The following is a 144,179-nucleotide window of genomic DNA, read 5'->3' on the forward strand; positions in this document are numbered from 1 at the left end:
ATTGCAATACATATACATATTATAATATGATAAATGAATGCATTAAAGTTGATGCAGTACCTACGTATGTGACAATTTGTTTTAATATCTACCTGTTATGAGTACCTAATTACTAACATTTAAATAAAATATCTTTGCGAGAAAAAATATGATTCCCTGACATTGTTGTTTATGAGGTAAAAACACTTTTTTTGGCCAAAAGTAATGACATTCAAATCAAATAAGGATAAAAAATACCTTGTTTACTTACTGAAACTGCAAACTTTACAAACGAAATTACAAACAAATAATTACAATTGTAATTGTTACAATAAGTGCTAATACTTTGATACAAACCTACCCTAAGTTTGATAATATTTATGATTTTATCACTTTAGCGGTCCATAAGTATAGAATAGATTCAATGGTCTACTATTCTAAAGTTTAAATTAGCTGCAGTTGATTTCGAATTATGGATTAATTTGTGGAAAACATTACAATGTCCTCTGCAAGGTCAAAGACATTATTATTACAAAGTCTCACTCACACTGTTCTATATTCAAAATCACTAATTTATTGATTTCAGAAACTGCAATGGGAACTAGCCTCAGTTCAAATGACAACACCATAAGTGCATACAAGAAAGCCGTTCATGAAATAGGAGAATACGTTCTTTATAGATTGGTCAGAATTTGGCTAATCCCAGATTTTATATTCTCGTTGACGTCTGTCGGGGTCAAACAAAGTAAAGTACTTCCAGTACTGCACAACTTCTCCAAAAATGTCATTGAAGAGAGGCGTAAATCTAGAATTGAGAATGCAGAAGATTTTCCAGACATTGAAGAATCATTTCACGATGATGCTAATGTAAAAAAGAAACGTTTGGCCATGCTGGATTTATTATTGCAGGCAGAGTCTGAAGGAAAAATTGATGATGAGGGGATACGAGAAGAAGTAGACACGTTTATGTTTGAGGTAAGGCTTCATTTACATCAGGGATTCCCAACTATGCCTCGCATCCCTAGGAAATGTTTTGTTAACCGCTTCAGCTAGTTTTCTCACTATATGAGGCTGTGATAGACAGGCCGCACATACAATTTTTGCGAGTTATCTCGTCCAACTATAAACTCAAATTATTAGCCACTGTCGATTGATTTGCATAATCTAAAAGATCAAACACACAGTGACATCTGTTTGAATAATTATGAAATACTACGCCACAAATTATCAGTATTACAACTATTTTGTAGCGCATCAGTATTGTAGCTTACAATGTGTGTTGTTAAAAATCTGCGGCCTTTCAGATACTGCAATAGTAATATCGTGAGGCATAGAAAATTTGGTTAATGTTTACACCCCTCTACAACAGTAATATCATATTTAAATGTATATACCTAAGTATATTTTTTTTTAACAACGGATTAAATCACCTACATACAGTACTTAACTACTGCGGGTGAACGAATTTAAATTAAATCAAAATAATAAAAATTAACTCAGTTTAAGTGCACATATTGTGTAATTGGATGTAAATAATTTATTTAATGGTAATTAATTCAAATCATGAAACTTTCTCGCTGATTGACAAAAGAGAATTGAATCCAGATTCACACAAGTATATCGTTGAATAGGGAAGTCTTAGGAACATAATATTTAGTTCTGAACACCAAAACTCCTTCAAAGTCTTGCACATCGAATTTGAAGAGATTTGTTCACAAAATCAATAAGATTTTCTTCAGGTCATACCATCTGACATTTTTGGCAAATTGTAGAAATATGGATCCATGATCTAATCTCCATTAGTTCCCTCTTTTTCGTACTACCTTCAATGCCATCTCGTTCCGCCATTGTTGGGAACCTTTGATTTACACATTATATTATAATATCCCTGTACAATTATTATTCACATGACATAAAGATAATTAAATATTCACTTTATTTGTTTTGTAGGGGCATGATACAACATCGATGGCCATATCTTTTTGTTTGATGTTAATGGCAAATAACATGGATGCACAGGTATAGCACAAAAAACAATATTATAATTTGCATTAAATATAATTGCAAAAAATAATACAGAAGCATAGTTTGTTGTTATTACAATTATTCTCTTACAAATATTATTCATTTGCGTCATATTGTGTTGAGCTGGTACTTATACATATTCACTAAATGTGTTTTTTATTAACTAACCTTTTTGTTTTTTTTCCATTAACCTTGTAATGTAAACTGTAAAATAACACATAAAGCATAATATTATAATGACATATGATTTAAATGTAATAGTTACATAATATGAGGAAATAATTACACGTTTTGGATTATCATTACATTCCTAATTTTAATGAAATTTAAAAATAAGTTTCCTGTTACTGCAATATACATACCTATATGTTTTACTTGTATTTTTCTTCTGTAATCTTAAATTTCGAATTTTTCGAATAAAACGTCTGCATTTTGACATCAAATCTTCTAATTACATGATGTCACAATCATTAGAAAAGGCGAAATTATCTTTTTCAAGGTGGAGCATTGTCTTTACAGCCTTTTGTTATAAGAGAAGTGACTTTTAGCTATTTGCCACAACCATTGGGTTAATGATCTAAAATCACACATTGAAAAAAACAACATTTGGATTTGATTCAACAGCACAATTCAAATCCACTGTCCACCGATAGAAGTTCACTGCAAATAGTGGTATGCATTACATTTCGACCTAGAGTCACTTTGTACCACCCAGGGATGTTAGATTTTTAACTGTCTTGTAGCAGTAACAGGTTAAAAATTGGAAAATACTTTCATTGAAAAACACAGAAAAATATTCCTTGCACATCACTGATCCAATACATCATTAAAAAGGCTCAGTCCGCACAGTAGTAATACTAAAATTTCCGTTGGTAGTTTTTTAGTGTTAGATTAGGTTAGGATCAGGTTAAACGGATTCAACTTAACAATTTAATTTAGTATCTAGTTTACTTATGTAATGTAGTAGTTTTAGAATATAATCTAATCATTTGCAAAGCAATGCCTAGATGGAGCTAGTCGTGATGTAACCGTGACGGCAAAGACAGCGAGTAAAAAGTAATTTAATATATCAATTTTGTCGGCACAGGTGCGTAGCCTGTGTTGCCGTCGTAGCGGTGTTGAGAATAAAATGTTTAATGAATATAAACAGTGTTTCTTATGTTACGTATACTTTATTGCAGCATAACAGTAGTGGCATCTGCTAAAATTTACATGTTGTTTTTTCAACATCTGTTTGATCCAGGGAAAGGACTTCATGGCTTAAACTAATGGCTAACAATCATTTCTCATATAAAAAAAAAAAACAGTATTAATTATTACCTTCATCTCCAGCGAAAATAGTAATTATTTATCTTAACTGATTACAGGATAAGGTAGTTGCGGAGCTTGACGAGATATTGGGTGATTCGACTCGTCCGGTAACAATAGATGATCTGAACAAAATGAAGTATCTAGAAAGATGCATCAAAGAAGCGCTGCGCCTCTATCCAAGTGTCCCGTTTATAGCAAGACAGATAACAGAAGACGTTCAGCTGAGTAAGTTTAATGATAATATTCAGATAAAATACATAACTCGTCACACTCCCAAAAACGATCCTATTTAAAAAAAATCTTCAACTGAGTTCCCTTTGGACATACAAGCATACAAGGACATACTAATTTTGAATCAAAGATGACGTCAGGATTCCTCTTTTGTTTTGAAAGTTTTTTAAATTCAACTATTTTTTATTCAATTAATTAGCTTTTACACGAGATTTAAGAAGATAAATTTAGTATTCTTTTAATGACATGCTATCCATGACACAATATTTATTATCTATATTTAGATAGATACATGTTAAGATTCCTCTTCAATTTGTATGCATCTGTGATTTATGTACTATCACCTTCCATGGCACTATAAACATGTCAGAATGAAAAGGATTCAATATCTCACTTCTGTATCCCTTGAATCAGCCATATGCCGTAGTGCTGAAAATATCATATAGACTTGCTCAGCCGTCAGTTCAATTTGTGACATTATGTATTCTATGTATCACTGTACCTATCTATATACCTAATGACAATCTGCCAAATCAAACGAGAAGAAATCTGAATTAATTTTGAGGCCCTACTGTAATAAGTAATACACATTCTACAAATACCTACTTTCCTTATTATAAAAGATCCAAAAGAAAGATAGAAAAATCTATGAATGCTTTGTTATTGAACATTAATTTTTGACAGGATAGATTGGAGATTGGTTGAAGATATTAATAACTTTGACCTAACACCCATCACCTTTGATGCAATTGTTACAAAGTATGTAGTGGTAGGTAATCTTTTAACATATCAAAACCAAAGATAATTAGTGCCTACAGCAATTTCAAGTACCATAGAAATATTTTGTTTGGTAATTCATCTTGGTTGAGAATTTTAATACACTAGCCGTGATCAGCGGCATTGTAAAGGTAAAAAATAAAGAGGAAGAACACCCATATGTTTTGAATAGTAGTGTCTTCATTTTGTAAATCTTTCATAGTAGCCCTCTTGCGTTGTGAAATAGGATAGCATTTTACTTTTCCAGATTTTTATATTTAGTATAAAGACATACAAATTTGAAGCTCAATAACTATTTCCAGGTTAAGTACAGCTATTTCATTAAAATAGTGCCCGTGTTAATATCAAATAAAGATAAAATTAATTGGTTGACATTGTCATTGAGAAAATTTGTAACGAAGACTAGAATAGCTTCACTATTCATGGATTTCAAAAAACTTAGAAACATGATTCCCTCACACCAAAATACTTGTCCAGAAATAATAAATGTTAATGCAGACTAGAGATGGGAAAACTGGTTGATTTTGAAGACTAAGTATATGTACTTACTACCAGTATAAAAAATACTTAGTATAGAAACTTGTTCCAAAATACTTACTAGATTTGGAATACTATATAGAGCGTTTGGCGTGCGTATGCGACAAAAGTTTCATATTCAACTGAAACTAAAACTAACTCCATATTAGTTTTTGATATACGTATCAGCTCAGGGAACTCGGACTGTGTATCGGCTTCAATAGAATCGCTAAAAATATGCTGAGCTCTGCTTGTCGAAAAGTTCCATTTATTATAAAATTTTAAACACATTTTAAATTTATGAGTTGTTTTTCTGTTATGTTGCAATATTCTTGTTAACAAAAATGAATAACAGTGATTTTTTTTTAATTTTAAACATGTTTTGAGCGGTCATAACAAGCCTAAGCCTGTGCGTCATCTCACCACTGTGCTGCGACAAAAAATTTATGACTTATTATTCATACATTCGAACACAATAGACTAATAAATTAAAATATACCTATATTCAAGTGCTATCTCGTTCGCGCGCATTTAATGTCAATAGTCTTGAAAGTCTACCAACTGGCGAGTGCACAGAACAGCGACTCGCGATGATATCATCACAAGTTTTTTGGAATAAGTTTATTGGGCCACACCGATGACATTATTAATGGACAACGCACTCAATACAGTAGCATGCAAGTAAATTCGTGCATAGCGACATTCGCACATGTATAGGTAAACATTACGCAATTTCCATTATGCGATATCACGCATCGGGAATTTATAGCAATATGACCTTTATTGTAATGGCATTAGAACAGTGTTTCTAGTGTCAATGTTCATTTGAGCAAACCCGTTCGAACCGAACCATTCGGCAGACCCGACAAAAAGCATCGGGAATTTATAGCAATATCACCTTTATTAATGGCGTTAGAACAGATTATGCCATTCGGCAAAGCCGACACAAAGGTGAGTGTCATTTTTTTTCCAGATGCTTCGTCCATATTAATGTCATTGGGCCACACATACTGAGTATGGGTAGTTTCATCCTAAACTTAAGTACTCAAACTGGTGACAGTATTTCCAACTCACCTCTAATACAGACATTGTTTTATCATTGGAATTTTAATTTGATGTATTTGAAATATGATTTTTTCACTTTCAATATTTCTGAAGAACCATGCACATATACTGAAGAATTACACGTGACTCTCGAACCGTGGTCTACCAATCTCTGGCATGGGATTAACATCAACTGTTTGATTGATTGTAATGTTATCAAAAATAATTCCTACAAAACTAAACTAATTTATTCTATAAACGTTTTATTATGAATATACTTAAGTCATTATTGTGCTATCAATAGACAGTTTTTTTTGTCATAAAAATGAATTATCTATGCACTGTAAAGCAGGTTTATCTTTAGGATATCTGAGTGTTAATACATAATATAATATGTCATGATTCAGCATATTATTTATATCATAAGAAACAGAGTATTAAGTAGATAATCTTCTCTCCGGCTTTAAGTGATATAATAACGGCAATGAATATTTCAGGGGATCGCACTAAGGGTCATATGCAAATATGCTGATTAACAAAAAATAGCATGGCAACGTTGCTTTTGATAATCGAAAGTGCTGGCACTTTTAAAATTTCTGTAATTTGTAAAACTATTTTTTAATTGAGATACAAAAGTATGAAAACTGCACAATATAAATAATTAAAAGTTTTTAAAATAATTTAATCGTTGTTTTATCAGTGGTTTAATTGAATAAATGCATGCACTGTGGATATACTGATATTTTTTATTTATTGAAATGGCAATATGTTCTTCATGTTCAATATTGTTTCATTATTCACAAGTCTAGTGTATATATATTAAAAACATCCAAATAATTGATTCCAATGATCTTTATTGGTTGTTGTTTGCGTAGATAATTGGTAATCGATACAATTTTGCTTTGTTTAAAAGGGGTAAAAGACATTCAATACTATATTTAGGTACCTAGGTACTTGATTTCTGTTTACATATTATTTTATTGTTGATTGCCGAGTCTTCACTACTGGCATTTATTACGCAAAAGTATAATTTAATTTTAAGTATGTTCAAATATTCATGAGTGTCAAAACAATGCACATGAAACATTGCTATGGCAATAACAATGATGTTGTGTGAATATTGCATTTTTATACTGTACTCCTAACCTTATACTGTATAAATTCATTGTATGGTGCAAAATTAAAATGCTTTTTTCTGATATATTTCCAGAAGACTATTTGGTACCGGCCGATTCAGTCTTTCACATCCACATTTTTGACATGCATAGGGCTGCGAGTCTATATCCAGCGCCAGATGTCTTCGACCCTGACAGATTCACCATTGAAAACTGCTCAAAGCGACATCCTTTTGCTTACATTCCATTCAGCGCTGGTCCCAGGAATTGTATCGGTAAGATATATCTTTTTTTACCTTACCCAATTCGAACGGAGTATACAGACCCCTAATATAATTGTATCTATATTGGTTTTTAATAGAACGATGGATGATAAGTTTTCATGAAAAGAGGAAGGAAGTACCTACAATATAAAATCTACAATGTTATGACATAGCATGTGAAATCTTTGATTTGTGGTGGCATTTGAACAGCAGCCCACGAACTTCATATCCCTGTTCATAAATAAGATGACTATTTGCACCAGGAGTAGACCTACCAGTAACCCAACTCCTCTGGAAGTACATTGTAGATCTAAACCACATACACTGTGGACATACTCAATGTGCTTATAACATGGGTAATGTAAAAAAAAAGTAAATTACCATGTTTGGCTTTAAGCGGAGCATATTAAACTCCACGGAGTGGAGGTTGTTTTAACAGATTTTTTGTTTTTATGAGAGGATTTTTGCTCAACCTATTAGGTTCGTGGGTTCAACACATTGACAAAACAACACGTCAATTTTCTAGAACTGGGATTCGAACCCAAGACGCACAACTTTGTAAAACGTCACGTTACCGCTCGCCCATCGCAGGCGCCAACATACATAAGAGGCGATGAAATCCCACTCCTCTTATGTGAGTGCGGAGAAATCTAAACCGCTGATCATGTTTGTTGAGATCTGCGCCATGTATGCCTTGCCTTCCCTGGAGGTCTCTCTTTCATTCACCAAGTTAGTGAAAATGTACAATCTTGGATTGAGGTTTTACAGGTGGCTCTGTAGTGTTGTTGACATTGTGATTTTGTTAATGTATGTCTCAATGCTGTCGCCAAAACCCTGATACCATACAAGTGAATGAATGAGCTTGTAACGGTTGCCAAACTTAAATTTAAGAGTCAAATGAGGAATTAATTCAGGCAGTCGATTTAAAATTTCAATATCATTTCAATGTGAAATAAACAATATTATTTAATTTGACATTGGAGGATTACATTCACACAGTATGTGAAAAAAATAAAGAAAAGTATGTAAAGGGCATACATAAATCATAAATAAGAAATATGTCATTTTTATTATGTACGTAGGTATTATAAAAAAAGAATGCTCAAAAATATATTTAATATCAACAGACATTGGGCAAAAAAATATTTTAAATAATAATAGAAACAGTGGGTCCAAAAGTCATAATCTTAAAAAGTAATAAAAGAATGCATTCAATGTAATGTTAGAAGTATTTTGGTATTAAATGATTAATAGATTATACCTGTGATATACCTGTATCATGGTACAAATTTGGCCACAGCAGTGTCAATATAATTTACAATAATGTTTTAACATTAGTGTTCGATATTCTGCATTTTTATTTTTAGATTGGTTAGGTTAATCGTCTTGACATGCTAATATTGGCTTGCCATGTCTGGGATAGGTTCGGGCTATCCTGGATTTAAATAATTATCTGGCTTTAAGATTTTCTTTACACAACTACCTACAGACATTTTAGAACATATTAAAAGATGCATTGAATGAGTCATTTTTGAGTAACAACTAACACAGTACTCGTGATTGACACAGTTTGAGTAGACAGTAAACATCAATAAATTGATACCCAGCAACACTAACACGCGGACTATCATGTGACGTCACAGTAAACTGCCGCTACAGGAAAGGTGTGTAATGTCGTTTTTCTTGGTGTTTAAAATGTTATCAGACTGATGCTCCCATCCTGTAGCACATTTTGAACCTTCAAACGAACATTGTCAGGTCAGCAAAATCTGCTGAAATCACCAAAGCAACAATGTGGTCACCTTACATTGAACCGCACTGCATCGACACCCGTATGATGTTTTGAACGTTTTTATCATATTCTAGATGTCTACACTTTTTCGAATCATGTCAAAATCATGTTTTTTGTTTTTAGTGGTTGGCACTATGTATTTTCTATAAGAATATTGTCTCTTATCTATGGTCTCCAGGTTGTTTTCTGTTCAAAATATTATCTATGGATATAATATTGCGAGTAATTTTAACGTACGCACAAGTAGAAACTGTTAAAATTAATTGAAATTAGCATGCATAATTAATAATATTTCAAAATACTAATACATTGAAGTTGGCACTCTCTATAATTGAATTTAGAGAGGTGGTGATCATTCAAAATATTCTGCAAAATGACGAAACCATAGACTAAATTTGTAGCCGTGACAGCGTGATAGTGACGTGACATGCATCTCAATGTGATCACAACTTAACTTTCCTTATTAACCTCGTTAATACTGTTGAATTGCCAAAGTTATGAACTGCGAGTCGCCTGCCTTGCTACCCAGGATGCCCATCGGCGGTTGAGGACCGTCTATGTTACTGTGTGGTCTTCCGCCCATTAAGGTTTATCAAATTTTAACAAATGTTGAGATACATTCTTCTTGTAAGAGGTTGTGGAGCTCTAGGATATGTTGTATACACCATTCGTCTTCTTCTATTCTAGTGTGGGGCCATATATCCTACAAAACACCTTTCTTTCAAATACATTAAGCGCTTGTTTATCGACCATGGTGAGAGTCCAACATTTTGATCTGTAGGTCAAAATTTGGTTGGATCAATGTCTTATAGATTTAGATTTTATAACAAAACATACCAGAGTTTGGTTGATCTTTTAGACAAAAATAGCAACCGTAATTGTATTAGCGGGTATCTGCAACACTACAAATCCCCAGCTCTTTCAAATATCCTGACCCCTGCTTCTCTCTGTTACACTACACATAAAATCGCAACCATGATATTTTGGTTGTATAATAACAATATTGACAGTTGACAATAATAAATTAACAATTAATAATGTACATTTTAATATTATTTTAATTTGTTTCAGGACAAAAGTTTGCCCTCCTCGAAGAGAAGTCAATCATATCATCCATCTTAAGAAACTTTATTTTGGAACCAATCACAAGACCGAATGATATCATTTTCTCTGGAGATTTAGTTCTGAGAAGCAAGGATCCAATAAAAGTGAAATTCATCCGACGGAACCCTGAGAAAATGTAGTCATTTATATAATATTACAACTCTTTGATGGGAAATATGTGCCAGTTAGAAGTTACTGTATGATTTTCTTCAACCAACAACTTACCCAGTGATCTACTAGCATGATAAAAAAATTAATATTTACGATGATTACACCGACCATAGCATAGCATAGGGTTACCATACATGCTCTTTTCGCCACACATGTCCTCTTTTGAGGCCTGAAATTTTTGTCTTTGAGTTTTTGAAATAACATACTTATCTAAAAGGGTCCATTTTTCTAATCGCTTTTTTTATTTTGAGGCCTACCGGTGAATTGAAAGGTTGGTTGCGCACCAATTCGTTAGACTCTGTGGTAGGAGTAGGAGAGGTATATATATATGGTTACCGCTTTGAAAAGTAAATTTCAATTAAAACGTTAAACAAGGAACTATAACTTACTGCAATTTGTGTGTTAGGAAGCCAAACATATGGTGTTAAGAGTTGCTTTTTAAATTCATTGCAAAATAAAATATTGTTTAAAATTAAACCACACCAAAATGAAAGTGTCAATTAAATGAATAATTGCGGCAGTGGGAATTGATCGAATTCAATTGCTCTGGTGACCAAATTGATTAAATCGACATTGATGTTAAATATGCGATTGTAAATTCTACAGAACTATTTTCGTCTTTCTGCTAATGAGGACTTATTCTCAAATAATTCAGAATTACTATCATATGAAAAAAAATCACGCTTACAAAACTTAAAAATATTTTTAGTGTTTGGCTCTAAGTCAGGCCAAAACATTCAAATCAGATCCAATGCCCTAAAAATAATAACCACATTTTATACACAGAAGTCCATGAACTGTAATCCAATATTAAGAATAAAATGCTTATAACTTTTCATACAAATAAGCAGTAACAGGTTTGAATTGCTTGAGGTGTTGTATGATAACTGTCTGAGAAGATTACTCCTAAAATCATTTTTTACTTGTATGTATCACTCGTACTCTTTTAATCCTCCGCATCTTAATTCTATTATACCCCGTTTACACGTGCATGGATTTACTGCTGATAGTATGTATTAAGTTGCAAGATTGCAAGCATGTATCAAAAAAGTTCAGAAATTTCTAAATTTACACGCAATCATTAGTCCTTGCATGGCGGTGCGCATGCGCAGTAGAACGATAGTAGCGAACCTGGCGGAAGAAATACGAACTACACCGCACAGGGTATTTTAACGTCTACCGATTATTTACGAACTTGTCCAAACCTGTCAAATAGCACCGATGACAACATAGCGTCACGCTTATGTTTGAAGAATGAGATTGGAGAGACGGTCAGCATTTTTACGTGTAAACAGTTATTATCGCGATACTTTAAAATACACACTATTGGTGCAAGTAAATCCATGCACGTGTACAGGCACTATTAAACTGTTTTTATTTGTTGTAATCTAAAAACCTAACTTAACATTAACTATCAGATGTATTCACTTTTCTAATAACCATGATATGGTGGTGCTTAACTCTAAATAACATAGTGCATTTGCTATTTTTTAATCTTTGTTCCCACCGTTCTTGAAGGTTTCAAGAAATTGTAGATAGTTGTAATGTAATAATACCTACTTAATATTTTTTGACTATGATAATGGGAGTGTTTATGCGCAGCAACATGGCTAACAAATAAATAAAAATAATACTTGGTCAATTAGCCAGAGCATCATAGTCATGTAGTGAATGGGAGGGTTTGTATTATAAGCTTATACTGAATGCTTTGACCAGTAATGAGACTAAGAAAGTACTGTTCTGGATCAATGAAAACAATTGTGATATTTCTAAAAACTTCAAATATAGTTTCTAAGCAAGTACTGCTTTTATAATTTAAATACATATTTATATGAATGTAAAAAATAGTTTATGTATAATGAAAAATACACAAAAAATAAAAAAAATCTGGTTTTTCTGAAATTTTCACTTGGATTCAAATGAAAATGATGTACCTACACCAAAATGAATGCAGTATGCGTTATCGGAAAAGAAATTTACTTCAAATTAGGGATATACAAAGTGAAGTGTCTTTTATATGACTTAAGCTATGTGCTCACCATACGAGGCTGCCTCTCAGAGTAGCTGTAGAATGTGTGTACAAGCCTTAAGGTAATCGTAATACATAATGGTTTAACTTGTTGAATATCTCATGTTAGATTCACAAACTTCAAAACTACATCTGACATGGCATCTTAGATTTATTTTATTAAAGGATGATTATAATATTATTATTATAACTTTGATGGATTTAAAAAAATCTCGATTATGATGAAAGACGCATATTCTTGAACCTAATGAATATCTTGTGATATCCTACAATAAGTTTTATTTAAATTATTATAACTAACTATTGACCTCTTTAACACTCCCGTTGCCACGATGGTCTCGCAGTTTAGAAATGACCTTAAATCATAGATACCCCACTTATTATTATGTATATAAACGTCTACTTTTAGCTATTTGTAGATAAAATATTTAGGCATAAAAAGAAAAATATATAGGTGGTTGAATTGAATGTTTTATATGTAAAATTAATCATTTTTCGAAAGTCTAATCAATATTTTGATAAGACAGTGATAGGGCTATCTAGAAAGATATACGTTAGAGAAACGCGCATAATAGTAATGTAAACATGAGACACTATTTTAAAATGTCATTTGTTAGTCAGAGATAGAAATGTATGTCTTTGTTCAACATAATTCTGTGAATAATGCAATCAGTTATAGCCTCCCATAATATATCGAACCTTGAAGTATACATTGTTCAAATACATCTGACGATAAACGCCAAAGCAACCCTTAACGCAATGTTATTAGTGTTCATTTTACCGTGTTAACTTCGCTACATGTGGCGTTTATTCATAAACAATTAACGAAAAGGATCCAATGCTATTGACCATTGTCTAGTCAAGTCATAAAACCTTTTTTCCCGGATTTAGAATACAGACCCTTGCTACAAGGTTTGTAAAGATTACATCAGTTTGTGGGACATAGGCAATTGAAAAAAATTCTCGAGCGGGCTAAATAAAAACAGCACAGCATGTGGCGTGGCGTATTCACATGTTCTACATGTTTATACTATTATCATATTAGGCAATGCAATATGTTAAATATTGGCAAGGGTAATATTATTTCATTCTGTTTTAGAATTTTAGGAAAATAATACAATGCGATAAATTTCATAATATTGATGTACCTACCCATTCAAATGTTGTATTCAAACCCAAATATTAAACCCGTTTAAATAAATGCCCTGCATTGAAATCAGACAGCTACAGAAAATGTAGGTATGTTCTAATGACTAGCATCAATAATAATATATTTGTATCTATAGTTAACTGTAGCTTTGTAAATTGCGGTGCGGTGCGGTTAATACGATATTCTAAAATATCCTTTTTTTGACGATATTACTAATACCTACCTATATTAGTTTTTTTTAATTATAAAAGATTATAAATGAGACATTATTTTGTTGGTCCATGGTTGAACCGTAATAAATTGTATTGTCGTCGTAAATCACTAATAATAGCTTTCATCCGAAAATAATAATGAGTCAGCAAATGCAATTTAAGTGCAACTAGGTAGTACACGTGGAGTTTCTTTTGTTTATGAAGTAGACACACAGTTGCAAAAAATATTTTATAGTGTTTGCAGCATTTTTATTTTTTAATTTTACAAGTACCAATAATAAAATTATAAAGTAGGTACCTACTTACATACCTAATATGTAAATAAATAATCATAGTGAACCTGTTGTGTTTACATGATATTGTGTTATAATATTATATATTATTATTAACTATATATAATAATATGTCCATAATATCGGTGGATTGTATGTAGGTACAAGAAATTCATATTAAGATTACTGAATCATTCTAATTTCATAAGTACTTACCAAATAATATTATTATATAAATAAATATTATCATACTCAATCTGATGTAGGTATATACATAATAATATACTATTATATTATTTCTCAGTGGTGAAGTGTGGAGGTAGACTGTTAAGATCCGACATAAATAGTGCATTGTGAGTCATACGTACCTATTTGTTTTTATTGAACTAATACTACAATAATTTACATAATATGGTGTTATATAGTTTTTAAAAATCAGATAAACCCAGGCCGAAATAAAACCATAATAGTTTCGGTACGCTTTGGGCAATCCTACAATTTTGTGCACACTTTTTCATTCATACTTCTCTTTTCGTTAAATATAAAATACATATTATTATTACACGTCATGTTGTTGGTATTTTTTAACTCTTCAAGTGAAGCGCCTAGTTTCAGAAGCCCTAAAAAGGTTTTCATAAAATTTTGAGTTTGATATATATTTAGATATATGTTTTTGTCCACTATATATTGGACAAAATGTAAGCAATAAAACTTAATGTGTTCATTAAAATATATCGAAGCCAATATTATTTCATAATATGCTAGGTATCTATTATTTTATGTGGCGAACGTAATAACGAACGCCTGCACACGTGTTATTCTACCTTACAACACCCTCGTCCGCTTCGGATGAATTAGCCATCCCCACTCTCCGTGAAATGACAGCGTGTGTTCGTTGTTCCATTTAAAACAGATCGAGACACACCGTGGTTTGGTTATGACGTACATTTATCGATGTCCGATTATTATACACGATTATAAGATAATTGCATGTGATATACACAGAATAACATGTTAAACGATGACTAAATAGTATTTAAAAACATACTTTACCTTTTGAAGCAATCAATTAGCTTTTAAAATGCCTTAAAATGCCAAATTTCTAGCGGGACACTGAGTGGACGGCATGGGAACGGGCGTAATTTTTTTACCATGGTAAGGGAAAGGTTAATAATAAAACTATATTTTTACTGCGAGAACTCTTACTAATTATATTTTTTGTTTGTCAGAAATAGTTTCACCTGAAAAGTGGTACCAAAACAAAAATAATAATATGGAATTGAAGAGTGACATTCCAAACTGGCCTTAGTCCAAAATTACAAATGTTCATGTTTTGATGGAATCCGATAGAGTGTGCTGAGATCTTTATTCTCACTAAAACTTATATTTTACAAAAAATCCTAAGTCTCTTAAATTTGATGTCGAAATGTGCCCTTTTTTCTCAAAACAGCATTAAGGTAACGGTTGATTCTTTCCAAACTGGCCTAAGGATATATGCGCATGCGCAGTTGAACTTTTTTTGCTACATTTACGCTCCAAGCGGCCATAATATAATATTGTAACACGTCAGATTAGAAATGTCAGACGAAATATTAGAGAATTTGTGTTTTATAAGTTCATGTGCACATCAGTAAACTATTTTTTTATTGAAGATGAACCTACATTGTAGTATTATTATATAATATATTATTATGCTGTAAAAGTTACAATGTTTACCTTTTTATAAAAAAATGCAATAAAGTGAAAGACATTTTATATTATTTCTATTCATTAATCATCCCAACAGACCTGTCCATGACCACATTCTATTACACAATCATAATTGTAAACACAAAAGACACTCAACTTTACTTTATTGTGTCCCAAACTGTACTTAGTACAGACTTAGGGCCATTTTGAAAAAAATACTTTACTATACTTTTTAATGTTATTTATTTATTATGTTTTCGAGTCTTTGAATTTTCTATGAAATTGCCAAACATAGTACCGAAAAATTAAGAGGTAAATTGCAAATCACAAAAATATGATTATCTCAAAATCAGATTTTTAGACTTAGGCCTGTTTGGAATGTCACTCTTCAATTATTACATGAATTTTATTTATAGACATAAATTTATTTATAGAAGCATTGAAGCTTGGAGGCCTTAAGACACCTAAGCCCTAGAATTTATCAATGAAGATGGTTCGCTAGCATTACAATCGCAGAACAAACATAAAAAAAAATTTAAATATAAAACTCCAATATAAAACTTTCTTTTCATCTTATAATTTATTAGTGCTACACATAATTTTTACATATTATCTTTTTTTGTTTTGGAGTTTCATTTTGCATATAAAGTGTATGAAACATTTTATGGCTACTTTGTGTACGAGGATCTGAATATATTTGTTCGTATATTATAACATTTATAAATGTTAATAGGGTTTTATTAAATAATAACTTTATGATTATCTTTTACACTAAATTATTTTATATAATAATAATATAATATTATAATACATACAATCAAAAAAATTATAATGCAATATTATTATTTACAATATGTATACCAAAATTATTTATTAGTAGGTAGGTACTTACAAAAAGGAGTTGTTAGTGGTTATAATAGTTTGTACGTTTAATCAAATATTAATTGTATGTATGTTTACTGACAAGGGTTAAAATGATCGTCATCTATGAAGTTAGCATCATTCAATGTGATTATACAATCTGTAATAGGAAAGAAAGATCCAATTTAGCGAGAAAATTATACTAGTACCTACATGATTGTTTCCACTAATCACAGATAACATCAAAAATAAGATTGGACTTATCAACAGCAAAAAATACAAGATTTGCAGCAAGAGAAAAACTAATTAACTAATATCAATAATCAACATGACTAGGTTTTCATATGAAAAATAAAATGAATATGTATGTGATTATTAATTATTGAAAGTATGGAAAAAACCAGAACCTAAGACTACTTATTAAGTACCTGTGTACTTATTTTGATGTTATGCTAGGTTGTGTATTTAGAATTTTTCAAAAATACATTCTAGAAGATAATATATGAAATGATAATAAATGCATATGGATTTGATACTACTTCATGGTCTATCAAATTTTATATTGTGAGAAGAAGAAAGTTTGATTAAAAACAATATTTGTCGATGAAGTTTTCAATATTAGTAATGGATGAATATCCTTTGCCGAGTACTAAAGCTCAGAAAATCCTGGTTTCACAGCATTTTGCGACGACTTATCTCTGTGAATCTGGGATTTCGGTGGTAACTGTAATAAAAACCAAATGTCACTAAAAACTATGAAGGAATGGGAAAAAGGGGAAAATGTATTATAAAATTAATATCAAAATTTGAGAAAACGTAAAAGAGTCCACACTATTTTACAGGGCCCCACGAACTAACACGATCCCCTTGCCATCCCTTGCCAGACTTTCAAGATGGCTGGCAATTATGATTTATGGCTATATTTATGTTAAATGGAATTTAAGTGTGTATTGCGATTAATGATTATTGCAACCCAGGTACCTATGGCCTATGGTCCATAGATGCTGAAGAACCCCCGCATCGCCCAAAATTATCAATAATTTAATCAAGTACTAAGTATATAATAATTTTATGTAGGTGCTTATTATGCTGACATTAGGGAAGCCGAAAGCCAAACGATTATCTGATTGACCTCGTATAAGATGGAAGGATAGTATCAATTTGGATTTAAAGACCTTGGGTGTCCTAAACTGGAGAGAAGTGGCTTTGGACAGACCTGGATGGAGGCAGATGCTGGAAGAGGCCAAGACTCACAAAGGGTTGTAGCGCCACGAAGTGAAGAAGATTTATTAAGTATGTAAATTGTATTATAAATTTTACTTAACTTCACAAAAGGTTCTATATTACTATATTAATGACGTATTTCCAAATATATCAGAACTATTAAGCTGCAATGCGACATACCATAAGTCTTCATCATCCACCTGTCAAGATTCAATTAGTTACATAACCTTAAGCAGATATGTAGCAAATAGTACAATATATATTATATGTATTTTTCAACAGCATCCCTACAAGCAAAGGTCACTGTACACCACTGGTAGGTAAGTAATAAATTTTTAAAAATGTCAAACTTACTCCTTTTTTCATTTGCACACATAATTACTAGTCATAACACCAAAAGATACACTTTGTGATGTTTGGAATGACATACTTAACATTATATTAATTGATTGCATTAATTTAATTATTTCACACATAATATTATATCACTCAATGAAGGTTGAATACTCACATCGAATTCACTGGAGCCACTTTGGGTGAGTTCACCCGTGTAACATAGTTTTTTGTACATTAAAGCCGAATCTTTTGGCCTTCTGGGCAACTTAGGATCAGTTATGTTGACTGAGTAAAATCCAAATCTTTCACTAGAAACAAATTTAAAATACATTATATTTCAAATTAAGAACATAAGATTTTCATAATATTATGACAGATATTATTAAATGATATGAAAACACATATTATGTATTATTAATGCAATGAGAAAAAATATTTTATTAAATCCGCAAATACAAGTAACTCTTGTTCATCACATTTGCCACATAGGTACCAGGAATCGTCACGACGAGTGGAATCATGCGTATGATCAGATTAGGTATTTGACAGTTATCGACAGTTTAACATAATAAGTGCAGACAGGCTAAGCAGGATATCCTATGTAGAGATTTTTTTTGCAACGAGGAACAAAATAAATGTTATTTTTTTAGTTTACTGTAAAGATATGTTAGTTTTATAACATCTATAATGTTATTAATTTTGTTTAGTTTATTAATAGTGTTTTCATAATTTAAAACATTTTGTTTTTAAAATCCCTCATTGATTGCAAAATTTCGAGACAGTATCCAAAACATATCCCTCGCAATCAATTTACCTTTGAAATAGTTATTTATTATATCATTAGAACACAACTTATCGTCGCTGTAGGATTGGTTTGTCGAATAGACCAAATGTCAAATGTTCACGAGACAAAAAACAAATTTGATTATCCTATATTTAAATACATGGAGGTATTTAAATTGTTGTTTTTACAGCATATTATGAATACTGTATTCATTACAAATCAATTTAAAGAAAAGGATGGTTCTGGTCCATTTAGCTACACAAAATCATTCTGCATTAAAAGGTCGATTTCGACAAAAATGGATAATTGACAAACCAATCCTATAGCGACGTTATAGTATGGCAATACACCATGCTGTTAAGATCTGACGTAAATAGTGTACTTACAATAAACATTGTTAGTCATACCTATATTTTCTTTTTATTGAGCTAAGAATACAAATTGCAGATGGTGTTGGTTAGTTTTTTAAATTCATTTAAAGCAAATCATAATACTTTAGGTATGCTACGAGCGATCTTACAAAAATAGTGCACACTTTTTCAGTCATACATATTTGTTTTCGCTGAATTAAGAATACATATTACAGATGGTGTTGGTTCGTTTTTTTTAAATTCATTAAGCCCTGCCTAAACTAAACCATAATAGATAAAAAAATATTCTTCAGATATTTTATAGATAGACGAATATTTTTTGACCATTATATTATATTATGCCTTAGTTTACGCAGGGTTTAATTGAATTTTAAATTTATAATATGATTGACTAAGTTTAGTGTGCACTATTTATGTCAGATCTTAACAGCCTACCTCCACCCTTCGTCACAGCAATACACATAACATTTAGAAGGAAATAGATATGCACTAATAATGACAGTTTTGAAAGTTTAATTAATAATTGACTTACGAGAAGCCAGCTCTCCATTCAAAGTTGTCCATGAGTGTCCAAGCTGTATACCCGAGAACTCGTACTTTGTCATCGTACATTGTCACCAACATCTCCGCTAAGTAATCCTGCAAATTAATTTAAAAAATACTAGATATGTATAGATAATAGATTCTAATAATTATTAAAATCTTACTGTGAATATTAAAAAAAGGTAAATTACTATTTTCGGCTCCAAAACTTCTTTACTGTGCAGGTGTATTTTAACAGTCTTGTTTTTTACTTGTATTGGTTATATTCATTCATTTGTTTAACCTATGTAATTTATACAAATACTAGTAGTTGAAAAGACAACAGATCATGCTGATGGCCCATTGAACAAGAGGTAGGTGCTTTAGCCTTTGTTCGCTCCAATAAATTCATGAAAATATATAGGTATGTATGTATTATTTCATTATACTTACATTATAGTAACTGATGCGACTGTCATCTTTAAGAGTGCCTCTATCCGAAACACCATTTTCTGTGATCATTATTTCTGGATCGTTATACTCTTTTTTGGCCCACCGAAGCATGTCACCGAAACCTTTCGGCACCACCTGATGTAAGAAAAATGATTCATCTGTACACAAAATAATAAACCTCTAATTATTAATATGTGTTATCTTCAACAATAATAAATATATATTTTTAGTTAAAATATGTAATTCTAGGAAAGATATGCATTGATATTTTTAGTACTGTGTAAATGGGTTTGTATTAAGGCTATACCTCAGCTGAGGCATGGTCTAAAAAGATCGTGACTAGACGATGCGCGAAATTCAACATGCGTCCTTTTTATGATATGTTTATTATTATATTCGTAATAATAATAGTACATTCATTGACATGTTTTCTTTTTCAAGTATATGCGGAACGTTTTTAAGTCATCTTTATACGATTTGAGAATCTATTCATCCGACTCCATCACAAAAGAAATTGGCGTGCGAACAGATCGACTATCCCTCTCCGAATGGCAACGCGCCTCAACGCGGCCGAAATTTCGTTCCACATAGTGTTGAAAATTATTTGCCGTTTCACTTAAGTATGCTCGCTCGTAAGGCAAATCATAAATAAAAATTGATGGTTTTTATTTTATTTTTTATCATAGGGGACCTCAAATCAGTGTGTTGAGTCTCCACGTTCCTGAATCCATCACTGCAATCCCAATATATTGAACAAATGGCTAATAAGCACTTCTTAATAAAAAACGATTGCTTAAAAAACCTCTTCAGGAGCCGGCCAATAAATAATGACACCGGATTATAAACATAAAATACACAAGATATTATTATTTATCAAAAAAATCATTAATATAGCTGACCCGCAACCATTCAGATGCGCTAGGTTTCCCTATTTCCAATGAGACGACAGCTCCGATGTCTTTCAACCACGAAGGCGATTGTGCTGTTGGGTCCAATCCTGGAGAAACCATATGAGTCGTGTAATGATTGATTCCCAGATAATCGGCAGTGCCTCGAATGCGGTTCTTCCAGTCTGTGGTCATTTCCGGTAGACGGGATCTACGCAGGCCTTCTTCCTTGCTCCTGTTGCCCACGTGATCGATCATGGCCTGCGGATATCCTCCGTCTTTCGTATAAATCGGATGACCAAACCAGCCGAACTGGAACAAAAATAATATTATGAGTGATGCAAGTGTGATCATAATAATAACAGGCTTCCACCGCACTCTTTAAATAACACTTCTTTAGTAGACAAAAATATGTTATTTTTGAGAACCACTATGTAAACTTAAAAATCGAGCGGGAATCCAGGATTACAAACCCTAGTGTTATTAAACAATCAGTTGTTTTAAAATGATATAATATAGAATTGAAAGTAAAAGATCCACCTTAAACTGATTAGCAGCTTCAGCCAATACTGTATCAGCCTCATTTTCAGGATCCTTAGGAATATACCAAATGGAATTAATACTGATCATGATGTTGCCGTTTTGCGTAGGCCTGAAAGTGTTGTTGTAGAGGTGATACGACATAGCATGTGCCTTAAGGAGAGTGTCTCCGCACAAATAGTTTCCCACTCCATGGCTGTTGAGGGCAGGCGCCTTCTTCTCGTCACCGTACGCGTCCTCGCAGATCTCGTACGGCTCGTTGAAAGTGATCCACGACTTGACGCGGTCGCCGAAGTTTTCGAAGACCACATGCGAATAGTCTTCGAAGTACTCGATCATGTGGGGGTTTGTCCATCCGCCGAGGTCTTGTAGCGTTTGGGGAAGGTCCCAATGAAACAATGTGACCTGAAACGTAGCAAAAATTTAATTAACAATTTACATGACATTGATTCATTCCATAGTTGTTATGTCATGTTATGACAATATGGGAACGGACATTAAAGATAGAGCAATATCAAGAAAGTGGCTGAAATAGTTGAAGCAACCAAATCAGCCAAGGATCGCTCAGAATGAAGTAGAGTACGTTGGTAAAGCAAATGTTCAGTCAGGGGTGGGACCGGCATGGGAAAGTTTAAGATTTATAAATATGTAGGTATAACACTGATTTTTTCGACATAATAATTTAATCCTATTGCCGAATATTGAACGGCTCGGAAGTCAATAAAATGTAATAAACACAACATGAAAAAACGTTGGAAGTTATTGTTCATTGTTTCAAAGATATCATATTGGGAATCTATACAAGCGTTGTTCACATTTGAGACTCCTATCATGACAGAGCCAGACGATAGCGACAAGAGATAGTATTACGTCAGAGATGCAGTGCCCCGTTCGGCCGGATGTTTCATGGCGCGACAGGCAACATTACCGCCCCATTGCAGTAGCAGGGCTTCGAACAACTGAACCGAAAAACGTAAAACCGTTATTTTTGTTTGAACGAACACTGGAACCGAACCGGAAAAAAATCAGTTTTTTCGGTTCGATACATGATTTTACTCCCCACTTCAGTTTTTGTTCAGTCGTCGTGACGCATCTCGACATAATTCTCATAATTTATAATAATATTTTAAAACAAATATGGCTACGGCCGTGCGGTGCAACAAAACCATTGGTTTCGGAGCGTGGTGCCGAGTTATCGTACAAGTAGCATAAATATTCTAAATTATGATAGAAAATAAATTTTGAATCCAAATAAACACATTTAAAAATTAATCACTCGAAGCTGAACCGAAAACCGGAAAAACTGTTATGTTTTTGGAACGAGAACCGGAACTGAACCGATAATATATATTTTTTACTTGAACCGGTACGAAAAAAAATAACGATTCGAAGCCCTGTGCATTAGTGTCGTTCGATCGATGTCATCTGAATCTGTCGCGGTGCTTGAACGGTTATCTTTATGCCTATAAACAGTAGGGCCTACTCTACAACAAAGTTGCTTGATTATAAATGAATGATAATAATTTACCTACCAAAGGTTTGATATCATTGGAAAGCAGAAGGTCAATAAGATTATTATAGTATGTAATCCCTTCTGGATTGATAAAGTCGGCGCGGCCAGTCGGCAGAATGCGTGCCCACGACAGCGACATTCTGTAGAAGTGCGCTCCGAGGAACTTCAATTCCTCGACGTCTTCGGCGTACCTATTGTAGGAGTCGACGGCGATGTCCCCAGAGGAGCCGTCTGCGATCAGCTCCGGTCGCGAGTGGGAGAGCCTGTCCCAGACATTTTCTGTCTTCCCTGGAATTTCAGTGAACATTTTTTTATGTTGTCAATGAGACTGATTATTGGCATTTAATTGGAGGCAAGGACGGCTCAAAACACTTGTAGTAGGTACGCAGTGTAGTGTAGTGTGGCGTAGGTGTGCCTCCTGCACCCGTGAGATGTACCAACGCTGGATGGAAGAAAGCTGTAGAATAAGGGTCCTCAAACCACGGCTCGTGGACGCTTTGGCAAATAAAATATCTATATGTCAGCGTTTACTTGGCCCATGATGTTTTATATACTTAATCAGACTCACGCGCAGAGAAATTGTTTGGGGGGGGTCCACTTTGAAAAAGTGTCCATAATAGGTTTTTTTTATTGATTTTAAGGCGGCGGGAGACGGCGGGGTTAACAAAATCTAGCAGGTGCTACTAAATTCAACATATATATCACACTTTTCCAGCTAAATTCCCCATACCCAGACAATCCGCACTTTGAATATAGCAATAAACATATGACCTGCAGGTAGGCAGAATTAAATTAAGTTGTAGATATTGTCTGAAAATTGTATTATCGTGGTGTGTAGGTACTAGGTACGCTTCTACTCCTGTCTCTACCGCTGCCACGTCATTATGCATTGAGAATTTACCCTGGAATGAGCGCGAAAGTTCAGGTAAGTAAGTAGATACCTAGAAGTTATTGTATTAGACAATATCTCAATAAGAAAACAATACAGGTACCTAGATATCTTTAACTTGCAAAGGCGCGTCTTCAACCGATAACGTGAAATTTTGCTACTGTGCATTCGTCCTAGTATAGTGTCGATGCGCCTTCGTGATATAGAAAATCTATACAATAATGATGATTTATCATTCAACCTGTGACACAACGATTAAAAGTATAAAACATAGAATAGTGTATTGTCTATTAATTATAGACATATTCTTAATTAAGATCCTAAAGAATATAGTTTTTTTTATATTGGGGTTCTGTGCACTAAACGACCACAGGGGACGCCCTAAATCCTGCTGGATAGACGAGCTCAAAAAGTTCGGTGGATGTACGTGGCAGAAAAGAACTAGGGACCGAGAATAATGGAAAGAGATGGGGGAGGCCTTCATCCAGCATTGGATCTACACCATGATGATATTGGGGTTTATGATTCTATGCCAATTGTTTTTTTAACATAGAGTAGTAATAGTCATTGAAATAAAATAAAACACTTTCCCACCTGATAGATTCCATGCACCCTCGATCTGATGAGCTGCTGTGGCTACTCCAAATATGAAACCTTCAGGAAATTTGGTGTACTTGTAATTATTCTTAGCCTGACTGAGAAATGAAAAACATCAAAGTTATTTTTATAGAAAAAAACTTTTTACGTTTGATGATGCTCAAAAGGGCCTTATTTAAATAATACTATATGTACTAAATTAGGATCACGATACGAGGTAGTGATACAGGAAACCCTACAAGTATTATTGTCTGATATTTCGAATTTGTTTTTATATCGATTAATTATTTAAGTACGTACAAAAATACTTTAGGAAAATGAAGCTTGAAAACCACTGACTTAAGGGCTTGCAATATAGATGGGCCAACTCCACATAACAAATAATTGTATTCTCTTCGACTAAAACTACGAAATCAGCTACATTAACTACATAATATTTCTAAAAAATATCCACATAATACAAATATTTCGTTTTTTTCAGGTGCATCGGGATTTAGGTTTACAATCCCGCTTGATTTATTGATCCTAAAATGCCGAGGAATTTCAGGATCACTTTTAATATTATTATGATATTCTAAATCTACAAAACGACATGTTCTTGTTAACAACAAAGTGTAATTGGAAATCACAAAATTGCATTCGGAAAGAAAATTTTCTAATTGCCGGCCCAGAAAATCTTAATGGAAAAATGTCGCATGTGTCATTCTGAAGGATAATAATTATTGTAAATATTTTTGCCATAGATTCCATCATAAATATTATAATAATTATTATTATTTATTGAATTCAAAAAAAAGTAGGTAGGTAGGTAGGTACCTATTTAATACAATAAATTATAAAATAACTTTTATATAAATTCTTCAAATAAAAAGAGCTTTCGAGCAAAAGTTAAAAGGTATAAGGACATACCAATATATTTTAGCAAAATGTCACTTGTTTCTCTAATTTTGGGATCCTTATTTAAAAAAATACTATAAGTACTCGGGATTGAAAAATCTGACTGGGAGTGCATTTTCTAGGCTGGACAATGTGATGAGGTCTAGTGTCTAGTAGTGAAAAGGGTTAAAAGCTCGTGTCCCAGGATACTGGTCATCTGTATTTTTTTATCGATTCATTAATACGATCGTATGGTTTTAATTGAGTTTTAGTTATTTTGCAGAAATGATCATAATATGCAGAAATGAATTCGAAAATTATTTCACTTTGTACAAGACACAGCTATTAACTTTTACTTTTTATTAGGTAAAGAAATACCGTTGATGCGCGCCGGCATAAAAAAAACAAATAAACATATAAATTGACACTTACCTATTTGCAGTTTGAAAACTCGCTAATGCCGGCAGGTGAAAAGCACAACACAAAAAAACATTCATTCCATAAATAACCCAAAGACAATAATACTTCGGACTACAAATAATTTACGTTATCTACTTATTTCATTACTCACCATTGTATGACGAATGCGAGAATCAGAAATACGACAGTATTCTTCATTTTGTCCGTGTATTATATGATCTTGTCTGACGAAGAGACTACGTCGACCGGACCGAAGCCACTTCGTTTACAGACTGATAATAAAGAATATGTACATTATTAAGTACTGTAAAATCAAGTCGCGTATACGGCCTCACCGTGTTTATTATACGTCATGGTTCCGCGTATCTTGGTTGAAAGTGTTGAAACGTTGAATTACGAGAGGCAATCGAATCTTTTTATCCTTTGTTTGCAAATAGATAGTGTCACCGAGTATCTAACATCAGCTATCGTCATAATTTGACCGCGTTATGCATTTGTTGATGATACGGGCGATTCGCGAATCTGAGAGTTACCTAGGGTTAAAATTTTGTCGTTTTGTTAAATTCGTAAATACTATAATTATATAATATACATAATCAGACATGGTCATAATGCGATTAGACCGATTTGGTCCAATCAAGCCTCGTGCCCTATAAAATATTGAGGACCACAAAAAAATAAGCAGCAATAGAAACTTTTTGAATAATTCAAACAATAATTTGATTGTAAATATTTAAATGGAATCATAGAATGATCGGGAAAATTCAATTCCAATAATATAATATTCATCAAAACCCATTCGAAATGAGTTCATTAGCATCATAAAAGATTGGGTAAAGTACCTACACATTTCGAACTATTACATTACCTACATATTTATTTTCAGCTATATTAAAAAGACAAAAATGCAACAAAAATCTCTAAAAAAATTACAATACACACCATCTATTGAGGATTAGGTACAGCATTTCTACGAAACCTACCCTCAAATACGGGTGGTTTTATGTACGCCTGGGGCGCTGATAAGTTTGGATGCTCCCTTGTGTTTTTTAAACTGAAGATGTCGTGACTGCTCTCAAAAACATGTAATGATCGCTGGCGCCTTTTATAATGTACCGCCCTAAGCAACGCATGGCCTGCATACCCCCACGGAGCGCAGGAATTAAGCTGGGCTAATATGATTATTGTTATGGTTGGTATTCTCAAATGTAGCTACTTATATCAAGGCTATTGCATCGCTTTCTCTTCTATAATATAACATAATCACTCAAACAAATTCTTACTGTACTTGTACCTTTATATTGCGAGTTCTTACTGCCATATTCAATAATAATTATTTTTTGTTACAGGATGTGTTTCTATTAAAGATGTACTTACATTGATATTTTTACTAAAGAAACCTACGTTGGTACCTAATTTAAATGTATAGTTTTTATTTTAAATTTTTATTGTGGGGGGCAGAAAATGAATAAATGTTTCCGGGCATCCAAGTCCCCAAACTTGTCCCCATTCGGAATTATTCACAATTTTAATCAAAGTGGAGAAGTCATGAATGTTGTTTACACAACAAGAGTTTGGCCCTCCAATGTCCTTGCCCCAATAATTGGAGACATGTCAATTAAGTGTAAATAAAACAATACCTTGATTATTGGACAACGTCGACCATCATCTGGCGACTCAAATAAAAGCAGTCAATCGAGGTGGCGAGTGAGTTGCAGGTCAGCGCCCACGTGATGCAGAAGTCACGGACCATTTTCGAGTTGACGGTCTTCGATTTCCAAAGTCGACAAATCGTTTTCATCAATGTTATTAGCGATATTGACTTCGTAGTTGTTATTAAATAGTTGCTGAAATGACAAATTAATAAAAATAAATGACTCCTCGCCAGGACGGTGCGAATCGATTCGCCGACGATTTCCAAAATGCAAAACAAAATATGTTAAATGTTTATATTATGAATGTATGTATAGAATCTAAATATATATATAAGGGAAACTTTGGATTTCGTCGCTAACTAGCAAAGGGCGGCGAGCGAGGCAGCCGGGGTTGGGTCGTAGAAATGGGATTTTGCTTTACGACCAAAAATAAAAATGGCCATTTTTTATGCCGAGAAGGGAATGGGACAACTGGACGCCAGGACAATTGGACACCAAACTGTCGAATGAGATACATAGACGTTCGTTCAGATTTTATACAGAAAGTAAACGAGGAATTTTAATAAATTTCTATCTCCTACTTAGTACTTTTAATTCATCATAATGTTTTTTTATTGCGGATTGAGAATTATCATGCCTGAGGCTTTGTATCAAAATACTCTCTTTTCGTTGGAACTTAAACATTTATGCACAATTAAATCATTATTAAATTTACGTGTGCATATTTAAATTCTCACTAAGTATTTTATTATAAGTATTTTAATTCTATTTATTTTCGAATTTGATTCGATTGCGTGGCGCCCAGTTGTCCCGGCGCCGAATCGTCCTAGCTAGACCTTGTCGAGAACTAGCAGATAACAATAACAATAATTTAATACATACACATTCAGAATCACTGAACAATGGAACGTTTTCAGAAAAATATTATAAAGAAGATTTATACTGTATGTGCACATTTTCACAACAAAACTGTAATAATTGCACGCATTAAGCCGATGTTTCTCAAACTGGGGTGCAGACCACTGTAACATTTTCAATATACTAACATAGATTGTTAAAATGCCATTACGTGGCCTTAAAAGGTTTTCCAGTGAGTCGCGAAATACTTCACCACTTGGAAAAATCTAGTATCATTTTAAACATTGCAAATATTTTTTTTAAAAATCCGCGCAATTAAGACGATACATCAGTGAAACGGCAAATAATTTTCAACTATAGGCGCGACGAAATTTTGGACTCGCTGGCATTCGGAGAGCGAACGTCGAGGTGTGAATACGTCAATTTGTTTCGTGATGGCGACGGGGGTATTAATTCTTAAATCGTGTAAAGATGACTAAAAACATTACCCATTTACTTGAAAAAGAAAACATGTAAATGAATATATTATTATTGTTACTAATAGAACATACGTTAAAGTGCCCACCACCACCCGTCATATATGCACAACCGTGGATATGCACGGCCGCTTTCTATGACGCTTTAAACGTGTCTGAAAGAAGTGATTTTAAGTGCTCATTCCGTCCCGAGACGGAGCCGCACGGGACTGGTGCTGCAACCATGCACCGTAGTGCTTAAAGAAGAAAGTTAAGAAAGAAAATGTTTGTTTTTGGACTGGCTATGCTGTCCGCTGACGTTAAGCGCTTTGTGCACCCGCATACTGAGTGTCACGAATTGAAATGGATGAGTCTACAGAAGAGTCGGGACTATCCCGCTCCCCATACGACGCTGCAAATTTCTCAAATGCCGCAAAGTTGGCCTCGGTTGCTACCAGATCTCCATGACCAATTGGGCCCGTGTGAGGACGGACCCTGGCAAACAGCTCAGAACAATAAACAGAACATTAAAAGGACGCATGTTGGATTTATATGACAAATTATATTTCGTTCAGCATGCGTCATTTGCACCCGCGACGCGCAATCCGCGCATCGCCTAGCCACGATCTTTTTAAACCATGCCTCAACTAAATAATAATACACTACCTTACAGGGGAAAAGGTTGGAGGTATGCTGTGTAGATGCGACATACATGAAGCGCACTACAATTTGTTCATTGAACTAATAATATGATAATAATGATTTTTTTTAAATTAAATTAAATCCTGCCTAATACTGTAATACTTAAACACTGTTATTACCCATAATAGATAAACATATTCTTCTATCTATAAAACATCTAAAGTTATGTATTAATTACTATTTATAATTTTAAATATTTTATAGATAGAAGAATATTTTTTATCTAATGATAATTACTGTTTGATTTATGCAAGGCTTAATTTAATTATTAAAACTAACCAACATTGCATCTGCAATTTGTATTTTTATTTCAATGAAAACAAAATAATATCTAAGTATGGCTGACTCAGTTTAGTGAGCAGTATTAAATTTATGTCGGATCTCCAGTGACGTTCTTAGACAAAATGCCGTCCCATTTTTTATACAGTATTTGTTATCATCCTTTAATGACTAAAATATCTAAGAAATGTGTGTAGTAAGTATAGATACATTACTAACAAAATATATACCACTAAATCTAATTTAAAATGTCATCTCTGCTTCGATAGAAAATATTGCGAGTCCACGCTTTCAGATCCATTTAAAAATACACCTGACAACTTCCAAAACTCGCGAGTGACTGTCAAAAATATTTGGATAAATTTTAAATCCGGTAAGTATGAACCTACCTATAATAATTCTAAAATCAAGAGGTGTCATTGCTGGACATCAAGGACGTGACCTCCAAGGACAACGGAAGTAAACTAGACATCGCGAATCCAACAAAATAAATCGTGTCCAAATCCAAATTTACGTGTTTTGAGTTAATTACTACGTTTCATTGTCTATCGTTCATAGTATATGTACCGAAAATTTCATATCTCTAAGTCATCAAATTCAAGTCAAAACTTCATTCAATATTTAAACATATTTCTAAAACACAGTACAAAAATGCGAAAGATAAAAGCTGATTTTCTCTGTTTGACGTTTTTTGGGTTGTGGCAGTTTAGTTGCGAGGGTGCGAAATATAGTCATGTTAAACCTTGTATGTTAATTAATACATTTTGTTTCAAACAGTGAGCTGTTTTTTTAATGGAAAGATATTTCCGTTATTAGTAGATACTAAGTTTAGTTAGTTATTTTTAGATATACCTAATGATTCTCCTCGATTTGCCGCCCCCAAGCGACGCTCAATCTGCCTACCCCCACGGGACGTCACTGCGGATCTCTCCCTCCGCCACTGTTATTTTAGTGTTTGTAGTGCAATTAGTAAAAAAAAAATGTTGGTTATGTATTCGTACTTCGTGAAATCGATATTAAGAGAAGTGGAGTTTAATATTGACGCGACAATATATCGGATGAAAAATAATGTTATTTTTTATCGTTACCTCAGAAACAAGCCTTCAATTAATGCAGCAGTTAATGCGGCACACAGAATAGGCAGGATGAGTAAAAATATTGCAAACAGCAGCAGGCCGAATATTATCAGTAGCCTCATAAGGGTCGGGAAAGGAGGCTCCATGCTCCAGATTGTTTTAACATCCATAAAAATACACACCCAAAACAATTTCGTTTTCACAATGAAACTGTTATTCTTTTTCTAAAACAAAAACAAAAAAAGTTCAGAAAGTTACAAATGGAATATCATAAAGATGTTTCAATCAATATTTGATTTCTTCTTCCAGTTCGTCTGTCTTCGTTCCCAACCCCAGAAACAAAAAAATAGGTACAAAATATTATTTAGGACGTAGGTGAATATAATGAATCTTCTTTGTGAAGACCTCATGACTAAGGATCGTGACCCGGATGATTTGGCTGTCGTACAGCCTATGACGGGTTGCCCTCATTTCCCTAGGCACTTACTATACGACGCATAAGGCCGGTAGCTATTGGAAGACCTGTACCTACCACTCATAAATTGGTGCAGCTATCTAAGGAATGCTTGCTTTAATATTTCGATGGACATGTCTCAAAGACAAGACAACGTGGACGACACAAACGAAAACCCTTATTTATACAATACATGCGGGCCAGGCGTGGAGCACTATGATCAAAGTGTAGAGTGTCTGAGTTTAAGGAATGCATCTGGAAAACCGTGGTATTCAGCGGATGGCGTGAAGTTACACGTAGTAGGCGGAGTAAATGTGGAAGCCAGTGACACCTACTAGATTTTAAATAGATTCGGAAACCTCCCCCTTTGTGTTTTTCTCTTGTTTCGCTGTCTGTTCTGTAGGGCCGATGGTGAGATTGACCAAAACCCATCCCGCGATCGACTCATTGGATACCTACGTCTGCGTTATAATATAATAACGAAATGTAGAAATTCACATTCAAAGTTGTTTACAATTAAATCTTATTCAGCTGTCAAAGTTTACAGATAAGTTAAAGGATTATTCGTAAACTTGTTTGCATTATTAGGTCCTCGCTACATTGTCGATGTTCTTCAGTTGTTTTTGGATGAAGATAATTTAATCTAAGTACATACATTTTATTATTTACTGTTTCATGAGGATTGTTTCAGGCTACTGATAATAATAATGATGAAGTAAGCACGTACTTTAAAAGACATTGAAAGTAACTAAGTACTTTTGAAAGTGGCTGCTTACCAAATGTTTGTTGAATTTATATGGACGCATTGTGTATCAATTAGGTAGGTACCTACTTGCTAAAATTTATTTAAAAATGTCACTAAATAATTTTCATTTATGATTCTTTTTTGACGTATAGTACAGATTAGAAGCTACATTTTAAACATATTACGAAAATAAAAAAACTATAGCAGCTAGTAACCATGGTAACTAAAAAAAATATTATGTTGGAGAGTTTTGCATTCTCCGGTTAGCTTGAATTCCGGACGGGAAAAATGAAAAACTTTACTAAGTAAGTATAATAATATAAAATATTCCTAATGGTTAAAATATATACGTTGGAAGTTGGAATCGGTAGGTTCATAAAGCTATTAAAATATACGCAATAAAGTCATGTATTATAGGCATATATTATAAAGTACAGAGGTATTTATATACACTATAAGAATTATTAATAGGTACACAACAAGTTACGAAAACCGTCGGTGCTGAATGTTGGAAAAGCTTGTCGGTATAGTGTCGTCGCGCCGCGCTTAGTGCACAATTTTCATGTTTACCAGACAAAAATAATGATTTTATTGACATTGTTATGCAATAAAACTGTTATTTCACATAGATTTGATGCATACCTACATATTTTCTGACAGTTCGTAGATACTTCGTAAAGTATTCGAAACCATTCTTTGGTCGGCGTATTGGTATTAAATGTTGCGTAGCCAATAACGTATCGACTGATTAATATGGAGTGGTTTTAGCCAATGAGATTTTATATCGAGTTTGCCCAAACCGAAGATGGGCAAAGTACGATTTTCGTTTGGAAGAACGTCTCCATGAGTGCAGCGAAAATATCAAAACTCATTGGGTCTAACAGTTTAATTTATAATGAAATAAAGATATAGTATTGTTGGATTATCATGGTAATCTCATAATGCCGCCATTATATTGGGTAGAATAGTGTCGTAATTTTACTTTATTTATCATAATACCTACCAATGATAAATGTGGATTTATTAATGTTGTGTTATTTTATTGTAAAAAGAAATTCTTTGGAATAAAGATCATATAATAAACAAATTCTAACTCCTATATTAAAAAATACCACACATATACCCGTATATTATACGGTAGACTAATTTAATTGTTTTTATACTACATAGCATTTTTTATTTTGATTGAAGTTTTTGACGTTGTCGTTGTGCCGAAAGTCGTGCGGTTGCCAATAAAATTAGTCAAGTTAGTCAAGATTCAAACCAAAAATGTTTCATAGTAATTAGTAGGGAACTGTTTCCACCGACGTAAAAATTCGACACAATAACATGGCCGCATGTTGTTCTTAAATTTTCTTTACTGTTTGCCAAAATAATCATCAGCCCGGTGCATAAATTGACTCGTATTCTGCAGAAAGCCGTTAGTTATATATTTGTATGAATTTATTGCATATATAAATGTCGTTTCCCTTTGCGAAACACCCGAATTTGTGATCTTCGATCAAGGACAGAAACGTCAATGGCTGCCGGCAGCTGAGAGATAGACGTCTTTATTTCAACTTGTGACAATTTTTACCGTTTTATTCTGATCGAACCCAGTGTCGTTTTCGATTGATTTACGAAGTTTGGTTTGTTATGCAGGTGACGTAATGATGCATCACCACAATATGCATCACCAGGGAGTGGGTGGTCATCCTCAACATTTAAATCACCACAGTTTACCTGGTCATCATCAAATGCCTCCCCATCAAATTCACAGGGATCAGAATAGGTAAGACTTTTATGCAAAATAATAATATACACCATAGGACGTTTCATAGCTCAATTCCCTATCTGATTTAACTCATATAAGTACCTAGGTACAATATTTTTGCATTATTTACATGTTACCAATGTCAACTGTCATTGCATACAATGTGCCATTATTCCAATTAAAAAATATATATTAGGTACGCAGGTTGTTCTGCTCTTAAAACAGTAGAAACTCTGGTAATATTATAGTAAGTGGGCATTTTCGCCAAAGTTTGTACATTGCGTTTTTGGCATGTCCCATGACTTTGATTGATTTTTTCATAGTTATTATATTATAAAATGTTGGAAAGTTATGTACTTTTAACATGCAAATTTATTAATTTACTCTATTCAATCAGTTAAATACAACTATCTGACCTGTATATATTTTTAATTGATTATTTAGATCGAAAGGTAGTGCGTTTTTACCATGTCCCACCCATAAATTCAAATAAACAAAGTCTAATTTCGTCATTAATTTTGAGTGTGTAAAATTAAATTCGTAGTGTTTTCAACAGCTTACATTATATATTTTTGGAAAATATATAGTTTTTTCGTAAATTTGTACCAATATTGAAAAAAAATCACGTTTAAAGTGTGTCCCAGGATATTTGAAAAAGTGGAACTCCACATTCCGTTACCACGATTTTAGCATGAAGGCGAAAAATTTTCACTATAAATATGTTTTTTTTTAATGTAGCAACATTTTTGTATAACACTGATCGCCATGTACACTTTAAATTGTTGGTGTGTGTCGGTATCGCTATCGGAACAGGTTGCTTTCTGGGTTGGTCATTTAAGAAGTTCCACTACTGTTACCACGATTTATAAGGTAAGAAAACACATATTTCTATTTCACATACTACACATATTGAGCTTATCTTTCATACTACAGATATAATAAAACATATCGCAGGTTTAACAATAAAACTAAGCTAAATTTTGGCTTCAAACACTTCTGAAACAGAATCCGTTACTTCCATTCCGAAACTATATTGGTGGTAACGTATATGTGGAATGTAAAAGTAACGAAATGGCATGCATAAAGTTGGGTTTACAGTGTGTGTTTAGTTCTTCATAGATTATAAAAATTTTATTTTGTCTGTTCGTATGAAAAACAAAAATATTTTCATTAAAAAATATAGAAAATAACCTGACTATAATATAATAATATAATAAAGATTAAAAAAGTATGTGATATATCTGAATACGCAAAAATAGCGCACATAAAAGTATGGAGATAAAAAAAAACAACAGAAGGAAAAGAAAAAACACCAGACTGAAATAATTGCGAGACAGGCACTGGCTCTGTCATACTCTTTCTGTTATACGCCACCAAAATTTTAAAACTTCTCCATACATTTTAGGCATAGAAATTTATAAAAATGTATGAAAAAGTATTTTTTTGTCACGTTTAACAGAAATGTGTACTCGATTAGATTTAATACCTAGAACTGTAGGTATTCACGAAATGTCAGAAAAGTACGTCTTGATTACAATCAACCTGTATAGCTACATTTTATGTTGATGAATACAATTAAATTTCAAGACAACATACAGTCGAACTTGGTTATTACGAGGAAGATGGGACCGACTGAATTTGCTTGTTATAAGCGTTACTCGTTATATCAGAGAATAGGTATTTTTAAATGAGCATGTCACATTACACAAAAAGTCGAAAATAAAAAATTTGGAAACCATCGTAAAAATCCCCGAAACGAGCATGGCATTCATAAACTACAAAAGAAGTTGTTTATTGTAATTAACGCTGGTAGGTACCTACGGACTTCACAAACCTTGGATTTTTCAACCATATGCGTGGATACTTTTTTATTATTGTCGGTGAAACACCAATAAGGTAGGTACTTAGACACTTTACTAGTGTCATAAACGTAATCCGACCCCGGCGGCATCCTGTCCAATCGGATTTTATTGCTTAGGGTCGAAATGTTTTAAAACGGTCGACACATTAACAGTATTTTAGCTCGGTATATCCGATAAGTTGCTCGTTATAACAGTGAAAAAATTAAATGTATGGCGAAAATCATAAACCAATTGTCAACAAATGTTTCGTTATTACATCCGAGATCTCGCTATGTCCGAGATCGTAATAACCGAGTTTGACTATAATTATTTTCGTAAAAGTTATATACTCCGTGCCGCGCTAGGAACTCGCGTCTGAATCCCTTGCTGATTTTTTTTTCATATATTGTTAATTTGCTTAAAAATATTTTTTATCTGAGTTACAAATAATATAAATGCCAAATAAAGTTATGGTAATGTATAGTGTGTCAAAATTATTACCTACCTTATTTTACAAGTATTGTGAAATTTATTATAAAATATATCTATTTTAGTGATTAAGTTTGATTTGTTTTGTTATTTTGACGCACGTTGAATATTTATCTGTCTATCAAAAAATTCAAATAAATTTCATAAAACAAAAATTTGTTTTTATGGTAACATGTAACTTAAGCTTTACAAATTACACTCCGTTACCATTTCGTTCCATTCCGAAAATGTCCCCAAAAAAGTTGAACGTTAACTATTTTTCATTTGATTATTAAATAACGAAACTTATTTATTTTTCCAATAAAATTTAGTAAAAGTGATTATTGTCTTTAAAAAAATAGCAGAACGAACATTGATTGGTTTTTTCAAATACTAAAGGAAAAATGCTCTGCCATTATAGACATAGGGTAACGGAGGGGAACGAAATGTGCCCAAGAATTAAAATTCAATAATATTTTTTGACTATTTGTAGTTTTATTTTGAAGTGTATGGTTTTTTTAATCTAATAGAGCTCTTTTAAGTGATAAAAAGTGTTTCATTCATGTTTTAAAAGCTAAGTTTCGTAGTCACGGAACGGAAACTTATTATGCCCAATTTCATAATAAAAATGATATAAATATTGTATTAATCAATATTTTGCTGAAAAATTGCTATCACCAATTCAGTAATAGAACAAGGAATCTGCTAGCTATATAAAAATGGTTAATTTGAGTGAAAAAATAATATTACCCAAATTTCAAACATGTACAAACTTTGGCGAAAATGCCCAAGTACTCCATATTATCGTCATTTTGGTTAAGGTATTTTGAGATCAAAAACCCAACACAACCTACTGAAAAAGAACTCAAAAACGAACACAACCTACCTACTTATTTTTGGGTTACTATAGGTTGTGTTAGGTTTTGGTTTGGTTTTTGGTGTGGATAATACTTAAGTAATTTACGTTTAATAAATTTGGGTCTGAGGATTGAAGGAATACAAGCGCATCAGTAACCAAGTTGAGTATATTTACTTCAAAGTCATCACTGTTTTCGACATTCTATAAACCAGGTATAATTCTAAAATCTTACTTAGATATACCTACCAAGAAAAAATACTGACATTTCTATGTTTTTATTAATGTTTTAAGTACAGGTCAGGCCAAAATATTTAAATTACATTACGTTGCTTGAAAAATAATATTTTAGTCCACGGAATATACTCCAATGTTCGAATTAAAATGCTTGTAACTTTTCATACAATGCAGTTGCATGTTTGATCTCTATTTCACTCATAATACCTATAAACATATTGTATTTGACACAAGATTTGATAGCTTTGACAGAAACAAGACAGATTCGAAAAAATGTGAGAGAATGTGATGTTATAAGTTTAATTAAAGTGCTAGTCAAGGATAAGAATCCAATATTCATATTCCCTTTGCCTAATTGTTGCTCACTAGAAAACATAGCGTATGCGTATGCAAGTACACGGTTAAATTGTTCCACTATAGATATAGGTATGTGGTGATGAGAAAACTGCTTCTAAGTCATTTTTAAGTTATATGTTACTTATACCCCGTTTTCACGTGCATGGATTTACTTCTCACAGTACGTATTATCACGGCCATAAAAAAAAACACATGTTGTGCAAATTGCAAGATTGCATGCATAGATCAAAAAAATTCAGAAGCTTCTGAGTTTTCATGCGACAATTGGATTGTGCAATATCTCCACCTGCGCAGTAGAACGACAGTGGTGAACCTGCCGATAAAAAAACAAATTACGCCGCGCAGAGACTCATTTAGAGGTTAACTGATTTTCAGAACCTGTCAAATAGTACCGTACAATGACAACATCATGTCTGACTTACATCTTGAAAGATATTGGCGAGACAGTCAGCACTTTTTACGTGTAAACAGTTATTATCGCGATAGTTTAAATTACACACTATTGGTGCAAGTAAATCCTTGCACGTGTACAGGCGCTATTATACTCATTCATTCTTGACCCCTCAATATATTATTCATTATGATTAGAAAGGGCTAGGTACCTACTTCATAGAAGATTGCAATTTATTTAATGTTGTTTTTATATACCCACCTAAAAATTTTATTCTCAAACCATACTACGAGGGTGGGTCAATAATTCCTTAGAAAAAAGCATTAAAACAGTTTTGATTTTTGTATTTTTTTTTTATTTCTCAACATAATCTCCTTGGAGCTCAATACACTTGGTTAGACGTTTCTCAATTTTTTTTAAACCGTCAGAAAAATAAGTTTTTGGAAGGTCCTCAAAATAAGCATTTGTCCGATCGATGACTTCTTCATTTGAAAAAAAACGTTGTCCACTTAGCCATTTTTTTAAGTTTGGGAAAAGGAAAAAGTCACTGGGGGCTAAATCTGGCGAATACGGTGGGTGGTCGACCAATTCGAACTTCAATTCTTCAATTTTAGCCATTGATCGTAAACATGTGTGAACACGGGCATTGTCCTGATGAAAGAGGATTTTTTTCCTGTTTAAATGAGGCCGTTTTTCTTCAATTTTGTTTTTTAGCTGGTCCAATAAAGATGCATAATAATCCCCTGTTATTGTTTTTCCTTTTTCCAAATAGTCAACGAAAATAATTTCACGTGCATCCCAAAATACAGTAGCCATAACCTTACCAGCTGGTTTTACGGTTTTCGCCTTCTTTGGACATGGTTTGCCTTCGCAATCCACTGCTTTGACTGTTCTTTCGTCTCGGGAGTATAGTGGTGTATCCATGTTTCATCTACAGTCACAAAGCGACGAAAAAATTTATCCGGATTGCGTTGCATGAGCGACAACAGGGCTTTAGAGGCCACCACCCTATTGCGTTTATTGTCGACTGTGAGCAAACGCGGCACCCATCTTGCAGAAATATTTTTCATGCCCAATTTGTCATGTAAAATAGAAATGACGCTACCTTTTGAGATCCCTGTAACCTCAATTATCTCACTCAACTTTAATCTTCGGTCACTTAACACCATATCGTGGATTTTATTGATCATTTCTGGTGTAGTCACCTCTACAGGACGTCCTGAGCGTGGTTCATCCTTTGTTGATGTACGACCACGTTTAAATTCATTTAACCAGTTATAAATAGTTGCAAGTGAAGGAGCAGATATGCCGTGAACTAAATCCAACTCATTTTTTATTTCCTTTGCTGTTAACCCTTTTATATTAAAATGTTTAATAACAGCTCTAAACTCAATTTTCTCCATTTTCCATTTTTCCATTTTCCACAAGCAAATTTTTTTTTTAAATGTACGAGAAACACACAACAACCCGACCAATCTGATTGAAACTTCGCAGCATACTGAATCGGTAGTGCCGCTGCATGAAAACAAACCGCTTACAGTACTAGTCGCGCCACCTGTCGGCTTTTCTAAGGACTTATTGACCCACCCTCGTACTTATGTAACCCAGAATGTGTTAGGCTATTTTAATGGTATACCTATTTGTCGTTAATATAATTAGAGAATTATAATCATATTTATCTGTTAGAATTAAGAAAGTCACGTTAATAGATAATTCGAACTAATCAATGATACTAACGAATAATCAATTTCCATCAAGTACCCTTTGTTGATAGTATCAATGATTAGAATATCTCAGATAAAAGCTTGCAAAAGATATCCTATTGTTTAAGTCCATAATAATATATGCTTTAGCTTAGAGCGGAAATGTAACTAACTATAAGTAAACTGAATTACTTAGGTACTTATAATAATATATTTAATTACATTTTTTTTTAAACCATGTTTGATCCTATGATCATATGGGTCTCAACAGAGTGGAGATTAGCAGATAATATCGTCGCCCTCAAGGAAGAACTCACCAACCAACAAAAGTAAAATCCTGAGATAATCGACTTTTAAACTTTTTGAAAATTTTAAATTGCTCTCATTAGAAAACGAAAATACATAGAAGGAAACGGTTTTTTTGTTTGATTGGTTATTTTTATGTTTATGTACATTACATTAAAAAATGTAACCTTTTTCCTGATTTTTTCCATAACACAAATATCTTTTCTATGTAGTTGGTGAATTTTTTGTTTTTGTAATTTTTAACATATAGATAGAATTTTGGTGATTTTTTCTTAGAGTTAAAAATTGCAAGATTTTCTGTATAAATAACTCATTTTGAGCAAAAACTGTATTTGGTGAGTTCTTCCTTGAGGGCTTGTAGAAATTTTTATGAGAAATGAATGTTAGCCACTTGCTCAAATGTAGGTCTTTTGCCCTTTGTCCTGAACCCGGGAACCGCGACATTGTAAGCCAACGCGGTAGCTGATCGGTCATTGTCGTATACTTGGATAATATTAAAAAAGTTTCCGACAAATGTTTATAATTAAAGTATTAAAATATTCAGTTAGGTAAGTTATAACGTCCACCGTTGTTGTGTAGTTAAATGTCCTCTTCTGAAGCCGGGAGTCGTGGATTCGAATCCTACGTCTGACACTTTTTTTCTTCCAATGTGTTTGAACTAGATGCTTGAACAAATAGTCGAGAAGCATTTTTCCAAAGAAAAAAAAAATAAGAAACCTCTTTGGTAGGCGGCTAAGAGCTCAGACACACGGCACTGCAGTTGCAGTGCGTCGATGCAGGTCTTACTTGATTCCAAATGTATCATATTTAAATCTCAAATTGGTTTTTTTTTATCGAACTGGAGGTTCTAATCGGATGGATTTGGAATCTGAGTGTCTGAGCACTAAGATCCATACCGGATCGTAAACCCGGGTTATTAATTTTGTAGGTCAATGATCACCCCTGTAGTTATAAGAATTTGCTTGACCATTTAAAACTTCTGGATGGCAGATTAAAGTAAATTATATAATACTAAAGGCAAATTAAGAAAGGGACAAAAGCACAAAAATATGATAGCCGACTTTAGAAGACATGCTTCTGGTTGGACATCAACGTTGTGCGCACTAAATCAAGTACACGTCTTTTACTATCAACGACCACATTGAGAAAAATTTAATGTTACCAGGCAAAGAAATCTCGATTTAAAAATATAAACCGTGACTTCATATAAAATAATATATACATCACAATTTTTATAAATAAATAGAATACACGTTTTCTGCTTCTAGAAAACACGTGGAACTAATAACAAGTGAATTATATTATGAACCTTGTATTGAAATAAGCTCAATGTCTTCGAAATGACTACCATTTCACATCCCCCTTTCACGATTCAATAAATCCAAAGGGTAGATCTTCATTGTGTTAATCTTGCATGTCTGGTTATGCTTTTTTCATGTCATTATTCTGGGTGTCTTATAAGGTGAATGAGACTTGCCTCTCTTTCAAACCGAATTTGCATAATGTCAGGGTGTTTATTTTGCATCTTATGTCTCTGCAATGCAAGACAGGTCGGGACAGGCTTTCAGACTAGACAGTTTTATTTATAAGCCACATTTTATTCTTTTAAAAATCAAACAAAAGTTAATTATATATGAAATATTATTTTAATCAAAAACTGTGAATAAGTGACTTAAATCGGTATTACATTTTGTGATAAAAATTTAATTGACTAGATGTTAAAAATGCAGGAGTATTTTAGCTTTCTTGCAAATATGTGCAGTATTATATTATGTGTAAATTATAAACAAGCAATCACTGCAGGTACCATGCAGTGGGCTCAGTGCATGTGATTGAGTGCCAAAAATTAAGTTATTTTAATAAGTAAATGTGAATTAGTGTGAAACAACTGATTTCTTTGCCAACATCCATTTTAATTCATTCAGTGAAGATTTGATACCGATCTGGCAATACAACGTTTTTTTTTATAATTTGTCAGTGTATTTCAAAAAATTCCAAAGCTTATTTCTTTGTACGGCCAAGATATATTCCTGCGAAGTTGGCCATACAGTGAAATGTCATTTATTGTCAATACAATTTACATAGAATTGGTTCCAATTTTAGAAGAAGAAAAAAAATAGAAAATCTTGAAGGTTCTGATTGCAATTTGTTTGTTTGCATTTGTTTCAAAATCACATACTTTTTATCCATTACAAAAATACATGCATTCTCCTTTGAAAAAGGATGTTTCATTCCTTGTTCGAAATAAGAAAGCATTTGACAAATCTTTCGAGGTTAACTGTCAGTCGTTTAGCGCTTGCCACAATGTCATATATGCCTCAATGTCGAACTTGGTTATTACGAGGAAGATAGGGCCAACTGAATTTTCTCGTTATAAGCGTTACTCTTTATATCAGAGAATATGTATTTTTAAATGAGCGGTCACGTAACACAAAAATTCGAAAATAAAAAATCTGAAAACCATCATAAAAATCCCCGAAACAAGCATGACATTCATAAACTACAAAAGAAGTTGTTTATTGTAAAAAAAAATATTTTTAGAGTGCTGGTAGTTACCTACTGACTTCACAAACCTTGGATTTTTTACATGGAATTTCATCCATATGCGTGTATACTTTTTCAATATTGTTGGCGAAAACACCAATCAGGTAGGTACTTAGACACTTAACTAGTGTAAACGTAATGCGATCCCGGCGGCATCCTGTCCGGTCGGATTTTATTGCTTAGGGTCGAAATGTTTTCAAACGATCAACACATTAACAGTTTTAAGAAAAATTATGACCATATTTTAGCTCGGTTTATCCGATTAGTTGCTCTTTATAACAGTGAATAAATGTATGGAGAAAATAATAAACTAAAGTATCAACGAATGTTTCCTCACTACATCCGAGATCTTGCTATATCCGTGATCGTAATAAGCGAGTGCGACTGTATATCAAATTTTATGATGCATGTGCTCATGACTTACATACCATAGTTTTGCATCTTATCCAAGCATTTCAATCTCCAATTGTGTGGGGAGCATTTAATTACTATTTAATTACCACATTTAAATAACATGCTAATTATATTGCATGGCCAACTAACGAGGGCACAACAGCTGTGCCATCAGCGGTGAAAAGATTTTAAGTGCACAATAATTTTTTCCCCCATTAACTAATAAGTTACGGTAATTTTCTTCAATTGTGGCGATCGACCAAATTGTTATGACAGTATGATGAAAATAATAATAATTATACCATGTGATCAAAAAATAACAAAAAACAATGAAAACAAATACATAAATATGACTGACAAAGTTTAGTGTACACTATTATTTATGTCGAATCTTAACAGCCTACCTCCACGCTTCGCCACAGCTACCTATTTTATATGGAATGGTACAAAGCATAGGTATAGATATACCATCATAAAATGTCCGGTGTTCGAATTTTTTGAACTGAAAGTTTGAATGATATGGCGCCCTCACTCGGCTGACAACTTATACTGGTGGATCTATCTATACCTACATCAATTAGAAAATCATATTCCATCAAGTACCCTCCATTTTTTTTTTTGATCATTTAATGTTTATTTATAATATTTTGATGAGACGCGATACCATTTCTTTGACTACTTGATGTTTGTTGTTTTATTCAAACTTTAATATAAAAAGAAAAATTCATTGGTGTAATTTATTCAATTGACTGTGAAGTCGAATTATTCAAAATTCTAGGAGGGACACTCGACATCTGGTCTATGCACATGAGTAGATAATAGTTTTTTGGATAAGATTGTGACTCTGTTTGTGTGTGAATTTGTCAATCAATAAATTAATGGTTATAAGGAATATCTGCTAACAAAACCTTCACTTTAAAACAGCAAAAATGGTTATTTGCGTAAACGGCACTCCGTTAACCAGGAGTATTGTCATGACTGTTTTTTGAATTGCCCTCGCAGGCTGCTCGCCGGTCCGGGACCCATCGGCGGCAGCAATATGGGGATGAGACTAGGCCTGGGAGGAAACATGGCGCACTGCCCCCCTCCTCCCCGACCCATGCACCATAACCCCCTTTCTGTTCACCCCCCACGACACAATCCGCCCCCTCCCTCCCACCAGGTCCACCAGCAGCCGTCTCTGCACCCCTCGCACCATCTGGGTCACGCAGCTCACCAGCCCTCACAGCGCTGTTCCCTGCAGCCCCTGCGCTCTGCACCGCCCACTCTTCTCGTCCACGCGCCTCTTCCACGTCACACGGCGCCTCCAAGAATACAGCGACCAGGTAATTTTACAATTTATTGGTTACTATACATTGTACGCCAATTTGCTACTGGCAGTATACCGCGATTTGTACAAAAAAATAGTTTCACATTATGTAATCAATATTAATTTTGTTACAACAAAACCCTCCATTTTACACACCATGCCCAGATCGATTGAAATCAGCCAACTTTAGTATGTCATTTGTCATATTGTGTTCAGATTTTATGACTCGAAATTAGCTTAAATTTCATGGTCAACTACTTCATAGTATTTCTTTATAGAAACATTACATCTGTTTATTTAACTTAATCTAAGTTCCACACAATGTGAATTTATTTTTACAATACGTGATTCATCTACATGGCTCAGTTATCGTTACCAAGTAAGGATACCAAAAATGGATTTTGGTCAAAATTCTTCTCTGTGCTATGCTCGGGTGTTGTTGGCGACTGACTTGCAGTACACCTCCCAGTCCTGGGTCAGTCATATCAGATACTTAACGCCTCGGACATGGAGTCATTTAAGGAGGTGGTAGTCAAAATTAGGACATAAAAATCAATATAATTTTCTTAAAATGTAGACTGCAAAACCAAAATACTCTCGATGAAAAATGTATGCTGTCTCAGTGTGCCTTTGTAGCTACTTTGTCTTTCATTAATTTCATGGTACCGTAGGCATCAATATTATATTTTTGTATTGATATTATTTAAATTTATAAAAAAAGATTGTCAAAGAGCAATCTTCATATAAATGGTTTTAACTATACTTTAAATTATTATACTTATTTAACTATGGGTGGTATGTAGCTACAAGGTTTCTTCTACTATAATATTATGAATTTATCCATTATAGATAATGATTGAAGATTACAAAAAGTACCTACTTAATTATTAATTGAATGATATACATAACATATAACTATTATGGATAGAATACGTATGTCATAATATTTTATACTAGCTGAGCCAGCTGGCTCTCGCCAGTCTGTCTCGCTAGGTTTTGCAGACAGCTTTTCGTCGTAATGACATGGTGTTTGATTTTAATAAAATTGTGAAGTTATAGTTTTCCCTTTGGGATGGATTTTCATTCACCTCAGACAGTTTGACATTTCGCTGATTTATCAGTTTTATGATTTGCAAGTCGTCACTGCCAATATAAATTTGAGGTGATATGCGTAGTTTAATCTGGAGTCTAGCCTTCAAAATGTCATCTGATAGACCACCTCAGGCTGCTAGTCCTAGCAGAACAGCTGGCAATCGCCGATTGCTACCACTGATATTTTGATCAATATGTGTGTAGGTATATAAATAATGTTTCGTTAAATCACGTGCATTTAAATATGATCAATTATACATCTCAATCATTCAAATATAAAGCAATATAATATATGATTATCATAAAAAGCGATCCAATATAACGTGAATATTAATCTCCCACGGGTCCCATTTAGATAATAGAAGAAGGTTAGCAGTGTACAAAATAAATTTAAACATTATTTTGTTTCATTGTCTATTTAATAATAAGTGCTTGTATTTTATATTACTTTTTCCGATATTTTCATGACGTTTAGGATAAAAAAAACTCATTCATAATTATTTTTTTTAATTTCGGTAAATTTTGTTCTATATACTGGCAACACTATACATTAAAACGAAAACAAAGTTGCTTGAATTCCCCTACCAAAAACTTTTACGCTCGTGGCCATACACAGAGAGTTTTGATTTTTTTTTTTTAATTTATGTTTTTACTTAATCATTCTTGACCTTTCTGTGGACTGAATCCTGTACCTACCTTAAATAAAATATCAATGCAATAGGTTCTAAAGCGTTTCCCAAACTATTTTCATCAGAACCATTCCGAAGAAAACAATTTTGTGGAAAAAGAAGTGCGGTGTCGTAATTAGTAATTCGCGAAAAAATCTTGTTTGGTGAAAAATAAAATTCATACATGAGATCTAGTCTATCGTGTTTCTACCAAGAACACTTTCGGGAAAATGCAATTTATTTTTTGACCCGGCTTATTGACATGAGTTTTTTAGTTTAAGGAATGTCAAGTTACTGTTTTAAATGGACTATGGCTCAGGAATTGGCTCCGAAAGATATGATACTTACCTACAACACATTGGCAAAAAAATAAATAGATAATATATACCTGTGTTTTTTTTATTGTTTCGAGTTGCGAGGTCCCTGAATATTTATATACATCTCTGAAAAATGATTGTAGGGATAGGTACAGGTTTATGAGTTCTGACCTTGATACAAAAAATGTCGGACGCTCCCGGTCCATTGACTAGCAAAGTTGGGGTTTTGGGCAGTCAAAGATTGTTTTCCGGTGGGTTACGTCCAAACCGCGGTATAGACTATCGGCAAATGGGTTCGTTGGAATTCAAATATCTTCAAGCTGTATAATCCAATGAACCTCTCGTCAGTAGTTTATACGGTGACTCGGAGATAAGTGATCCACCGGAAATCAGATGTTACTCATAAATCCTAGTATTGTTCGTTAATAAATCGTGGGCCTAAAACCGCGCGCGTACGACAACCACTTATCTTGAAGGTTACATTCCACCCGTGGTGTTCATTCCACCCAGGTTTTCACTATCTTGTGCATGAAGCGTCTATCGCATGTTCTTCAGCGCATCTATTCTATATGCAAGAATGCTATCGGCAGCTATCGAGGGTAGTTTTTCATATGTTTCTATCGAAGTATTATAATTGTTACACCTTAAATAACTGTTAGCCGTCTAAACAGTCAAAACTGTCTATCTCGCTCTAAAATTTAGCACACCCAAGAGAGGTGCTGTTATTATGTAGCACTTATTGTATCAATTACAATTAACTTATTGTAATTGTTACAATAAGTGCTAATACTTCGATATAAAACTACCCTCGATAGCTGCTGATAGCGGCCGATAGAAGTCTTGTGTATAGAATATATGCGCTGACTCAACTTCTGACCTTACCACACCCCGTTCCTTTCGCAGCAAAATATCACTGCAATTAATTACTATTCATCTCCAGATGCCTCATAAACCGTTCAACTTAATGGCGAGACCTGTCGCGTCGATTAGATATATTTTTTTTTCTTTTTGTAGTAGATATTTGTGGACATTTTTTTGTCTGCGCGGTTTGATTCGTGTCCGCCAACATAAAAAAAAACCCATGTAACAACTCTCAATGTGTGGTCTGCAACAATGACACATCATGGCTGACATTCACTTCTGACGCCGGCAGCTTTATTTTTCGCAAAGTTTTTGCTGTCTAGCGTTTTGTTTATTTTCGACAAATGTGTAGTGTATTTAGAAAAATTACTGATTGGTTATAATAGTAGTTATTTGATGGACCTTTTCTACATTGTTCTGTATACTCATATGACCGATGCGATGACTAACCTCAAATTTGAAAGAGCGCCGTAATTCGCAATGTGTTCCATAGTTGTGTACTTTCGTAGCCGCAAGTGACGTTAATTTATTATTAATCAGTGACATTAGCAGTGGATAGTAACATTAAAATTGCGTGTTCAAAATGTTAACTTTAAAGTTAACTTTGTGTATTTTACTTGTTTTTGCGGAGTTTAATCGGATCAATGCTAGATTTGATCCAAATGCCTTTTACACACCCGAAGATTTAAACATTATCTTTGGATCGATGCAATGCCTCCAAGGTAAATTTGACATGTACATATTAATAGATAGTAATATTATACTTAGATATGTATATTTTTAGATAATATTAGATACTTAAATGATTCCATAATTATTATAAAGAATGTCTCGAAGAGTCCGATTTGGAGCCAAAATTGTTTAAAATGACTCCACAGCTAGTACCTATTTACCAAATAGTTAGAAAATCCCGATACCTCCTTTGGGAATAGGTATAGGTACCAATAATGTTCAGATTGTGAACACAGGTAATGTTGATGTTTTTTTTTGCTTTCAGCCATTATTACTTTGAGGAGTCTATATTCTGGAATCTGTCTGCGTGAAGACATGTAATTCATGAATCGTTCCATCTCTAACACCAGTGATAGGAACGTCAGAACCAATCTGAACTTAGGCACAAGCATGGACAACTGGACTTTGCAGGCGGGTGTAATCAATGCCCAAAAGTTATAACATTAAATTAATAATTACCAGTGGTACAACGAATTACATAATTTACCTGTCTTATGTTCCTGTCTATCTTCCTGTCAACGTTCAGATTGGTTCTTATTAAGGGACACCGTGTACAGGACTGCCCAAGTGCCTGGCAAAATTAATGTTAATTAATGTTAATGCTATCAGTGAAACGGCGTAACCTCGGTAGTATGAAAGAAGTTGTTTTTGATAAGGTGACAACACAAGCCCAAAAAACTGAGTGGTTTTGATTTTTTGAATTGAGCTAATTAAAGTAGGTATATCGAGTTAATTGTCTAAAGATATTTTATTGTTAGTCATAAGATGGTCAAATTGAATAATATGTTAATAATGTCTTAATGTGTTTGTTGCACAGGCGTTTTGGTGAGCATGGGTCAACCCCCGGTCCCAATAATGAAGGCAGAGGTGGTGTCGGAGCCCGTCCCGCCCCCGACCGTCACAGCCACTATGGCCTCCGCTCCGCAGCTGTCTCCCCAGGACAAAGTCACGCACACCAATATCATTCTGCCCGACATCCTGGCTGATACGTCGGGCTCGGCAAACAATAAAGAGAAAACTCCCATGTGCCTGGTCAATGAACTGGCCAGGTTCAACAAGGTTATTCTTTCATAATAATATGCACTAAGTAATTGACTCTCAATCAATTCTTCAAAGTGAAGTACCTAGGTATATTGTAAACATGTATGCAGTAATAATAGTAAACATTGCATTGATAAGAGGTTTAATGATTCACGTTTGTTAACATATGAAGAATTTTATTTAATGTAGGTTAAGAATAGTAAATGGATTCCAGAGGAAAAAAAATAATATTGCACTTCTAGGCACCAACTTGCAGTAGAGGCGGTAAACTTTATCCCGGTATTGTTTTTTAGTCATTTTAAATGCGATCATTGTAAAAATTTTAATTTTTCCGTATGATTATCAAAATTGAATCAAAGTTATCAAATGGCAGTGATTTCACTTATGCTTGCGATGAAAGCATGCAGAGACCCCACTCATTTTAACATTTTGTCTATTCATTTTGGCCTGGAGTAATAATATGAAGAGAAGCCATATGAAGCCGTGTTTCTTGCGTATAACGCATAGTGGAACCTCAATTTTATTATTAACTTAACAATGAAACGTAATACCATCATGTTGTTTCTCAGTACGGCTACCAAATTTAAACACAATGTAGTTAACCATATTGTCTACTAAATTAATAACAATAAATTTCAGCAATACATGATAGTAGTTTTAAAGTAGTAAACCAATATTTACCGGCGAGATGTACAAAAAAATATTTGATTCAGCCGTAGAAATTCTATCTTACTCTTTTTGTATCTTCTATTTTTGTATTTTCTATCTTGATCTGGTCTATTTTGCTTATGCGATAATCACATAGCAGGTACATGCATTGTAATAATACTGCTCATCGAATTGTTTCGAATTTGTAAAAAAACATTTTATTAATTATTATATATTTATTTTAATACGAGCAGTCACATTGAACAATTGAGGCCTCTAGAAACAAAAGTGGCAGTTTCTATTTTTGTAAAATATTGGCAATTCAGTAATAAAATTTCTTGTAGGTATAACTTCTAGTAATACTATTCTAAAATGTTATTTTTTATTAGTATTCCTTCAAAATTGTAGAATAATTTGTTTATAAGATATACCTATAAGAAGGAAATTATATATTTTTGTTGACTTGCCAATACTTTATGAAAAAAGACACTGCCGTTTTTGTTCCTAGAGTCCTCAATACAGTGTGATGATCGCACAAACAAAAACATAACTGCGATCATTGTATAAGTAAAACCACACCATTACTTATTTGTAAATAAATATTTCTGTTTAATTTTTTGGCAGTCCAGTATAAGTTTCATAGTATAATATGAAATTGAGCATATCGTCGCTTAAGAAACAACACCGCGGAAGCCAGTTAATTAAAATTTTCAGGGGCAAACAAAAACCGTCTCAAAAAATTGAAAATTGATACCTTTTAACTTATTTTTTTTTGTGTTTAGTTAAAAAAATGTTTTTTTTCATTCAAAAAGAATTTTTCCATAGGAGGAACACGGTGTAGGATTTTTTTACCTACCGAATGTTATTCAAAACTCAAAGCCGCCAAATGGGGACTTACGCGGTGTTGTTTCTTAAAAGACGATATTATGCTCAATTTCATTGATAGTGAATAGTCATAACGGTAAAAATAATAATTTTTGACTACCTCCCAATGGTATTTAAAAATTGTGTGATCTCAGTGGACAACTTATTTAGACAAAAAATGTACCATTCAGTAATCTAACAAATTTGATGCTAAATTCAATTAAAACACAAAAGTCCAAATTTGTCATAAACAACACTGCATCAGAGTCCAAATAGCACCTTTTTACGTGTGTTATAGTTTTTTCCTTCAATTATGTCTTTCAGATGTATTGACCTACTCTTACAATTATTGTACGATGCCGTTACGATGCTGATGGCGGATGTGATTGTTTGTGTAGATCAAACATCAATACCGGCTGACATCTGAGCAAGGCCCCGCTCACCGCAAGCGCTTTACGGTGGCTCTGCGGTTGGGCGGAGGAGGGGAGGCGGGTGCGGCAGGAGAAGCCTCGTCCCCCTCCACTCTCGCGACCGAGGAGTACTCGGCCGAAGGCTCTCGCATCCGCGCTGCGCAGCATGCTGTCGCTGCTGAAGCTCTGCGCTGCACTGCCTTCCCCCGCCCTCCGCCCAGACCCCCGAGGGCGCTGAGAAACCGACGTCCCAATGGTGTGCAATGTTCACTTATTAATCGAAATACCTCTTACTCCATGCTGTTTGAAGTGATTATTTTGGAATCTTGTTTCTATTTCATGATAGTCCAAGTCTTTCAACCGGTGATTCCAAACCAGTCAGGGTTCTTGAATCTTTTTAAGTAGTACCTTAGTACTTATTAAAAAATTTAATTACATTGCTTTTTATTCAATGAGTAATACATAAGATTTAAGAATGCAGCATTATCTATTATTGAAATCTATTACATAATTTGGAACAGACACCTCAGAAACATACCTATTGGAAAAAATACTTTTTTTAAATACGGGTACTGAGCGGGATTCAAACCGCATCCATCAGGTTCTGGACAAATTGTTTTACTAATTGACACTATTATTTTCAAAGTCAGTAACCTCCACTTTTACTTTTTTTTTTTTTTTTTTTTTTTTAAATATAATTCTTAATTTTGATTCTGCAAGTACTTTCCATTTTTTGTAAAGCTAAGTTTGGCAATATGTGTATAGATTCATTCTATGCCGTTATCTCATGATAGTCTTGTTCCTGGCAAATAAAAAGCAATCACAGGTATCAATGTTATGTTTCGTTGCCAGTAATTGATTTCTGCCGTGACAATGATGCCAGGCGACCACACCGTGCCCAGTGTACTAATGGTCTGTGATGTTTCAGCAAATGGCACGATAATGCCGACAGTGGAGCTGAACGCCTTGGCCATGAAGCTGGGCGAGCCTGCAGTGTACGTCCTGGAACCGCCCGCAGCTGAGGCGGAGAGCGCCCACAACGGCACCTCTTTTGCGGTCTCCTACCGACCGCAGGCCACTCGCCCTGGCGTGCCGTCCGCCGTGCAGCTGCAATCCTTCAACCGGAATAGCCGATACTACAACCAAAACAATAGATTCGTTAACAACTTCAATAAATTTCCCAACAATTGGTTTAAAGAGGTGAGAAAATTAGTCCTTCACTTACAATTTATTATAATAGGAATTCAATACTGGACATTATTTTAGAAGAAATGTTTAGTATGGCTGTATATTGTCATATGAGTGACTTTGTTAATTAGCAAAATAGCTGCTTCTGAGGTTTACAAAACCCACTAAGTAGTTTATTATGAATGACCACTACTTTCTCGCAGAGTTATAATAATAGGGTCTAGGACGATTTGGCACCGCGAACTGGCCTCCGCCGATTAGCCTCCGGTAATTGGCCGCCGGTGCAATCGGACGCCGGCCCAATTGGACGCCGACCCAATTCGACACCGACCCAATTGGCCTCCGGGAGGATTGGACGCCGCACAGTTGAATTAAATGCGCAAAGGAATAGACGTACGTTACGATTTATTGGAGTAAGTAAGCAAGTCAGTTTAATATGCTTCTATCTTCTCAGTAGTTGTACCTTATACATTTCGCACTTGACACATTTTTAATATAGATTGAGAATAATTATTATGCTTTATGATGTTAATTAAAAGAAAATAAGTCTTCCCTCGCTAAAACTTAAAGATGTGCATAATCAATTAATTTATTGTCTATACACGGGTACTTATTTATATTTACAACAAATATTAAAAATAATGTTAGATGTTAGAATGAAAATTAACTTATATTTCAGCGTTTTATCGACTTAATATTATAATAAAGCTTAAACATGTATATTATTATGCATAAATGCGTATTTTAAGATAGCATGAAATTAAAAACAAAATATTAAGTAAGTTATCTGCTATAAATGTTTCAGTAGTTTGATTGATAAGCTACTTAGGTACTGTAAAGGTACTGGGACGAAATCCCGAAGGCCGAAATCCTGAACGCTGAAATCCCGAATGGCCGGAATCCCGATGGCCGAAATCCCGAAAAATAAAAATAATACAAACATCAATAATTGCGCAATTTTTGCAAGAGACACAAAAACCCATTTTTTGTGGAAAAATAAAAAAAATACAAACATCAATAATTGCGCAATTTTTGCAAGAGAGACAAAAACCCATTTTTTGTGGAAATATAAAAAAAATGTAAAATACAAACATCAACAATTGCGCAATCGCTAATTGCGCAATTTTTACAAGAGACACAAAATCCATTCGTTCTATAAAATGGTCTCTCCTGAAAAAAATTGCGCAATCGGAAAACCCATTTTCCGCAAAAATGAGATTTGTCTCTCTTACAAAAATTGCGCGCACGATTGCGCAATCATTGATGTGTGTATTTTACATTTTTTTTATATTTCCACAAAAAATGGGTTTTGTCTCTCTTGCAAAAATTGCGCAATTATTGATGTTTGTATTTTTTTTATTTTTCGGGATTTCGGCCCTTCGGGATTTCGTCCAGCACCCAGTACCTAAGTAGTTTATCAATCAAACTACTGAAACATTTATACTTAGCAGATAACTTACTTAATATTTTGTTTTTAATTTCATACTATCTTAAAATACGCATTTATGCATAATAATATACATTTTTAAGCTTTATTATAATATTAAGTCGATAAAACGCTGAAATATAAGTTAATTTTCATTCTAACATCTAACATTATTTTTAATATTTGTTGTAAATATAAATAAGTACCCGTGTATAGACAATAAATTAATTGACTATGCACATCTTTAAGTTTTAGCGAGGGAAGACTTATTTCTTTTAATAAACATCATAAGGCATAATAATTATTCTCAATCTATATTAAAAATGTGTCAAGCGCGAAATGTATAAGGTACAACTACTGAGAAGATAGAAGCATATTAAACTGACTTGCTTACTTACTCCAACAAATCGTAACGTACGTCTATTCCTTTGCGCATTTAATTCAACTATGCGGCGTCCAATCCTCCCGGAGGCCAATTGGGTCGGCGTCGAATTGGGTCGGCGTCCAATTGGGCCGGCGTCCGATTGTACCGGCGGCCAATTACCGGAGGCCAATCGGCGGAGGCCAGTTCGCGGTGTCAAATCGTCCCATTCCCTAATAATATGTAGTGATAATTATTGGGATATTCTTCATGTAGAACTCTGTTATTGTAATTACTGAACAGTGTAACGATGTGATACAGTACTTATTTTTCTGATGTACCGTGGCAATGTAGCAATGTGGCACAAATAGCCTGGCCTGAGTCAGAATTAATATATTATTAAAAATGTTTATATTATTTAACTATATTTGGCCCATTCAGTATTGAAGCTATTGTTTGTATAATTGAGAATAGTGTACTACTATAATAGAATATGTACATATCGTCATTGCGCCTTCAAAATCGGCTGTGTGCATAAATTTCACAAAATAGGTTTTTTGCACCAAAAAATTTATAATAATTCCTTTTTTTATCAGGGAAAAAATATAATGATTAAAGGTATTCTGGAATTGCTTTAAAAAATATTTCAATGTTTTAGGCGACAGGTATTATAATTCACATTGGTTTTAGCCTCTCTTGTAAAGTTTTGAAAAATACACATAGTCGATTTTGACGGTGCAACGACGAGTTGTTGAATTTGAAGTCTTTCATTTTACACAATATCGAGTTAATTCAATAAGCGATCCTCAATTACTTCATTTTAATTAAACCTAAGGCCACACACAAATTACAACCACTAAGTGTTACGTCTACGCACAAGTATTGCTATATGCACCCCACATTTCCGTTGTGTCCCTTGGACTGATGCGTGTTTGGCACCCGCACACGTCCCCGCATGACATCCTCCATACCCAAAACATCCCTGCAATCAACATCTGTGACTTCCTGTAATGTCTAGTGGTTGTCATATGCGCGCGGCCTAATCTGTGTATTTATGTAAATAACCCGTGAATATTTCCAGCAACCGGCATTTTCTGGAATGTACCGCGTCCGGCTGACGGTGGGATCTTGCTTGTTCTGGGGAGAGGGCGCCACTCCGCAGGCCGCGCGCCATGACGCCGCTGCCCGGGCCCTTCGACAGTTCCGACTCACCAAGGACCAAGATACTTGCAATATCAACGAAGGAACTGCCGATGAAGGTGATATGAATAAAATTAAAACTTTTTTAATTAAAAATATCACATTGACTTAAGACCCACATAATATTTATATGGATAGGACAATATCAATAATATTACTTTTTATACTATATTCCAACTGCCTCATATCCAAAAATTAAGTATCTAATCTTGAAAACATCTTTGAATGCCTGGTTTAAATTTGCATTTTTCATTATTTGTACTGTATAATATGTATTGGCTTACGCGTCAGTTTATGATGTCGTGGGTCCTAGGTACATGCACATTATTTTTCAATTTGTGTTTGGAGTCAGAGTAACAGACCTAATGAGTTGAGCAAGTGGCCAACATACATTTCTCGTAAAAACATATATTTTTTTTAGATGTATGTTTTCTGGAGGTCCATATTATGATCCTATTAGGATCGGACATGGTCAATAGAAGAAGAAGAAGATTGACACAACCACTAAGTTAGGATCAACTGCTCATGCTGTACCAGATTATTCACATTGATTTGTTAACAGCACACAATGTCTTTCTAACAAGAAGTGAAAAATGTTTATGCCAAATATTGTTATTTATTAAAAATGTTCATTCATTTTAGATGACGACTCTGAAGAGAAAGACTCATGCGACTTGAAGTCACCAGTCTCAATGGTACACGAAATAGCGTTAAAATTCAACCTTCCCGTCACATTTGAATTCAAGAGTGAAAAAGGACCTCCACACATGAAGGTATATTCACATACTTTCACTATGATAATTGGCAATCTTTATGTGTTCGTTGACTAATTATAGGCAGTCTCATACGAAAGGAAGTGATTGAATTTGTTTTCAACTTTAAATATTTGATTGTAGGTGTTTGTGACAGTATGTTCTGTCGCTGAGCACGTGACGGAAGGTGAAGGCAACAGTAAAAAGATATCGAAAAAACGAGCCGCCGAAAAGATGTTGGAGGAACTAAAGAAATTACCCTCCGTGAAGAAAACAGTTTCCCAGCCCGAAGTACGCAAACCGAAAAAGAAACAGCAGCAACCCAAGAAGAGGGCTCGCAACTTAATCAAAGTGAGTACCATTTCACTTCTAACGGACATTTGTAACTGATTGATTTGTCAACAAACTTTTCCTATAGTTTCGCACGCTTCCTCTCCAAAAGCTGCTACAAATTTCTGTCAGGAATACATCTGAATCCATTGCCGAATATTTCTTTCACATTTCAGCGGTGGTTTTCAAACTCATTTCTACTCATTTTTACTGTGCTCTAAAAATACCAATTAATGGGTTGGATGAGCCTGTTAACTACAGTTTCTCAAATCTTGGAATCAAAAAAGACCCATGTTCTATGTTAAGTTTTGAGCGATATCTGGTTTTCATTGTAACTACATTTCACTGCGAAAAATCCAGTTTCGAAGAGGCAAAGGATTTTCATTTATGATATCCAAAATCCAACCTCTGCCTCTGACTATGGTTCTATCATTGTGACTGTGAACTGATTTTGATTGTCTGAAGTTTATAAATTTTTTTAAATATTCTGCCTGGAAATTAATTGTCAAGGACTGAGGCGCACACTTTGGAAACCACTGCATCAAAGTGACTGGACAATGCAGAAGCTTGTGTGACTTTAGCCCTTCATATGAGACTTCTGAGATTTTATTCAAAATAGTTGAAGGAAACAGTCGAACACAATGTATTACATATTATATTTTTCAATTTGGCAAAATACAGAATTCATTTATTTTTATTTTGCAGGAAAAGGCTGATACAAATGTTGGAATCGAAACGAATCCCGTGTCCCGCCTCCTGCAGTGGTCAGTGGAGGTGAGCGGGGCGGGAAGAGAACCCCTTTACACACCCGTGGAGGAGTCGGGGAGGGGCCAGAGACGCAAAGGATTCGTGATTGTGTGTCAAGTTGCCGGCCGCAAAGCCACGGGATCTGGAGCCAGTAAAAAATTAGCCAAGAGGAACGCCGCTGAAAGTAAGCCAACTAACCTTTCAGTCTTTTACAAAACTATCGAGGGCAGTATATATTATAATATGTATAATCATATGGCAATAGTAAAACATTTCATTCAAAACGAAAGAGATATTAGAAAACAAAATCACAGAATTAGTCATATGACAAGTCATAGTGTAACCGGCAAGTCATCGATCCACGCAAAAGAGCTTCCAGTTTGGCCTGGTGTATGACTGAAACTCCTCCCGGGAAGGGCAGTGACGGAATGTGAAAAAAGTAGATTGTGTCTGTTCAACTATCAGTTTAAATATTGTAATAATAGAACAATAATGGAAAACTTCACAAATTGGGATTGATGTACTATTCGATTTGCATATGGATTAACTACTTAATAATGGCGGCTTAAATCACACCCACGATGGTCGAGCTAGTCCTTGGTTCGAATACTGGGTCTGGCAAATTTACATATTATTTTTCAATTTGTGTTTGGAGTTGTATATGTAGTATGGACCACAATTAGGTTGAGCGAGTGGCTAACATCCATTTCTCGTAAAAACAATTTGTTAATACAAACCTCTACTCTGTGGTGGCCCATATGATCTTATTAGGATCGGTGGACATGGTGAAAAGAAAGAGATCACGTGTGCCCCAGCTATTTATTATGTACTGATCATATTAATTGATGAATCGTGATTGCAAACCTATTTTATCAATTGATTTCAGACATGATAAACAGTATTGAAGAGTTGGCAGAGAAACCAGGAGAGGCAGTGAAGGCCACGAAGTCATCCCCATCCCCATCCCCGTCCCCTCCCACAGGAGGATCGTCAGGTCGGCAACTTGTCCCTGGACTGCTGCTCATGCAGGAACACATTTCCACGTCTGCAGACAGGTTTAAAACGCCAATTAAGAATGGTAATTATTCATTGCTTTTGTTTCTATTCACGTATTATTGAACCGTTGGTATTTGATTTAGGATTTATAATATGAATAATGAAATTGACAATATTGAAGCTGCATGCACACTAGTGATGTGTGTGCTCGTCGTTTTTATAGTGCAACAATTGAACATAGGCAGACGTATTTTCTTGTAGTGAGCACAAGTTACATATCGTCATGAAACTAGAAGAATGTGAAGAACTCCAAAAACGCCACTTTACAGTAGAGACAAACATGATTTAATGTACAAATCTATGGCTATGGATTTCATCCATGATTTAACAATGCTACATTTTTTTGGAATATGCAGAATGCATCATTTGCAAGACAGGTAGATATTAACAACGGCCACTAGATGGCTCTCAAAGTCAATTTTCGATTAAAATATACATATTTTTCTAGTTTCAACGATTATATATAGCGAATTTGATTTTACGGTTTCTATTTCTGATTTCACTTGCATCCAGTGCTGATTATAAATTATTGCATAAATTACAGTGAAACCCCGATTCTACGGTTTTCAAGGGACTCGATATTTATAGAAAATGATAAATGTGGGAAACGATAAATGCAGCATATATAAAACTCGTTTTTCTCCTGGATTTTTTTTGACATCTTGAATTATTTTCAGTTTCTCAGGTAGAGTTTCTAGTTTTCTTCATGCGGGACATTTTAGTTGCGACCTATAAAAATTCACCGACCGACCTGTGCAAACAAAGCGACGCGACTGAAAGGTCTGTATGTATCATAAACAATTCTACGAAAACGAAATGAAAAATATTCAACAAAAACGGTCAATCGGGATAATATTTGTGATGGGACCATAATATTTAGACGATAAATCGAGGAAAACGATAAATCGGGGAACGGTTAATGCGGGATTATTTTAACATTGTTGATATGGATGTTTGGTGGGACTCTCAAAAATGAACGATTCGTATGGGAAAACGATTTATGCGAGAACGGTAGATCGCGGTTCCACTGTATTGAAATTCATTTTAATGTGGTATGTTTATACTATGGTTAGTGTTGCAGGTGGTACTTTGAGTATTTAAAATGGATCGCTTGCTAGGATAAACCTGCATAGATGCATACTCTTAAAGCTGGTACCCACTTATTGCATATCGTGGCATATAATTATTATGATGCAATGGTTTCTATTATTCCCTGTCTCATGACTGCATCCTTATCCAAAATCACATGGAGTTGTTGACATCATTTCCTACTTGATGCAGCAATGAGTTGATACGAGGGTGGGTCAATAAGTCCTTAGAAAAGCCAACAGGTGGCGCGACTAGTACTGTAAGCGGTTTGTTTTCATGCAGCGGCACTACCGATTCAGTATGCTGCGAAGTTTCAATCAGATTGGTCGGGTTGTTGTGTGTTTCTCGTACATTTAAAAAAAAAATTTGCTTGTGGAAAATGGAAAAATGGAAAATGGAGAAAATTGAGTTTAGAGCTGTTATTAAACATTTTAATATAAAAGGGTTAACAGCAAAGGAAATAAAAAATGAGTTGGATTTAGTTCACGGCATATCTGCTCCTTCACTTGCAACTATTTATAACTGGTTAAATGAATTTAAACGTGGTCGTATATCAACAAAGGATGAACCACGCTCAGGACGTCCTGTAGAGGTGACTACACCAGAGATGATCAATAAAATCCACGATATGGTGTTAAGTGACCGAAGATTAAAGTTGAGTGAGATAATTGAGGTTACAGGGATCTCAAAAGGTAGCGTCATTTCTATTTTACATGACAAATTGGGCATGAAAAAAATTTCTGCAAGATGGGTGCCGCGTTTGCTCACAGTCGACAATAAACGCAATAGGGTGGTGGCCTCTAAAGCCCTGTTGTCGCTCATGCAACGCAATCCGGATGAATTTTTTCGTCGCTTTGTGACTGTAGATGAAACATGGATACACCACTATACTCCCGAGACGAAAGAACAGTCAAAGCAGTGGATTGCGAAAGGCGAACCATGTCCAAAGAAGGCGAAAACCGTAAAATCAGCTGGTAAGGTTATGGCTACTGTATTTTGGGATGCACGTGGAATTATTTTCGTTGACTATTTGGAAAAAGGAAAAACAATAACAGGGGATTATTATGCATCTTTATTGGACCAGCTAAAAAACAAAATTGAAGAAAAACGGCCTCATTTAAACAGGAAAAAAATCCTCTTTCATCAGGACAATGCCCGTGTTCACACATGTTTACGATCAATGGCTAAAATTGAAGAATTGAAGTTCGAATTGGTCGACCACCCACCGTATTCGCCAGATTTAGCCCCCAGTGACTTTTTCCTTTTCCCAAACTTAAAAAAATGGCTAAGTGGACAACGTTTTTTTTCAAATGAAGAAGTCATCGATCGGACAAATGCTTATTTTGAGGACCTTCCGAAAACTTATTTTTCTGACGGTTTAAAAAAAATTGAGAAACGTCTAACCAAGTGTATTAAGCTCCAAGGAGATTATGTTGAGAAAAAAAAAAATATATACAAAAATAAAAACTGTTTTAATGCTTTTTTCTAAGGAATTATTGACCCACCCTCGTACCTGTCAGTCAGTCTCATACACAGCTGGTGGATGTCATAAGTATATAATACCAGTCAGGTTTTCCACAGTGGATTACGTTTGTTGGTTTGCTTTAAATTTTGATATGTAGGTGGTGCAGTTTTTGCATTATCAACTAAAATTTAAATTTTTAAAATTCACGAATTAGCGAATTGTACAAAAGTCGAGCTCCGCCTGTAATAATAAACTATACTATAATTTTGAAGGATTCAAAACGAAAAATGTTCTATGCACTATAGTTTTTTCAAAATCCTATGATTTTTAAGTTTAAGATTAAAATTGGCATTAAAGATGACAACACTGCTTCACATAAAAAATTGAAACTATTTTACGTGCAAGAGTAGGCAATCGTAACACACTTTTAACCAAAAGCATGCACAAAACCACTCAGAATTGAAAAGTTGACGTGAAGTGGAAGATGAAGCGATCAAAATATGTAGTCAACTATATTATAGTTACTTGGCAGAGTTATGTATTATCCATTTAATGTGACAATGTAAAATACATATTATATCCAACCGAGATCGTTATTTACATATTAATATGTTATTTTATTAATTACATTTTGACATGCGAAAGTTCAGCATTTGGCTGTCCACACTAGAGACAGACAAGTTTTACGTTGATTATATGTAAACGGATAAACAAGTGGAATCCAGGCATTAGTTGACCTAACTAATTAAGTAGATTTTTGCTTGTATTACTAAGGATCCTGTGATTTTGTGTTTTTTTTGCTGCCAATTGAATACCTACAGCCGACGAAGATGGTATGCAATATAATTTTAATGAACATTTTTAAACTTACTCTGTTCCATTTGAATTCAATAGATTGAATGTTTTCAGTGTGTAGTTGAATGATTTATGAATTTCCTGCATTGTTACTAATATTTACTTTGAGGGTACGTAAATTCTGTATGTGCTGTCCTATACATTTTCATAATAATGACAAAGTAACAGCACCTCTGAAGGAAATTCCCAATATTGCTTTGAATGATTAAAGTTTATTTGTTGTCTGATAGGTGTGAATGTGGAAACGACAGCAGCGATCGCCAAGGAACTTCTCCGTGCCGGCACGTCTCCCACCGCAGACGCCCTTGCCAAACATGAACTCAACCATAGAATAAGTTCGTCAATATTGATAGTATATTGTACAAAAGTAATATTGATTATGTGACTGTAAACTAATTAATATGTTATGTTGTGTACCGATGAATAGGTTCGACAGTGGCGAATGCGAAACCCATCTCTAGCTCGGTGGTGAGTTCCAGCACGGGCAGTTCTCCGCAGACTAGTCAGGTGATCCGACCCAAAGACCAGCTGCTCTACTTGGCGCAGCTGCTCGGATTCCAAGTGCAGTTTTCCGACTTCCCCAAGGTCAGGACTCTCCTTGACAATTTCATTTGAACTAATTTTCATAATAGATTTTTAGATTTTTTTTGCAGTTAAATTATATTAATCGTATTAAAATTATATTTTGTTCCTTCGGCTTGACATTAATTTACCAAATTTTCTATTAAATTTCTATCAAATAAATATTATATTAATTTTTTTTTTAATATTTTTTCTACATAATACAGAAATCAGATGTTTAGTGAGTAACAACACCATTGAATAGTGGTGGAATTGAAGAATTCAACAGCTGCCTAAATAATCAAGCAATTACATGATATTATTGAATAAAAAAAATAAATTAATATTATTCATTTTAATTTCAATCAAAATTCAGATTCATTTTATAGTGTATGAATAAATGAAATTTAATACCATATTTGCCTGAATTCTGTGGACAATGTTTTACAGATGCGACATGTGTTTATCATTTCTGCCACTATTCATGGTAGTGCCACGTAAGTTAGCTTAATTTAATATACATTACATAATTAACATATTTACATCTGTGCATCTCTTCTATACACAAGGTTGCTATTGGTGGCTATCGAGGGTGGTTTATCATATTTAAGTACAGTACTCTCAGTAATCCGCCGCTCGATTATCCGCAATTACTATAATCCGCCGTTATTTTTACTAGTTAAAATCACAAAATCAAGCTCTATAATCCGCCGGTATTCGTATGTTAAATTCAGTAGTCCGCCGTGTGCCTATATCAGCTCTCCGCCGTCATATTTAATGTAGCTGAGACATGGAACAACCTAGCGGGACGAGCAATAATTTAGTCGTGAAAAAAGCTGTGACCCTCCACGAATCAAGATGGAAAACAGGTAACCGGAAGACTTAGTTCCATTAGAAGAATCGATTTAGCGGACGACTGAAAACTCAGAGCTAGCGCGAAATGTTTTAGTAGAATGCATAGCAGAAAGTTCTGAGGAGTATGAGCTACTTACGACTGAAGACGATCTTATAAATACATCAAGAGGCTTGTATTCTGAGGATGAAGGCAATAGTTGTCAACCAACTGTAGCTCATACAGTCAAATCAGAAAATGCACTAGCTGGGACTGACGCGTTACCATTAGATGGGCAGAGGAAAATATAGCAACCGTCAACACATTCATCATGTTGCATAAATTACGATATGACACAATCTTCCAACAATATTCAGAAAAAAATAAACAACACTGAACAAGTGGTTGTGTTAAGTGATTTACTGTTTAATATGTATGTAGTTAATAAACTAGGTTTATAATAAATAATATGTATAATTTAATACATTTTTAATTAATTTTGATCACAGAAAAAACCGTAAGTTGCTAGTACAAATTTCTCAATCAAAACTATTTTTATGAAATACCTGTCTTAATTTTTACAATATTTTGTATTTATGCACTTTAATCCGCCGTTTTCACTAATTCGACACTTGTCTGGTTTTTGGGGTGGCGTATTACTGAGAGAGTACTGTATTGAGTATTATAATTGTTACAATAAGTTAGTTATAATTGTTACAATAAGTGCTATGTTTTAACAGCACCTCTTGGCTGTATTAGCAAGACTGACAAGATCTGACAAGATCTCGTCGATAACCGAAAGTCGCTGTAGTCGACTTAACAGGAGGGGCGTGTTAGTTCACAGTTTTAACACATGGACAAGAAGTTCTTGTTCGACCTGTCCGACAACAATATCTCGTCGATAAAGCGTCAATTACATTGAGCTTCTTTACGATCTGTTTGTTGGCGAATTTATAATCTGCCTGTAAAGTCGCCCAGTGTAATCATCGAAGAAGCTAACATGTTCGATGATTACACTGGGCGACTTTACAGTCAGATTATAAATTCGCCAACAAACAGCTCGTTAAGAAGCTCAATGTAATTGAAGCTTAACCGAAAGTCACTAGTCGACTAAACAGGAGGGGCTTGTTAGTTTTAACACGTGGACAAGAGGTTCTTGTTCGACAGTAGAGCGAGATAGACAGTTTTGATGGCTAACTTATTGTAACGATTGTAATACCTCAGTACATAAATATGATGAACTACCCTCGATATCAGCCTTGGGTATAGAATAGATGTGCTGATCCTTTTTGTATACATTTGTAGGTTCCATCCACTTTCGGTTAGCCTTATAAATGTTTAATATAACAATTGCAGGGAAATCATGGAGAGTTTCTGTCGCTGGTGTCTCTGTCAATTGACCCGCCAATGGTCTGCCATGGAGGTGGGCTCACCACAGAACAATCGCATGACCAATCGGCCCGCGCTGCCCTTGAGCACCTCTCGCGGATGGGCATCGACAATCTCACCCCACACCCACCCACATCTGGAGCCGCCCCTGTAGCCGTTGCTCAGGGACAAGGGTAACTTATTATTTCACTACATACATGTATTACTGTTTCCTGTGTGACACTGTCTCTGTCTGGAGGTAATTTGATAGTCTGAGTCAATCCGAATAATTTGATTTCTCAGCTCTCTTGACCTGTTCCTGTGGTTTTGCCACCAAATCATGTCAGTTTGGATAATAAAATTCTTCATAATATGCTTATAATCAGTGGTGGCTCGTGGATAGTATATCTGGGGGTGCTGCGGTTGATTAAAAATAAAAATAAATGTTTATTTGGATTATATTTTACCATTACATCAAAATTAAACATAATTTTTTTTTATTTCATTATAAAATTGATTCTTCTGTCCTTTTTCCTTGAAAGAAGGTCTATCACCTTTTAGTTGCTCTCGACATTCTGTCGCGACTCGCGCCGCGTCTAGCTCAGAGGCGTTGTACCCAACAACGTTTGCAACACGAAAATACTGCCAGAGCGGCAGTACCAGACTAAGCTCCGAGCGGCAAGCCCCGCTCCCCGCGCCCCTCCTTCACCTATTCTATCGAAAGTGGTACTGCATGAAATCACGCTATGCATCACTTTCATCGCGGTGTATGATAATTATTATTGGATGTATCAGTGCGCGGGCGAGCTTAACACGTTTTTAAATAATATTGATATTTTCATATAATATACATAAATTTATGTATATTATAATATTACATTTATCACAATTTACTTGGGGGTGCTGCAGTTCCGCATTTCATATGGACGAACCGCCACTGGCTATAATCATAGAATGTCAATCACATCCTACAGGAGTGTCCTTATAATATTATGTCAGTTGAAAGGAAAGAGTCACTCCACCCTGTCTTGACATTCAATTGTGTTGATCTGTTATTACATCCTGGCATTTAGTAATCTGCTGCATCCAGGATAGATAAAAATATAAATTGTCAGATTAGGAATATTATACACAGGTGCACGCCATTCAAATTTTCCTTGAAGCACTCCTAGTACAAATTGAAGGGTGCTTCTCATTTGTGTACAGGGTGGTGTAGTGGATAACATTGAGTATCTTAAGAAGACTCACAACTGTATTGTAAAAATGTTATGTATTACCAAAGAAATGCAATGTTCAGCCATTTAGTAGGGTGAAAGCTCTCGTGATGACTTTGTAAGCTGGATATATTAGGCAAAGCACCTGTTCTGTTCAATTATTATTTATTTCAAACCAAACGCTTGTAGATATTTCTGCTCTTTACCAAAATAATGATTAATTATCATAGGAGGAATGCAAAAGCGAGCGGTGTAATTAATATTTCTTACGACTTTCGTTTTTTATCTTTCCACTTTTAATTTCTTCTATTTCTTTTCCTCAGAATTCACATAGTGCCGAGCAATGCGGGGGGCATCCCTGGAATATTAACCAACGGCATCACCAAATAAGAATTTTATTTAGTTGAGTCTCTTTGATTGTTTGCCCATTAAAAATATATTGTTATTATTTATAAAGTATTAAATGTATGTGAATAACTACTCGTCATTGTTAAGGTAATTTATTTTTGCCGATAATTATCACTAGGTAGGGTTGATATATGTACTAAGGGAAAAAAACTTATTGCACATCTGCGGTTCTGTCTGCGCTTATAACTCTCGCTTTAAGATTTGATTGCGAACAACATTAACTTGGATTAGCGGAGCGGGGCGGTTCCGCCGATAATTATAAGGGTTCTTTTATGCATTGTCGCAATCAATTTTTGAAGTTATTAATAATTGTAAGAATGCCATGCGGCCATGGTTAATGTTATCGTAATATGCTTACTGTTAGAACTACTATCATAGCTTCCGTACTCGATTAATGTATGTCCATTCAGAAATACTCATTCTGTATGCTAATATCTCCTTAGAGTTTATTTGCTGTAGGTTTTAAAAATTAAGGGATACGACCTTGATGTACTTTTCATCCGTTTTTATTTTTAGTTCATCAGTATTATTTTAAGTTTCATTCTGCCAGGGATTGTTTTTTTTTTTTTTTTTTTAAACATTTTTGTTTCGTGTAATTGAGGTCAGTTGATAAACTGCATTTTTGATTCGGTGACGGGGCCACCGTATTGATAAATAGACGGCTGCTTAAAATTTTCATTTGTCGAATGCTTCTTTTATTGTTTAGTTATTGAGAACTTATTAATTTTTTGGTTATCAATCAATATAATAGTTGAAGCTTTCATAGTTTCACTTACTGAAGGATTTTAAGCTGCAGAGATAGGTTATAAATATAAGACATGAGCTGCAGATGAAGGACTTACTTTATTTTGGTTTTTATTATTTCATTCTTCATCATTTATTGCTGTACTATTTATATTATGTTAATGTACTTAAATGATGCATCATGTTTTTCTTAGATTATAGATGACATTTGCTTCTTAAAATAAGTCATACTAATCAAGCGACATTTAAAATATGATAGTATATTATTCTTATTCACCATATTTTAGTTAGCCAATTATTAAAAAGAATCCTTGAAGATTATGGAAATGATTTTTTTTTCTTACTCCAAGACTGTTTCTTTATTTCGTGGGTTAATTTAGTTTTCTTTGAAATTTGATGGTATTTATTTTCCATATTCGATGTTTCGGTGGAATGTTATGAAAACATTTGATTAAATAAACATATTTCTCATTCTTTCCTGTGTTTTACTTTTGTTATCTTAATTTGGACCCATGGTGGCCGTGTTGGTAGAGTGGCTGCTACTGAAGCCTGGTGGGGAAAAAATGCATGTTGGTTTATTCAATGTAACCATTGCAACCCAATGCAAGCACACCTTATCCTGATAATAATAGTAATTTACCTGTGACTATTAGCAGGAATCATCTCCAATGGTTCAATTTCTTGAAAAATGAAGACTTATCTAGTTCTGGATATTTTATCTTAATTCAAAAACCTCAAATATATTATTTTTTCGAGATATCCTTATCAAGTGGAGCATATTGTGGACATTAAAATATTAGTACTAAAACTACTGGTACTGTCATAAAATGAATTCCCATACTATGGAATATTTTTTTAGTTTGCAGAAAAATCACCATCTTTCCAGTCGTAATGCCACTGCCATTTTTAGGTATTGTTATTGTGATATTTCGCGTAAAAAAAACATCAGCTTTATCAACGTAGTATCCGATGTCGCATAAAAAAACATCAGCTTTATCAGCGTAGTATCCGATGTCATGATTAATAATAATTGAGCATACATCACACAATGCCCTTTATTATACTCATAACATAAAAAAAGGGATAATGAGCACCATATTTTATTACTACAGTTGACAAATTTTGAAATATAAACAATCATTTATAAAATGTGGCATTAAAAAAGTTCCATCAGAAAGTCAATATATCGCCTCATGGTATTTTTAGCAAATACGCAAAGCCGTTATATCGGATCTGTGGTATTCTAAGGGTTAAACATGTTGAAATTATAATGTATTTATTGTAATTTCATTGTAATGTATTTATTGGAAAATAACTGGCTTCAAAACTACAAAAATAAAAGGATAAGTTCTGGTTGCATTTTCAGCTCTGTAGGTAAAATTTCATGATTCAGAATGGGAGGTATGTATGAATGAATGCAATCCTGGAGTGTGTACATAGGGATCATTGATAAATAATGTGAAGGGTTGGGGGAGGGGTTTCATTTGTAGTTCCAAGATCTCTGATGGTGCTAGCTGTCAATTCTTGGCGGGAAGATATTTTATTAAAATAAAACAATATATAAGTACATATTACTTACTCTCCATAGTTTAATAACGATCAGGACTTTATCTCATCTGTTTTAATATAATTGGAAAGTCTTAGTGGGAACAAACTTGTCATGCGCGTCTATTCTATACACAAGACTGCTTTCGGCAGCTATCTACGGTAGGTTTGTATCGAAGTATTAGCACTTATTATATTATTACAATAAGTTAGCCGTCAAACCTGTCCATCTTACTCTAAAATTTACCACAGCCAAAAGAGGTACTGTTAAAACATAGCACTTATTGTAATTGTTACAATAAGTGCCAACATTTCGATACAAACCTACCCTAGATAGCGGCCGAAAGCAGTCTTGTGTATAGAATAGACGCGCTGGTCGTTATTAAAATGTGTTTAATTTTAAATATTATGGAAACTATATCTATGTTAAAATTTGTACTGGTGACTAAAACACAATTTTCACGAGTGATTTTTTATTGGGCTATTTTTGGATTGACTAAAATGTTACGTGGCCACTGCTGCTTTTGATTTATTTTGTATCGGAAGGAAGAGTTTGAATTCAGCGGGTAGCTCATCTTCAGAATAGAGTCTATCGGAGAAGTAGACGCGTCTGATGCGGCAGTTGGCGTGGATTTGCACCCTCAGCGTTTCAACATAGTTGGTTCCGTAGGCACGCCGTGTGAAGTCTGCCAGATTGAATTGTATCTGATTCCATCCTTCGTCCAACCTCATTGGCATCGTGCAAATGAAAGGCTTCACTCTGGTAGCTGATTGATAATTGCTGGCGCGAAATCTTCTACGGACATTTTTGTCATCCAATACCTGGAAGCAGTGTGACATAAATACAAACTAATTCTTTAATACATTACAAAGCTCATTCATAAACTAAAAGGTCTCTATAATACATAATATTAAACTTGCACCACCAGGCAGTGTAAGAATTGTTAAAAGAGTGCTAAAAGGCCATGCAGATAGTCAGATTTGGTTGGGTTTGTCATAATATCAATAATGAGTTCCGTGTATTTAAAATATCTTCACTCTGAAATTACAAAAGCATGGTTGGTAATATTAATGGAATTTGAGATAATACAAGTTTCAATGTGATTAGTGTGGTGCGTTAGTGACTAATTGGTAAGGCACATTGGCTGGAATTTGATGGATGCGGATTCGGGTCCTGCCCAGTAGGTACTAATATTTTTTCTAATAAGTATATTTCTGAGGTGTTTATGTATGTTCAATATCAGGTTGTGGAAGACAATTTTATCAGATGAGATGTTCCGTTAACCAGTTTGGTCGGGCTGATCACTACAATGTGAACTTAACCAAATCTGAGCGTCTGCGGTTTTATAGTATTGGAAGAAAATTTAAGATACTTTTTTAGACAAGCCTAATTGCAGTAATCACTATACCGAAATTCGATTCATAAAATTATGTAGTTGCAATTTCAAATTCATGATAATCATTACTAGGCATCTTACTTATGACCCACCTTTCGCATTCCAATAATCTAGGAGGCAGCGGCTTAACCTAACTTTACTCATTTTAAGAAAATCTGCCTAGTTTCAGAACCACCATCATACGCGATGAAATTTTCAACTGTAATAATTCATGGAATACCAGGGCACTTAATAAAATTAAAACAGTCAACAGAAACATACCTGAACTTCAAAAGTGAAGTACTTTTTCAAATTTTTGATTATCATAACTAAGAATGGTAATTTTATCCCTAAAGTCTTTTTGGGATCTGCTGGGCAAGTTATATACGTGGTGCTGACATTCGTTCCGACTATTTCCAACACAAGGCTTTGAATATCATTGTCGGTAATTCGTTTGATATGGCCATTTCGAACTTTCTTATCCCAAATTTGAAGAGGTTTACTGCCGATACTGTATAATATTGATAAGAACCCGGACTGAAATGTGTTTTTGAACATTTTGATTATTACAAAAAGAACTTCAATTGCGTTACTACGGTGACGTTTGATCGATATTGTTTCACAACATAATAATTTTGACAAAAATGTAAACAAAAATTTTAAACCAGAACCACAAGGAGATCTGCCATTATGGGGCTGCCAGCTCTCTTATAAGCATAGATAATAAACTTAATCGAAAGATTATCAAGAAACCTCTTTGCCTATATGCGAATAGGTATTTTTAGGCGTATTGAAATACATTAGGTGACTTCTAAAACATTAATTATTTACGTTAATGTTGATGAAAAAAAAAACATGTAATAAACCACGTCTTGTTTGAATTTCATATTTTGAATCCTTATTTATGAAAAATTTAGAAATGTTAATAAATTCAAGAATCAAATGATATAGTTGAAACTTCTAATAAATGGTATATTTTTAATGTAATTATAATAAGGCATTTATATTATTGATGCCTAAATACTGCATTATTGTAATTCCAGTTACTGCTTCTGACGGAACAGGAAAACGAAAAGCTGTCAATCTGCCATCTGGAAATCATAGATAATATTGCTGATAATATCATGGAGGTCGTGGAAAATTGAAGTGCCGCTTAATTATGTTTTATTTGAATTCGTATATTATTTCAATAATATCTTCAAATAAATTCTGTGTCATATAGTCTTTAAAATTGATAGTGAATATACAATAGCAATGTCTTCCAAAAGGTTAGTAACTTTGTTTTGTTGTGAACCATAACTGACATGATTTTGACAATCATTGTCTAGTTTGGTTTGATGCCTGCAATTACCTTTATTTGCCATAATTTAGGTTTCCGATACCGTTTTGGCCTTAAGAATGTCTTCGTACGTATTCGCACAACATTCATATCGTTTTATTTATGAAAATAATCCTCGTTTTTAGTCAATTTTGGATGGTTTCTTACATATTATTTCAGTTAAGGTTTTGAATGTGTTTTCTTCTTGTATGAAACAAGTGGTAAGGGTGTAAATATTTGAGGAAAGCTCTCCAAGTCAAGTTATATACCAGAAACTAGATTTATAATGAGATATTTCTTACTCCAATTAGCTGGTCTTCTCTGCCATACAAGTTTCACATGTGACAGCAATGTTATATGTTTACAGTTTGTGTTGTTTTCTTAGTACCATAATCTGATATTGTCTAGTACTTCTCCGTTGTAGGTATAACTCGTTGGAAATAATACTTCCTGTTAAAGGATATTAATTAGTACCTACGTAATTAAATTAGTAATTTTGGAGGAAATTTATTAATTTAAGTATTTTAATAAAAAAAAATCATCCAACTAATTAATTGCAAATGAAGTGATATTTATAAGAACAGAATATCTGCAATGTAGTAATGAATAGAATGCTGTATCTAAATAGAAAACTGCAGCTGTATCGTATTTATGTTTGGCTCCAGAGTTCTTGTAAAATTAACGTCTGTTAATATAATCCGTGAAGACACATGCCCCCTATGCTGGACTGAGAATGGCCATTTAAACTAGAAACACATTACCATCACATCACTTGACTTCATTTACTAAAACCATCAGAACATTCAATAATAAAAACTGACAACCTACATAAAGATTGTGTCAATTACCTGTCATTTATAGCTCTTTTCCAAACCATTAGAATCAAAGATATGTGAGAGATCATTTAACTCGAAAAATGTGTAAAACTGCAGAACATTAAAAAACGTTCTACCACGTGTGAGGTGACTTCAGTGTGGTTAAATATCAAGTAATACGATATTGCAAAAACTTTGCCCGTGGGGCGAAATTACTGTGAGGTCACGTGTGTTCACGTGATGTGATGGTAATGTGTTTCTAGCATTACCCTCTAGTAAACAGTAAATCAACTAAAAAGATAAATAAAACTAGTATTGGGAAATGATAATAAGTTGATAATGATAAATGTTGAGTGACCATATTATAGGGAAAGTTAAATTAAATAAATGTATGACGTCTTTTAGTAGCGATGACTGCCTATTGGAGTAGGTACTTAAACGGTTCGTAACCATAAAGAACAGTAGGTACTACCTTACAACATTTAATTACCCAAATATTGAAAATATTAATATGATATTGCTATTTATGCTCGTTCACAATGGCTAAGCGGTTATGCGCCAAGCATATAATGTCGTGGGTCCTGAGTTTGAATCCCGGATCTGGCAAATTCACGTGTTGTTTTTCAATTTGTGTTTGGAGTCAGGGTATGGACCTAATAGGTTGAGCAAGTGGCTAACATCCTTTTCTCGTAAAAAAATCATTCAACCTGCACTCTGTGGCACCCCATATGATTTTATTAGGATCGAACATGGAAAAAAACATGTATAGGTACATAATACAACATAATGAAAGAAGTGAAATCTTATAAGCTGACAACCAATATTAAACTGCGTATTTAAATAATTGGATGTAACGGCCCTGAAATCTATGGTTTGGATAAAAGCAAATAAGCTCAAATACCTATAGCCTCAATTACATTGAGCTTCTTTACGAGCTGTGTGTTGGCGAATTTATAATCTGCCTGTAAAGTCGCCCAGTGTAATCATCGAACAAGCTAACATGTTCGATGATTACACTGGGCGACTTTACAGACAGATTATAAATTCACCAACAAACAGCTCGTAAAGAAGCTCAATGTAATTGAGGCTTATCCATTGCATGAGTGTGACTCCCACACTCTCTATTTGTCTCTCGAGTGGTACCATTCCAAAATATTAGTCTCTTTGCAAGCTATCGTCGAGCTGAAATTTGACATCAAGATGGTGAATTATAGTTTTTATACATTTTAAATGCATATAATCCATTAATTCCATTAAAATAGTATAGATGTCTCTGGTGCTGCAATAATTTAAATATACACAAAAAACTGGCTAATTATTGTATATTGTGGTTACAATATACGATATGCCGATGATACTGTGCTGATTGCTGATAGTTTAAAGAGTTTACATCAACTGGTAGAAAAGGTTAATGAGGTCAGTAATTCTTATGGTTTAAAAATGAACCTCAAGAGAACAGCGATACCAGACACCAACACAAATTTTGTCATTAACAGCGAACCAATCGAACGTGTGACCCATTATATATATTTATGTACATAGGTCAATGAGAAATGAGACCAGTCTCAGGAAATAAAAACTAGAATTGAGATCGCAAGGAGCGCCTTTCTCAAAATGAGACGCCTCCTTTGCAATCGAGATCTTAACCTAGGTCTGAGACTGCGTATGGTACGTTGTTATGTGCTCTCAATTCTTTTCTATGGTATGGAAGTATGGACGCTAAACCAAGAGATGTCACGGAGACTTGAAGCTTTCGAGATGTGGCTGTATAGACGCATCCTCAAAATTCCTTGGACTGACCGGGTGACAAATGTTGAAGTTCTCAATCGAATGGGGAAGGACCGAGAAGTTCTACGTAGTATCAAAACCAGGAAACTACAATACCTCGGCCACATTTTGAGAGGACAAAAATACAGCAATCCCCAACTCGTCATTCAAGGAAAGATCAATGGGAAGCGTAGCAGAGGACGGCGCCGCATTTCGTGGCTTAAGAACCTCCGTGATTGGTACGAGTGCAGCTCCACCGAACTGTTCCGGGTAGCAGACGACAAAGATAAGATCGCCTTGATGGTGGCCGACCTCCGCTAGGGGATGGCACAATAAGAAGAAGAAGTGGTTAATACAAGTCTAGCTAGATAGATGCCACTTTGTTAAAGCATATGGATACCACACGGCGCCTCTAATAGTCCCTTTTACTTGCCAGTCATCTTGCATTATTCCAAGTCATGCCACCATTCCGTAGCTCCGTCGTCTACACTCTGTGGATGGTATTTAGTAGCCTTCCAGGACGCCGAAATCCGGTTAGCTTAGCAAGCCAAGTTAAATTTTCTTGAAGCATCTGCAGTACGAGGCTGAGCCAGGTCCAACATCTCCTCTTCACTCTCAGTTTGCGAGAGGTTGCATAGTCTGCTCTCTTATTTCATTGTTATTTGTAAAGTTATATCACCACACACTCAGTATCCGCCGTAAACATCTATTCTCGAAGCTCATTCTACGGCTGTTTTGAGCCTTCATAAGGTACTATGTACCTACCGTTACCGTAAGACAGCACCGTCAGAATGCAAGCGCTGAATAGGCTGCATTTTGTTTTAACCGAGTGTAGTAGAGAGCCCAGATATTCCACATCGAGTTGAATGTTGTTCCAGGTGTGATGTGCACCCCCAGGTATTTGAAGCTGTCAACTCACACATATTTTGCAAGTCGCTTATCATGGGGATGTCTGGATCAGGACAGGTGCTATTGCACAAAAAAATGGTTTTTCCCATTGATTCTTAAACCGACGCAAGATGAATTATTATGCAGCCTGTCGATAGTCTCTTGAATGCTCTTGATTGAGTTATCGTGCCTTATCGGATCCCTTCTTCTCATCAATAGGATGCTTACCAAAATCTTTCATGGAACGTTGATTTGTGTGATGCTTCAACAATTTGAAGCAGCAGAGGAGGCAGCTAGTAGAGCTTGTTATTTGATTTTTTGACTTTTTTCGATTCTCTACATTTAAGAATTCTCGATTTCAAAAAAAAAAAATTCTCCAGAATTCGAGATTGGTTTATTGATTTCTCGAGAAATATCTTTTTTTTAAACACATCGGCGTATTCCAAGTCACACAGCTTCACCCTTGGGGCGACAGCTATCCCTCGGGTCTATGAAAAAAAAAGAATTTCTTTTTGTTATTTTTTAGTACTTAAATACATAGTAACAATTTCTCGAAATTCTTAGGGCTTGCGCAGACAGAGAGCGGTCGGAGTTCTGCGTTCAACCGACCGTTGACCGCTAACGTTCAGGGACAGCAGACAGGTGGCGGTCAACAATAAGCGTTCTATTTGTTTACAAACGTTGTACTGACACAAGCGCTGCATAATGCGAGACAGCTATATTCCGACTGCGAGTGGAAGTGAGAAAGCACCGCTGTTGCGCACTCACTCCCCCGTGTGGTTTCGCTCTATGTTGTGTGACTGCTCAAATTCCTATGACGGGACTGGACGGGAGGTACGGCGTTCTTTGTAATTCCGGGCATAGAACTCCAGAACTCTAGCGTTCCAATTGACCGGCGCGGTCTGACCGCCGGCTGTGTACCCATACAGTATGAAGTCCATATAGTACAAAGAACGCCGAACTCCGAACGCGGAACGCAGACCGCCTGACCGCGCTCTGTCTGCGCAAGCCCTTATTGTTCATTTTTCGAAAAATAGGAAATCTCGAAATTTCTGGAATTTTTTTCTCGAGGTTCAAAATTCAACTTTCATAATTATTTCTTGAGAATTCTCAAGACAAGATTTCTTGATCACAACCTCTAGTTGCAAGCTGAAATGATGTCAGGAAACATTCGAATTGCTCATTATTGATTATTAAGTTTGCGGCAGGCCACCGTTCGCAGTCCCATTGGATGATTCAGAAGTTTCCTGATATCATTTCTGCTTGGTGCCACCTCTGCTGCTTCAAATTGGCGCTTGTCTACGCTTTCTTGGGTCTGGTATAGTATAGTCAGTCGGGGCGTTCCTCGGGTTGGTCAGCCTGGCTAGCTTTCCTATTCCATTCCACTTTGGCTGTCCACTTCTAATCTCATAATCAACATTTTGTGTTTAAAAACATTAAAACGATTTTTTTAAATTACAAGTTAGACTTAAATTGTGCGTTATTTGGATTTGTACTAGTACCTTATCGTATTTTATGAATATGTTTATCATTAAAATCTGTAGTTTGATAAATTCTTTAGAAGGTGAGGAAATGATTTTTGAAAAAAAATTGTAAATAATTTTAACATATTTGTTCCTTATTTAAAAATATCGAATTTTGTAGACTATATAAATAATATTATCCACGATTCTCAAATCATAAAATTGAATGTGAGAGGTATAGATTAGTAGTAGTCCCTCCCATGGCCCCCACAAGGGGGGGGGGGGGGGGCTGACAGGACTCTAGCCTAGGGGCCCGGCATGACGGCTCGACCAGATAAATGAGATAAATACACATCTTAAATTTGCTCTAATAGCAAAAAAAGTCGCCTTCGGCTCTAGTTTACTTCGGAGTTATTACCATTTTAAAATATATGGTGTTGGGACGTGTTGAATAATACTCGACAACTCCATAATTCGATGTGTTAAAAAATCGCTATTTCGAATATAATGGAATTTTATTTGACCTCGAACACCATTTGAAAAACAATACTGGAGAGCGCCAGACGCCTTTAACCATAGCGATAGATAGGGGGGCCGCCCAAGATCCTGGCCTGGGGGCCCGCTTCAAGATGTGGTGGCCATGGTCCCCCCTTTTGAGCAGTCTAGCACACCCCTACTGTCCCCTTTCATTGAAATAGTAGGTATGTATTGAGAATCATGGTTACCTGCGTTAGATTTTCTTATAGTATTGTATTCGTGTGGAAAAACGTATCCGGTGCATTGGCGGCCGTGAAAAATACTAAGTATGCATCCGTAGAGGTTAATAACTTTCTCTCGCGTCATTCTATTCTTGTAACGATGTAACGGCTGCCGGTCGACTCTATTGCATTCGGGTGGGACCTGCGACCACGCAATTCTCTTCCTTTTTCTACCAACAGTGTAACATAAATAATATTATCATGTATTTAATATCCCGATTATTCGTGATTGTAAATGCCAATCTCTAAATAAAAGAATGCATAATATAACATAGTTTGTAAAGAATCAATAATTAGCGGTGATTGACTTTTTATAATATATTTCAACGTCATATAACATAATAATGTGTAATCGAATCTTAGGAGTGCAAGGGAATGGGACAACTGGGCGCCAGGACAATTGGGCGCCGCACTGTCGAATGAAATAAATAGACGTTCGTTACAATTTGATACAGAAAGTAGACGAAGAATTTTAATCAATTTCTACCTTTACTACTTAGTAGCTTTAATTCATTTTGTTCTTAACATAATGTTTTTTTTTTATTGCGGATTGAGAATTATTATGCCTGAGGCTTTATATAAAAAAAAGAATTTTCTTCAAGTTGGAACTTAAATATATCTACAATGAAATCATTATTTACGTGTGCATATTTAAATTCTCAATAAGTATCTATGAAATAATAATATTAAATAATATCTTTTAAAAGTACTTACCTATAATTCACGAACGTCTATTTATTTTCGAATTTCATTCGATTGCGTTGCGCCCAGTTGTCCCGGCGCCGTGTCGTCCTAGACCCGAATACAATGCTTATAATTTGGCCATGCAATGAAGTTCCACGTTTGAATCCCTTTTCACACATAAGTAGGGTTGTGGTTATGTGAATATTAGGTACATATTCCTAATTATTTTTTTTACTAATATGTCACTTGTAATCCTTTAATACTCGGGATGTCAAATACAAAATAAATTATCTAATTTTAAATGTGCATAATATCACAATACCTATACGATGCCCCGTGTAATTCACTGGTATTGGTTAAAAAACTTATTTTTAATTGGAGAGGAACTTAATTCGAGAGCAACTAAATGACACAATAAATAAATAAAATCCATGAGAAGGAATGCATCCTGAAAGTATGTGCATTTTAAATGAAACTTTGTCTCACTTTGCGTTTACTCAATACTATTGGGTTTCATTCCGATGAGTTAATAATGTAATATCGTTATACATAATATTATATCTCTCGAATCGTTTACTCTTAACGAGTTATCTCACAGTGGAAAGTACACTACAATAAATTCTGTGTACGAACGGAAAAGGGAGATAAGTCTGAAAATTAATCATTACATTAGGTATATGCGTAAATGAGAAACGAGAGTCAAATCGACGCTGCTTTATTAGTAAAATTCACACAGAAGTCCGACAAAGTTATCTAAAATCTTGTCCGGAAATTTGTACGTATGCAGTTCGCCGTATCACACTACACCGTGAAATGTTGTATCGGAAATATATGGCCGTATATTATAGACCGTCCAACCTCTTTGGGTCGTATAGTACTGACATAAAATTTATGTCTAAATAAAACACGGTTCTTGTCGGTTTACACTTTACAGGAAGCCAGCAGCAAACGGATTTAAAAAAAAGCCGGTATACTGGATTATTTGTTAGGTTAGGTTAGGTTTTCATTCTTCAATTCATGAATTTTGCCAAAATCAGCTATTAAAATTGAATTAATGTTCATCTTGAATCTAATAAAATTGGAGACCATATAATATACGGTCATCTCTTTCCGATAAGATAGCTCACGGCAAACTGTGCCACGGTGAAATGTTTTACGTACAATTTACATGTAACCGTCTAAAAAAGAACTCTGGCTCTCCTAAAAGGTAGGTAGTGGATTTTTTTGATTTACCTCCCTTTTCATTTCGCCCAAAGGCTATTAATATTTTTTTAGAATTGTATCACACAATTGCCAATATTCCGTTGGTAGAATTCCGTGCTGCACTCTTCTTTTTCAAAATTGGAATATTAATATCTTCATATTAATTATCTTCGAACAAATTGGGAATAATACTTATGTATTTACACGAAATTTGAAAACAAATGGAAAAGTTTGATATTTGTGATTGTATTTTGTTTTTATTGAACACTGTTCAAGAATGGAACGATTTACATCGATTTTAAATAAAACCGTCTTTCGTCACTACCTAGATAAAATAATTCGCAACGTTCCCGAATTTCTCTTGAAAGTGTCGGTGTTGCCAATTTGTTGGTTTCGTGAAAATTGAAAACACGATATAAAAAAAAAAATACACGACCAAGCCGTTACGTTAGGTTTTAGATGCCAGAATCACTTTAGTAACTAAACGTCTATCTATCGGATTTGTCGCGACGTGCATAACATCGGTCGACTGAAAACGACAGTGCTTTATTATAAAACACTCATTATTATTTTATCTCCGCGTTATTTGTAATTAAATTTTATCTTGCGGATATTGTAAACTAAATAAAATATTATATTTTTATATTAAAAGCGATTCGAGAGTGGAAATTCCTACAGACAATGTTTTTTTGCTAATAGTTTTAGTGAATGTGAATGATATTATTGTGCAATCACTGGTGTCGAGTGTTCTTGTTTAGTTTTTGAAAATGGAAGCTGGTAGTTTTCCCGCGCCCGCCGTCGCCGACCCGGAAGTTGTACGAATGCGTATACAAATCCGGAAACCGGTCTGGTTAGATTATCTCTGAAATTATTATTAATCACAGTTTTCAATCAAATACCCATCCGATAAAAACAATTAACCAATTGTTTTCCTGCTTTGTTATGTTACCGCAACATCCAAACATTAACTCGCATTACGTTTTGCTATCTTATTTATTGATTTTGATTTTGCGGGGGAATTTCATTTTAGCAAGATTTTATAGAATTTAATAAATTGTCTTCCTGACAGTTTTTTTTTCAGAATTTAAAGCAATTGCCGATATATTTATATACATTTTGTAAAAAAAAATAGTTTGCAACGGTGACTAATTTTAATAACTTAATATTTAGGTGTATTCGGTATCTATATCGTCGTTGATCTGTTAAAGCTAAAACTTCCGAAGTGATATTTTATCAAAATGCCATTTTTCTATATTTACTGGTCGTTTATATTAGACTGCGTAGCTTAGTAAAACTCTCTCAATATACCATACTTACCACCATAATTAAAATATTATTAATTATAGAGATATCTGATGTAACGTATTGTATTATTAAAATCAGAAAGCAATACATCCAATGTACGTAGGCATCAGATCGGAGCTATTACAAGCACTCGATATACTATTTAGATAAACCAAGTTAGTCAGGGATTTCCTTCTTCCTTCCTTTTATGTGCTCATGAAGCAGTTTTTGTCTGTAATATAATGGTACCCCCATGGCCCGGATCTTTGACGGGACCCCTACCTATCGCTAAGGTTAAAGGTAGTGCAATGCTCAGCGTTTCCCAAATGTTGTTCCACGGAACCCCAGGGTTCTGCGAGGTAAAATTATAGATATTCCGTGTATTTTTAGCGATTTTTTGTATTCTTAAATAAATTCACAATTATTATCGAGTTAGTACCTACTCGGTATCAAATGCAGATCGCGACCCCCTTTTATGGTAGCCAAGTAACATGTGACCCCTCGCCATGTTAGATGAATAGCCATTTTTATTAGAGTCAGGAAACATATTAAAAATAATTATAATGTAAAACTCTTCACGTTAATTATCATTTAATTATTATATCAATCATAAAATTTATTTTGCTTTGACGATGTTTGCATGTGAATTATCAATTACTTATTACATTTTCTTTTATGGTATTTTTTATATGGCTTATCAATGGTTTGGAGACAAGGTTTTTATTAATTCTGCAATATTGAAAGATTTACATTGAGGACTGTTTCGGGTTATGGACCCATCCTTAGAGTACGTGAATGTAAAACATAAATATAAGGAAATTTCAATACGTCATAATTATCAACAGTGGTGGATTCATGACCAGATGAATCCCGCCACTTGTTCATGTTATCCTCCCAGTGTTTAGCTATCTCGTATTTTCGATGAACACATTCAGTTTTATGACCCAGTAAGTTTTGGGGTGGGAATAATGTTGGCAGACCACAAAACAAAAGTTCAAACACGCGCGTTAATATCATTTTACTCCCTACTTCAATTATAGTTTGTCAATTTATGACTACGGCCGTATGTTGTAGCTTAACCACTGGGGAATGACAAAAGAAATGGCGTTTATCAAAAAAACACTACCTTATTCTTAGGTCAATAATTATTATAAAGCAATCATTATTCATAAGATGTTTATCACACTTGAATGATCAGACATAGCTTATAATAAGTATCTTTAGAATTATCTTCAAATGTGTTAATCTTGCCGATTTTTTGAATAATAAAATGCCTAATTCTTGTCAAATTTGGGATCACAGAGATTATCAATATATTTTTTTATCGTGAATATTTTACAAAAATTATCTCGTCATAAATTATACTAATGGTTTTATAAATGCGTTTAAAAATTAATAAATATAAAAAATCTTAACACCACTGCACAGTTATGTACCGAAATATGACTATATTCTAAAACATTAGAGCGAGAGGTTTAAAAGAATACTATTTTATGTAACAAAAGTACTTTATGCAGTCATCAAATGTTTAAAATAACTATAAAGTATAATAACGCTTTAAAATTATATAAATAGATTATCTACAACGTTTAAGGAGTGTCCAGGATCATGGTTTGAAAATACAATAAAAACTCAATTTTGACCTACGACGAGCATGTGGGCCGTTAATACATAATAAGAATAACATAATGTAGGTATTCGATATCGTATCCAAATTCTGAATTTATTTTTTTCCCGCGCATTAGTCTTGCAGTCAGCATTAAATAAAGAATGCTTCGCGATTTATGAGTTTTATGACCTATTATTTTTTCTTAATCTAAAAACACTTTATTTTTAGATTAATTGTCTATTATTCGTATTTACCCACCAATCTAAGTGTATACATCGTGCAATGACTATTCAAATAGCGTCCAGATTTTTTTTTGTGGGCACTGAAGTAAACTGGGAGTGTTTTTTTTTACAAATAGTTGGCCTCCAGCCAGGGATTTGTAACGAATGTTCGGCATACTGTGAGATGTCACGGAAACGTCTCCGAATTTATTTTGTGTGGCTGTTATGCATGCACGCAATTATTGTCATCACCGCGATGCACAGGACGATGTCTTTTAAACTTTACGCATTCAAACGATGTTTTAAAATTTCGCCGCACGTAATCTCCGATGCAAAGATGAATTCAGCCCACTTTGGTTCAACAGACCGACATGCACGCAAAATTTGAATTTTTGAAATTGTCAATCCCTATCCCTATAATAATTACTCTAAAATCTCTTAGATAACACATTTTTCTTATTAAACGCCATTTTGTTGATTTTTTAACATTTCCAATTTGAATCGTGTATAATCTTACCTTACCTAATCTTTTTCAAAGTCGTATTTTCTATCCGCCATCATACTTTTTTATATTATTATCTTACCTTCAATGTGTCACAAATTAATTGTAGTGTCATTTAATATTTTCTATATACTCGATTTATTATCACAAAAATAAGAATTATTATTGTAGCAAAACATTTTAAAATCTTAAAATTGGGGAGTGGTGAACAATAAGTTTTTACAAGAAATAAATGCTTAATCTATTTCATCTCTAATTCGTACGAAAATATTATCTGATTTGCATTACACCATAGACTAACATACTATACTAGCTGAGCCAGCTGGCTCTCGCCAGTCTGTCTCGCTAGGTCTTGCAGACAGCTTTTCGTCATAGTGACTTGGTGTTGGATTTTAATATAAAAATTGTAAAGTGTGTATAGACGGCGCCATAGTTTTCCCTTCGGGATGGATTTTCATTCACGTCAGACAATTGAAAATTTATCTGATTTGTCAGTTTTACGATCTGCATGTCGTCACTGCCAATACAAATTTGGAGTCATGTGCGTAGTCTATTCTGGAGTCTGGCCTTCTCAATATCATCTGACACCATTTCAGACTGCTAAGCCTAGCAGAACAGCTGGCAATCGCCGATTGCTACCACTGTCATTTTAATTTGAATACAATATATGTGTAGGTATGTGCATTTAAATATGATAAATAATTATACATCTCAATCGTGATTATCATAAATAGCGATCCAATATAACGCGAATATTAATCTCTTTCGGGTCCCATTTACATAATAGAAAAAGGTTAGCAGCATAAAAAATAAATTTAAACAATATAGTTTCCCGGTGCGGGACATTCATATCGAGACAAATGTTGATAAACAATGAAGCAATACATATTATATCTGATAAGAATAGGAATTTATAAGATCTTAAGATGTGGAATCAGCTTAAAAAGGCCTTCATCCAGCAGTGGATTGATACAGGTTGATGACGATAATGACGATATAAATGGGTAGGTATATAAAATCACAAATTTAAAAAAATATTGCAGTTTATATGACCAAGAAGAGTAGAATTAGGTTGGGATAACCTTCATCCAGCAGTGGATTAATCTTGGTTGACGATGATAATGACGATATTATGAATGGGTAAATATAATATCAGCAATTTTGATAAATATAGCAATTCATATGACCGACAGAAATTCAAACAACTTAGAGAGGCCTTCATCCATCGGTGGATTGATTCAGGCTCATAATGATAATGGAAATATAAATAGATATAATATAATATTAGCAATTCAAATAATACAGCAATTCAAATGACAGAAAGGAGTAGAATCAGGCATGGGAGGCCTTTATCCAGCAGTAGATGGGTTCAGGTCAATGATGATAAGGACGATAGAAATAGGTATAATATAGTAGTAGAATCAGGTTGCGGAACTCTTCATCCAGCAGTGAACTGATCCTGGTTGATGATGATGACGATATGAATATGTAGATAAATGTAATATCACCGATTTTGATAAATACAGAAATTCATATCACAGAAAGGAGTAGAATCAGGCTAAGGAGGTCTTTAAGTAGTGGATTGGTTCAGGTGGATGATGATGATGATGATGACGATATGAATATGTAAATAAATATAATATCACCGATTTTGATAAATACAGAAATTCATATGACAGAAAGGAGTAGAATCAGGCTAGCGAGGTCTTTATTAAGCAGTGAATTGTTTCAGGTCGATGATGATGATGATGATAATGATGATAATAACAATATGAATATGTAAATAAATATAATAACACCGATTTTGATAAATACAGCAATTCATATGACAGAAAGGAGTAGAATCAAGCTAGGGAGGTCCTTATTAAGCAGTGGATTGGTTTAGGTCGATTATGATGATGATGACGATATGAATATGTAGATAAATATAATATCACCGATTTTGATAAATACAGCAATTCATATGACAGAAAGGAGTAGAATCAGGCTAGGGAGGTCTTTATTAAGCAGTGGATTGGTTCAGGTCGATGATGATGATAATGATAATGACGATATGAATATGTAGATAAATATAATATCACCGATTTTGAAAAATACAGAAATTCATATGACAGAAAGGAGTAGAATCAGGCTAGGGACGTCTTTATTAAGCAGTGTATTGGTTCAGGTCGATGTGATGATGATGATGACGATATGAATATGTAGTTAAATATAATATAACCGATTTTGATAAATACAGAAATTCATATGATAAAAAGGAGTAGAATCAGTCTATGGAGGTCTTTATTAAGCAGAGGATTGATCCTGGTTGATGATGATGATGGTGACATTATGAATATGTAGATAAATATAGTATCACCGATTTTGATAAATACAGCAATTCATATGACAGAAAGGAGTAGATTCGGGCTAGGGACGCCATTATCCAACAGTGGATTGGTTCAAGTCGATGATGATAAGATGGATAGAAATATGTATAATATCACAAATTCGTTGAACTAATAGTAGTAGAATCAGGTTGCGGAATCTTCATCCAGCAGTGCATTGATCCTGGTTGATGATGATGATGATTATGATGACGATATGAATATGTAGATAAATAACATTAGAAATTCAATACTGTCAAGAATACAATCAACGTAGAGAGGCCTTCATCCAGCAGTGGATTTATTGAGGCTCGTGATAATAATGGCATTATATATAGATAGGTAGATAATAATATAATATCACTGATTTTGATAAATATAACAATTCATGTGTGAGTAAGGAGTCGAATAAGGCTGAGGAGGCCTTCATCCAGCAGTGGATAGGTCAAGATTGATGATGATAGGGACGATAAAAATAGGTAGATATTATACAATATGACTCATTTTGATAACTATAACAATTCGTATTAATTTCTTTCATTGTTTGCAATGGCAACTTTGTTAGTTTAATATGACTATATTGTGATCTATGGAAATTAGTAGCCTAGGTAATTATTATTCAATAAAAAAAATAGTGCGTAACAGCCACAAAGAAGTAATTAAAAAAATCAAATTTGGAATATCATGTTATCTATGAAATGGCGGACAGTGGCGTACGCCGCTGTCAGAAGATATTATACGTAGTGAATTGTACCAAGATTATGGTTTTTTCACCGGAAAAAAGTGCGCCAATGCCTACATTACGATATTTGAATAAAAATAATCGATTTCGTTTGTCAAATAAAGGATTAGAAGGTCGTAAGCGACGAAGACGTCATTCTGCTGTACGTTAAAAGAAGTATGGCGAATTGTATACGCTATATGAGAAAATATCGCTTATAAACGTCGCGTTTCTGGAAAATCATCGGATATTTCTCAAATTTGGTCAATTCAATCGGTAGATAATTCGGCAGCTGTAAAAATAACAATAAAATGTCGCTTAAATGAGCCGTTGGTGCGTTTTCCAAAATCTCTTTGGATAATAATATATAGGAGATACTACATTACACTACTAATTAACTGTCAAATTATATGACAGAGTAATACGTTTGTTCAAATGTTTCTTTTAATGACATGATAAACAAAACAATAGTTTGCTACATTTCAGCATTTTCAAATATCGAATACCTACCTATTAGAGCTTCCAGGATCTAGCCAGATATATAAAACTGGTGTGGCATTATTTTTTTGCACATAATGATATCTTAGATACTATTTTAATTAATATTTTGTAACGTTTTTCTTAGGTCGTATTCTTATTTGTCCAGTACAAATCTTGCAATCGATTTTTAACTAACTTCCCGACCAGCTAGACATTTGAAACTTTTAGAATATATCAGAACATGATGCCAATATTTTTTTTTTAATACTTTTAGTCATCTTTAAGTAGAATTGAATTCATTTTCAGTTAATTCTGTTTTGTATGAAAAGTTATTTCGACACCATTATTGGTTGTTAGTCTGGGGTCCTAGCAACTAAATTATTAATATATACGTGCGTTACTATGGAAATCAATATGACATGTCAAATTGACATTTCAGTATTATTTCTATCAAGTACAATTTTTTTTGATCGTTTAAGCTAGTCAAGTCAAGTTTTTTTTCAAGTCAACAGAAAATTTTAAAACAAAAGTTCTATTTTTCTTGTAATTATATAAAATTATACTATAATAATATTGCTAATCAATAGTTAAATACTATATTATTTATATTATTACATAGGTTTTTTGTCAGTTTATTAGTATTCTACCTTCGTATAAAATATAAATGCATGATACAGTAATTATTACTTATATTTGTGAGACTACCTTTTCTTGACTTTCATAATGATTTTAAAATAAATGATCGTTTTCGCTTCTGACTAAAGTTAATTTAAAAAAAACCTTTTACAAGAAATAGTTGTTAGCATTTGACCACTCCGTTAGGTTCATGCTTCGTCGAAAATATATATATTTTTTACTGCAACAATCTACTTAAATATCCGAAAAATAAAGCCATCCTCGCATAATGTCAAACTGACAAATTTACATTTTTATAAATAATCTAATATCACTTGAAAATGTTTAAAAGATATGTATATCGAAATCCAACGTAATCATCATTGGCCTAGATCAATCCACTATTGAATGAAAGCCTTTTCGTGCTATATTGAACAATCGGCGTTTACCGACTAGCTAGACATAGGGAATGCAATACCTAATGAAAATATAAAAACCGGTTTTTCGGTATCACATATTATTGAATACCGGTATTCGTTAAACGCATGTCAAGATAACTTTTTCTCGGTACTCAAATTCTTTTCTCAGTGCCGTCAACTTTTCCGCACAAACTGAAATAAAATTCCACCCAACCAATATCGAGAAATTCTTTTAGCTCTTCTTCTTGCCAAAGAACAAATAATGTTCCATTCAAAAGCAAAATCGACAATTTTTCCACTGAAAATAAATTTGTGGTGAACTTTTGGATTATTTCGATTTTATCGTGTGGTTTTGTCATTTGAAATACTATATTATTTTCTGTGCTTTCTTAATACGGTTAATATCAATATTTTAGATTTCCCAAGTCGGTTTTTCTGTATCGATGAATACCGGTATTGCAATATTGCAAGTGTTAATATTTCGATACTTTCCTACCCTATATAGCTGCCGTAGCGGGCCGAAAGCAGTCTTGTGTATAGAATAGATGCGCTGATATCCTTTTTGATTATATCAATGCGAGATTTGGTATTGTCACCGCACCACAGTTCAATTCGATTAAAGTAAAAATAGTATATACATAGTACATAGTAGTAAAAATTGTTTTTTTGTTTCAAATATAGGTACATACATTAAACCTATGTTTTTCTTAAAAATCGTTTATCACCTTGTATTGATATAAGAATTTAACAAATTTTTACGATGTACGAGGGTGGGTCAATAACTCCTTAGAAAAGCCGACAGGTGGCGCGACTAGTACTGTAAGCGGTTTGTTTTCATGCAGCGGCACTACCGATTCAGTATGCTGCGAAGTTTCAATCAGATTGGTCGGGTTGTTGTTTTTTATTTTCGTACATTTAAAAAAAAAATTTGCTTGTTTACAAAAATGGAGAAAATTGAGTTTAGAGCTGTTATTAAACATTTTAATATAAAAGGGTTAACAGCAAAGGAAATAAAAAATGAGTTGGATTTAGTTCACGGCATATCTGCTCCTTCACTTGCAACTATTTATAACTGGTTAAATGAATTTAAACGTGGTCGTACATCAACAAAGGATGAACCACGCTCAGGACGTCCTGTAGAGGTGACTACACCAGAAATGATCAATAAAATCCACGATATGGTGTTTAGTGACCGAAGATTAAAGTTGAGTGAGATAATTGAGGTTACAGGGATCTCAAAAGGTAGCGTCATTTCTATTTTACATGACAAATTGGGCATGAAAAAAGTTTCTGCAAGATGGGTGCCGCGTTTGCTCACAGTCGACAATAAACGCAATAGGGTGGTGGCCTCTAAAGCCCTGTTGTCGCTCATGCAACGCAATCCGGATGAATTTTTTCGTCGCTTTGTGACTAGATGAAACATGGATACACCACTATACTCCCGAGACGAAAGAACAGTCAAAGCAGTGGATTGCGAAAGGCGAACCATGTCCAAAGAAGGCGAAAACCGTAAAATCAGCTGGTAAGGTTATGGCTACTGTATTTTGGGATACACGTGGAATTACTTTCGTTGACTATTTGGAAAAAGGAAAAACAATAACAGGGGATTATTATGCATCTTTATTGGACCAGCTAAAAAACGAAATTGAAGAAAAACGGCCTCATTTAAACAGGAAAAAAATCCTCTTTCATCAGGACAATGCCCGTGTTCACACATGTTTACGATCAATGGCTAAAATTGAAGAATTGAAGTTCGAATTGGTCGACCACCCACCGTATTCGCCAGATTTAGCCCCCAGTGACTTTTTCCTTTTCCCAAACTTAAAAAAATGGCTAAGTGGACAACGTTTTTTTTCAAATGAAGAAGTCATCGATCGGACAAATGCTTATTTTGAGGACCTTCCGAAAACTTATTTTTCTGACGGTTTAAAAAAAATTGAGAAACGTCTAACCAAGTGTATTGAGCTCCAAGGAGATTATGTTGAGAAATTGCTTTTTTCTAAGGAATTATTGACCCACCCTCGTACTAATAAAAATCATTGTGTTAATTGCAAGATATTTGAGCTGATTTTTGTTAAATTATCTATCTTATGGTGAAATAGCAGTCAACATTTAACTCAAATATCATAGAATTAAAAAGAAACTTTGTTTTATATTGGAATTCTGTGACATAAATGCCAATTAATTAATTATCTTACACATTGGTATTACTTACAACATTTCAATGTTATGTTGCATCTTATAAAAATGAGTATACTAAATGTATATTCTTATTTTGTAATTGCAGCGAGCTTAAGAAGTTATCGGAAGAGAGTTTGACCCGGCAGCCGGAGGAGGTGTTTGACATAATTTGCAAACTGGGCGAGGGTTCATATGGCAGCGTGTACAAAGCCCTCCACAAGGAGTCGGGGCAGGTGCTGGCCATCAAGCAGGTGCCCGTCGATACCGACCTCCAGGAGATCATCAAAGAGATTTCCATAATGCAGCAGTGCGACAGCCCCTACGTCGTCAAATATTATGGAAGCTATTTCAAGAATACTGATCTATGGGTACCTACTATTTTTATGATGCTGACTTTTTATAAATTTGGATGAAGTGAATACGGGTCTCTGGTGCCCAGATGTAAAGATCATCAACGTTGGGTTAAATCAAAATAACAACGTATGTTATGGAATAATAGACATGAAAATTTTAATTAAGAAGGCAACACTCCCTGTATGGAAATTGTTGTCATTTTAAATTTCGATTGTCCGATAGTTTTTTTTTTTGAGTATCATACAATAACAAAAAACTTTTTAAAATGTTTCGTTGTGAGTTTATTTGTACCTACTTATTCCACAAAATATGAATATAGATTCAAGACCAGTTTTGTCCTGATGGACATCATCAATTTTAAAAAAATGTTAATAAAATCGTTTGTTATTTCTATTGTCATTCCGCTATTAATAACAGTAAAAATAAATAATATAAATAACATACGGTGGTAAAAGTAAGAAACTGCACAACGTAAATTAATAGTTCATTTAAACATTAAATAATTTAATGGTTGCTTTACCTATAATGTCTTCATCAGTCATATATTTTTTATTGACATGGCAATGAAATTGTGCATATTATTAAGATAGTGTCTGTTGACACATAAGGTTTCTTCATGTGTCATGAATAATAAAATATGACATACTAATAGAAATGATTTTTCTTTGTCAGAAACGAGTAAATGACATTAAAGTCAGTATTTATTTGATTTTTGTCAAAATACTCAATGACAGTTGTTAGAATTTTTTTACTGTCTTTTATGGCGCTTTTGGTGCACAATACCGGTTGTGCACGCATACCGTAATACATAACTTTCATGCAAACCCTCGTTGTACATTAAACACTAGGCCCCAACGTTTGATTAGTGTTTAGTGGCATTGTATTATCTTTGCCTAAGAAGATTCTGTGTATACCACCAATACTAGATATCTCAAGATGTAATCCTATTAAAATGAACGCAGCTTAATGTCCAACCTAGATATATTTCTTTAAAAAGCATGGGAAAAACACTGAAGTATATGGGACACCAAGGAATTTGTAATAATGGGTGGTAAGCTCAGAATCATTGCCGACGTCAGTAATCGATATGCTGCCGAAAGAAGATTATTAAATTTTATGAAAGAACGTGTCTGTCATATTGAATTATTGTAAGTGGGACATCCCTTAACTTGGTTTTACAGCTTGGCTTCGATTGACAGAATTTTAATTTATGTTATGCGGTCCATATCAAGTGGACTTAAAATTTGTTGAATTATTTGACAGCATACTAAATAATTTGGTAATTATTATTGTTAGTCTGTATAAATAATGAAGTATTGCGCAAAATAAGCTGAACAGTTTGTTTTCTCTGTAACTTTAGAATTAATTGTAATAATAAAACTATTTAAATGGGGAATGAAAGCTGCATACTTGGATTTTTTTACAATTATGTCATAAGCTATATCGATTAAATCACTCAATTTTTGCCTTCAAACTGTCTATTTCTCTGCATTTTCCATGGCATTTCTCAGAGATTCAAGGAAATATCTCATACCAAAATTTATATTTTATGAACTCTTATGGTCTTAAAGTTATTAACAAGTTTAAAAAGTCCAGATATGTAAAATGTCAGTGTGATCACCATCGGAAAATGCTGTCTAATGAGGCGAGGTCCATTCATGGCTCAAGTGGTGTGAACGCTGGCATCATGCAGTCAAATTCATGTATTGTGCTCGTCTGGTAGTTGTAAGAACATTTTTTTTTACTATCATTGTCTATTTACCGCTCTCTATTGATCATCTAAATATTCTAAACAATATCATCCTCAGGGAAATAAAGTCTAATAATGCGTTTGGGTTTTATGGCATACCACACCGATTAGAACTACGATTTTTCCAAATTAATATCAAGAACAGTAAATCTCTCTGTATTCTTGAATTCACTCGTCAATCCATTATTATTGACTTGCCTTCGATTCTTAACCATTCCGTTTATTTCTAGATTGTAATGGAATATTGTGGGGCTGGATCCGTGTCTGACATCATGAGGTTACGAAAGAAAACTCTGTCGGAGAGCGAGATTGCTACAGTGTTGTGTGACACCCTTAAAGGATTAGAATATTTACATCTGAGAAGGAAGATCCATCGGGATATCAAGGCTGGAAACATTCTCCTCAATTCTGAAGGGCATGCAAAACTTGCTGATTTCGGTGTAGCTGGACAGCTTACGGTATGTTGCTTATACCATTAATTTTATATCTATAGAATGCAGCTTCTTCTCTTTTATTTTTATAAAAATGCATTGTAGCCTGTTCTAAAATAATAATTATTACAATTTTAATTCAATGCTCTGAGGCACGGTCCCAATATTAGATATATATTATCTTTCAGTGGACATTTTCTTTGGGCAATAAAAAAATGTGAACTGCTCACCCTTTATTGTGCAGGGACTTTTATTTTGATGATTTAATTTTCTTTTGAAAATCCACATTTGTCCTTTATTTATACATTCATACATTGTTTTATTGAAAAATTAAATATCATCACATTCTGCAGGTCTATTCTTAACAGTTATCACTTTAGCACGTTTCCGTTATTATCATTGGTCAAAATTATCACGTTAGGAATACGTTTGAGTTGCGCGTGCCGCTCAACACTTTGCGTGACTTCGCCCATGTAAAACGCCCTGTAAGCCTGCTGATATGGCAGCTGATTCTAAAGGAAAAATTTTCCTATTTCCTCAAACATTTTTGGGACTTCGTGAAAGAATCTTTATGCATTAAGAGTGACATGGATTTAAAAAAAAAAATTAAACCACTAGCATTGCCCACTACCATGACTAAGTAGTTAAGTTTACATAATTATGTTATGAGATCTGTATGTTAGACATGAATTTTTGATCTCTGTTAACTGTTGGTGGTCCTTGACTATAAAAAAACAATTTTTTTTTTTCGATTATCCAGTAATATTGATAACAATAGCGCTGAAAATCGGTTGTAACTATTTGCACTTAGGGCAACACTTGTCGCTAATCTGTAATTTTATAATAATATTGTATTATCTAATATAATTGTTACCCAGTTTACTGTAATCACTCAACCTGTTAATAACAATATCTAATCAGTACTGTATAACACATTTCTTCCAGGACACAATGGCCAAACGTAATACCCTGATCGGTACTCCATTCTGGATGGCTCCTGAAGTGATCTTGGAGATCGGATATGACTGCGTGGCAGACATCTGGTCGCTGGGCATCACAGCTCTGGAGATGGCGGAAGGGAAGCCGCCATATGGAGACATTCATCCCATGCGGGCCATCTTTATGATTCCCTCCAAGCCCCCGCCCTCTTTCCGAGAGCCCGATCAGTGGTCGCCCGAGTTCATTGACTTTGTCAGTTTGTGCCTCGTTAAAAATCCAAGTGAAAGAGCTACTGCTGGCGATCTTTTGAATCACGAGTTTATAGGTGATTAATTATCTTAATGTTTGTAATTATATATTCGCCCACTGTAGTTCAGTGACAAAGTGTAGCAGGTTCGAATTCAGTTCTTGAAAAATTCACATGTTGTGTGTTCAATACATGCTTGGATCCACGATCTGGATATGGACACTCACAGGAGGAATTCAGATTAATGTAGTTTTACAACAGATTTATCAAAGAAAATAACAAAAATTCTAGACTTGGTACTTACCTATTTTTTGACTCATGATATGAACACTATGAATATTTTATTTGCGTCAAAATTATCTCTTTGATACATAACATCATCGATATGTCTCATACTATATTGTTTCATGTGTCATTTGTATGCAAAAATATACTGTATTTGAGAGGTGACCCTTGGTTGGTCTTAAAATTCTATGATTGTTGTTTAAAATATTCAAATAGATTAAAATTTTATTCCAAAATAGTTATGCCAAGAGATTATATTTCTCATTACAATTTTGTATAAAAGCATCACTAAACAAATATATTATACTGGATTTTGTCATGTTTTTAATTTGTGTTTTTAGGAAATGCACAGCCTGGTATATTAGGACAAATGATCGCAGAAGTGAATGAATTAAGAGAAAATCAAGCGTACATCACTGCCAATGCTATTCAGCATATGAAACAGAGTCTTGCCGGAGCCTCTGTAAGTATCAGTCATTATCTCCTATAAACACTGCCTCAATGTAAAAAATTTAAGACAGAATTCAAAATACAGGGCCATCTGAAAAAAGTTAAATTCCGTGTCTTTCTATGTATAATAATGTATGTATTTGGTGCTAAATTTTAAACAGTCTGATTCTGATTAACGCTCTGATTAAGGGGGGACATGCTCAGCGTAGGTCAAAATGGAGCTTTTGTTCTATTTTCAAAGCATGATCCTGTACATACCTTAAACGTTGTAGATACTCTATTTATATAATTTTGAAGCCTTATTATCCTTTATATTTATTTTAAACATTTGATGACTGCATAAAGTATTTTTATTACATAAAATAGTATTCTTTTAAACCCCTCGCTCTAATGTTTTAGAATATAGTCATATTTCAGTACATAAATGTGCAGTGGTGTTAAGATTTTTTACATTTATTAATTTTTAAACGCATTTTTAAAACCATCAGTATAATTTATTACGAGATATTTTACGAGGGATCACAGAGATTATTAATATAATATTTTATCGTAAATATTTCACTATAATAATGTCGATATAAATTATACTGATGGTTTTATAAATGCGTTTAAAAATTAATAAATGTAAAAAATCTTAACACCTCTGCACATTTATGTACTGAAATATGACTATATTCTAAAACATTAGAGCGAGAGGTTTAAAAGAATACTATTTTATGTAATAAAAATACTTTACGTCATCAAATGTTTAAAATAAATATAACGGATAATAAGGCTTCAAAATTATATAAATAGATTATCTACAACGTTTATCATGCTTTGAAAATAGAAAAAAGCTCCATTTTGACCCACGCTGAGCACGTCCGCCCTTAACCTTTCAGGGAGTACCTTTATTAGTACTGGTCATGCTATGGGGAGTGAGTTTTTTTTGCATGAATATTATTTTTTTTTTAAATTCAAATCAATGTAATATAAAGATAGAAATGTTTTAAAAATAGTAAAAAAAAAAAAACTCACGTTTTAAAGGTTTTATCGTAAAAAAACCGGTTGCGTATTCCAGGTGTAACCAACCATAGATTGACACCAAGACATTCATTTTTTTCACAATAACTGTTTATAACTTAACACTATTATAAAACTTAAAATAAAATGGTGATTCGATAATGGCATTATTTGTCTAGTATATTTTTACGGATTTTTTTAAAACCAAGCTCATTAAAATCCGCCGTCTTCACCCACTTTTTCATTTTCGACATCGCACATGATTTCTGGGACGCAGCCGTGGCATAAATAATTGTTTCAGAAACTATTGTGTTGACAATATCTTCCGTAAAAAAAGAGCTGAAAAAGGTCCAGCTCAAGGTAATCCCCTTCTACATTTATATTCCCTTTTATACCGGACTGAAAATCACCAAAATCGTGAGGTGTTGGAGTGAAGGTTGAGTTATTCCAGGTCCTTGGTTCTTCCCGCCTGTATTTAGCACTTGGTTGGATGTCTGGATCCTCGTCATCAGAAGAAGAAGATTCATAAAATTCCATCGATATATCATCAATGTTCTTGATGTTCTCCTCTTCATTGTCACTGTTCATCAAAATTTTGCCAATGTCTTTGCCTCTTTGGAAATCCATTTTAGGAATATAGATCGACACAAATAAATGACGGCAATAAAAGCACCATTAAGTCCCTATATCAAATGTCAACACAGAAAAACATCTAAAAATCGCGGAAAAAGTATGAGAAAAAACTATATAAAAACTTCAATTCACAATAAAATATGGTTATAAACTTCGAAAAATTGCGAGAAAAGTATAAAAACACAATATAAAAACTTCAAATCACAATAGAATACGGTTAAAAACTTCGAAAAATCGCGAGAAAAGTATAAAAACACAATATAAAACTTGAGATCGCATTAAAATATCGTAAAACACAGTAAAACTTCTAAAAATCGCGGGAATAGTATGAGAAAACACAATATAAAAACTTCAAATCACAATAGAATACGGTTAAAAACTTCGAAAAATCGCAATAAAAGTATTAAAACACAATACAAAAACTTCCAAACGCATTAAAATACCGTAAAACACAGTAAAACTTCTAAAAATCGCATGAAAAGTATGATAAATCGCGCGCGCGGAAATCGATTGTTTGCGATTTATGTACTTGTCCGAACTGGTAGGTATGACGTCATATTGATGTCACGTGACATACGAAAAAGTAGAATTCTGCAGTTTGTAAAGTTGAAATCTGTTTTGAAATGGTATAAAAATACACCCAAGTGTCCGTAGATGGCGTTGCAATTCATACTTGAAGCATAGACACACCAATAAACCCATACTACTAGAAAACGTACATGTACGTCCATACTCCTGCATGCGAAAAATCGCGCCGACGTACATGTACGTCCGGAAAGGTTAATGATTCTGACAAATTGAATTAATGCTTTGCTACAAATATCATCAGTGTGGTGTTTGTTACTTGCAGGAAGAAGACCGTAAAAATGGAATGGGAATCTCTGACAGCGGAACAATGCGTTACGCGAGCGGAGGGAACGGTATGGGAGATGACTCGGGCACCCTCGTTCCTGGGCGTGGGGGAACTCTCCTTCCCGATGGACAACCTGATCTCGGCACCATGGTCATCAATAGTGACTCTGACGAACAGACCATGAAAAGTATGCAATATAGCTGATCATTACAAGTGTTCGGGATCTGTTTATCATATTGATTTATAAAAGGAATTCTATAAATATACATATTCCAGGATAAGGGTGTGATGGTCAGAGTAATTAATGTTGGAGGCCTTATCAGGCTGTGGCACCATTAATAATAATGATGGGTATTTAAGGAAAGAAAAACAAGCCAATTATTTCAGTTTCATTAAAACTTGAATTAAAAAATTGTTTTCTTGTTATAGACCAGAGGTTGGTAATTTTTTACTACAAAGGGCATAATATAAAAAATTGAAATCACCAAGGTATCATAGATATTTTTTATGTGGTGATTTTACTTATGTGATCGAATTGAATATTGTGTACATTCAAATGAGACCATTTTTACTTGAGCGATGATGATATGCGATCATCACACTGGAAGCCTTGAAAAAATGCATGTACTTACTGTCGAACAAGAACTTCTTGTCCACGTATTAAACTATGAACTAACAATCCTCTCTAGTGCAGCTAATCACACTTCCGTTTTCAAATGAGGAACGCCCCCAAATTTATCATTTCATTTTACGCTTCCGTGGTGTACGGATTTGTCAATTTACTTAATTTGAAGTTTTTTTATAATAAAGATATGTCTAAAACTATCAGGAGTGATGTTAGAATTATTATTAGTAAACTTTTGGTTTATTGCGAAGAAGAAAAGGACTCGCATCTAAAAGAAGAGCCGATACATTATTTAAATACGCCTCTAGCATGCATTGTTGCCATGACAGATACGTCACTAGAAGTCTTCTACATGCGACTACAGTGACTTGCTGTTATTGCAAATTTCTTGTTGTCAGATAAAACTTGCTATTCCATCATCACATAAGCGAAAACACCACTTTACCGATTTAAAGCTTAAAAAACATGTAGTATCATAATATAATCACAATTTTCAAATCTATACAGTCACTAAACAGACTTGCACTACTGTTACTGTACGTGGAACACATTTAAAAGAAAATATGACTTTTTTTTAGAATTCACAAAATTTAAGGGAAATTAAGTCAAATGGCTTCTTTTTTACATCATCTGTCATATTTTAGTCGATGAAAGTTGGCAGCACCAGTGAGAGTACATCATATAATTTCCACAACCAGTGCTGAACCCTATTATTTGTCTTTCACGCAACACTATGTGTGGGATTATAGTTTTCCCAATCCTTTCCACATATGCGTTTCAATTTTTTTTAGTTTTCCCCATTTGACCACAGTTATTTGATATATCCATTTTGTATATGATTGCTGAGGGTTTTGACTGTTCATTTTGCTTTGCTTTAGTTTCCATTCTAGCCTCGATCCCATATAATTGATTGGTCTGAAGGAAGTTTTATATATTAATTTTTATCAATTTATTATTAAGTCTCACAATAAATTTAATAATTTTTGCATCCATAGAATGACGTAAAATTTTCTTGTTAGGACATGATACCGGAACTTGTGACTATCAGCGCCCCAAATACCGTCCCTTATTCCTGGAACATTATGACAAGAAAGAACCGGACCACATCACAATACAAAACAACACAGTGACGGAGACTGACAGCAATATCATGATGGAAGCCGTCACCGACAACAAAAACAACTTGAACCACCATGGGATGATGCATCACCCGGCGCACAGAGACGTCAATCCACTAGAATCTCATCAGCCACCCGCCGTCAACTATAATCAAATTAATGAAGAGAGGCAAAGGTATATTGATTGATTGTTATATTCAAGACTGTGCCAAGTTTAATGAGCGCTCTCATACATATATAAGTAGATAGACATCCTCAAGTTATATGAGTGTAGTTTTCCGAGTGATTCTGTGATTTCTTTAAACATTTCAATGAAGTGTACATAAAATTTCACCAAAATCACATAAGCAAAGATGGTTTTCATGTCTAGTAAATATATTACCCGTTATAGGTACAAAGTATTTATTCTCATAGCTGTTAAAATAAATAGATACTAATATGAAATAGAATATAATGCATAATTTCGTCACCAATTTGTTAAGATCTCTTTCCCGATCTAAAGGTCAATCAAAGCCAAAAATACTATTCTCAATAATTAAAAAAAAATCCTTCGGCATGCCTACCTATTATTATAATTTTTTTGTTTTTTGGTACCTATAGGGGCTCGTAAACGAGCAACTTTTGACCGCAATTGTGTTGCTGTTAAAAGTTCCCCAAAATACGAAAATAGTAGTCTACGTTGCCGAAACTTTCCATCTATTTCCTTTGCTTTCTGGCAGCATGGTTGTTCGATTTATCGAATATCAAACTAAATCGAAAATACGGCAACAATTGCTAGTTAAATCTATTTCATTCTCGCTCTGCTCCATATGTGCGTCTCTGTTTGACCTCACCCCTAGCAACAATAAAAACATTTGCGACAGCCGATTTGACAATACATTGTTATAATTTTTAACCGTGTCGTTATTAATATTATTATGGTGTTAATACTAATCGTCAATTCAAACTACGTACAATGAATAAATGGACAAATGACAGGGTATTGGAGCTTATTAATGTGGTTTATTTACGTCCGGAGCTATGGAACATCGAATCCAAACTATAACGATCCTAATATGAAAAGGCCAACTACAAAGCTGCACAAACGTCAAATTTCACTAAACGTCAAAATTTGACATTCTTTTAAAGTTTTTAAATACATAATTATCAATAACTAATTCCTGGTTTATATTACTTATTGTTTCACGTTTGTTTAAAAGTAGGACCCCATCCAAATCCTTCTTTCATTTCGGAATTATTTGTTTAGGTATGTGATTATTTTTTATATAGTGCAGAAACTTCATTGCCGGCCGTTGTTGTCACGTGTACGCACAAAATATATCAGCCTCACTTGGCCGACACTGGTGACGGGTCATACATTGCCCAGCAACTGGGCATAGTTGCTGCTGCTGGGCAAATAGTTGCATCATTTTTTTGACAATTGTATCGGCAATCTGAAATTTTTGATGCTCGTTTACGGGCCCCTTATGAATAGAAAGGTTCACCTCTGCCCTGAACAATTGTCTCTAGATTAACATGCTGAGCAAACCGATAACATTTTTTTTAAATAATTATATCTCCATGAGTTACTTCAATAATTTGCGACTGAACATTTGTACATCTGACATTTTAATTGTCAATGTCTAAAATCCACTACACAAGTAAACTGATCGTTAAATTACAGATGAGTAAAGCAGTGAAGTTAAATTATATCAGCTATTACATTATTGAAAGATAAAATGCATCAGTTGTATTATTCTGCTGGGGAGTATATTATTTTTTAAACCAAAAAAGCTTTCAACTTTCATTAGGTATCATAATTATTTTATACTAGTCCTGAAATGGTCTTAGAAAAACCTTAGGTATGAATAGAAATTTAAAATTGTTCAAAAGTCGAAGTAATTAAATATTAGTAAACACTTACAGATGCATACATATTAGGTACTGAAAATGTATTCAATCCTTGGTTGTTGGACAAATTATTTGAAACACAACATTTAAACCCTCGACAACACATCCACATTGTACTGGAATACTTTGCTTCATGTATATTAATATTATAAATGTAATCGATACCATCAGTAGGTATTAATACTTCAGTTAAAAAAAAGTTAAATCATTTTAGATAGATAGATGGTGGTTTGAATAATATAATATTCAATGATATTATCATTTGTTATTATTTATGGGTTGAAAAAGCAAAATGGTCATGGTCTATCGACAAGGTATATGGTGCCTCCTCTCCTTTACCTGACATTTAATATGTAGAAATTATTTAACTATTGTTTATTCTGATTGCATTGTACGTATGTTATAGATTAGAAGCGGAGGTGGTCCCACCTGTAATTCCCATGTCGCCGCATGTCCCGCCACATCCGGCTAAGCCAAATTGCCTTCACGACAATCAGCCAAAATTCCAGAGAAACTTTGTGGATACCACTGATTTTGAATTTGTAAGTACTAAATTGTTTTGCACAGTAATCCAAAAAGTTTGACTATAACTAGAGAAAGTCTCATGATAAAACCTCTTCTTCTTTAGCCATATTCGCCCCTTAACTGGAGCATATGGACACCACGCGGCGCCTCCAAGAATCCCTGTCGCTCGCCAGTCTTCTTGCTTCATTCTAGGTCAAACCAGCATCCCGTAGCTCCGCCGTATACACTCTGTAGATTGTATTTAGCGGCCTTCCAGGAGGTCCGGTTGGCTTGAAGAACAGGCAGGCCAGGTTGAAGTTCTCTTCTGGCATCCGCAGCACGTGGCCGAGCCATCACTTTCAGCATGATGAGAGGCTGCTTGGTGCGTTCTCTTATCTCCTCGTTGCTCCTAAAGTCATACCACCGCACACCCAGTATTCGTCGCAAACATCTGTTTTCGAAGCTCAGTATACGGTTACTCTGAGCCTTCGTAAGGTGCCGTGATTCGCTAGCGTAAAGCAGCACCGTCAGAATGCAAGCGTCGAATAGGCGGCATTTGGTTTTGACCGAGTACATTCGTGAGTCCCAAACATTCCGCATCGAGTTGAATGTTGCTCCAGCCATTTCCATTCGGATAGCGAGCTCTTTCTGCAAAATGCCATCTCCCGTGATGTGTACCCCCAGGTACTTGAAATAGCTTCACCATGTGGGGGTAACAGGTATGCTTCGGTCGGGTGGTATTGACGTCCGCAGTATGAAGTCAAAGAGAATGATGAAGAGAAACGATGCAAGGACACAACCCTGTCTGACTCCGGTCGTGACCCCGAACCATTCCGTGACAGTGTCTCCAATTCTGACACAGCATTCGCTATTCTCGTGCAGGCTTTTGATTATGGCAATGATCTTGGGAGGGATCCCGTATGCTCCCAGTTAGGGATCCCGAGCTATTTTCGATACCTATGAATCCCGGGATTTCGGGATTGATTTTTGTCTTGATTGATTGATTGATTGATCAATTTTTATGGAAAATAAAATAAAAGCGAAATATAACAGAAAAAATACTTTTGATAAAAAATAACTACATTAGAAATAAACTGAGTTTGAATGAAGTTTGATTTATACCCATGTGTAGGTTGCCGAATCATTTTATTTTTTCACATAAATTATTAAAAATGGAAAGATTGGAAAAAAACAATGCTTTGGACTTTTAACAAAGTAATTCCACCATGATATCATACGTTTTACAGCAGTTTCTTATTTGGCTGACTAATTAGATTTATGAAGCGGAAAGGCCATAAGTACGCCATGATTATTTCCTTTACTATTTTAAATCTCGCTAATCCATTCATTAAGTCTTTACTATTAGAAACAGCAATCTCCTATTAAATTTACATTATTCTTTATATTACAATATTATTTACTCCTTTAAACTTGTGTATTTCCAAGATTGAACGTAAACAATAAATGTCTTAAATAGTATAAATTATACTAGATTTATTTTTGACCGATTTTATCAATGTTATTTGTAAATATAAAAATTTTATATTAACAATTGAAAAAATGCCAATCCCGGGATCCTGGGATTGTCAAATTGTAATCCCGAAATCCTGGGATCAGAATTTTGGCTCGGGATTGGATTCCCTACTTCCAGTATCATCCAGAGGGAAGGGCGGTGCGAACTGTCGAAAGCATTCTCATAATCCACAAAGCAGCAAGCCATCGGACTGTTCAGCTCATGGCTCTGCTGGAGAAGACATCGAAGGTTGTGGATTTGGTCTGCACACGCTCGACCAGGTAGAAACCCGGCTTGGTTTTTCCTGAGGACGTGCATCATTGGGTCCCTTATTCTCATCAAGAGGATGTTTGCCAAAATCTTTCCTGGAACACTAAGTAGCGTAATGCCTCGGTAATTGTCGCAGCTTAGAGGGTCACCTTTTTTATGAAGTGTGATGATTTCACCGTTCACCCAGTCCCTTGGACAGCGCTCTTCTTCCCATACCTTTGTCATCAGATGAAACATAGGGTACAGGATTGCGCTCTGGCTGTACTTGTGGAATTCAGGATGAATCCCGTCTCCTCCCGGTGCCTTTCCGTTCTTGAGCCTTTTCACAGCCGATTTTATCTCGGTGTGCGTGGGCGGGCAATCGGAAATGTCAGGGAATGTCCAAAAGTAAAGCTTCCGCAGATATGTCAGGGGGACCCAAAGGGGGTGGGCGGTTCAGCACTCCGCGGAAATGATTCTTCCAAATCTTCTTGACGCATTCTGCGTCAGACTCTATTGCTCCACTGGGGCCACGGATGGATCCGGGAGTCGGTGGTCGCCTGCCGCAGACTTCACGGGTGATTCGGAAGAGTTTCCTGGTGTCATTTCTGCTTGCTGCCTCCTCTACCGCTTCAATTTGCCGGTTCATTAAATTGCGCTTGTCCAACCGCACGGATCGTTTGACTACCCTGTCTTGGGTCTGGTAGTCAGTCGGGCGGTCCTCGGTTCGGTCGGGGTCTGTCTCCTTGTCTCTCAGGGCTTTCAGCCTGGCTTGTTTTCTAATTTCAACCCACGTTTCGTCAGACATCCACTTTGGCTGCTCACTCCTTCTGGTACCAAGGACGGTGCAGGCCGACGACACAATCGCACTCTTTATGAGGCTCCAGTCCGCCTCAATGAGGTCGGATTCAGATTTGTGCCGCTCGTAGATACGATCTACACTATCTTGTACAGCAGTTTCAAAATCGATCCGAATTCTGCGGCGTCGGAGCTTCTCAACATCAATTCGTTCGCTCTTTGGAGGCCTCGCCTGGTGACTGAGTTTTCCTCGGATGTTTCCAATGAGTAACTCATGATCGCTATGGATATCGGCGCCTCTGTAAGTACGCTCGTCAAGAAGTCGGTCCCGAGGCCTGAGCCACGAGGGTCGGCTCGACCGGGTTTTTTTGTCTGGGATTTCCTTCCCTTAGTCAGAAGGCCAGTTTTATGGTGCCGGTCACTCGCCCTTCGCCCCCTGCTGTTAGCTACAGCTTACTCTGCATTGCCCGGAGGTCGTCGCGGGGAGGCCAGCAGATGGGACTTGCTGGCAGTTTGGCATTTCCCAAATTTTGCTATGATCACATCTACTGGCGTCAATGTATCCACTTGGGGCCGACCATCCGTTGACCAACAAAATGACAAAACTTAACAAACATAATTTATTTTGTATATAACCCCCCACCCCCTATTTTTAATAGCCTTTTACATGTCATTATTATAATTATTATGTGTACGGTGTATGCGATTGGTATTGGTTTTCTCTATTTTACTGTCGATCCATTCACAGGCAGTTATAGGTACCTATGTAGTAATTAATAAAACAATACTATGCATCCATAAAAAATTCAAGTTTCTTTATCGTGGCAATATTTGTACTATACATTTGATAATAACAATAATAACGTTAAAATATTTTGTATGTAATATACAAATGACAGTAGAATAGTGAAACAGTAAAGCGGTAGTAGAAGTGAAGCGTTCTCATAAACACCCAGACTTTGAGAAAACCATATAAATATATTGTGACCTCACCGGGTCGACCTCAGAACCCCCGGGTAAGAGCCCAGTGGCTTTCGCACTGGACCATGAGGGCTGTCTAATTTATGGCAGTGTTTTTCAATCTTTCCTAGTTATGGACACACTTTATTAAGATTTTGCGGCATACCAAAATTGTTAAATCAAAAAGTTTTGCTTGAAATAATAACACATTTGTGCTTATAAATAGTTTTCGAAAAATTTTATGACAACTTAGTTATCCTCATATACTAGTTGGGAAATTATAAATTGTGTTGTAATGCTTGCCGTTTATGACAGACACGTTTTCAAGTTTCAGTCAAGGTTTGAGTTATGTTGGCCATTATATTCGTATATCGCTCCTCTTCAGTTCCACAAAATTACAACTCAAAAAATTACTAGTTGTCCTCGTAGGGCCAATGTTTTTGTCCCTTTTCTACAAGTCAGTTTAGGTGAGTCAAACTTTGATCAGCCATTACTCAAAACTATTAATTCCTAGTTGTAGCAGTGTGGAACTGATCCATTGAATGTTGTGTGAAATTTGCTTCGAATAAATCGGTAATTTAAAATGACTAATTATTGTAACATTCATACACCTACATAATAGTACATTTTACTACGGTATCTTTTGCGAATGGCATAATCTTGACCGAATCATCGAGGAAAGAATGATGAAGAATGTACAAAAACCAAATATGACATCAACCAACTGTGGTAAAGTCTCAAGTAATGTATACCTAAATTTATGTTGTGTTTATAAATTTCAGTTGAAGTTCCTGACATTCGAAGAACTGCAAGAAAGAATGACTAATTTAGACTCTGAAATGGAACGGGAAATCGATGAGCTGCGTCGGAGGTATCAAACCAAAAGGCAACCCATCATGGATGCCATGGATATAAAGAAGCAGAGACAACAGAATTTTTAGAAATCAAATTGAATTAATTAATGAGAATCAATTCATTGTTAGTACACGAGGCCAGCGAAACATATCATATGTAGATGATTGCATAATTTCTTGTACTAGTTGAAAATGTTTGAATGAACGTTTAATTATGCTGTTTATCGTTAAAATACACATCAGTGTGTGACTATTTCCTCGGCGTACCGCTATGTCATGATATTTTTCCATGATCATTACTATGAATCGCTTAGAAAAAAAGGATCTGAAAACTTTATGTATATATTGCAAGACTAAGAATTCAATAGTTGCTTAATATTTTTTATCGATTTAATCAATAGGCTACTAAATATTGATATTCTTATTATATGTATATAGTTATACATTTTTTGAGAATATATTATTATAGTCACTGAAGATTCGCAGTAGAATTATTTTGAAATGTTATAAGCGGTTGTCCATATATGACGTCACTAGGGTCGCCATATCAATACTTTCTTGACAGCCCTAGACGTCATGCCTTAAGGGAGCAAAATGTGTCTGATATTATAATGTGATGATTCGTGAAAAATTGGTTGGGAAGGGCGAGAAAATGTGATGTCACTAAACCGACAAAATATAATCTCACTTTTTCCGAGAGTTAGTCTGAGAACGTTATACTGAAATAATAATTTTTTTGAAGATGAGGGAATTTTAAAATGTTAAGTAGTAGACGGGGTAAACGATTAAATGTATGACATCATTTATGGACGACCCCAAAGCTCCCATTGTATTGTTATTTATTCAACTGTCTACATTCTTTTGAATTTTTATTGTCTTATGATAATCTTGTTTACAATTCATTTGCAATAGAACACAGTGAACCATAATTTTTAGGATCAATTGCAAATAATGTAATCATAACCATGCATCCTATGAGGTTACATATTATTTTTTGTACTGTGCAAATATTGTTTGTTTAATTTTATATTCAATAATAATAATAAATTGTAATGTAGATATGCTATACAAATGAACTTAAATAGATGTAAATAATGTTAAATAAAGTTCCTTAATTGTAGACAAAACGTATCACAAATAAGATAATAATATGTATTTATCTTATTATGAGAGATTGCATTAATTTTTAATTGTTACAAACCTGAATGTATATAATATTTATAACTTCAAAATTAATAATAGAAATTTAATATAAATCATAATTTTTCACTGGTGTGAATGTTACTTTGTATTTAATTTTATAAAAAGATTATTTTTCAGTCAATGTTACGTAACCATTTTCATAGACGAATAGGAAACATAATAGTTATTTTCAAAAATATTGTGCTCAGATTAACAATACTGGTATATTTCTATTTTGATATGATATTTAGATATAATTAGTTATATTATGCTAACTTATTAATGTATAAATCTCGAGACTTTTTTCAATATCAATTTACGTAGTCAAAGATCTCAGACTACAAAATGTCGATGAGTTATTCACACTCTTATTATGCAATACGATGCCTTTCCCAATATTTAAATAAAATAATATAAGTAATACAATAAAATAAATTATATCTTCTATAAGGATCACAATCTTAAGTTTTTATTTCCGGCTGTCAACTGTATATTTTGACATAATAAAAAATCTGTTCCGTTTCACATTTCATAGCGAATGCCAACTAGAAAGGAATATGAATACGGTAACAAAAATATGGTGATTTACCCTTAAGAGTTTTTAGTTGTGATAATAATTTAGTTTAATACATACGAGGAGTTTAGTAATAATTTTATTTTTGTGATCGCTTTGCCATCAATAGAACACACTGCTAAAGTTAAAAAAAATAATTTATCATTTATGTTGATTACCCAGTACACATTTTACATATTTTAAAACCACCATGTCTTGGCTGCGATTTTATAGCGCTGTATGCAGTGTTAAGGACTCAGGAGGTCGGAGGCGTAGATATATACTTGAAAGTGCGCTAAGACCTGTAGTTCCGCACATCACCGCTAAGACGTTCGCAGCCATGATGTAACGATATGGCTACTGAGTTCTTGTATGCTTAGCAATGGCCAATTAATTAGTTTTATGTTAATTGATATTATTTTCATGAAGGAATAGTGTGGCACTGAGCATTTTATTTATTACCCGGGCATGATAATAACATTAGCATATGGCCATGACTCTTCTAACACAATCAGAATATTTATTTGGTATTGTGGGCCAAGAACCCTTAACTGAAGCTCGAGATAACCATTCAATCACTTTCATAATAAGTTATTTGCTGTATTGAATATCCACCAGTGGCGAAGGGTTGAGGTAGGCTCTTAAGATCCGACATAAGTAGTGCACATTAAATTTGTCAGTTGTACGTATTTGTTTTTATTGAATTAAGGCTACAATTTACAGATGGTGGTTGTTAGTTTCTAAATATCAATTAAGCCCTGCCTAAACCAAACCATAATAGTTTTGGTGTGCTATGGGTCATCTGACAAAATAGTGCACACTTTCAAGCATACTTATTTATAATATAAGTATTACAGATGTTGCTGGTTAGTTTTTTAAAATTCGTTACGACCTGCCTAACCAAACCATATTAAATAAAAATAATATTCTATCCATAAAATATCCAAAATTATGTATGATTTAATGCCATAATTTTAGATGTTTTGTTGATAGACGAATATTTTTTGACTATGATCTATTACGGCTTGATTTTGCAGGGTTTAATTGAATTTTAAAAACTAACCGATACCATCTTTAATTTATAGTTTTTTATTTCAATGAAAACACATACTTACGTATGACTGACAAAGTTTAGTGTGCACTATTTATATTGGATCTTAACAGCCCTACCTCCACTCTTCGCCACTGATATCCACTAATTTTGGAATTTTCCTGAGGTCATTTATAAAATTTAATTGCCTTACTATTAGTCGAATATTAAATCCAAGAATTAGTTGAAAATATCACCATTAGGAAGAACTCTTAACGAGAAATGTACATCTTGATCAAATGCGCCTTTCATGAGAACAATGGTGCCGATCCCTTACGTGTAGTATGGAGTCTATGGCCATGTAAAAACCTGTTATATCAAGTCCCAATATACATAATGAATGAGTGATATTGTATTTTTTTTATATTCCATGTGTCATAATTTAGAGCTCATGTTTATTATTCCTTCAAAAGTGAAATCATTATTTCTATTTTTGTTATATTTTATAGACCGTACTTTTCCGCTAGTCGTAAGTTGTCATCGATTAGGGGTACACATAAAAGAAAACAATCTATTGTTTGTATTGTAAAAACTAAAGTATTTTTGAAAACTGGGAGTAAACAAATTAATTAGAGAATATTACGAAGTATGAACTGCATTTATTAAAAGATTTTAGATATTTTTTTACTGCGTTAATTTTAGTAAAACTGATAGTGTATATTCTGATATTGAATGCTATAAGAAAAGTGTATGATGAATGGTTTTATGTTTCATTTAAATTGCTGTTTGAAGATGTGTGCCCTTTAGTGAAAGTGCCAACAATAACTATTATTATTTGAACAAATATGTTACATATTATTATTTAACTGTAATTATCATAATATAAAATGCCACAATTAATTCAATTATCGCTTGTATGTTATTTTCCCCTTATTTGTAATAAATACGTTTTTTTTGTAATACAACTGTGAACCTAATTTTCCTTCCTTGATAGATTATGGATAAGCCAATTTCAACAGGTACATAAGGTAAGGTTTTAAATATTTGGCATTCAAATCTTTGATTGTGACCTTTTGCTGCCAAAAGTTGGTTACATAGTCGATAATTTAGGTATTTAGAGTTAACGGATTATGTGTCTTTTTATAAATGTATGTGAGAAAAATTCAAAGTCATCTGATATCTAGAGCAGCGGTCGGCAACCCAAATGCATTGGCGTGCCACAAAACAGGTAATTCTAAGTACTGGACGCTCAGCGTGCCACTGAAATAAAACTAGTAAATCTGTAAGATAATTTTATTTGACTAATACATAAAAATAATAATATTTAAACATAAGTGACTCCCTTGAGGTTCAATTTTGGAAGCTAATACCTCAATATTTGGTTCATGGTTTGAAGTTTTTAATTTTATGCACATTTCCGAATTTTCTTCAGTTAAACGATTTCGATACGGGTTTATAAGATATTTCACAAGTGATAATGTTTGCTCACAGACTAACGTTGTACCGAAAACACTTAAAAGAGCGAATGCGACTTTTTTTATACAATGAAATCTGTCTGGGAGTTCATTCCATGTTTTGGTTATCATGTCAAGATAATTGTCTTCATTTTTCATAATTTCATCTCTAACAGTTTTGAAGTTTAATTTCCAAATTAATATATTCATACTAAATGTTCAAAATATTCTTTATCAATTTTGTAACTTTCTTTAATGACAGGCTGCAAAACATATTTAAACACGGCTGACTGTTTTTATAAATCCTTAAACCCGTTTATGAAATAAGTATCGTTAGGTCTCAAAACACTTGAAGTACGTGCTACAATCTCAACACGTTACTTTTTCTCCTCGTCATCCATGAAAACATTATTTATTTTCCAATCCTCTTGAAACAGTCGAATTTGTTTTGGGTCTGACCATTTTTCCAATTCCAGCCAGACATATGTACTGTACATACACATAATAAGATGCACCAGTTGCAAGTGACTGGCAGTGACTTTTGCAAATTTTGATATATTCCCATCTTTTTCTTTCTCGTCACCCATCTCACTCGCACCGCAATCCGAGCGACTCAATTAATGTCCGCAATCATCGGCTTTGTGAAACGTCGACCAGTGTATCATCACATATTACGGTACAGTTTTTGAAGTACCGAAAATTTTAATAAATCATCATTTTCGAGGCGTGACACCTAGTGGCATAGGTTGCCGGACGCTGATATAGAGCATGCACATAAACTACAAAGTAATTAACATAATGCCTGGTTTTAGATGACATGTCAAACTTTCAAATTGCTATTACTCCATAACATGATTTTGAGACTTACCAACTTTTGGCAGTAATCCATCAAGTTTCATTTCAAGAAGTTAGTTTATGAATGGGGACTGTAAGCTACTAGTTCCAACTTTCGATGTTTTCCCCACTAGGATGGCTAGATTTATCCAGGGATTGTTTTTTCGACTAGTATGTTAATAAATTATATACATATTTAATAAAAAGAGGTAGAAGCGGTGAAAATACACATACATATTGAGTTGAAGATATTAACTCATTCACTGCGGACCAGTTAATTACTATTTAATTACCACATTTAAATAACATGCTAATTGTATCTAATGCCGACACGGCAGCCGTGTCGTCAGCACTGTATGAGTTAAGGAATGTCAGTGTGCCTACTGATACAGTGATAATATAAATAATTATTAGGATAGGAGATGTTTGGTATTAGGGATTAAAAAATCAGTAAATACAAGTATTACAGGCATATAAATTATGTTTATTGTTTTGTTACATAATAATTATTATTCTTTTTATACATAATATATTTTTTTAAATTTATCGAAAATTAACGAACAACCGTGTGAAAATATTAAATCTATTTTGAAAAAAGGTAACATTCAGTTCACCATGTCAGTTGAAAAGGTGTAATTTCTTCGAAGCAAATAATTATGCTTTTGACTATTGGACAAGGGGGAACCGTAACATACTGTAATTTTAAAGTCTAGTATGATACTATTGAGGTTTCATTTTGTGTTCGAGCCCATTTGTGATTTCAGTTTTGCAAAATTAGGAAAAAATTAGCAACTACAGTAAAAATATGTCTCAATGCTTAATATTCTCACCCAGAAAGTGGCATTCTATAGAAATTAGCTAATAGATATCGATGGTCAATGCACAGAATGATGTATCTTGTATATTTTGAGAAAATCGAATTTGAAAGATACAAACCGATCCTAAATCACTGACATATTTATTACATATTGTTATTTTAACAGACATTTTTACAACATGTATGTGTGATGTAAATTGGCTTTTGTGTATAGTAAATTCAATTTTCGTAAAAACTGGACACAATATTTACGCACTAACCTAACCTATCGATATATTCATAAATAGTACCTAATTAACGAAGGCAAAGACTGAACACTGTTCATACATATTTTTTACTGCAATTTTAGTAAAATATAAAATTATTTGGTCTGACAAAAATCAGACAGATTTGTGATAAATAATTCATCCACTTTTAATATATCATAATGTATAATTCTTTTTATACCTTCAGCAACTTGCAATGGTATTAATAATACTTATATAAAGTTGTTGCAACAAGTTTGTTTCAAAAATTACTTAGAATTTATTATGTAATGGTTAAGTACCAACATATAAAAATCACAGAAATTAGTTTTAATAATTTTTACGGATTGGTAATATTACAATCAATATAATTGGAAATACATTTATAACTAATACCTTTTTTATATCATAATATAAAAATACTTACACCGATTGTAAAAATAACATTATAAGGGTATAATAACAAATTCACAGCTGTGAATAAATAAAACATCGAGGTAATTTAACTAAAATCACAACAAATAAATTATTTTACTCGTGAATTTACATTTAATTATGAAACTATGTAGTTAGTTGAGTATTTATTAAGTATAAACGAAATCTTCATCTAAGGTGAGATCTCGTGGAATATGAAAGAATTCAGCCGGCAAAGGAGTACAGTGAGACGATTGATAGTCAGAGAGGAATTTCCCGGCCAGAAAGATAACTTTTTTGTTTTTGTCCGAGTCCCCTGGGTGATCTTTCGATATGAACACGGACAGTGCCGGCCCCAGCACTCTCAGATATTGATTGATTAAGTTTATTTGATCGGCTCCGAATAAATCCGGATAGCGGTGAGTAAGAATTCTAACCAAAAGATCGTTGCCTCGGTTCGTTGAAATCTTTCCTTCTTCCAAGCATATGATCTCATCGAGAGTCCGCCTGATTAGCTTGATGGGTCCGGAGTATCCCGTTAATATCTTGGCAATATTTAGATCTACGTGACCCCTGATGACTTCTCTGACAAGAGAATTCCATGAAGGAGGCATCCTGGCTTGGGCCAACGGTAAGATATCATCGAAAGTCGCATCTAAAACGATTCCTTTGACGTCAGGGTATTGCACGGCAGCCCAAGCCACGGAATAACAACCGATACTCCATCCATAGAGAACAATGTTTTCAGGGACAAAACCCAACTCGCGTATAGCGAATTGGATGACAGTATCGAAAGCGTTCTGCTCTTGAAGAGGATACGGCTTACCTGTGCTGCAGGCGAACCCCGGATGATTCCAGCCCAACACGGAGTATCCGGCATCCAATGGCGTCACCATTATACCGATTTCGTAAAATCCGGCATTACCTTCGGACGTTATAACTAGGGTACTGCCGTTTGTTGTCTTCTTTCTTTTATCTACAAACATGCAATCTATATCATTGCTGTCTTTTGTTCGTAGTTTGTATCGTTTGCCGTTGTACGTTTCGACGAGTTTAATTCTACCTTCGAGTAGGAACCTCGAAACGGTCAACTGCAGCAGAGATATGGATCCAGGATAGATGAGTTTCAGCGCAAAAGTGCGCACGGCTATTTCGCCGACCAAGAAGATGGGAATGTGATTCCAGCTTTTCGGTTTACGACTGAAGGAGCTGAAGTTGGAGACATTCTTAGAATCTTCGGCAGTCGGGTGTGTAAAATCCACTGGCCAGGCGTCAAAGTCAAAGTCGAATTTTCTAAGAAGAGCTGTATTTTTAGGATCGCTGGCGATAGTCTTGATGAAGTCTCTGTATTGAGGGTTAGTGGCTCTACCGTAAGCTCTCAAGCACAGAGAAGTGGTTACGAAAACGCCTAATCCTGCTAAAAATGGAATTATGGTTCTGATATCTAAGTAATCTTTTTTATATAAATAAAGACCCACGATAGGAGATGCGTAAATTCCGATATTCCACATGACATTTAGCGATTGGATGACGTGGTCACCCCATTTCTCTAAATTTCCAGGAGAATACAGCAAGTCAGCTGGGCCTTCTCGATGGATTTTGTAAAGGCGTGGGCCAAAAAGGCAAAGCCAGAAGTGTCGCATGGTGTAAATCATTCTGATACGTAATTATCACTTCGGTGCTTTGATAATATAACTCCAAATCAACTCGAGCCCAAATTCACTATAACCAGATGAAGGCAGTCAATACAGTAAATTTTGCACTCTATACAAATAAAGAATTCATTATTTTAGTGAAACCGTCAAACGTGGGAAAATAACACGGGAAATTAACATTAGTTAAAACAAAACTGGTTTGCAGTTAGTTATAGTTGAATAGATCCTAATACAAAATATTTTTGTAAAAAATAATGACACATGGAAACCGAGATGTCAATAAAGTCACAATATTTACGGGAACATTGCCATACGTTAAATAACATTATGTCACAGCTTGGGGCTACTTAATCAGTTTAGTTAAAAAATTATATTCGTATTTAATTTAATTTAAAGTCACTTTTTTATTCGTAATAGATTTTTAGCTATTTTAATAAAACTGTATATTGCAATGTAGGTAATTTAGGAAAATATAAAGGGAATAATAATAAATAATGATGACCGATACCTACTACCAGGGCTTTTTTTAAAAAACACAAAGGTGCCGAAATTCACTTCTTACCAAATCTCTTTGCTTCTTACCTAGTAAAGAAAATTATAAGTATTCTAATATAATTTAAAGCAACTTTTCCTATGCCACGAAGTGCATAAAAAATTAAAAAAACAAACAAATACAAATAAACAACTAAAGTTGTAAAAAATAAAAATCTAAAAACGTCATAATGTATTTGAATAAAAGTATATGGTGATTTCCATGCCCCCCACATCCTGAAGCGGGCCCTCTAACTATCACTGAGGTTAAAGGAAGTGTGACGCTCTTTAATAGCGTTTTTCCAATGGCGTTCGAGGTAAAATTAAGAGTATTCAGCGTATCAGAAAATATATTAATGCAATGCAAAGATTTTTACATATCCACATATTTTAAAATGTTAATACGCCTGAAGTAAATTAGTACCGCAGGCGATTTTTTTAACGATTAGAGCAAATTTGTGTTGTGCGTTTATTTCACTTATCTGGTTGATCTCCCAGGCTAGAGCCTTGTCAGCCCCCCCCTTTGTGGGGGCCATGGTGATTTCCAAAGTTTAGTCCAATCATATTCTATTCTAAAGGACCGAAAAGTGTTAAAAGTGGTCCGACGAGTTTGATTAACAAAAGTGCCGAAACTATTCTGGTCTTCAACGAAGCTCTTATTGGGGTAATATTTAGATTAATTTGTGAAAATTCGCGTTCACATTCACTTGAAGAAATGGTTATAGAATTCAATGCATATCTATATCAAACGCGATAGTTTTTCAGTATATGTCTTTTCATATGAGATGATTCAGGAAAATTAACTTGTAGGTACTATGTAAGCGCGAGCATTGTTTCGTCTAATTGCTTTTGAAATATTAAAAATACCGTGAAAAAAGGTGCCTGAAGGTCGTTCCACCGCGTTACATGTCATAAAATTCCCTGCCTACTACTATAATATACCTACCTAGTTAAACTGCGGGGTGCCTAAGTGTAAAATAATAATTTTATCGATACACATGTTATAATAATAATATTAGTAACGCCAGCACTTGAAATAGAATTGTTTATGAACCGGAGCACTCGATTATTTCCCAAAAGTATTAAAGTGATCGATCTTGGACGGACTTAATTTATAATGTCTTTAAATTAGAGGGTAAATGCTGTCAGCACCGCAGGCGGAAAACTATTATTTCTATAATATTATATAGGTAGGTACATAGTGTCAACAATAATATTATTCTCTTTTCTTTTTTTATCTGCCAGTACACGATCTGTTTAACCGCGCAGGACTTCACAACTTTGTACTCATACATAATAATAATTGTGTTCGTTAGGTATGATCGTTAAATTAATTAATAATGAATTTAGTAATGGTAAAATCATTAGCGAAAAAAAAAATAACAATATAACCACATAACATGAAGATAGAACACGATTTTTGTTGATGATAGTCTCAAGGATTTTCAAGGGTCCATTTCGAGTCCGGTTAGGAATCTGTTTTTGTAATAAAAAAACCAAAAGTAATGTAGGTAGTTAACTTTGATAATTGGGCCTACCTACCTTATTATTTTGTTTAACTTTATAAATTCAACTACTTACACGGCACTGCACACTAATATTATGTCAATACCTCCCTTCAATCATTGTTGTCTGATTGAAAACAAAACATGATAAATAAGTCAAATTTAATATAATATTATGTATATTGTAGAGTATGCAGTGGAGGAATTACATTATTGCGAAAGATCCCTCAGCACGGGGGGTGCCCTTTTAAAATAACATATTGTGCACATTACAAATTATAAGTTTAAGACGTTCACAACATGACATTTAGAAACAAGGATATATAAATATAACAGTACCTATTACATAAAAAAAGAGATAGATGAGTAGATAAATTAGATAGGTACAAGGAAGTACACCGGATAAGTTAAGCAGACCCTATTTTAAGAATTTATAAAACAACGTCCACTTAAACTCATTCTCACGTAGGTGGAATATATCAACACCCGAAGCAATTTCGTTGAACATAGTTATCGCCCTCCCAATTGACATTACCAGTGGCAGGTTGGTTCTGCATCTTGGGAGAATAAACAACTGATGGTCTCTATTTCTAAGATAGTTATCAGGGACACACAGGTCAACATTGCCCAGAATGGCAGAGTTCTCATTTATACCTCGTATAAGTCGAAAAAAATACGTAGCTAAATAAAGATTTCTTCTAAATTGCAGACTGCAGTGTGTAAGCATGCCTAAGAGAAAGTCAGTTGTCAGCTTGTAATATGCATTGAGAGTGGCTCAATTAATGAACCATTATATTATTGTTTGAGATAACAGTAACTTTGTCTTGTCTTTTAGACATGTAAACATTGGATGCCTCAGATATTGATTCATGGGCACTACGGGTCTTTTGGACGGGACACATGCCTTGCGTGTCGTAAAATGCTGAGAGGAGTGGGGTCACCACATTGAAAAGGCTGTTCAATAGCCAAATTATCCGGGTCAAAATCCTCAGTCATGAGGACTTGCTGAGTGGCTAAGGGTGGAGGCAGGCTGTTAAAATCCGACATAAATAGTGAACACTAAACATTTTCAGCGGTTTGTATTTTGGTTAGTTTTAAATATTCAATTAAAAACTAAACCCTGCATAAATCAAGCCCTAATTATTGATAATAATCAAAAAATATTCAAATCTCGTATGAAGGAATAATTTTAGTTATTTTACAAATAGAAGAATATTTTTATCTATTATGGTTTGGAATGTTTGGATAGGCAGGGTTTAATGAATTAAAAAAAAACTAACCAAAACCGCCTGTTATGTTTATTGAATCACTGAAAAAGTGTGCACTATTTTTGGTGGATCTCCCATAGTAGGTACATAAACTATTATGGTTTGGTTTAGGCTGGTTTAATCAAAATTTAAAACTTGCCAGCACCACCTACAATGCAATTTGTATTCTTAGTTCCGATGAAAACAAATAAGTATGACAGACAAATTTAAGTGTGCATTATTTATGTCGGATCTTAACTGCCTATCTTCACCCCTCGCTACCGTGGCGAAGAGGCAGAAGAAGTCATATTTAATTCACATAAATAATTTGTATTCAAAATGTTATATTTAAAATACGAAACGTTTTGGTCTGAATGAGAAAACTATTCAAATTTATTTTAACTACATAAATGTATTAACTTAAAAAAGGCACAGTAAGCACGAGTGTTGCACAACTGGGTACCTAGAAGCTAGACAATGTGTAAATGATTACGACTTAACACAAATGCGATTCTTCAAACGTCTAAAATTTTAATGTTACGGATGTCAATCAAAAACTGAAATAAAATAAAATTTCATTCCTGACAGTTGTCATACGCTTTGATATGATTCCCCCCCGAGTTATAACCAAAAACATTATACCATCAGTACCCCCCTATTTTAGTGCATATCATTAATCCAATTGCGACAATGGTTTTAATGTGTCAAGTGGTTTTAATTGAAAGAATATGCAAATATAACAACAATTGAAAATAGTGCACTTGTTGAGGTTGGGTCAAATAATTATTTAATTTATTGTGTAAAAGGTTAGATTTTTTCTGTTGTATGGCGATATAAGGGTTATATTTTTTTTAAATAATGAATTTAAAATCCCATGACAATCAAAATGAATTTATACATATTTTTCCCACTCTTATTTTGTATCATCTAATTTTTTTTAAATGGAGTCGATTGTATCTACAGATTGTAGATTTTAATAGCTACTACTATTTACGTTACCTATGTTATTATAATTTTGCTATTGATAAGGTGTTGCTAAAGAAAATAAAAACTATTTTTTCCTGCTTAAGAATGGTAAGGATAAGAGAATTTATGTCAATTAATCAAATTATTATCAAAAAAATCTTGAAACTCATTTATTTGAGGCTCTTTGGATACCATCCGTGGCTTTATCCAATTGACTTTCTCTTAGGTATGCTGACATACTGTAGTCTAAAAGTCAGGAGAGATCTATATATTTTGGCTACGTAATTTTTCCCACTTATACGCGGTGTAAATGCGAACTCTGTCATTCTTGGTAATGTTGACCATGGTGTCCCATGATAACTATCTTATAAATTGGGAATATCAGTTGATTGTTCTCACAGGATGCAGAACTGACCTGTCATTGGTAATGCCAATTGGGCGGGCAATATATTATGTGTTCAACCTAATCACTTCGGATATTGATAATATTATATTCCAACTACGTGAGGATGAGTTAAGTGGACGTTGTTTTACAAATTCTTAAAATAGGTCTTAATAATTTTGTATTTATGTACTCTTTCACTAATATTGCTTCTATATCTTTGTTTTTTTTTTAACTGTTTTAATACTATTTTAATTGTTTTATTCCCATATCATGTTGTGAACGTCTTGCATTTGTAATTTGTAAATTTCACTATAATATATTTATAAAGATTCGCGTGCATTACGGTGATACCAGTGGCGAGTTTAGTGACGTAGAGGCTCGATGCACTGACTGATTTTGAGGGCCCTACGATAAAAAATTAACAATCTAATTCTAATTTTCCAGATAAATCAATGCATTCAAACAATTTTAAATTTGTATTATCTCTGTTAATTGACAGTCGTATCTACCTTCATAAATACATCCGAGTTAATTGAAAAAAAATCGATATCAAAGATACAAATTTAGGTATTTAGGTATTCACTTTTCGTATTTATCTATTTAATTAACCTATGGTTACTTCTAATCAGGAACTATTAGAACCCTTTCTTTTCTCCACGGATTTTGTTATGTTTTGGGCAATACTTATTTTCCACTCGGTTTGTGATAATAATTATCACAAACTATTATGCATCTTCTTTCAAAATTAAATATTATTTAATAACTGAGTGGCAGGTTAAAACTCTTCGGAGGCCCTCCTTTTCATTTTTATCACGAAACGGTTGCGTCGTGATGCGTTATGGAAATGCGCCTCTGGGTGATATGTAGTGTGTGCCGCCACCAATAAAGCCATTTTCATAAACATAATATTACTTCAATTTATTTGTATATAATATAAAGCTATAAAATGAATTTACGACCATAAATATTAGTGAGAATATTCAGATAAATGCTAATTTTGAAATCGTAAATTTCTGTAACAAATGCACATAACTCACAATGAAGTGATTGCGTAAACAAATTGATTTTATATATTGTGCCATCGTGAGTTGTAATCCGCCCTTCTTAATATATTGTCATGGAGCATTTCAATAAATTGAATGGTCAAACTTTGAATGGCAATAGGGTAGCGATAGTAATAAAATATAATACGTTCGCACTTCGGTCGCTGTAAGTAATTTCTAGGTGTTAAAATTTCCGGCAGAGGCTTAGAGTTTAGAGATTAGTACCTATGTATTCTCAATCCATACTTCCGCCATATTTTCCGCACTGAGAATTATTATTTACTCCAGAGATCATAATATAGGAAAACTTTGGTGATGTGATATGACTAGCCCGGGATCCACACTTCAGTCACGAAACTTCAATGTAATATGGCAACAAAAGAAGGGGAAAAAATAAAAAATTCCAATCCAACCCTGTTTTAGTGAAAACATGAAATAGTGTCCATTTTCCTGTCGTTTAAATTGATACTACATAATAAATAAGTATAATATTTCTAAATATAAAAAAACAACATTGGTAATGTTATGAATATTTCGCACTTTTTAAGCTGACGTTTTATTACGATTTAGCAGATTCAAAATTGTAGAGCCATGTATTTTTCAGATTCTGTTATATCTTAAAAAAATCCCACGGAATTATATTGAGATTTATTACCAATGAGCGTTCGTTCGTTCAGACAAACCTTAGCTGGCTCTCATATCTAAGCTCGTCTCATCTGCAGCACTGCCATAAATAAAATCTTGTAGGAACGTAGCTACGATGTTGCATATGAAGACCGCGCACATAGACACTTAGCAACAGTCGCGCGTAACCTCTCGAAACGTGGATAAATTGGGATGCGGCGGAATGACCAATTCGTAGGTATGCGTATGTGTTCTGGCAGCTTCGACTCGTAGCCCGAGACGTATGCGATTTGTTGCTCGCACTGTATGTATTTTTCAAACTAAAAAGTCGCATTCTACCAATGCGCGGAGTTCCACTTGGCAACGTGTGTTTTGTGAATAACGATGACGTCACATATACGTATTCGACACGCTGCAGACGAGACGAGTTTTGATGGTCGAGGCAGTTTAAAGGAACGTCGCTATTATTACGAAGCAATGTAATAGTGTAAATAATAATATGAAACATTAATGGGTAGTTACCTACATTGTGGCAAAGCCATTGTAATTTTCAAAGAAAGAATGAGAAATTATAATAATGTATCTACGTAAGCGAGTGAAACTAGCTAAAAGAGCTAGATCAGCTCGTCTCTGTTCTGGCAGAACACACTAACTGGAGAATACTAGTTTTGAGTAATTTGACTTTGAAGTTGTTAAAATGTTTGAAATGGTCTATCATGTGAGTTTATTAAATAATCGTAAAAAAGGATGACTTTAAAATAAAGACTGTTTATATAGACGGTAAAGTTTGAAATAAGAAACATTTTGGTATAACTAACTCAATATGTCATTTTTTCGAATTAGTGTCTTCTGCCAGAACAGTGACGACTGCTATTCTATTATACAATAGCATTCAGATTATATTCGTACCTATGTATATGGGTAGTGAACGCATTATAGATTATAGTATTGCAAGTAAAGAAAATGAAAACTGTGGGGGTGACATAATTGCGAATTGTATGATTCGATTGTATTATAGGTTGAAATTTAAATGGTCAGTGAGTGGGCTTGCTCGTTTTTATTGCTTTAATGCGGATCGAATGGAAGCCACTACACATGCTGGACACTTTTATACACATGGCCGAAATAAAAATGTGTGATTTATTATGAAATATTTTCTCATTCAAGTATTTAAATAAGAACAGTAAAATAAAGTTTAAAAACGAAATACTCAGCATATCTTTAGGAAGCGCATTGATTAGTCTCACAGTCCTAGCTGTCAGTATACGATAAACCTGACACAGTTACACTTCGGAAGAGATCATGTATTAGATGGGAATATAAACATCGATGATTTGAAACGATGTCACGTGGGCAGTGACGTCCCGTGAGGGTAGGCAGGTCATGCGTTGCATAAGGTCGGCACACTATACACATACAAATGATCAGCGCTCGAAATGTAGCAGTTTACGAACTATCAAATTTGTGTATTTTATAAAAATAAGTGTGTTAGATGTTTTGTTATAATATGGCCTATCTACGAGGGTGGGTCAATAATTCCTTAGAAAAAAGCATTAAAACAGGTTTTTTTTTTGTATTTTTTTTTTATTTCTCAACATAATTTCCTTGGAGCTCAATACACTTGGTTAGACGTTTCTCAATTTTTTTTAAACCGTCAGAAAAATAAGTTTTCGGAAGGTCCTCAAAATAAGCATTTGTCCGATCGATGACTTCTTCATTTGAAAAAAAACGTTGTCCACTTAGCCATTTTTTTAAGTTTGGGAAAAGGAAAAAGTCACTGGGGGCTAAATCTGGCGAATACGGTGGGTGGTCGACCAATTCGAACTTCAATTCTTCAATTTTAGCCATTGATCGTAAACATGTGTGAACACGGGCATTGTCCTGATGAAAGAGGATTTTTTTCCTGTTTAAATGAGGCCGTTTTTCTTCAATTTTGTTTTTTAGCTGGTCCAATAAAGATGCATAATAATCCCCTGTTATTGTTTTTCCTTTTTCCAAATAGTCAACGAAAATAATTTCACGTGCATCCCAAAATACAGTGCCATAACCTTACCAGCTGATTTTACGGTTTTCGCCTTCTTTGGACATGGTTTGCCTTCGCAATCCACTGCTTTGACTGTTCTTTCGTCTCGGGAGTATAGTGGTGTATCCATGTTTCATCTACAGTCACAAAGCGACGAAAAAATTCATCCGGATTGCGTTGCATGAGCGACAACAGGGCTTTAGAGGCCACCACCCTATTGCGTTTATTGTCGACTGTGAGCAAACGCGGCACCCATCTTGCAGAAATATTTTTCATGCCCAATTTGTCATGTAAAATAGAAATGACGCTACTTTTTGAGATCCCTGTAACCTCAATTATCTCACTCAACTTTAATCTTCGGTCACTTAACACCATATCGTGGATTTTATTGATCATTTCTGGTGTAGTCACCTCTACAGGACGTCCTGAGCGTGGTTCATCCTTTGTTGATGTACGACCATGTTTAAATTCATTTAACCAGTTATAAATAGTTGCAAGTGAAGGAGCAGATATGCCGTGAACTAAATCCAACTCATTTTTTATTTCCTTTGCTGTTAACCCTTTTATATTAAAATGTTTAATAACAACTCTAAACTCAATTTTCTCCATTTTCCATTTTTCCATTTTCCACAAGCAAATTTTTTTTTAAATGTACGAGAAACACACAACAACCCGACCAATCTGATTGAAACTTCGCAGCATACTGAATCGGTAGTGCCGCTGCATGAAAACAAACCGCTTGCAGTACTAGTCGCGCCACCTGTCGGCTTTTCTAAGGACTTATTGACCCACCCTCGTATCTCAGATGGTCAAACATTCCTTTATTATAGCTATTACAAATTCACATTTTTTTACAATAATTGTAAGTTTATCTTTGACTTAAAAAAAAATTCTTTTTAAGTTTTCAGATACCTACAAATTTATTAATTAATACAGTTGAAATTGTAAATTACCTATCAAAAAATGACTCAAATTGCAAGCTTCGTATTTTTCTACTAGGTGCCTCTGTAGGTACAACCCTCCCCCTTAAGGGCGGCACTTTGCCTAGGGATGTCACTGCACGCGAGTGTAGTAAATGAACTACGAGCTTCAAGAAAGTGAAAAGATAACAAGAGCTTAATGCGGACCTGTTAATTACTATTTAATTACCAGATTTAATTAACATGCTAATAGTATCTAATGGCCAACTGGAATGAGTTTTAAACGATATCACCAAGAGATTAAACGTATTGACAAATCTGTTAAATCTTTTTATCGATTTACATCAAAATATTTTAGAAACCGGTTCTTTCCCTGTATTTTACAACATGTTAATATAATATTGTTTTGATGATAGATATTTATTGTGTCGTTGAGATACGTATTTAATTTAATTATAAACATACCTAGTAAATAAAATTATGCAGATTTGCATGAAAGACAATTATTATTTGCATATTATTGTCATTACTTCGGACCCCAAAAATAATATTTTTTCCTATAAAAGCAATCGAATGAGAAAAAAACACTCGTATCAAGAAGACAAATACAATAGAGAAGGTGAAAAAAGCTTTCGCACGGCATGTGGTCAACGAAGTTAATAAAGAGGGACATTGTTTATTTTATTAAGTGACACGTCGTTTGCATATTATTATACTGGACAAATGAAAATGTATTGCTCAATACCTACCCCCCTATCCCTGACCACAAACATTTAATACAGAGGTCGACAACACGGCGCCACTACTCCCGTGGGAGTTTTATTGGTACACGGAATTTTCAACATCGAACTATATTTTAATTTTATTAGTCATATTTTCAGTTTTTCTATACACTCAATGACTCTATTTGTCGCACAAACGTATAGCAAAACGCGCGTAATTTTGCGTATTTTACAACGTTTTTCTTAGCTCGTATTCTTATTTTTCCGGTGGTTCTTTGTCCGGTACAAATCTTGCAATTGATTTTTCACTAACTTCCCGACTAGCTAGACATTTGAAACTTTTAGAATATATCAGAACACCATGCCAATGCATTTTATAAATACGTTTAGCCATCTTTAAGTAGAATTGAATTCATTTTCAGTTAATTCTGTTTTGTATGAAAAGTTATTTCGACACCATTATTGGTTGCTGGGGGTCTAGGGTCCTAGCAACTAAATTATTAATATATATCTGCGTTACTATGGAAATCTATATGACATGTCAAGTACAATTTTTTTTTGATCGTTTAAGCTAGTCAAGTCAAGTTTATATGGTTCAACAGAATTTAAAACGTTGTATATAAAAAGTTGTTTTTATCTTGTAATTATTTATTTATTAAAATAGTGCGGTTACCATAATATTAAATAATTTTACGTCTTCATATACCTATTCGGCTGGCGACAGCGTCAGGACATATTGTATAAATATTCAATATCATTCGATATATCAATAAATTACGAAAGTACATCGTCATAATATTAAATTTAACAAAATAGGTACTGCAAACGAGAAGATTTCCATACTTAAGTAGTTCGATAGTTTTGTAATAGCTTTTATTATTTACCATTTTTTTTAAATCTTGCCTCTATGTGCTCTTCTCTCCCATGGGAATTTTCAATTTAAAGTCATGTAAATTCAGTCAAATAACTCTTGAGTGCACCGTGACTTAAGTCTTGGGTAACTGCTTCTAAGACTTTCCCAGTCATAAAAATAATACTGATGCTTTAGAGTTTACACCAAACGTAGGGTCCCGTGACACGCCCGATTAAGACCGGGTGAGGTGCAGGCGGAATTTTTTAGTGAGGCCATTAACTTCAACAAACAATAAACATACAAATGATATAACAGACATCTTAGTCAAAAATGTGGGTATATTATACCGCCAACTACGTAGAAAAAAATATGCTTATCATGAGAATAGGGTTGATGACCACTGATCTAATATAATAAATAATACATTATACACGTAGTAATATTAAATAGTGGGTACATACCTACATAATAAATATTAAATTACACATGTAGATGGAAAATAAGTTGGGTTCCTTATGTGTTTAGGTAAGTATATTATGAAGAAAATAAATATTATTTATTAGAAATCTTTAGACTTACTATGTCAGTAGTATTTAGATGCTAGAAACAATAATAATCATTGTTTAATTCAGGAATCGAATATAAGTATAATATCATATCTATATTTATATATATATATATAATAAGGATGCTAAACATAATTTTTGACAATCATTCGATATTGTGTTATTATATTAACCAATCAACCTATGAAGGATTCGAAAGCAGTTATACTGTTTGATACGTAGATAAAGTAGGTATATACTATAACATCTGTATTTGACATATTAAAAGAACTTCAATTGTTTTTTTTTATTTAACCAAATAAATATGACGTTTCAAATGAAATAATATTATTATGTAAATAAAGTTTATAGGTTGAAAAATACTGTCCAATAATATTATGAAAAAATATACCAATATGTACCGAGATAATTATTTTTCCGACAGATGTAATCGATTAACTACTTCCTTGTATCGGATACGAAAATATAATACATCAATGCACCATAGAGTTTTAGAATGAATTTTGAAAAGCGCAATGATTGGCTGTATTTTGAAAAATGATGGATGACTTTCAAATCGAATTATCAATATTGCAGTCGGTTTTGTGATAAGTACTTAAAACTTAAGAAGTATAATGTGAATCCGATTCCGCAGTATGTTGTAATACGTAATATATAAAATACATATGTTTTATAAAGTTTATTAAATTATTAACAAGTCTAAGTACGCTATAAAAGTGAATAATGGAGTGATCCGTGACGTCAGTAAAGTTAGTAATTAAGGAATTAATTTATACTTACCTTAATTTTATTATAAAAAAACAGAAAGCCTGCATTGTAACGCAATTTGATAATCAATTCATCTAGGAACTACTAGTTTAAATTGCCGTAATTAAGTAGGATGCCCGTAGCTTAATACTTTTGACGCTGAAGACCCACATGGCGCGTAATGACCAGGTGGCCGTTCGATGTAATTAACGTGCATTTTAAAGGTGGTAATTAAAAAATCATTATCTAGTCAGCAGTGGAAAAGTACACTGGCTTGAATCCGGTGATTACAGGTTCAACTATTCAATATAACATATATTTTCCGCGGCACATCGAAGAATTATTATAGTGTACCTACTTCACATTAAAAGATAACTAAACGAAATTTTATCATTGGTAATATTATTAAATTAAATTAATAATACAATGCATTTCCACCATGAATTGACAGTTAACACAATAAAAGAAAATGTGTAATACAGGTATTTCGTAATAATCAAAGGCAGTTCATAAGACTGAAAGGAGTGAAATCTGCTTGGAGAGACCTTCATCCAGAAGTGAATTGATCCTGCTGATGATGAAGGTAGTGTTCTACAAAACCGTAGAAACGTGAAATGAAAATTACACGTCGTAAGGCATGTTCGATACTAAGATGATCATATGGGCCTCCACATATTGAAGGTTGTAAGATGTTTGCCACACTTGCTCAACATATTAGGTCCATATTCTGATTCCAAACACTCATTGAAAAACTGCATGTGCATTTTACAGATCCGGGATTCAAACTCGGGTAATTACGTTATTCTAGAAATAATGATTTGTTTATTGTTCCGTCACTAACATAATTACAAATCCAAACGATAGGTTATCAAAAATATCGATGAAATACTTGAGCACAACGTTTGTATGCCTGGGACAATATTTTAAAGCCCCTCATCACCTGCCCGTATCAACACCAGAGATGGAAATTAAATATATTATAATAATATTGCTGTCATTGACAATAATTTTTAGTATATGTATATAATCAACAATATCTTACGGCATATCGGTTGAGAAGCTTTGGTATTTTATTATAAACTTTATATAACTGAACTTTATTGTGTTAACTGTCAATTAATGTTGGAACTGCATTGTATTATTGACTAATTTAATAAAACGCAATTTTTTTAGTACTTATTCCACTTTTAATAAATAAATCTGGACCCGTTTCGTCCGTCTCAGAGGGACATTTTCAACTGAAGAATGTCCCGAAAATGTCCCTCTGTGACGGACGAAACCGGTCCAGATTTATTTCTGAAAAGTGGAATAAGTACTCCAATTTTTTTCCCGTTTCGTTAAATTAATCAATAATAATTATTGAGTCTTGATTGACGGAAAAGGAGTAAAATTAAAAAGGCATCACAATAAATTATTATTAAGTACATATGTTTTTAATAAAGAATAATATTATTTCGGAAATGTGTGGAAGTAATAATTATCAGTCATATGACATAGAAAACCTAGTACTTTACTTTATTACTGGTAGCTTTTAGAAGCAGTACAAACAATGTATGTATACTAACTCTGCCTTATGAAGAGATCGCAAAAATATATTGCAATGATTGCTTTTAATTGTGGGGTTGTCCGGAGAATATTGGAATCAGCACCAGATGGCGTCACATACGCCACAAGTAGTGATTTATCGAATGTCAATTATTTAACAATTTACCAATCGTCCTAATCAATTATTTTAGCTAGTATCTATGTATCACAGAAATACAAAGTCATGACTGCAACAATTTTTATTTAAAGTGTACTTCTAGAATTTTCCGTAACTGTGATAATAAGTATATGTATAAATGATTTATATTAAATTATTATAAATAATTTATTATTACCATTGGCCAATGGGGCCCGTACATATCGCTCGGCGAGTGGACAACCGCTGGACAAATGCCGTCATACAGTGGTACCAAAGGGGCACTAAACGCCCACAGGGACGCCCTTACACCCACTGGATAGACGACCTCATAAATTTCGGTGGATGTACGTTATAGCAAAGAACTGTGGACTGACAAGAGTGGACAGAGCTATGGGGAGGCCTTCATCCAGCAGTGGATCGACCCCGGCTGATGATGATGATAAAATGATTTATAGTAGAAATTTCTCAAACAAATCCACATTTATGATTAGCTATATGTACTTATTGAAATCTTTGCATCACTTTATTAGTGCATTTTTTATATTAAAGGAAACATTGTACTTATGCCTCAGATGGTTGTACCAATTCATGTGTGCCATATGCCTTGCGTGTCGTAGAATGCCGAGATGAGAGGGGCCAACCTGCTGAGAAAGATGTTCGACCTATAACATCTATACCATTCGGGTCACGATCCGTGTAATAAGGTCTCAGCGAAGAAGAAAAGTAATATCTCATTATTTAACTAAATAATTTGCCACCGGTTTACAACTTAATGACGGTCATTCCATACAATCCAAAAAACATAAAGCACGTCTAAATGCTCTCACATGTCATCAATATTGAATGCGCGTTTCGTTTATGTGACAGACTATTATTATACAGACGTAACTATTGAAAATAAAATAAAATTATTTAACACGTGTATATGTTTATCCCATATTTTAACACATTCGAACAACCTCATCCGGGAGGCAGCCAACTTCCCAATATTTTTGTGTTGCCTGGATATAACTGTATTATTATCGGATATATTCACATTTATATAATTATCTTGACAATATGGATATCTGGGGGTAGTAAGTTTTATTACATTTTTAAAGTCCTTACCTATTTAGATCTCAAAGTAATATTTCAGTAATTCACCGTTTAGTTTCAAATAAATTTAGGTGAATACTCATTAATACATTGTATAGCTAGTACTATTTGCAGTTTTAATTATGTAGTTCTGAACAAGTATTGAGATTGCAGCGTAAAGTTTAACGGTAATACCGGAAACGTGCACAACTCGCTAATTATGGGGATTAGTATAGAAAACCTGATATTTTTCAATCGAGAAGACTGCGCAGGATAATAATAGGTCGACACACACTGACCGACTCAGTGTGGCCATTGTCTGATTGCTTTGTGCCAGAAAAGTGTGAATGGCTGTTGAAGCTTATTTATAACACATTGCTATTGATGTCGTGTAAAAAAATATAGGTAGGTATAAATCATTTTTAAAAGTAAATGCCTACAAAATGAAATACAAATCGTTAATTTTCAATTGTTTATAAAAACAATCAATAGGTAATGTTTAGCATTCGAATACGAAATCGATTATTTGACACTAATATTACATATAAGTTTGCGAGAGTTTTGTACTTAGTTTCAAAGTCGGTAACCTCCATTTTCACTTTTAAAAATATCTTTCTTCATAATATTCGTTTATATTCATTAACCGCCATTAAAAAAAACTTCAAATGTGTTTTGTTTTTAATTTAAATGATGTCAAGGACATTTTATTTTGCTATTATTATGGTTTGCTTTGGGGTTTAATTAAATATTAAAAACTAACTAATATCATCTGCAATTTGTATTCTAAGTTCAAAGAAAAGAAATACAAGATAAAAAGAGCTTTTTAAATACAACGTTTTTAAATTTTCTGTTGAATTATTATGCTCAATATGCCCAAACTTGTACTTGATATGAAATAAATAAAAAACAAACAATTATAGAATACTGAAATGTCATTTTGACATTTCATTTTGATTTCCATAGTAACGCACGTATATATTAATAATTTAGTTGCTAGGACTACTCACTTAGCAGCCAATAATAGTGGATTGGATTACGAATTTCTTCCGAAATAACTTTTCATACAAAACAGAATTAACTGAAAATGAATTCAATTCTGCTTAAAGATGGCTAAAAGTATTAAAAGAATGCGTTGGCATCGTGTTCTGATATATTCTAAAAGTTTCAAATGTCTAGCTAGTCGGGAAGTTAGTTAAAAATCTATTGCAAGATTTGCACTGGACAAACAACCACCGGACAAACAAGAATACGAGCTAATAAAAACGTTGTAATAAATACGTATAACTGACAAAGTTTAGTTTGCACTATTTATATTTGATCACCACAACCTACTTCTACCCTTTGCCACTGACTACATACCTACCTACATTATTGTAATACAATAGTATTGCATTATTTATATTTGGCTACCTTAAACAGACAGATATAACCAAAATATTAAAAAACTTACATTCACATTACCTAGAGCACTAATTTCACGAAACCCACTCACGGGGTTTTTCGGTAGGTACCTACATATTGGTCAGAGGTGGTGAGCTATGCGGTAAACCGTAATTGGGTATTGTAATACAATAATAGGAAGTGATACATTATTTTACCACGTTTTTATTAGCTCATATTCTTGTTTGTCCGGTACAGATTTTTTCTTGTTTGTCCAAGATTTGTATTGGACGATTGAAGATTGTTAACTAACTTCCCGACTAGCTAGAAATTTGAAACTTTTGGAATATATCAGAATACGACGACAATGCGTTCTTTTAATACTTTTGGCCGTCTTTAAGCAGAATTGAATTAATTTTCAGTTAATTCTGTTTTGTATGTTTCGGAAAAAAAATCGTTAAAAGTAATATTTACTCTTCACTATTATTGGTTGCTAAGGGGGTCCTAGCAACTAAATTATTAATATATACGTGCGTTACTATGGAAATCAAAATGACATTTCAGTATTCTATAATATTTATTCAGTATTTCTATCAAGTACAAAAAAAAGTATTTGTTAATACATAGAATTGTCAAGTTTATATGATTCAAAAGAAAATTTAAAAACGTGGTATATAAAAAGTTCTTTTTATCTTGTAATTATTGTTAGCACTTTCTAGCGAAGCGACTGCATCGTCTGCTCCATGAAAAATTGCCACTGCTCTCAAAATGTAATATTCGTATTCATTACTTCATTTGCTGCCCATTATAATGTGCCGCCCCTAACCAACGCATGATCCGCCTATCCCCACGTGACGTCACTGCATCACGATAATGTGGCATGTTTATAACCTGTGATAAATGAGGAACGTCCTTCGCTCATTAAAAAAACATAAACTGAGGTATTTTTGATAAATTGGATTAATTGACATAACATAGTGACATGTATACTTGATGTTTCTCGCTTTGATTGTTTTATTTACAGTCGGATTACTTTAATACTTTATAACGAAGCGAACCTCATATTCTTCACGGAATACGGCCACTGTATGGGTTAGGTTAAGTTAAGCTAGGGCTAGTGACGGTTTTTTAAACACATGAGGCGCTCGCTTGGTCATGTAGTTAAAAAGCATAGATACATATTATATTTTTCACTATCTGGAGATTTTAATTGTATTGCAGGACAATTCTATTACTGTATTATTATAACAGTCTATAGTAGCTTATCATATTATGTGATCTCCAAACTGTCATAACGGATGAATAAAATAATAAGAGATGCAACAGATCCGTACGTCGGTCTTTTTATGCAAATTAATTCAATACAATACAACAAGCGTTGTTAGTTTTACACAAAAATAAATGGACACTGTATTTTTCTTCGATAAGTAATTGTTGATTAGTGTAATAATTATTACATTGTAGGGTGCCTCGACAGTTGAAATCACTGAATGCCTTAGGCCTCAACGTGCATTACATCTCCACTGATTATGGCAGTAAAATACATGGAGAGATTTTGGGGTGGGTAGTTACAATAATTAGTAGGCGTAGTAACATATATGTACTCAGTTCAATACATGGAATTGTTGTGAGAAAATCATTAGTTGCATTAAAATGTATTGAATATATAGCTTTTTAAAACTAAGTTAAAAAAAACGATGGTACAATATTTTCAGTGTTTTCCGAAGTGTGTTTCACGAGAGATACTGTAGGTGAGTTTCTATTCGGTGAACCGTTAAATTCTTGATGGAATGCCTTGATGTTATGAAAGGCTTAATACTAACTTCATAGTAATTTACCCAATCATTCTTCCCAAATGGAACATTTCAAAATCCAATCTATAGAAACACGGCGTACTATTTATGACCTTATTTTTCTCTTAAAATTAATCAATAACCATTAACATTCCCGACAATTACTGTCTAATATTAAATTTAATGTACCCAAAGTAAGTATTCGTTCTTACATTTCTTTCTTTCGACCATGTCCGATCCTAATAGGATCATATGGGCCTCCACAGAGTAGAGGTTTGTATTAACAGTTTTTGTTTTTTTTTTACGAGAAATGGATGTCAGCCACTTGCTCAACGGGTCTAGGACGATTTGGCACCGGACTACTGGACGTCACGGAATTCGAAAATAAATAGATGTTAGGTACTTATAGGTACTTAAAAAAAATATTCAATATTATTATTTATATTTCAATGATTATTTTATGATTTAATAGTTGGTGAGAATGTAAATATGCAGACGTAAACAATGATTTAATCGTGCATATGTTTAAGTTCCAACGAAAAAAGAGTTTTTTATTTTATATAAAGCCTTAGGCATGGTAATTCTCAATCCGCGATAAATAATACATTATGTTAAGAGTAAAATGAATTCAAACTACTAAGTAGTAGATAGAAACTGATTAAAATACCTCGTCTACACGTGTCTATGACAGTGCGGCGTCCAATTGTCCGGAGGCCAATCGTCCCATTCCCTGCTCAACCTATTAGGTCCATACCCTGACATACAAATTTAAAAACAATATGTGTACTTGCCAGCCCCAGGATTCGAACCTGGGACCCACGGCGTTATATTCCATGGGTCCGTTGATTTTCTCACTCCTATATACATAATATAAAACCGATTTAAGTTACAATTGTCCGGTGGCTCGACTCTGCAGAACCTTACATCTTTACAGTGATCGAGTGGATCTATTTTGTCCTCTTGCCACTTTCAAATTAAATTGTATGTATCTGGACGACTGCTTTTTTATTGTATTTTTCTTTTCTTATATTGCCTATTTATCTATGTAGGTATATACCTACTTTCTTATGTTTTTCTGTATTTTTTTTCTATTTTTATTATGATTACTACTAATGTGTTTAATTTGATTTAATTTGCTTTCTGTGTCCGTCTGTTATTGGAACCATTACATATTATTGTATTCTATATTACCTGTTATTATACTTTATTCTCTGTGATTGAACCTGTTGGCTGACCTAAATAAAAAAGGTAATATAATTGGTTGTTTATTCTCATAACATGTTATAGCTGAGTTGATTTTCACCTGAAGATTTTAATAGGTAATTATTATTGATAAATAAATTGAAAATATCTGTTTGTATGTTAACATATTATAAAATAGCTGATTAGTAAATTATTTTGAAATGGTAAACTTACTTCAAGCCATTCATATTATTATATCGTAATTAAATTTATTGATTGTGCCTATAAATAACTTATATCGTAGCCATTTTATAACTCTAATAAATCCTCCTCAATTTGCTCGCGTAAAAATGGTTAAAAAGCTTTTGAGTTTCGGCTCCATTTTGTTCGAATGGAAACGAGGCCAGTATTACGAGGAAATGTATGCGCGCACGCGTCGAATGTCGGCCGACGCGTGCGTGGCGCGCGGCGAATTGTGCGCGCCGCGTGCCGCAGCCTTTATCGAAGTTGCGCGCGCACCGCGGACTTTTCAATGAGAAAAGCTCGACGCAGGAAAAAGCTTCGGTCCAAGCTGCATGATTTGTAACATGTTGTGAAAGCGTCTAGCAGTGCTTTACAGATATAAAGCTGCCACAATATTAATAATTGTATCATTGACATTTTCGTGTAGTTGGATAACAGAATTGCATTAAGATCCCATTACACTTTTACAAAAATTATTAAGCTATCGTAAGGGATGGCCGCGTGGCTTAAGCGCTGACCTATAGTGTCGTGGGTCCCAGGTTCGAATCCTGAGTCTGACAAGTATACATATTGTTTTTCAATTTATATGTCAGTCAGAGTATGGACCTAATGGGTTGAGCAAGTGGCTGACATCCATTTCTCGTAAAGGAAATCTGTTAATACAGACCTCCACTCTGTGGAGGTCTGTATGATCTTATTAGGATCGGACATGGTCTAAAAAAAAAGGGATAGAGACAAAGTGGTAGGTATTTTGCAGTAGATATAAAGTGGCGATTTCCCATGAAGCAGACGAGGAGATCGCTTCGTAGAAAGTATCAAAATTTTTGGTTCTTTTCTATTTAGTGGAAGCCAACGGCAAAAAAAAAATAGCCGATATATTATTTGTTAAGTTAGATTAATTCATGTTAGATTAGGTTAGGTTATCATTCTTGAATTCGTGAACCTTGCCGAAATCGGCTATGGTAATTGCCGCTGTTACCGCCTGGCTTGCAGTAAACAAACTTCTATGTACTAAATATTTTATATACTTACGCGTTTTGCAGCACATTTGTGTGGCGGTCTCCAAACCGTATAACACCTGTAGATATTATGAAAAATTTTCATCACTATTTGATACCCTCATTGTTAATCAGCAAGGCATGTAAAATATTATGTATGTGCTATCACGAACGATTTCATAGTAATTATATATCGAGATGGCCGTTAAGAGAATGAATTTCTTGTTACTGCTATACCAACCTAATGATACTAATTGTGTGTTAATGTTGCGACGGTGTCCAACGCTGAAAGACAAACTTGAAAATTTGGGTCATCTTAACTGGCGAGGATGTCTCATATGACTGTGGTGAGGCGCAGGACACTAGTCATATGCTGATCTGCACTCGTATATACATGTAGGTCATATGCAATGAAGAAGACCTACTGTTTGGCAAATGACAAGGCTATTTCCACTACAAGGTAAGATGTGGAACATTTTGATATCTTGTAAAGCTGATATATTTGTGAGGAAATTAAAATATTACTAAACATATTCATTTTCATGATATTGCACAGTTTTGTTCATCTTTCTTACATACATAATTAACATTTTTTTTATTCAAACGAATAATTATTTATTTGAAATTGATTTAAAATACAACAGCCGATTGCCAATAGTAACGCAATTTAGAAATCTCTTCAGAGAGTATTGTAAGAACCATTAGTGAAAATTTGTCGCAAATAGATAAGATTCCTATAGCATAGTGGTCAATGCACGTGGGCGCGAATCCCGAGAAACTCAGGTTTAAATCCTTCTGGGCGTTGTATTAAAAAAAATAATGAATTTTTCCATTGGTTATGTTACCTATTTCTCATGTGTTTTCAAATGTGTATGTTACATACATGATCCATCCAATACCTAATTGATATAGACCTCTTTTTATTTATAATAGTTCCTTACTTCGTTGTATATTCTAGTTTAGATCTAGTATATGGATGGTAATTATGGAATGGTGAACTAGAACATCGTCTGCATTACATCTATGCAGATTCTTTCAAATTATTTTGCCTTTGGCAGAATTTTTAGTTGTTTATGGCAAAGCTTTTTCTATATATTATATACTGCACAATTACATTCAAAGTTTATTAATATGTATTTAGAATTAAATAATTAATAAGGATATTTATTATTTTTTCTTATTTTTTTTTATTCAATGGCGGAATGAATAAAATACACTATTGTAGAATGTAGCATTTTTTTTATCAGAAATACATAAAAATTCTGACAAATATACATATTAGACAAAACCGGGTTCTATTACACATTATGTTATAAAATAGTTTATTCCTGATTGTCCATGAAAAAGTATGAAGTATTGTATAAATATTATATTTGTATTATTTATTATTAAATTTAAAGAATTAAACTGAAACATATTACTTGTAATAAAACTATGTTTAATTTATGTAAATTATATAAAACTATTTGGTAAATAGTTATTATATTGTGACGTGTTTTCATTCGGTGTAAAATAAGGAGTGCGTATCTATTCGAGCAAATTATATTTGGAATTACTCAAATTTGATGTCTGACGAAATAAGGTATTAGTTTTCAAAGTAATTTTGGTTGGTTGGCAGCCATGTTTGGTGATTAAATTCGGTTTATTTATTTCCCTTTGTTGTAATGCTTCTACGGCAGGAGCGAACCAGTGAAAGAATCACACAAATAGTGACTTAACTTTGTATAAATTGATAGAGATAACAAAGTATTTAATTTTAGCATCTGTGCTAAGTTTTAGTATCTTAAAATTGAAAGAGTTGAGAAATAATGGTAAAAGTCTGTTTACTGGAAGCCAGGCGGGAATAGCGGATATTTTTATAGCTGATTTTGGCAAAATTCATGAATAATTCAAGAATGATAGCCTAACAAATAATCCAGTATATATATTTTCAAAATTTGTTTGCCGCTGTCTTCCACTAAACAGACAAGAACCGAGGTGATTTCCTCTCTATATACATTGTTGTAGTGATACGAATATTTGTATAGTTTAAAAAAATATTGAATAGGTACAGATTTATTAGTTTTAAAATAGCGGGTATCCTAGGATAACTCATGAAGACGTAAACAAATTTTTGAAAGATAAGGATTCTTGAAGAACGCTGTCCACGCGATGTTCTTAATTGACAAATTATAGATAATAAACTGAGTATTCCAATACCACTTTACTGTCAATGTGCTTGATAGAAACAAATAAATATTTATCATTATTAAATAATATTAAGTTCCGTCTAGTATAATTTGCATTTATGTCCTTACATGCGGACGAAATCTGTTTTGACTATGATAACAATTGCAATAGGTATGACAATTGAGATGGTATCAATTAGATATTTTGCTTTAAAAAAATATGTTTACATTTCAATCGGTGTGACATAATTATAATATACTAGTATACCGCGTGTCCTTCTAGTATGCCGTCATATTGTCTATAAAGAGCATAATAACACTAAACCTTCTAACAACCTACATCCATGTCTTTAAAGAATATCGCCAAAGATTCGTGAAGATGTGAATCCAGTTTATGCATCACTTGGAGCCTAATGTCTGATTATTATAATGTCGATGTTTGGTGTACCTACTGGAGGAGTTTGTAAACGGTCAAAATATCAACGATGCGATTTTCAGTGATGCAGATGACGCAATCGATTCGACAGAAGATTTAAAATAGGGTCTCCAAATTGTTCAAACCAGTTATATCAACAAAGTGTCCGCGATGGCCTAGTGATAACGTGTCCGCTTGGCAAGTCAAGCGTTAGAATCCCGGAATTGCCAAAATTACATGTTATTTTTTCAATATGTGTTTGAACCCAGTGCATGGACCTATCACCTAATAGGTTAAGCAAGTGGCTAATATTGAGGGAGGATAGGGAAAGGATCAAAATCAGTCAGTGCCTCGGACCTCCAAGTCCATAAAATGAACCGATGTGGTAAAATGGATGGTAAATAGTGTCTAGAACCTGTTAGGTTTATAATTTTGATCAACTGCTACGTTTGATCAACTAGAACTAGACCAAGATACTGCTTTCAATGATATTAATGAAAGGTTTACGTGATCATAAAATACGTAGGTGTTTCGACAATTATTTTTTTCGAATTAGGTAGAGATACAAACGTCAATAATAATATTATATTTATTTAACTTAATTACAATAATTAACATTTGAATCACTATTGCAGTCCTTATTACTTGAAGTAATGCAGACGAGGAGCTTTAAACCTTATGAAAAATGTAATAAAAAGCCAGCTAAGCAGTCACGTGTCACATAAAATGGGTACATTGTTTACCCTCTAGAAACCTTGTTTGCATGGACTCGCTGGTCTATTTCCACCCCAAGCCACCCCCATAATGCATGGAGTGATCGCTAGCATCAGCTTTCTAAAATTACTAATTTTGATAAGGAGACACGTAGCTATATTTGAGTAGTAATTGCAATTAACGATAAGTTGCATTTACTGTTCTATTGCTGTAACAGCTGTTAAATTTGTTCTATAAATTCATCACGCACGTAATTTTTACCCATTTGATTATAAGTGTTTGATTTTACTATTTTAATTAATATTATCATAACAATTGTTTACAAATCCTGTTTGCAGTTATACAATTAACAAGACATTGTTGAGTTGTGTACGAATTCAATATTCGCGACATTTCAAAGGTTTTGAAAATTGCCATTTAATTTCTCTATTATAAGGTATTTTTATATCATATTTTTCTATGTAATTAAAAAACCTAGCTTTTTAAATTGAAAATATTTTTTCAATTCAAGTTTAATATTAAGGAGCCATTTTCTTTCGATTTTTTCTTCTATTAACATGGTCAATACCTCCGTTCCATGATTTTTGTTTTGTTGTATACCTACTCGACTTGTTTATTAGGATGTTATATTATTCTGATTTTAGCGTATTAAAAAAAATCTAATTTATGATAATTGGTAGTATGTTATTGTTCTTTGTGCTTACCGTTTTATTACAACGTTTTTTACATTTTTACAACGTTTTTCTTAGCTCGTATTCTTATTTGTCCGGTACAAATCGATCGATTTTTAACTAACTTCCCGACTAGCTAGATATTTGAAACTTTTAGAATATATCAGAACACGATGCCGATGCACTTTTTAATACTTTTAGCCATCTTTAAGTAGAATTGATTTCATTTTCAGTTAATTCTGTTTTGTATGAAAAGTTAAGCTAAGTGGGTCCTAGCAACTAAATGATTAATATATACGTGCGTTACTATGGAAATCAATATGACATTTCAGTATTATTTCTATCAAGTACAATTTTTTTTGATCGTTTAAGCTAGTCAAGTCGAGTCAAGTTTATATGATTCAACAGAAAATTTAAAAACGTTGTAGGTATAGGTATAAAAAGTTCTTTTTATCTTGTAATTATTTTTTATTTCTTTTTGTCATGCGACGTTCATAAATAAATAAATAAATAATTATAGAAATATTTCCTATACAGTTCATATTATATGATCAAAACTAATATAATCGGCCATGATATAAAATAAGTAATATTTTTTTTATATCGGCGCATGGTTAAGTGATCCGAAAAAATAATTATTATAATGCCCACAGATAACATATTACTTACTGTCATTAGATGGGTATTGTCATATTTTCGTGGATATGTTTACCCACACGATGAGTATTTTTTCTTTGAAAAGATGTATTTTTCCTTCTTCGCGGGGTAATAAATGATTTTCATGTTCTCGCCAACGTCAGGCACAAGTTTGCGGTGTTCAAGATAATATATCATTGAAATACGGATGTGGTAAATCGTGATGCTGTCTATCGTGCCATTAATCTATTTAATAACACCATTGACAGTGTTGTATTTCTTATATTTTTGTCAATAATTACCTAGGCTTAGTAAACCTAATACTGATTATTTTCTCTTATATTCCTCCCCGATGATTAAATATTCTATTTTTTGTTACCTGTATAATATAATATGCCTAATTCCAAACGGTGATTCGTATTGATTTATGTAATTTTATTCTATTTCCCAATGAAGAAATTATAGCAATGTATAGAATGTATAGAATTGTATAAAGGTGATAGCAAAAAGAAACACTAATTTCTAAAAAAACTCTGAAATGAGAGATCGATTTATTGTATTTTTTGTATATACACAAAGGTGGCACATCAAAATAAAATGCTTTCAGCGATTTTATAGGATAGTCACGGGAGGCTTTATCTAGGGAAGATTCAACCTCTTTGATTTAGTATTACAATAATATGAAATTAGCTGCTCGGAACAACTCCTTACGGGAGAAAAGGTGGTGTGGTATAAGATTTGCTATTTGCAAATGAAAAATGAAATTAGTATAGTTGATATTTAAGTTGGGTTTAATATTATAAAAAAAGTGAAGTAGATACTTATCTGTTAAGAATAATTTTCAAATAAGTGAAGAATGTTTAGCTTTCCCACTTCACACGCATTTTTGTTAGATTATGTTTGTATCTATACCTACTGGTCAAAAAAAAACTGATTATAATGTATCATAAGTCGACAGAGAAAAATATTACATTTAAAAAAATCTGAGGATACCCAAGATATTCTGCTGATCTATTAATGCCTGCAGTTAGGTTAGGATTACATCGATATAATTGCATATCAATATTCTGCCGTAGTGCATTTGAATTTCTTTGAAGCAGCTAGAGCCAAGCAGAAAATTATCATAAGTAGACAAAGAAAATACATTTTAAAATTTCTCAGGGCACACAAATTGTTTCGATATGTTTTAAAATTCGTAGCAATCTATAAACAAAAAATCATAAGATAAAAAGAACTTTTTATATAACACGTTTTTCAATTTTCTATTGAATCATATAAACGTGACAATTATATGTATTAATAGATACTTTTTTTTGTACTTGATAGAAATACTGAATAAATATAGAATACTGAAATGTCATTTTGAGATTTCATAATGATTTCCATAGTAACGCACGTATATATTAATAATTTAGTTGTTAGGGCCCCCTTAGCAACCAATAATAGTGTTTTACTTTTTACGATTTTTTTCCGAAATAACTTTCCATACAAAACAGAATTAACTGAAAATGAATTCAATTCTGCTTAAAGATGGCTAAAAGTATTAAAAGAATGCATTGTCATCGTGTTCTGATATATTCTAAAAGTTTCAAATGTCTATCTAGTCGGGAAGTTAGTTAAAAATCGATTTCAAGATTTGGACAAACAAGAAAAAAATTGTACTGAACAAACAAGAATACGAGCTAATAAAAACGTGGTAAAATACGTTTTTAAGATGACACTTTATGACATTAGAGAATAAATTGCCATATAAACATAGTTTGTATGCAAGTGAAAGAAGATGGAATAGGGACGATTTCGTTTGTTTTTTTAATCTTGTATAAAATGAGTAGCTAGTTAAGTATGCAAGTGACAGTATTTTACTATCTTCTTTTGTCTTTTTTAAAATCTTGTATAAAATAAATCGATATAAAAATAATACGTTTTGAATTTGGAATTATCTGGAAATACCCCTACGAATATTATGATGGGTCGCTTTGGCTGAAAGCTGTAAAGAATGTAAAGTCAATATATAATTAAAATAAATAATCAAATATTTCTTCATTCAATTAACAACATATTAGTAGACTAATGTTATTAATGTATTGAATACGCGAGCAATGAGTATTCTTTCTTTGAATGAAGTACTTCATAATATTAGATACTGACAAGCGTTCTAAAAATTTTTGAAAACTTGTATTTTAAGTTTCATTCAGCGAGTAATGGTTACGGGGTTGCGTATCGAAGTGGGGGTGAAAATCAAACGCTTTCCCACGGCAACTGGCCCTGGCTCTCTTCCCCGCAGCTTATGAGCCTTCCTCTCTCCTCATACGCGGCACGTGCCAAACAATATCCATCAAAGCCCTCCTTGCATTTGCCATTCAATCCAGTTGCACTTGGTATATTATATGCAAACCATTTCGGTACAATAGTATTTGAGACGAAATTAATTTATGAAATACTGTTTCCTATTCGCTTTGGTGATAATTTTAATGGAAATGAGGGCGATTGATACTACTAAATGTCATCGGTACAAAAGGAATAAGAAAATAATTACATTTTATAATAATATGTTGTGTTTTAAAATTTAAATTGGTGGATTCTATCATCTTTTTTTCTTCTACGATCAATAACATTAATAGTGGTACTCTAATAGTGGAGGTAGGCTGTGGAAATCCGGCAAACATAGTTCACACTTTGTCAGTCAAACTTATTTGCTTTCATTGAACCAAGAATACAAATTGCAGATGGTGTAGGTTAGTTTTTGAAATTCAACTAAACCCTATCTAACCAAACCATAATAGATGAAAAAATATTCTTCTATACTTATACAACATATCTAATGATTTAATAGCATTCTTCTTCTTATTGTGCCATCCCCTAGCGGAGGTCGGCCACCATCAAGGCGATCTTAGCTTTGTCGTCTGCTACCCGGAACAGTTCAGTGGAGCTGCACTCGTACCAATCACGGAGGTTCTTAAGCCACGAAATGCGGCGCCTTCCTCTGCTATGCTTACCATTGATTATTTCTTGAATGACATGTTGGGGAATACTGTACTTTTGTCCTCTCATAATGTGGCCGAGGTACCTACTGTAGTTTCCTGGTTTTGATACTACGTAGAACTTCTCGGTCCTTCCCCATTCGATTGAGAACTTCAACATTTTTTTGTCACTCGGTCAGTACAACGAATTTTGAGGATGCGTCTATACAGCCACATCTCCAAAGCTCCAAGTGTCCGTGACATCTCTTGGTTTAGCGTCCATACTTCCATACCATAGAAAAGGATTGAGAGAACATAACAACGTACCATACGCAGTCTCAGACCTAGGTTAAGGTCTCGATTGCTAAGGAGGCGTCTAATTTTGAGAAGGCACTCCTTGCGATCTCAATTCTTATTCTAATTAATAGCATAAATATTTTATATATAGATAAATAGTTTTTATTTTTTATATAAATATTACGGTTTGGTGAATTTTAAAAACTAACCGTCACTGTCTGCAATTCGAATTCTTAATTCAATGAAAATAAATAAATATGAATGACAAAGTTTAGTGTGCACTATTTATATCGAATCTCTATAGTCTGCCTCCGTTTTTCGCCACTGGTATTAGCATAATATAATATAATGTTCCTAACTTATTGGAATTTTTGTAATTTCAATAACTGGTTGAAGATTATATTATCTATGTGAATATACGTCATATTTTAACAATGAATAGCAATCTGTCATCTTCACAATTAAATTGAAACACTATATTATTTTAATCTGTAGTATTTCCACATTACCCCCTTACGTTATAAAAAATCACCATACCGACCGATACTAAATAGAGCAAAGCAACAATAAGCTCGGCGTAGCTTAGTCAGTCCTTGGTTTTCCGTGTGAACTCGGAACCGCGAACTTTCTGGAGGGAAATGAAAAGTTCCCGTGGGTATTCCTAGCAATCCCACGCATCCCGGCCCCGAATAACTTACTTACCGACCGCTTGTGGGAAATGTTTATTTTATTCATGTGGCAATACTGTCATTTGTGATAAGAATGCCTATGTCTAGTAAGATAGTAACTATTATTAGGCTTTCGCACCTACTTAAATATATTTATCATAATATGCTATAGTTTGTGCTGTCATAAAATTATTATTTAAATTTTTAATTAACATGGTATTTAAATTTTAAAGCATTTGAATTTGAATTTTACATCATTTTATTTAGGTATTAAAAACGACACGCCGAAGTTATTGTTTACTTCCAAGTAGAATTAATATAATAATCTTGTGTCTGAAAATTCAGTGATTATACGTAGTATTGTATAGTATTGTAAACAGGTGGCCGTATAGCATTTAAATAAAATTCATGTCTGAATAAAACACTTAAAAATACCACCGGAAAACCTACATGGGTTTATACTAAGTACCTCTCGATGTCGCTTTAATGATCGATTAAAAAAAAATTACATTATTCAATATTAAAATATCTGTATTTTGGCATACGGCATGTCAAAATGAAAATAATTCTGACAGCCAAGTCAAACAAAATAAATTCAAATCGAATCCAAAATATGCAAACTTTATCTATCATGAAAATTTAAAATTGGAATTGGCAGGAAAGGTAATTATTTGAACAAACAAACTTTGTATTTTTCATTATGCAGATGCCAGTTGGGACCAGTAGCAAAAGTAAATCAAGTAAACATATTATTTTGATTTTCATATCATACATAGAGTTTGTAAATTTAAACAGTACTGGAAAATGTGTGGTCATTGCACTCCATACGCACAAATAAAGATTGAAATTATTTTATAATATTTTTAATGCCATGTAAATTTATAGTTAATTCGACCATATAATTTTTGTAATAATTAAATAGTTGAGTCTCTTTATAAGTATAGAAAGAATTTATCAATATTAATGTAGACATAACTTACTTACTTAGACACTTAATGTTTTATAGACCAACATGAATTTACTGTAATATATAATATTTTTATGGTTTAATAAAGTGTAAAGTATAGCGCTTTGTATTGGTTATCATATTTAAAATAAATGAAAAGTATAACTGGAAAAAAATTGACAGCTCACCCCCACTGCCCAAAACTAATTTCTAAAGGTTGGTTAAAAAAACTTTATAAATGCAATTAAATAAGTGAAAATTTTCCCAGGGTGAAATATAAGCCACCCATTTGGCGTGCACTTACCACCTCATTCATCTCTCGGACCCCACCCTCCAAAAGCGGACCACTTATAATAGTTGAACGTTAATTCGATTATTTTCGAATATTTTATATGAGTGTGTTCTTCGTCGAAATATTGGCGGGGGTTGAAATATATTACATCGGAGGGTGGCACTTGTAGAATCATTTCCTGTTTTGCAATCACAGCGTCAGGACGTGTGAGAGCATACTAGTGAGGCAGAGTAATTTATATTAATACAAATTATTTATTTATTAAAAAGATAATCATTAGAATGTCTGTCAGGTGTATCGTATTAACAGCTGGAAGAAGGTGTCTAAAGGTAAGCATACTATTGAAAGTAATTTATATAGAAATTTTGTATAGTTCGATATCTAGTAAAATTAATAGTATCATCCAATAATGAGTTTACAATAATCCAGTGATATTCAAACTGTGTTTTGCGGAATGTTTTTAATATACATAATTAATTGATCTATGTTTTTTGTTATTAAATTATGCTACTTTCATTACATTTTTTGTAGTACTATGATTCCAAAGAAATAACTTTTAGAGCGCAGACTTTCCCAGGTGTTTCGAAGCTTGATAACCAGTAGGTACAAGAAACCAACAAACAAACGTCCACACTTTGAAGTGGTTGTTGGCAATATGTATCTATTTACAAGTTTAATAATAATACTTTAATAAAAATCCCATTACATTATAGTACCTAACATGTTGTATTGGTGGATTTTTTAAAAAATTGTATAAGTACTGTTTTATTTTGTCAAATAAATATTGTTTATGCGTTTGTTTTTTTAGTATTTTTATCAGATAAGTCTATTTTATATGCGTCATAACTATTACGCGACTATTACACGTTACCGTCGATTGGGGGCGCTGGTTCATTCAGATTAAGAAAATAATATATTGGTTGGATATAATGGGGATATTTATTTGAAATCTTTTACCGTCACAATTTAGTCACACGTGGAATGACATTGACAGATTTCTCGATTATGGCCATAGACTAATATACTATAATATACCACTAGCGAAGGGTGGAGGTGGGCTGTAAAGATCCACCATCAATAGTGCACCCTAAACCTTGTCAGTCATACGTATTTGTTTTTATTGAACTAAGACTACAATTTACAGAAGGTGTTGGTTACTTTTTAAAAATTAATTAAACACTGCCTAAACCAAACTATAATATATAAAAAATATTATTTTATCTATAAAATATCCAAAGTTATGTATGATTTAATTGCATAATTTTAGATATTTTATAGATAGACGAGTATTTTTTGACAATAATTTATTATGGCTTGGTTTCGCAGAGTTCAATGAAAACAAATTACGTATGACTGACAAAGTTTAGGGTGCACTATTTATATCGGATCTTGACAGCCTACCTCAGCCCTTCGACACTGATATTATACTAATTATGGCCAACTTCTTGTGGTTCGTATATATTTGTATTCAATGCCTTGACGTGTTTCCCCTTGTCACAACGTAACAA

At 33.9% G+C, this 144,179-nt stretch overlaps 6 protein-coding genes across 12 annotated transcripts in view; 3 read left to right on the forward strand and 3 right to left on the reverse strand.

Moving 5' to 3' along the window:
- LOC147072386 (cytochrome P450 4C1-like) overlaps positions 1-12,189 on the forward strand; it is a 21,542-nt gene extending 9,353 nt beyond the window's left edge. For both annotated transcript variants that reach the window (XM_085947708.1, XM_085947709.1), the window contains 5 exons: positions 566-954; positions 1,930-1,998; positions 3,372-3,540; positions 7,094-7,273; positions 10,125-12,189. In XM_085947708.1, coding sequence (XP_085803834.1) covers positions 566-954; positions 1,930-1,998; positions 3,372-3,540; positions 7,094-7,273; positions 10,125-10,297 — 980 coding nt within the window. In that variant the 3' untranslated portion in view covers positions 10,298-12,189. The remainder of the gene's footprint in view (positions 1-565; positions 955-1,929; positions 1,999-3,371; positions 3,541-7,093; positions 7,274-10,124) is intronic.
- Positions 12,190-16,564: 4,375 nt separating this feature from the next.
- On the reverse strand, positions 16,565-26,217 carry LOC147072387 (myrosinase 1-like). Of its 3 annotated transcripts, XM_085947700.1 has the most exons (10): positions 26,105-26,217; positions 24,655-24,755; positions 23,191-23,459; positions 21,659-22,063; positions 21,131-21,430; positions 20,232-20,366; positions 19,789-19,895; positions 18,277-18,409; positions 17,946-17,965; positions 17,081-17,265 (listed from the first exon to the last, which is right to left on the reverse strand). In XM_085947700.1, exons 1-10 carry the CDS (start codon positions 26,149-26,151, stop codon positions 17,214-17,216), a joined length of 1,569 nt encoding a protein of 522 aa, XP_085803826.1. In that variant the 5' UTR covers positions 26,152-26,217; the 3' UTR covers positions 17,081-17,213. The 3 variants fall into 3 exon arrangements, with proteins under 3 accessions (XP_085803828.1, XP_085803825.1, XP_085803826.1); XM_085947702.1 differs by lacking the exons at positions 17,081-17,265; positions 17,946-17,965 and adding an exon at positions 16,565-16,701; XM_085947699.1 differs by lacking the exon at positions 17,946-17,965 and having other exon boundaries at positions 17,059-17,265.
- Positions 26,218-33,479: 7,262 nt separating this feature from the next.
- On the forward strand, positions 33,480-67,040 carry stau (double-stranded RNA-binding protein Staufen). Of its 2 annotated transcripts, XM_085947691.1 has the most exons (15): positions 33,480-33,597; positions 33,819-33,948; positions 44,029-44,351; positions 48,823-49,064; positions 50,957-51,224; positions 51,897-52,168; positions 55,025-55,202; positions 55,786-55,916; positions 56,040-56,246; positions 56,931-57,156; positions 57,859-58,050; positions 61,668-61,772; positions 61,865-62,022; positions 64,187-64,392; positions 65,736-67,040. In XM_085947691.1, the coding sequence occupies exons 2-15, from the start codon at positions 33,827-33,829 to the stop codon at positions 65,800-65,802; spliced, it is 2,697 nt and encodes an 898-aa protein (XP_085803817.1). In that variant the 5' UTR covers positions 33,480-33,597; positions 33,819-33,826; the 3' UTR covers positions 65,803-67,040. The 2 variants fall into 2 exon arrangements, with proteins under 2 accessions (XP_085803817.1, XP_085803818.1); XM_085947692.1 differs by lacking the exons at positions 33,480-33,597; positions 33,819-33,948; positions 44,029-44,351 and adding an exon at positions 47,531-47,995.
- Bug22 (cilia- and flagella-associated protein 20) lies at positions 66,374-70,183 on the reverse strand. 2 transcript variants are annotated; one of them, XM_085947717.1, is made up of 2 exons: positions 69,768-70,183; positions 66,374-68,931 (listed from the first exon to the last, which is right to left on the reverse strand). In XM_085947717.1, the coding sequence occupies exons 1-2, from the start codon at positions 70,041-70,043 to the stop codon at positions 68,614-68,616; spliced, it is 594 nt and encodes a 197-aa protein (XP_085803843.1). In that variant the 5' UTR covers positions 70,044-70,183; the 3' UTR covers positions 66,374-68,613. The 2 variants fall into 2 exon arrangements, with proteins under 2 accessions (XP_085803843.1, XP_085803844.1); XM_085947718.1 differs by having other exon boundaries at positions 68,566-68,931; positions 70,151-70,183.
- Positions 70,184-70,571: 388 nt separating this feature from the next.
- hpo (serine/threonine-protein kinase hippo) lies at positions 70,572-104,548 on the forward strand. 2 transcript variants are annotated; one of them, XM_085947694.1, is made up of 9 exons: positions 70,572-70,753; positions 88,886-89,147; positions 91,114-91,341; positions 92,260-92,578; positions 93,127-93,248; positions 95,721-95,910; positions 97,368-97,641; positions 99,763-99,898; positions 104,163-104,548. In XM_085947694.1, the coding sequence occupies exons 1-9, from the start codon at positions 70,740-70,742 to the stop codon at positions 104,319-104,321; spliced, it is 1,704 nt and encodes a 567-aa protein (XP_085803820.1). In that variant the 5' UTR covers positions 70,572-70,739; the 3' UTR covers positions 104,322-104,548. The 2 variants fall into 2 exon arrangements, with proteins under 2 accessions (XP_085803820.1, XP_085803819.1); XM_085947693.1 differs by lacking the exon at positions 70,572-70,753 and adding an exon at positions 78,189-79,231.
- A 5,202-nt stretch (positions 104,549-109,750) lies between these two features.
- LOC147072391 (phosphatidylserine lipase ABHD16A) lies at positions 109,751-112,722 on the reverse strand. The gene has a single exon (XM_085947715.1). It carries the CDS (start codon positions 112,416-112,418, stop codon positions 110,934-110,936), a length of 1,485 nt encoding a protein of 494 aa, XP_085803841.1. The 5' UTR covers positions 112,419-112,722; the 3' UTR covers positions 109,751-110,933.
- Positions 112,723-144,179: the final 31,457 nt, after the last annotated feature.

This window comes from Rhyacophila brunnea, unplaced genomic scaffold (genome assembly GCF_057557595.1).
Source record: "Rhyacophila brunnea isolate RB1 unplaced genomic scaffold, BYU_Rbru_1.0 scaffold_2, whole genome shotgun sequence".
NCBI lineage: Eukaryota > Metazoa > Arthropoda > Insecta > Trichoptera > Rhyacophilidae > Rhyacophila > Rhyacophila brunnea.

What these genes read in the sequence shown, in the direction of transcription:
- LOC147072387 (XM_085947699.1), bottom strand. Translation starts at nt 26,151, where the DNA reads ATGAAGAATACTGTCGTATTTCTGATTCTCGCATTCGTCATACAATG. An exon ending in AAGCTGCTAATCAGTTTAAG is followed by an intron (nt 21,431 to 21,658) that starts GTGGATCTTTTA and finishes TTTTTGTTCCAG; the next exon opens with TTCGGCTGGTTTGGTCATCC. An exon ending in GTGGCTCCAGTGAATTCGAT is followed by an intron (nt 17,266 to 18,276) that starts GTGAGTATTCAA and finishes TTTTTATTACAG; the next exon opens with TTACCACCGAAATCCCAGAT.
- stau (XM_085947691.1), top strand. Translation starts at nt 33,827, where the DNA reads ATGATGCATCACCACAATATGCATCACCAGGGAGTGGGTGGTCATCCT. An exon ending in GAGAAACCGACGTCCCAATG is followed by an intron (nt 51,225 to 51,896) that starts GTGTGCAATGTT and finishes GTGATGTTTCAG; the next exon opens with CAAATGGCACGATAATGCCG. An exon ending in CGAAGGAACTGCCGATGAAG is followed by an intron (nt 55,203 to 55,785) that starts GTGATATGAATA and finishes CATTCATTTTAG; the next exon opens with ATGACGACTCTGAAGAGAAA.
- Bug22 (XM_085947717.1), bottom strand. Translation starts at nt 70,043, where the DNA reads ATGTTCAAAAACACATTTCAGTCCGGGTTCTTATCAATATTATACAGT. An exon ending in ACTTCACTTTTGAAGTTCAG is followed by an intron (nt 68,932 to 69,767) that starts GTATGTTTCTGT and finishes CACTGCTTCCAG; the next exon opens with GTATTGGATGACAAAAATGT.
- hpo (XM_085947693.1), top strand. Translation starts at nt 79,149, where the DNA reads ATGGAAGCTGGTAGTTTTCCCGCGCCCGCCGTCGCCGACCCGGAAGTT. An exon ending in TCAAGAATACTGATCTATGG is followed by an intron (nt 89,148 to 91,113) that starts GTACCTACTATT and finishes GTTTATTTCTAG; the next exon opens with ATTGTAATGGAATATTGTGG. An exon ending in GTGTAGCTGGACAGCTTACG is followed by an intron (nt 91,342 to 92,259) that starts GTATGTTGCTTA and finishes CATTTCTTCCAG; the next exon opens with GACACAATGGCCAAACGTAA.
- LOC147072391 (XM_085947715.1), bottom strand. Translation starts at nt 112,418, where the DNA reads ATGATTTACACCATGCGACACTTCTGGCTTTGCCTTTTTGGCCCACGC.